The 138,022-nt window shown below is 54.0% G+C and overlaps 12 protein-coding genes and 1 pseudogene across 18 annotated transcripts in view; 3 read left to right on the top strand and 10 right to left on the bottom strand.

Annotated features, from left to right (window-relative positions):
* Nucleotides 1–907, bottom strand: part of LOC141470129 (protocadherin alpha-3-like) — a 2,580-nt gene extending 1,673 nt beyond the window's left edge. The window contains exon 1 of the mRNA XM_074156051.1: nucleotides 1–907. This exon is cut by the window's left edge and continues 1,673 nt beyond it. Within this exon, the coding sequence (XP_074012152.1) occupies nucleotides 1–907 (907 nt within the window).
* Nucleotides 908–3,283: 2,376 nt separating this feature from the next.
* LOC141470128 (protocadherin alpha-3-like) lies at nucleotides 3,284–10,844 on the bottom strand. Its single transcript, XM_074156050.1, has 3 exons — nucleotides 8,394–10,844; nucleotides 3,444–3,540; nucleotides 3,284–3,294 (listed from the first exon to the last, which is right to left on the bottom strand). Exons 1-3 carry the CDS (start codon nucleotides 10,842–10,844, stop codon nucleotides 3,284–3,286), a joined length of 2,559 nt encoding a protein of 852 aa, XP_074012151.1.
* Nucleotides 10,845–21,421: 10,577 nt separating this feature from the next.
* On the bottom strand, nucleotides 21,422–24,013 carry LOC141470126 (protocadherin alpha-2-like). Its single transcript, XM_074156049.1, has one exon. The coding sequence runs from the start codon at nucleotides 24,011–24,013 to the stop codon at nucleotides 21,422–21,424; it is 2,592 nt and encodes an 863-aa protein (XP_074012150.1).
* A 7,975-nt stretch (nucleotides 24,014–31,988) lies between these two features.
* On the bottom strand, nucleotides 31,989–34,577 carry LOC141470125 (protocadherin alpha-5 pseudogene; annotated as a pseudogene).
* Nucleotides 34,578–45,158: 10,581 nt separating this feature from the next.
* On the bottom strand, nucleotides 45,159–47,747 carry LOC141470124 (protocadherin alpha-3-like). Its single transcript, XM_074156048.1, has one exon. The coding sequence runs from the start codon at nucleotides 47,745–47,747 to the stop codon at nucleotides 45,159–45,161; it is 2,589 nt and encodes an 862-aa protein (XP_074012149.1).
* Nucleotides 47,748–55,394: 7,647 nt separating this feature from the next.
* LOC141470122 (protocadherin alpha-3-like) lies at nucleotides 55,395–58,001 on the bottom strand. Its single transcript, XM_074156046.1, has one exon. The coding sequence runs from the start codon at nucleotides 57,999–58,001 to the stop codon at nucleotides 55,395–55,397; it is 2,607 nt and encodes an 868-aa protein (XP_074012147.1).
* A 17,921-nt stretch (nucleotides 58,002–75,922) lies between these two features.
* LOC141470429 (protocadherin-10-like) lies at nucleotides 75,923–80,360 on the bottom strand. The gene is made up of 4 exons (XM_074156448.1): nucleotides 77,874–80,360; nucleotides 76,623–76,681; nucleotides 76,430–76,518; nucleotides 75,923–76,182 (listed from the first exon to the last, which is right to left on the bottom strand). Exons 1-4 carry the CDS (start codon nucleotides 80,358–80,360, stop codon nucleotides 75,923–75,925), a joined length of 2,895 nt encoding a protein of 964 aa, XP_074012549.1.
* Nucleotides 80,361–91,431: 11,071 nt separating this feature from the next.
* On the bottom strand, nucleotides 91,432–100,757 carry ZMAT2 (zinc finger matrin-type 2). The gene is made up of 6 exons (XM_074156237.1): nucleotides 100,731–100,757; nucleotides 97,699–97,792; nucleotides 97,067–97,190; nucleotides 95,855–95,928; nucleotides 93,867–94,012; nucleotides 91,432–92,259 (listed from the first exon to the last, which is right to left on the bottom strand). Exons 1-6 carry the CDS (start codon nucleotides 100,746–100,748, stop codon nucleotides 92,116–92,118), a joined length of 600 nt encoding a protein of 199 aa, XP_074012338.1. The 5' UTR covers nucleotides 100,749–100,757; the 3' UTR covers nucleotides 91,432–92,115.
* A 171-nt stretch (nucleotides 100,758–100,928) lies between these two features.
* Nucleotides 100,929–107,447, top strand: LOC141469755 (histidine--tRNA ligase, cytoplasmic-like). Its single transcript, XM_074155438.1, has 12 exons — nucleotides 100,929–101,135; nucleotides 101,229–101,348; nucleotides 102,101–102,196; nucleotides 103,501–103,626; nucleotides 103,804–103,911; nucleotides 104,078–104,176; nucleotides 104,486–104,579; nucleotides 104,711–104,838; nucleotides 104,921–105,163; nucleotides 105,954–106,070; nucleotides 106,335–106,481; nucleotides 106,725–107,447. Exons 1-12 carry the CDS (start codon nucleotides 100,929–100,931, stop codon nucleotides 106,779–106,781), a joined length of 1,542 nt encoding a protein of 513 aa, XP_074011539.1. The 3' UTR covers nucleotides 106,782–107,447.
* Nucleotides 107,448–107,652: 205 nt separating this feature from the next.
* HARS1 (histidyl-tRNA synthetase 1) lies at nucleotides 107,653–122,977 on the top strand. 6 transcript variants are annotated; one of them, XR_012463489.1, is made up of 14 exons: nucleotides 107,655–107,745; nucleotides 109,144–109,233; nucleotides 111,107–111,226; nucleotides 111,418–111,513; nucleotides 112,031–112,156; nucleotides 114,254–114,361; nucleotides 115,924–116,022; nucleotides 118,519–118,612; nucleotides 118,751–118,878; nucleotides 118,961–119,203; nucleotides 120,493–120,609; nucleotides 121,340–121,486; nucleotides 122,467–122,582; nucleotides 122,689–122,977. XR_012463489.1 is itself a non-coding variant. In XM_074156705.1 (13 exons), the coding sequence occupies exons 1-13, from the start codon at nucleotides 107,668–107,670 to the stop codon at nucleotides 122,524–122,526; spliced, it is 1,506 nt and encodes a 501-aa protein (XP_074012806.1). In that variant the 5' UTR covers nucleotides 107,653–107,667; the 3' UTR covers nucleotides 122,527–122,977. The 6 variants fall into 6 exon arrangements, 5 of the variants coding, with proteins under 5 accessions (XP_074012806.1, XP_074012805.1, XP_074012804.1 ...); XM_074156705.1 differs by having other exon boundaries at nucleotides 107,653–107,745; nucleotides 122,467–122,977; XM_074156702.1 differs by having other exon boundaries at nucleotides 107,668–107,745; nucleotides 111,421–111,513; nucleotides 122,467–122,977.
* Nucleotides 122,709–126,272, top strand: DND1 (DND microRNA-mediated repression inhibitor 1). Its single transcript, XM_074156045.1, has 5 exons — nucleotides 122,709–122,793; nucleotides 123,250–123,392; nucleotides 124,425–124,542; nucleotides 124,665–125,126; nucleotides 125,824–126,272. Exons 1-5 carry the CDS (start codon nucleotides 122,709–122,711, stop codon nucleotides 126,270–126,272), a joined length of 1,257 nt encoding a protein of 418 aa, XP_074012146.1.
* A 6,189-nt stretch (nucleotides 126,273–132,461) lies between these two features.
* On the bottom strand, nucleotides 132,462–134,467 carry WDR55 (WD repeat domain 55). Its single transcript, XM_074156323.1, is given in 8 exon segments — nucleotides 132,462–132,774; nucleotides 133,119–133,288; nucleotides 133,381–133,480; nucleotides 133,587–133,766; nucleotides 133,884–133,971; nucleotides 134,046–134,146; nucleotides 134,237–134,436; nucleotides 134,438–134,467. Coding segments are annotated over 8 exon segments (1,182 nt in total).
* Nucleotides 134,468–135,334: 867 nt separating this feature from the next.
* IK (IK cytokine) overlaps nucleotides 135,335–138,022 on the bottom strand; it is a 10,057-nt gene continuing 7,369 nt past the window's right edge. For both annotated transcript variants that reach the window (XM_074156690.1, XM_074156689.1), the window contains 4 exons: nucleotides 137,078–137,166; nucleotides 136,703–136,811; nucleotides 135,999–136,033; nucleotides 135,335–135,603 (listed from right to left, as the gene is read on the bottom strand). In XM_074156690.1, the coding sequence (XP_074012791.1) occupies nucleotides 135,576–135,603; nucleotides 135,999–136,033; nucleotides 136,703–136,811; nucleotides 137,078–137,166 (261 nt within the window). In that variant the 3' untranslated portion in view covers nucleotides 135,335–135,575. The remainder of the gene's footprint in view (nucleotides 135,604–135,998; nucleotides 136,034–136,702; nucleotides 136,812–137,077; nucleotides 137,167–138,022) is intronic.

Below are 138,022 nucleotides of genomic sequence, written 5' to 3'. Positions count from 1 at the left end.
CCAGGGCGCCCGTGAGACGGATCTCGCCCGTCTTCGGATTTAAAAGGAAAACGTTTAATCCCTTTGGAGGAAAAGTATTGATCGCAGTGTAGGTCACTTCACTGTTAAGTTCCTCGTCCGCATCCGTGGCGTTCACACGCACCACCAGCGTCCCTTCCGCAGAGCTCTCGGGCAGCTGCACTTTATACACCGACTGGTTGAACTGGGGCGCGTTGTCGTTGGCGTCCAGCACCGAGATCACCAGCTCCATCGTGCCCGTCAGCGACGGACGGCCACCGTCACTCGCCGTCAACACCAACCGGTGCACAGGCACCGTCTCGCGGTCCAGCGGTTTCGTCAGCACCAGAAACAGGGATTCTCGGTATTCTTCACTCCGCTGTAAATCCAGAGAGAAGTGCTCGCTGGGGCTGAGCGCGTAGGAGAGCTGCGCGTTGGCTCCGACATCTGCATCCGACGCGCCCTCCAGCGGGAAACGAGAACCCGGCAGAGACGATTCCGCGATGCTAAGGTTTTTTCGGGCGGCGGGGAAGATCGGGGCGTTGTCGTTGATGTCGGTCACCTCCAGCTCCACGTGGAAGACGCGCAGCGGCCGCTCCACCAGCACCTCCAGCCGCAGGGCGCACGGCGCGCTCTTCCCGCACAGCTCCTCCCGGTCCAGCCGCGAGCTCACCACCAGCGCCCCGCTCGCCCCGCTCACCTCCACGCTCGACCCACGGCCCTGCGACACCAGACGCAGCCGCCGCCACTCCGCATCGCCCGCCTCCAGGCCCAGGTCCTGCGCCAGACGGCCCACCACCGTCCCGGCCTTGGCTTCCTCCGGCACCGAGTACCGCACCTGACCAACGCCCGCCGACCACGCCGCCTGCACCAACGCCACCCGCAACACCAGACCCCAACTCACGACCATCCTCCCCGCCGCAGCTGCCGCCGCCGCTGGAACCCGCACGGGCCCCGCACGGCTCCCCGCCGCCGCACGGACGCACCGGCTCTCCTGCCCGCCCCGCGCCGCCCCCCCGCGCTCACAGCCGGGCTCTCCGCCGCACCGGGGCGGAGCCGCCTCGCCGCTCCGCCGCCGTTTCTGAGCCTGCAGCGACACCGTGTGCTCCTCCGACGCCTCACACGCTCCACCACACACCGCGCCTCCGACCAGGGCTCCTCACCTCCTCTCTCGCCTCTTCCTTCCATTCTCCTCTTTTTCTTCTTTTTCTCCTTCTTTTTTTTCTTTTTCCCTTGTTTGCTTGCTGTTTGCTTACATAGATACCTTTCTCTCCGTCTTCCTTTTTCGTCCTTTTTCTTTCTGAAAGAAGGAGGAACGAATTTCTTCCTTCAATTATCTCTCATTCTTCGTTTCCCTCTTCCTTTCCAAGTCCGTCTCTTCCCCCCTCATTTGCTACTTTCTAATCTTTACTCTTATCATTCTTCTTTCTTCTCTTTCCCAATTTTTCCTTCTGTGTCTTCTCTTTCTTCTCTTGCATCTCCGTTTCGTTCTTCCTCTGCTGCTACCCTATCCTTACCTCCCCTTTCTCTTCCGTTTCCATCATTCTCTCTTCTTTATCTCTGCTGGCAGTTCCCCAGTCGCCAACGGCGCCGCGGTGGACACCATCAAAGACGGAACCATCAGCGCTAATTACGGAACATCAGCGCCCGAGCGCGATACTCTAATCAAGGCGGGGGCTGTTAGGGACCAACTCCTTCCAGGGTCCAGGGATATTGACGTCGTGCTGGTGATCTCCTCTATCGTCTCTTCTTTCATTCCTTTCTCTTTTTTTTTTTTTTCTTGCTTTCTTTCTTTTTACTTCCCTACAGTTCTTCCTTTTCTTATTCCTCCCCTTCTGCCACTCTCTTCTTCTCTCTGTCTCTTTCTCCCTTTTTTTCCTACCCTTTCTTCTCCTGCATCTTCTTTTTCTGTCTTCTCTTTCCTTCACTCTTTCCTTCTTTCCCTGCCCCGTCTCACCCTGCGTCCTTTTCTGTTTATACAAAAAAAACTCGAGCCATTCTCTCTTCCTTTCTTCTTCGCTTTAATCAAAATGTTTAACAAAGGTCTGCACCACGCTCGCACTATACCATGGACATCTCTTCAGGCAAGAGTCCTCATTCCTTCTCCTCACCGCTTTTCACCAAGACTTACACGCCGTTCCCGAGTACTAAGGATGCTGAGGTGCTCCACTCCACTCGTCGTGTCAATGTAATGTCAATGCATCCTGGTAATCTGCTCTGTCATCTCTTCCTTCTTTCCTGTACCTTCCTTCTTTCTTCCTTTCTATTTCTTCTTTGCCTGTTTCTTACTTCCATAGATTCCTCTCTCATCTTCTGGTTTTTTTTAATTTAGTTTTCTAACCTGCCTTATCCTTGCTTCCCTTACTCTTCTACTTCCATCCTTGTATCTTCTGTTCGTTTCTCCATTATCAAAAGTTTTTTAAATGTCTACACCAAGCTCGCCATTAACCACGGACATGCCTTTTGGCAAGAGCTCTCATTCCTCTTCCCTATCGCCTTCCATCCTTCGAATAGGGAACAACCTTCCCGCTTTTCCCCAGTTTATGAATCTGCACCTCCCCTTATCCTCTGGAAGAAGAACACACTCCTCGGCATACTAGCCATCTCAAGGACCCAGCAAATAACACAACGAGGCAATCATACGGCAAAGAACAGCTCTGCGACATCACAAAAGAATCCACCACTCTGAAACACAAGCCCAAGACCCAGGTACTTGGACATCTGGTAAAAAAGACAAGCAACACAGACGAGTCTCTCATTCAGAAACTTAAACCCATCACAACCCAACACAACAATCCTCCACAAAGGCTGAAAAAGCATAGGGCAACCACAGCTCCCGACCACTCTTTGTATACCTTGATTCTTCCAGCTTCAGTTTTCCACCTGCACGCTGGAAAAAAAGCTCTTCCTTTCCCTTTCAGGAAACGGAATTCCTTTTCAGGAATGCACTGTCAGAACACACCCAGATCCTCGGTAAACAGGGGTATCAGTCGCCTCGGAATAGCATGCTCAACCCTAACAGCCGAACAAAGAACATGAGGATAACACATGGCATTTTTACTGAGTACATCCCCATTGACGCCTGACACATCCACCCAAAGAAATGCATTGTGGTCCCACGGAATACCTCTCCTTCATCAGCATGACCCACCTCCCACACAGCCAAACAAAAGGCACCAAGGTAACATCACAACATTGTCACTCACAATATCCCCTCAACACCCAACACATCCACTCCGTGCAACGCATTCGGGTCCCTCCTCCCTCTGCCCTTGCTGCCGTCTGCTCAAGCTGTGCCTGGAAGCAGAAGGAAAATGAAAGCAGCCAGAGGTGCTTGGCTGCTGCAAACCTACAGGCATTACAATGCAGGCAACACTTAGTCGGTCCAACATGAAAATAGCATGACTAAACAGGAACAAAAGTACTCATCCTGTTGAGCAACTTACCTGTACAATCACCGGTTTGTTCATCAAAATCAAAAACCTTTTCAGGAAAGGAGAATCGATTTTCAGGAACATTTTCAATTAACATTATCAGAGATTCCTGGGGAAGTTGCACAGGAAAAAAACGGATATTACTTATGCTCTGCAAAAGCCTTGAAAATGCTGGTGTCGTTGTTTAGGCCAAATCGCTTCATGACAGGCAACAGATGCTCTCCCCACCACCTCTCCCTCCAAAGAGAGGAGAAGGAAAAGATAAAGAGATTTAGGATTTTAGAAGGAACAAAACTACTTTAATGAAATATTAAAATACAATGAAAAGGAAATCATGAAAATATATAGAATATATACAAAACCATATCAAGCTCCCAGGATGACATCACCAACAGGCACTGGGGAAGTCCCGTATTGGATTCAGCGATGAATGGGAACTGCATTCAGGATCTGGAGTAAGGAACTCACAGATTGGGATCAAAGGCAGACAAACAGAAAGAGTCCTCCTCGGATGTTGGCCATTGAAGATCGAGGGCTGAACCTTTGATTCCTCAGCTTTTAGACTGAGCGTGGCAGATGGGATGCAAAACCCCTCTTGATCAGTTTTGGGTCACCTCTCCTGTCCACTCCTCCCTCCAGGTGGGACCCCTCTATGCTTTTCTGTTTATGACCCTCCAGCGTGGCAAATAAAGAAATTAGATGACCTTGGCTCCTATAGCAATAAGTATAAGCAAGAGCCTCTCTGCACACCATTCCTTGGCATTGACTATAAACACAGGTCTGATCACTCTGAGAGCAAACAGTTCTCTCCACAATACGCTGTTAATTTCAGAGAGTTAGAAGAGGCCTAGCTAAGATAAAATAGCAAGTTGGTTCTGGTTTTCCTCAAACCAGGGCAGCGCACAGTGCTCCCTTAGAGACCTCTGTCACAAGGAAAGTAGGAGGCAGACCTCAAAACTAAGGACATTCTCTAAACAATAACCTCTCCTCAAGGCAGTGGAAAAGCCATCCTCCACACGGATGACAAACAGCCCGAACACCTGCTACTTGACAGCTGCCACAATTCCAGAGTCTACGTCTCATCCACACATTGTCAATGTGAGAGAAGAAAAAACAGAAAACCATGAGTTTTTGGTAAAAGGGAAGAAAAACCAAAGGAGCCATCCCACTGTATCAAAATGCAAGAAGAGAACAACAGAGAGGGAGGATATGCAGAAATTCTGCAGGACCTGAGAGTAACCCAGGCAAGCACCACTCTCTGCGGAGCCTCTTCTTGAGGTCTTCTACTGGCATCCTCCATCCCACACCTGGGGAAATGGTATCTCCAGCTAAGCGGACATTCTCCAGTTCTTCCCCAGTGACACAGAGCATGTTCTAACCAGCATCTCCATTTCCCTCAGGCAAGACTTTTCCCCACTCAAGATCACATTCCCCATGATACATGCCTGGCCAAACTTCTGCCACTCACAGGATTCCTGCCACAGTACCCAGGTACTGCTCCAGCCCAACAACACGCCCCCGCTCTAAACCCCAGGCTCAACATGACCCAGGCCTTTGCACATCCTCACCTTCCCTCACAAACAGCAAAAAACACACAATGGCTGCAAAGCCTGACACTGTCAGATGCCTCAGCTTCACACTGATTTTTTTCTGACTTTTCAGCAGTCTCCAGTGGCAACACCAGAGCTCTGCATTAGAACTTAAAGGTTCTGTGACTACAGCTTGACAGCTCTGACTCCTGTCCGCACAGGTTTTATTCTTTGAGAAAATCACACCAAATGCTGAACCCACACCACAGTGTCAACGGGGTGGGAACTGGACTGCTGTGTGGGGTTTCCCGTGTATGTGCACCCACCTGAATGAGTTAAGCATAACAACAGGACACATCATCTCTACAGAGGCAAACTCCAGCCGCTTTTGGTGAAAGCAGAGAAGAAAACCAAAGGATCCCATTCTACTGTGTTGAAATGCCAAGTTTACCAACATCCTGAATACGGAGAGCACTTCTTTCCCCCTCTCGAGAGAGTAAGAACAGAGAGATAACCAAGGAAGGTTGAGAGAAGAATGGTAGCATAATCCAAATATCAAAAAGCTTCTGTTTAACCACCAAAATCCCACATCGAAAACAAGTGATTAAAGGTGCATATGGCAGCTATCTGCACAAGCAGCAATACCACAGAGAACAACAGTGTGCAAGAATATGCAGAACTTGCCGAAATCCAGAGACAATCCCAGCAGACCAGCCCCGTGCACCAGGCCCCTTCTCAAGGTTTTCTACTGGCATCCTCTACCCCAAGCACTGGGAAATGGCATCTCCACACCTAAACATACATTCTCCAGGCCTTCTCCAATGACACACACGTTGTTATACTCAGCATCTCCATTTCCCTCAGGGAAGACTCTTCCTCGCTCAAAGTCCCCCAACCCATGACATGTGCCCAGGCGCTACTTAGTACCACTCACAGGTTCACCCTTCACATCTGACAATGACCAGGCGCTGTGCAGTGCCACTGCCACATTTACCTCCACGACATGAAGATGAGTGCACAAGAATTACATCCCACATCCTCACCTGTTGTTAAAAATACTGCCAGAGGGGAGCAAGGATCCATCAGGGCAGCATCAACAGCTGTGAAAGCTGATAAAGATGCTCACCACTATACAAGGACAGCAGATTGTAGTGCTTCCCTCCCACAACATCTTTCCTAAAAGAGGAGCGAAAACATTCGATGGATGGACCACTCTGTGGACAAGGAACTGGCTGGGTGGCCGCACTCAAAGGGTTGTGGTCAATGGCTCAATGTCCAATTGGTGGCCAGAGACAAGTGGTGTTCCTCAGGGGCCAGTACTGGGACCAGTGGTATTTAACACCTTTGTCAGAGACTTGGACAGTGGGATAGAGTGCACCCTCAGCAAGTTTGCTGACGACACCAAGCTCGGTGACGCGGTGAACACGGTGGAGGGAAGGGATGCCATCCAGAGGGACCTGGACAGGATTGAGAAGTGGGCTCGTGCAAATCACATGAAGTTCAACCAAGCCACATGCAGGGTCCTGCACCTGGGAGGTGGCAATCCCAGGCACAAATACAGGTTGGGCGGAGAATGGCTGGAGAGCAGCACTGAGGAGAAGGACTTGGGAGTGCTCGTGGATGAAAAGCTCAACATGAGCCGGCAGTGCACACTGGCAGCCCAGAAAGCCAACTGCATCCTGGGCTGCATCAAGAGAAGCGTGGCCAGCAGGTCGCGGGAGGTGATTCTACCCCTCTGTGCTCATGAGACCCTGCCTGGAGTACAGTGTCCAGCTTTGGAGTCCTTAACACAGGAAGGACATGGACCTGTTGGAACAGGTCCAGCGGAGGGCCACAAAGATGATCAGAGGGATGGAGCACCTCCCCTATGAAGACAGGCTGAGAGAGCTGGGGTTGTTCAGCCTGGAGAAGAGAAGGCTCTGGGGAGACCTCAAAGCAGCCTTCCAATATCTGAAGGGAGCCTACAGGGGAGCCAAAGAGGGACTCTTTGTCAGGAAGTGTAGTGACAGGACAAGGGGTAACGGTTTTAAATTGGAAGAGGGGAGATTTAGATTAGATACCAGAAAGAAATTCTTTACTGTGAGGGTGGTGAGGCACTGGAAGAGGTTGCCCAGGGAAGTTGTGGATGCCCCATCCCTGGAAGTGTTTAAGGCCAGGCTGGATGGGGCTTTGAGCAACCTGCTCTAGTGGGAGGTGTCCCTGCCTATGGCAGGGGGGTTGGAACTTGATCTTTAAGGTCCCTTCCAACACGAACCATTCTATTATTCTTTGATTATATGATTCATCAGACAGTATTCAGGAGTCAGCACCTCGGGGCGTCTTACGAATACATTTCCTACATCAGGCAGGCACTAGCACAAGCCACTGTCTCAAGTGGGAGTTACCCATAAAGACATTGTGATCATTTCAATATCACATTCTGTCTCAACATCGGGAAGGCCTCCAACTCCAGACACTTTGGGAGCCTGGATAGGATCCTGGGCAGGAACACTCTGTGCCTCTTCTGCCTCATGCTTTCCTCTAGGCATCCACCATTCCCTACTCTGGGACATGTGTTCTCAACACAAGCACATCACCTCTCATTACTGCCATCTAATGACTACTAATGCAACAATAAAAGAACACGAAAACAAGTCAGTTTACATCAAGGCACCAATTAAGCCAGGAACAGAGGTTCACAACCCCGGTAGAAGAGTGGGAGAAAAGAAAAAGAAAGTTCCCGTTTCTAACACCTTGGTTCATACTTCTTTGCCTAACTTTGGTTACAAAATACTTGGAAAAAGAACACAGGAAAAGACAACAGCGCCTTCCCAATGTTCATAATGACACTAGTGGGCAAAATAAAATGGAGAAATTACACCATAGGAAGAGAAAATCCGTGAGAAGTCCCATCTGTCAAAACTCTATTACAGAAGAGAACGAAAGAAGAGGACAGAGAATAAAGCCCGTCTAATATCAGCATGGTCAGCACTCAGCAAAGGAAATACGGCGCAAAATAGTGCCTGGGGAACTGTCACCACCACACAATGCGTGTGTTGCGCTACTACAGCGAGCTCGGGTGGAAACACTACACACCAGCAAAGCCAAAGCGTCTGCAAAGCTGACGTCATGTCATCTCTTATCGCAATGAGCAGTGATTTTTCTCTACAGAAACACAATTAACAACCACAATATCAGCTCTCAGCAGCGGACCTTAACTGCTCCTGGGTGGGTCAAACCTTTATTTATCTTTCCCCCAAAGCAAGATAGACAGGGGGCTCCGATAACAATGCAAAGGCAGATGCAAAGGTCCCATTCACATCCTTAAGCACCCGACAAGCACCCACCCACCGCCGGACCCGCAGACAACCAACAGCGACTGCCCGGGGGAGGGGGACACAAGGGACACATGGGCGAGGAGGGGGCGAGAGGCGATAAAGGGAGGGCCACTGACCGTGTCCAGCAGAGCGGGAGGCTCCGGCTGCGTCTCCTTGGCCGCGGGGCCGGGCGGCGGCGGGAAGTTGGGGCTGAAAACCATCAGGTCGCTCTTGCCCGCGCCCTCCGCCACGCACAGGCTCCGGCTCTGACGCTGCGAGTACGACCAGCTCCCCACTTCGCTGGCGCACACCAGCGTCGCCGGACCGGGGCCCGACAGCACGGCCGCCCGCGGCGCCCACCGCGACGCCCCGTACAGCACCAACGCCAGCAGGAACAGGCTCGACACCGCGCAGATCGCCACCACCAGCCACACGTTCGTCGCCGACGCTCCTGACGCCGACGCCGCGCCGACCTCCGCGCCCCACGACGGCCGCACACCCGACGACGACGACGACGACGAGCCCGACGACGACGACGACGACTCGCCGCCCTCCACCAGCGACACGCTCAGCGTGGCCGTGGCCGAGCGCGACGGCTCCCCGTGGTCCCGCACCACGATCACCAGCCTCTGACGCGGACCGTCCGCCTCCTCCAGCGCCCGCGCCGTCGTCACCTCGCCGCTGTACAGACCCACGCGGAACGGGCCCTTCCCCCGCGGCTCCCACACCTCGTAACGCAGCCACGCGTTGTAGCCCGAGTCCGCGTCCACCGCACGGATCTTCGCCACCACCTGACCCGCCGGCGCACCCCACGACGCCCACGCCCACAGCGACCCCGACGACGCCTCCACCGACGATCCGCCCCACCCACCGCCCACCGACGACGGCAGCAGCGCCGGCGCGTTGTCGTTCTCGTCCACCACGAACACCTGCACCGTGGCGTTGCCGCACAGCGGCGGATCCCCCGCGTCCACCGCACGCACCTCGAACTGCAGCACCTGCACCTCCTCGTAGTCCAGCGGCTGCACCGCCCACACCCGACCGCTCTCCGCGTCCACCGACACGTAGCTCGACGCCGCGCGCCGCCCCACCGACGGCGACGCGCCCCCGACACCGCCCTCCCACAACGAGTAGCTCACACGGCCGTTGCCCGCCTCGTCCGGGTCCCGCGCCCACACGCGCGCCAGCTCCGCGCCCGCCGCGTTGTTCTCCCGCGCCAGCACCGTGTACACGGCCTGCAGGAACGACGGCGCGTTGTCGTTCACGTCCGACACCGGCACGCGCACCCCGCGCGTGGCGCGCAGCGGCGGCGAACCGCCGTCCTCCGCACGCACCTCCACCTCGTACTCCCACACCCGCTCACGGTCCAGCGCCTCCCGCAGCACCAGCGAGTACGACCCCGCGAACCTCGACACCAGACCGAACGGCGACGACGGCCACACCGCGCACCGCACGCGACCGTTCGCCCCCGAGTCGCGGTCCGACACGCTCAGCAGCGCCACCACCGTCCCCGGCGGCGCGTCCTCCGACACCGGCACCGACAGCGACGTCACCCACACCTCCGGCGCGTTGTCGTTCACGTCCAACACCTCCAACACCACGCTGCAGTGACCCGACAACGGGGGTGTCCCCTTATCTGTTGAGTCGATTTCCAGGTCATACGACTGAACGTCCTCGAAATCCAGTTCGCCGGCAGTCCGTATTTCCCCGGAATTTCGGTCAATTATGAAAAGGTCCTTAACTTTGGCAGATATTGTATCGCTAAAAGAATAATACAGCTCCCGGTTAATTCCTTCATCATTGTCTGTAGCTGTTACCTGCAGAAACACAGTTCCCGCAGCAGCATTCTCCGGCAGCTGCACTTTATACACCGACTGGTTGAACTGGGGCCCGTTGTCGTTGGCGTCCAGCACCGAGATCACCAGCTCCATCGTGCCCGACAGCGACGGACGGCCACCGTCACTCGCCGTCAACACCAACCGGTGCACAGGCACCGTCTCGCGGTCCACGGATATCTTCAATACGAGGAGTATGGATATTTTGTTTTCGTCCTTGGATTTCACTTCCAAACCGAAATATTCGCTGGGGCTGAGCGTGTAGGAGAGCTGCGCGTTGGCTCCGACATCTGCATCCGACGCGCCCTCCAGCGGGAAACGAGAACCGGGAGGAGAGTTCTCCGATACACTGAGGTTTTTTCGGGCGGCGGGGAAGATCGGGGCGTTGTCGTTGATGTCGGTCACCTCCAGCTCCACGTGGAAGACGCGCAGCGGCCGCTCCACCAGCACCTCCAGCCGCAGGGCGCACGGCGCGCTCTTCCCGCACAGCTCCTCCCGGTCCAGCCGCGAGCTCACCACCAGCGCCCCGCTCGCCCCGCTCACCTCCACGCTCGACCCACGGCCCTGCGACACCAGACGCAGCCGCCGCCACTCCGCATCGCCCGCCTCCAGGCCCAGGTCCTGCGCCAGACGGCCCACCACCGTCCCGGCCTTGGCTTCCTCCGGCACCGAGTACCGCACCTGACCAACGCCCGCCGACCACGCCGCCTGCACCAACGCCACCCGCAACACCAGACCCCAACTCACGACCATCCTCCCCGCCGCAGCTGCCGCCGCCGCTGGAACCCGCACGGGCCCCGCACGGCTCCCCGCCGCCGCACGGACGCACCGGCTCTCCTGCCCGCCCCGCGCCGCCCCCCCGCGCTCACAGCCGGGCTCTCCGCCGCACCGGGGCGGAGCCGCCTCGCCGTTCCGCCGCCGTTTCTGAGCCTGCAGCGACACCGTGTGCTCCTCCGACGCCTCACACGCTCCACCACACACCGCGCCTCCGACCAGGGCTCCTCACCTCCTCTCTCGCCTCTTCCTTCCATTCTCCTCTTTTTCTTCTTTTTCTCCTTCTTTTTTTTTTCTTTTTCCCTTGTTTGCTTGCTGTTTGCTTACATAGATACCTTTCTCTCCGTCTTCCTTTTTCGTCCTTTTTCTTTCTGAAAGGAGGAACGAATTTCTTCCTTCATTTATCTCTCATTCTTCGTTTCCTTCTTCCTTTGCAAGTCCGTCTTTTTCCCCCTCATTTGCTACTTTCTAATCTTTACTCTTATCATTCTTCTTTCTTCTCTTTCCCAATTTTTCCTTCTGTGTCTTCTCTTTCTTCTCTTGCATCTCCGTTTCGTTCTTCCTCTGCTGCACCCTATCCTTACCTCCCCTTTCTCTTCCGTTTCCATCATTCTCTCTTCTTTATCTCTGCTGGCAGTTCCCCAGTCGCCAACGGCGCCGCGGTGGACACCATCAAAGACGGAACCATCAGCGCTAATTACGGAACATCAGCGCCCGAGCGCGGTACTCTAATCAAGGCGGGGGCTGTTAGGGACCAACTCCTTCCAGGGTCCAGGGATATAGACGTCGTGCTGGTGATCTCCTCTATCGTCTCTTCTTTCATTCCTTTCTCTTTTTTTCTTTTCTTGCTTTCTTTCTTTTTACTTCCCTACAGTTCTTCCTTTTCTTATTCCTCCCCTTCTGCCACTCTCTTCTTCTGTCTCTTTCTCCCTTTTTTTCCTACCCTTTCTTCTCCTGCTTCTTCTTTCTTCTGTCTTCTCTTTCCTTCACTCTTTTCCTTCTTTCCCTGCCCCGTCTCATCCTGCGTCCTTTTCTGTTTATACAAAAACCCTCGAGCCATTCTCTCTTCCTTTCTTCTTCGCTTTAATCAAAATGTTTAACAAAGGTCTGCACCACGCTCGCACTATACCATGGACATCTCTTCAGGCAAGAGTCCTCATTCCTTCTCCTCATCGCTTTTCACCAAGACTTACACGCCGTTCCCGAGTACTAAGGATGCTGAGGTGCTCCACTCCATTCGTCGTGTCAATGTAATGTCAATGCATCCTGGTGATCTGCTCTGTCATCTCTTCCTTCTTTCCTGTACCTTCCTTCTTTCTTCCTTTCTATTTCTTCTTTGCCTGTTTCTTACTTCCATAGATTCCTTCCTTCCCTTTGTCCTTTTGATCTTCCTTCCTCTCTCGTCTTCCGGTTGGTTTTGGTTTTTTTTTAATTTAGTTTTCTAACCTGCCTTATCCTTGCTTCCCTTACTCTTCTACTTCCATCCTTGTATCTTCTGTTCGTTTCTCCATTATCAAAAGTTTTTTAAATGTCTACACCAAGCTCGCCATTAACCACGGACATGCCTTTTGGCAAGAGCTCTCATTCCTCTTCCCTATCGCCTTCCATCCTTCGAATAGGGAACAACCTTCCCGCTTTTCCCCAGTTTATGAATCTGCACCTCCCCTTATCCTCTGGAAGAAGAACACACTCCTCGGCATACTAGCCATCTCAAGGACCCAGCAAATAACACAACGAGGCAATCATACGGCAAAGAACAGCTCTGCGACATCACAAAAGAATCCACCACTCTGAAACACAAGCCCAAGACCCAGGTACTTGGACATCTGGTAAAAAAGACAAGCAACACAGACGAGTCTCTCATTCAGAAACTTAAACCCATCACAACCCAACACAACAATCCTCCACAAAGGCTGAAAAAGCATAGGGCAACCACAGCTCCCGACCACTCTTTGTATACCTTGATTCTTCCAGCTTCGGTTTTCCACCTGCACGCTGGAAAAAAAGCTCTTCCTTTCCCTTTCAGGAAACGGAATTCCTTTTCAGGAATGCACTGTCAGAACACACCCAGATCCTCGGTAAACAGGGGTATCAGTCGCCTCGGAATAGCATGCTCAACCCTAACAGCCGAACAAAGAACATGAGGATAACACATGGCATTTTTACTGAGTACATCCCCATTGACGCCTGACACATCCACCCAAAGAAATGCATTGTGGTCCCACGGAATACCTCTCCTTCATCAGCATGACCCACCTCCCACACAGCCAAACAAAAGGCACCAAGGTAACATCACAACATTTTCACTCACAATATCCCCTCAACACCCAACACATCCACTCCGTGCAACGCATTCGGGTCCCTCCTCCCTCTGCCCTTGCTGCCGTCTGCTCAAGCTGTGCCTGGAAGCAGAAGGAAAATGAAAGCAGGCAGTGGTGCTTTGCTGCTTCAGACCTACAGGCATTAATAACAATGCAGACAGCACTCGGTCAATCCAAAATGAAGACAGCATGACTAAACAGGAAAAAAAGTACTCATCCTGTTGAGCAACTTACCTGTACAATACAAATGATGAATGAACAAACCGCTTCGTTCATCAAAATCAAAAACATTTTCAGGAAAGGAGAATTGATTTTAAGGAACATTTTTCAATTAACATTATCAGAGATTCCTGGGGAAGTTGCACAGGAAAAAAAGGAAATTACTTATGCTCTGCAAAAGCCTTGAAAATGCTAGTGTCGTTGTTTAGGCCAAATCATCTCATGACAGGCAACAGATGCTCTCCCCCCACCTCTCCCTCCAAGGAGAGGAGAAGGAAAAGATAAAGAGATTTAGGAGTTTAGAAGGAACAAAACTACTTTAATGAAATATTAATAATACAATGAAAAGGAAATCATGAAAATAAATAAAATATATACTAAACCGTATCAAGCTCCCAGGATGACATCACCAACAGGCACTGGGGAAGTCCCATATTGGATCCAGCGATGAACGGGAACTGCATTCAGGATCTGGAGTAAGGAACTCACAGATTGGGATCAAAGGCAGACAAACAGAAAGAGTCCTCCTCAGACGGCGGTCATTGAAGAAAGAGGGCTGAACCTTTGATTCCTCAGCTTTTAGACTGAGCGTGGCAGATGGGATGCAAAACCCCTCTTGATCAGTTTTGGGTCACCTCTCCTGTCCGCTCCTCCTTCCAGGTGGGACCCCTCTATGCTTTTCTGTTTATGACCCTCCAGCATGGCAAATAAAGAAATTAGATGACCTTGGCTCCTATAGCAATAAGTATAAGCAAGAGCCTCTCTGCACACCATTCCTTGGCATTGACTATAAACACAGGTCTGATCACTCTGAGAATGAACAGTTCTCTCCACAATACGCTGTTAATTTCAGAGAGTTAGAAGAGGCCTAGCTAAGAAGTAAAATGACTAAACTACCAAGTTGGTTCTGGTTTTCCTCAAACCAGGACAGCGCACAGTGCTCCCTTAGAGACCTCTGTCACAAGGAAAGTAGGAGGCAGACCGGAAAATTAAGGACATTCTCTAAACAATAACCTCTCCTCAAGGCAGTGGAAAAGCCATCCTCCACACGGATGACAAACAGCCCGAACACCTGCTACTTGACAGCTGCCACAATTCCAGAGTCTACATCTCATCCACACATTGCCAATGTGAGAGAAGAAAAAACAGAAAACCATGAGTTTTTGGTAAAAGGGAAGAAAAACCAAAGGAGCCATCCCACTGTATCAAAATGCAAGAAGAGAACAACAGAGAGGGAGGATATGCAGAAATTCTGCAGGACCTGAGAGTAACCCAGGCAAGCACCACTCTCTGCGGAGCCTCTTCTTGAGGTCTTCTCTGGCATCCTCCATCCCACACCTGGGGAAATGGTATCTCCAGCTAAGCGGACATTCTCCAGTTCTTCCCCAGTGACACAGAGCATGTTCTAACCAGCGTCTCCATTTCCCTCAGGCAAGACTTCCCCACTCAAGGTCACACTCCCCATGATACATGCCCAGCCCTGCTTCAGCCATTCACAGGATCACTGCCACAGTACCCAGGTACTGCTCCAGCCCAACAACACGCCCCAGCTCTAAACCCCACGCTCAACATGACCCAGGCCTTTGCACATCCTCACCTTCCTCACAAACAGCACACAACCACACGATGACTACAAAACCTCACAGTGTCTGGCAGACTCTTCCCAGATGCCTGAGACTCACACTGATTTTTTTCTGACTTTTCAGCAGTCTCCAGTGGCAACACCAGAGCTCTGCATTAGAACTTAAAGATTCTGTGACTACTGCTTGACAGCAATGACTACCGTCCACACAGATTTTATTCTTTGAGAAAACCACACCAAATGCTGAACGCACACATGGCGTCACCTGGGTGAGAGCTGGGCTGTTGTGCAAGGTTTGCTGTGTACATTCACGCACCTGAATGAGTTAAGCACATATCATCTCTACTGAGGCCAACTGTGGGTGCTATTGGAGAAAGCAGAGAAGAAAACCAAAGGATCCCATTCTGCAGTACTGAAATGAGTATCACCCACACATTTGTACATCATCACTTTACCTCACGACTGGCATGAGAAGGGAAGCTGAAAAGCCACAGAGTGTCTGACAACTCCTTTTGACTTTAGAGCTGTGACAGCTCGGATCCTACCCTGCACAAAGTTCATTCTTCCAGGGAACCACACCAAAGGCCAAAGCGTAAGTGCATTTAAAATACCCACTACATAAGAGAATTCATACCGTAGAAAAAGAGAGTTGGGCTGCTCTGCAGGGTTTGGTGTGCAAGTGCATGCAACCAAATGAGTGAAGCATGACATGTGGTGTGCCTCAGGGCTCAGTGTTAAGACCATTTCTGTTTAACGTCTTTGTTGATGATCTCGACAAGGACATAGGGTGTATCATCAGCAAGTTCGCAGATGACACCAAGTTAAGCAGGAGTGCTGATTCCCAGGAGGATAGGGAAGTTCTACAGAGAGACCTAGATAGATTGGATCATTGGGCCAAAATCAATGGTATGAGTTTCAACAAGGGCAAGTGCCAGGTTCTGCACCTCGGCCACAATAACCCCAAGCAGCGCTACAGCCTTGGGGAAGTGTCGCTGGAAAACTGCCTGGAAGAAAGAGACCTGGGGGTTCTAATTGACAAGCAGCTGAATATGAGTCAGCAGTGTGCCCAGGTGGCCAAGAAAGCCAACGGCATCCTGGCTTGTATTAGAAATAGCGTGACCAGCAGAAGTAGGGAGGTGATTGTCCCCCTGTACTCAGCACTGGTGAGGCCACACCTCGAGTATTGTGTCCAGTTTTGGGCACCTCAATCCAAGAGAGATATTGAGGTGCTGGAGCGAGTGCAGAGGAGGGCAACGAAGCTGGTGGAGAGCCTGGAGAATAAATCTTATGAAGAGCGATTGAGGGAGCTGGGACTGTTTAGTATGAGGAAGAGGAGGCTGAGGGGAGACCTCATCACTCTCTTCAACTACTTGAAAGGACACTGTAGAGAGTTTGGTGCTGGTCTCTTCGCACAGGTAACTAATGACAGAATGAGAGGGAATGGCTTCAAGCTCCAACAGGGTAGGTTTAGACTGAACATTAGGAAAGAATTTTTCACAGAAAGAGTGGTCGGGCATTGGAATAGGCTGCCCAGGGAGGTGGTTGAGTTACCATCGCTGGATGTGTTTAAGAGACGTTTAGATGTGGTGTTGGGGGATATGATATAGGGGAGAACTTTGTAGTGTAGGGTAGATGGTTGGACCCGATCCCAAGGGTCTCTTCCAACCTGGACGATTCTAAGATTCTATGATTCTAGGTGGACACAGCATCTGAACTGAGGCCGACTGTGCAAGTGCACAAGTAGGGGAAGTCAAGGGCACAAAGATTACACCCACCTCCTCATATGCCTTCACAAATGCTGCCTGGGGAGGAGCAAGGAACCATCACTGCAACATCAGTCGCTGTGGAAGCTACTATGGATGCCCACCATTAGACAGGGAAAGCAGACTGACGTGCTACAAACCACCTACACCTTTCCCAAAACAAAAGGGAAAAGGGCCATCACACAGTATTCCACAGTCTGCAGGTCACCCCCTCTTACCAACACATTGCCTACGTCAGGCCATCAGCACAAGGGACTCTCTCTGCTGGGAGATATTCATAACCACAAATGCCCACATTGTGGCCCTTTCAATACCACACACTGTCTCATGATACAGAAGGCCTCCAACTCCAGACACTTGGGAGCCTGGGAAAGGATCCTGGCCAGGAACACTCTGTGTCCACCCTGCCTCACGCTTCCTTCTAGGCATTCTTCATTCCCCACTCTGGGACATGTGTTCTCAACACAAGCACATCATATCCCATTATTCTCTTCTTATGACGTGGCCTGTGGTCTTCCCAAGGATTTCCAGATCCCTCACACAAGTCTTTCCACTGGTCAAGGTCACCCTTCACACCACGCAGTGCCCAGGCCCCATGCAGTGTCGCTGCCACATTCACCTCCACGACATGCCACGGTTTCCTTTCCCATCTCAATGCTCAATTCGAGTTTTGCTTACTCTTCCCATCCATGAGAGCACCATAACAAACATACAGGTCGTATCATATCCGTGGTGTTCAGCAAATTCTCTCCTGCTGACTCTTCACGTTTTGCAATTTCAGAGGGGAATGTTACAGACCTCAGAACAACACTCTTTGTAGAGATCATGTGGGGACAACTCTAATGGCAACATTGATTTCACATTGAGACACATCAAACCCACATGTTGAGGAGAACACCAGTCCAGCAGATGACACCTACTGTGTAGCACAATTTGGTTGAGAGCGGGTTTTGTTGTTGAAAAGAGAATTCCCAGGGAATTTGTAAGGATGTTGCAACTAATGCAAATAATGAAAGAACATATAAACAGGTCAGTGTACATCAAGCCACCAGTCCAGCCAGGAACAGGAACAGTCCAGCCAGGTTCACAGGACATTGTGAGCATTTCAATACCACACACTGTCTCAAGATCCGGAAGGGCTCCAACTTCAGACATCCTGGGAGCTGCAAAAGGACCCTGGGCAGGAAGACGCTGTGCCCTGCCTGCCTCATGCTCTCCTCTAGGCATCCTCCATTCCCCATTCTGGGACGTATGTTCTCAAGACAAACAGATCATAGAATCAGAATCTTCATAGTTGGAAGGGACCTTTGAGATCATCGAGTCCAACCATACACACACACACACAAAAAAAAAAGAGAAACACAACAAAACAAAAAAACCACAAACAAACAAACAAGTAAAAAAAAACCCAAACACAAAACAAAACACCCAACCCAACACTCTCAGGCACTAGAGCATGCCCTGAAGTGCCACGTCTACACATTTCTTAAGTACCTCCAGGGATGGCGACTCCACCACCTCCCTGGGCAGGCTGTTCCAGTGCCTGACCACCCTCTCAGTAAAGTAATTCTTCCTAATATCTAATCTAAACCTCCCCTGACGCAACTGCAGACCATTTCCTCTGGGCATTATTCCCTTGGGAGAAGAGGCCAACACCCACCTCTCTACACCCTCCTTTCAGGTACTTATAGAGGGTAATGATGTCTCCCCTCAGCCTCCTCTTCTCCAAACTAAACATGCCCAGTTCCCTCAGCCTCTCCTCATATGACTTGTTCTCTAGACCCCTCACCAGCTTGGTGGCTCTCCTCTGGACATGCTCCGGCACTTCAATGTCCTTCTTGTAGACCCAGAACTGAACACAGCACTCGAGCTGAGGCCTCACCTGTGCCCAGTACAGAGGCACCATCACTTCCCTACTCCTGATGACCACGCTATTCCTGACAGAAGCCAGGATGCTGTTGGCCTTCTTGGCCACCTGGGCACACTGTTGGCTCACGTTAAGCTGGCTGTCCACCAATACCCCCAGGTCCTTTTCTGCTGGGCAGCTTTCCAGCCACTCTTCCCCGAGCCTGTAGAGTTGCCTGGGTTGTTGTGATCCAAATGCAGGACCCGGCACTTGGCCTTATTAAACCTCAGCCCATTGGCCTTGGCCCATTGATCCAACCTGCCCCGTCCCTCTGTAGAGCTTTCCAAACCTCAAGCAGATCAACACTCCCACCTAGTTTGGGGTCATCTGCAAACTTACTGAGGGTGCACTCCCAGATCATCAATAAAGATAGCAAACAAGACTGGCCCCAAAACTGAGCCCTGAGGGACACCACTGGTGACCGGCCGCCAACAAGATTTCACCCCATTAATCACAACTCTCTGGGCACGGCCATCCAGACAGTTTTTTACCCAGTGAAGAGTACACTTGTCTATGCCATGATTCGCCAGCTTCTCCAGGAGAACACTGTGGGGGACGGTGTCAAAGCCCTTACCAAAGTCCAGGTAGACAACGTCCACAGCCTCCCACAGGGGAGCAGGAAAAGAAAAGAAAATAATTCCCATTTCTAACACCTGCCTTGGGTCACAATCCCCTCCCTGAACACTGTACTATTACATAGAGTAACAACATTGGTAGAAAAAGAACATAGGAAAAGTCCACAGCATCGAGAAGGTGGGTCACATGGTCACAGAAAGAGATCAAGTTGGTTCAGCAGGACCTCCCTTTCATAAACCCATGCTGGCTGGCCCTGATCCCTTGGCTGCCCTGCACTTGCCGTGAGACCTCACTCAAGATGATCCTCTCCATGATCTTTCCCAGTACTGAGGTCAGGCTGACAGGCCTGTAGTTCCCCGGATCCTCCTTCTGGACCTTCCTCTAGATAGGTGTCACATTGGCAACACTCCAGTCATCTGGTACCTCTCCTGCTGACCAGGATTGTTGATACATAATGGAGAGGGGCTTGGTGAGCTCTCCTGCCAGCTCCCTGAGTACACTTGGGTGAATCCCATCCGGCCCCAGAGACTTAGGCGTGTCTGGGTGCATAAGCAGATCATTAAATACTTCCTCCTGGATTATGGGGGGGTTGTTCTGTTCTCCCGCTATTGCCTTATGACACCAACCATGGTCTTCCCAAGGATTTCCAGTTCCTTCACACAAATCTCCCAACTGCTCAGGTCACCCTTCACACCACGAGGTGGCCAGGCCCAACTGCCACATTTATCTCCGCACCACGACACAGTTTCCTTTCCCCCTTTCCCACCTCAGGGCTCACTCCAGCTTTTGCAGACCCTTCCCAGCAATAAGAGCACCATAAAAAAAAAAACACATGGATGAGATCATATAGACTGCATCCAGCAGACTCTCTACTCTTTCTAAAGCTGATATTGGAACAGCTCTAAATGACAATGGCATTCATTGTGTGCTGTGACAGAACAACCAAACATTAACAAGCACCCCAACATAACGGATGATATTGATACTGTAGCAGAATTCAGGTTTGGGGGTTTGTTATCAGGGGGGTGTTTGTTGGTCCGATGGTGTTAAAAAGTAGGTTTCTGGGTCTTTTCTAACGGTGTGGGTGCAGATACAAATATGGAAAGTACATCATAAAAGCCGGCGTACATCACACCACTTCTCTGGCCAGGATCGCAAGTCCACAACCACTCCCATCAACGACTGCACCGTAAAACCATAGAGGTGGTATCATATACACTGGGTTCAACAGGCTCTCTGTACTCGACCCATCATGTTTTGCAATGCTTCAGCTACCTCAGATGAAATGTTGCACACCTTGGAGCTCTGATACACATCTGAAATGGCACACATCTTTTGTAGAGATATTCTTAGGATAGCTCTGATGGCAACGGACAGTGATTTCCTACAGTGAGAGAACAATCCGAATGCTGATGAGCACAGCATAACAATTTCTAATGTAGAAGACAATTTCGGTTTTCTTGAAAAGAACATTTCCGGGGCTCCCATACGGCTGTCAATGTTGATACAAACACTGAAGGACTGTCCTAAAATAGGACAGCGTACATCATATCATGTCACTTCTCCAGCCAGGAACAGTAATCTGTACCATGGTTTGGGGGAGCAGGAAAAGAGAAAAAAATAATTCCCATTTCTAACATCTGCCTTGGGTCACAATCCCCTCCCTGAACACTCTGTACTATTACATAGAGTAACAACATCGGTAGAAAAAGAACACAGGAAAAGTCCAAAACGCTTTCCTACTTTCTTAATGACTCTGGTGAATGAATAAAAATGGAGAAATTACACCGCGGGGACAGAAGATCCTGAACACCAACGGCCACCCTGAGTCAGGAACTTCTAAAGGAGAATCAAAGAAAGGCAGGACACAGTTTTCCACAGGAAACCACAGCTGACACCAGAACAGCGATAAGGCACTTAATATTGCCAAGGGAATTCTCACCGCAAAACCCCTCGCTCCATCACGAAGCTCGGCTGGAAATGCTGCACACCAGCAAGCCGACGGCGTGCCACCTCTTATCGCAATCAGCAGTGATTCTATTCTACGGGAGAACAACTCACACCCACAACAGCAAACCTCTGCTGAGGTGAGGCAACACCGTTAGTTTCTCCCCAAAGCAACAGCCCAAGGGCTGTGGCAAGGACGCGAAGGCAGATGGTCCCATTAACTCTCTCTCCCATTCACGTCCTTAAGCACCCGACAAGCACCCACCCACCGCCGGACCCGCCCACTCAGCCCGACTGCCCGGGGACACAAGGGACACAAGGGACACAAGGGACACATGGGCGAGGAGGGGGCGAGAGGCGATAAAGGGAGGGCCACTGACCGTGTCCAGCAGAGCGGGAGGCTCCGGCTGCGTCTCCTTGGCCGCGGGGCCGGGCGGCGGCGGGAAGTTGGGGCTGAAAACCATCAGGTCGCTCTTGCCCGCGCCCTCCGCCACGCACAGGCTCCGGCTCTGACGCTGCGAGTACGACCAGCTCCCCACTTCGCTGGCGCACACCAGCGTCGCCGGACCGGGGCCCGACAGCACGGCCGCCCGCGGCGCCCACCGCGACGCCCCGTACAGCACCAACGCCAGCAGGAACAGGCTCGACACCGCGCAGATCGCCACCACCAGCCACACGTTCGTCGCCGACGCTCCTGACGCCGACGCCGCGCCGACCTCCGCGCCCCACGACGGCCGCACACCCGACGACGACGACGACGACGAGCCCGACGACGACGACGACGACTCGCCGCCCTCCACCAGCGACACGCTCAGCGTGGCCGTGGCCGAGCGCGACGGCTCCCCGTGGTCCCGCACCACGATCACCAGCCTCTGACGCGGACCGTCCGCCTCCTCCAGCGCCCGCGCCGTCGTCACCTCGCCGCTGTACAGACCCACGCGGAACGGGCCCTTCCCCCGCGGCTCCCACACCTCGTAACGCAGCCACGCGTTGTAGCCCGAGTCCGCGTCCACCGCACGGATCTTCGCCACCACCTGACCCGCCGGCGCACCCCACGACGCCCACGCCCACAGCGACCCCGACGACGCCTCCACCGACGATCCGCCCCACCCACCGCCCACCGACGACGGCAGCAGCGCCGGCGCGTTGTCGTTCTCGTCCACCACGAACACCTGCACCGTGGCGTTGCCGCACAGCGGCGGATCCCCCGCGTCCACCGCACGCACCTCGAACTGCAGCACCTGCACCTCCTCGTAGTCCAGCGGCTGCACCGCCCACACCCGACCGCTCTCCGCGTCCACCGACACGTAGCTCGACGCCGCGCGCCGCCCCACCGACGGCGACGCGCCCCCGACACCGCCCTCCCACAACGAGTAGCTCACACGGCCGTTGCCCGCCTCGTCCGGGTCCCGCGCCCACACGCGCGCCAGCTCCGCGCCCGCCGCGTTGTTCTCCCGCGCCAGCACCGTGTACACGGCCTGCAGGAACGACGGCGCGTTGTCGTTCACGTCCGACACCGGCACGCGCACCCCGCGCGTGGCGCGCAGCGGCGGCGAACCGCCGTCCTCCGCACGCACCTCCACCTCGTACTCCCACACCCGCTCACGGTCCAGCGCCTCCCGCAGCACCAGCGAGTACGACCCCGCGAACCTCGACACCAGACCGAACGGCGACGACGGCCACACCGCGCACCGCACGCGACCGTTCGCCCCCGAGTCGCGGTCCGACACGCTCAGCAGCGCCACCACCGTCCCCGGCGGCGCGTCCTCCGACACCGGCACCGACAGCGACGTCACCCACACCTCCGGCGCGTTGTCGTTCACGTCCAGCACCTCCAACACCACCTTGCAGTGACCAGACAGCGGGGGCGTCCCCTTGTCTCTCGCTTCAATACGAAAATCAAATATACTGACTTCTTCAAAGTCCAGGGCCCCGGTGAGACGGATCTCGCCCGTCTTCGGATTGACGGTGATCACATCTTTTCCACTCTGCGGAAAAAAGTTAGTAGCCCTATAGGTCACCTCACTGTTAATTCCCTCGTCCGCATCCGTGGCGTTCACACGCACCACCAACATTCCCTCTGCAGCGTTCTCCGGCAGCTGCACTTTATACACCGACTGGTTGAACTGGGGCGCGTTGTCGTTGGCGTCCAGCACCGAGATCACCAGCTCCATTGTGCCCGTCAGCGACGGACGGCCACCGTCACTCGCCGTCAACACCAACCGGTGCACAGGCACCGTCTCGCGGTCCAGCGGATTAGTTAGAATAAGATCCGGTTCAATGTTTCGTTCATTCGATTTTTGTAAATCCAGACGGAAATGCTCGCTGGGGCTGAGCGCGTAGGAGAGCTGCGCGTTGGCTCCGACATCTGCATCCGACGCGCCCTCCAGCGGGAAACGAGAACCCGGCAGCGTGTTGAGTTCCGGGATGCTGAGGTTTTTTCGGGCGGCGGGGAAGATCGGGGCGTTGTCGTTGATGTCGGTCACCTCCAGCTCCACGTGGAAGACGCGCAGCGGCCGCTCCACCAGCACCTCCAGCCGCAGGGCGCACGGCGCGCTCTTCCCGCACAGCTCCTCCCGGTCCAGCCGCGAGCTCACCACCAGCGCCCCGCTCGCCCCGCTCACCTCCACGCTCGACCCACGGCCCTGCGACACCAGACGCAGCCGCCGCCACTCCGCATCGCCCGCCTCCAGGCCCAGGTCCTGCGCCAGACGGCCCACCACCGTCCCGGCCTTGGCTTCCTCCGGCACCGAGTACCGCACCTGACCAACGCCCGCCGACCACGCCGCCTGCACCAACGCCACCCGCAACACCAGACCCCAACTCACGACCATCCTCCCCGCCGCAGCTGCCGCCGCCGCTGGAACCCGCACGGGCCCCGCACGGCTCCCCGCCGCCGCACGGACGCACCGGCTCTCCTGCCCGCCCCGCGCCGCCCCCCCGCGCTCACAGCCGGGCTCTCCGCCGCACCGGGGCGGAGCCGCCTCGCCGCTCCGCCGCCGTTTCTGAGCCTGCAGCGACACCGTGTGCTCCTCCGACGCCTCACACGCTCCACCACACACCGCGCCTCCGACCAGGGCTCCTCACCTCCTCTCTCGCCTCTTCCTTCCATTCTCCTCTTTTTCTTCTTTTTCTCCTTCTTTTTTTTTTCTTTTTCCCTTGTTTGCTTGCTGTTTGCTTACATAGATACCTTTCTCTCCGTCTTCCTTTTTCGTCCTTTTTCTTTCTGAAAGGAGGAACGAATTTCTTCCTTCATTTATCTCTCATTCTTCGTTTCCCTCTTCCTTTGCAAGTCCGTCTTTTTCCCCCTCATTTGCTACTTTCTAATCTTTACTCTTATCATTCTTCTTTCTTCTCTTTCCCAATTTTTCCTTCTGTGTCTTCTCTTTCTTCTCTTGCATCTCCGTTTCGTTCTTCCTCTGCTGCACCCTATCCTTACCTCCCCTTTCTCTTCCGTTTCCATCATTCTCTCTTCTTTATCTCTGCTGGCAGTTCCCCAGTCGCCAACGGCGCCGCGGTGGACACCATCAAAGACGGAACCATCAGCGCTAATTACGGAACATCAGCGCCCGAGCGCGGTACTCTAATCAAGGCGGGGGCTGTTAGGGACCAACTCCTTCCAGGGTCCAGGGATATAGACGTCGTGCTGGTGATCTGCTCTATCGTCTCTTCTTTCATTCCTTTCTCTTTTTTTTTTTCTTGCTTTCTTTCTTTTTACTTCCCTACAGTTCTTCCTTTTCTTATTCCTCCCCTTCTGCCACTCTCTTCTTCTCTCTGTCTCTTTCTCCCTTTTTTTCCTACCCTTTCTTCTCCTGCTTCTTCTTTCTTCTGTCTTCTCTTTCCTTCACTCTTTTCCTTCTTTCCCTGCCCCGTCTCATCCTGCGTCCTTTTCTGTTTATACAAAAACCCTCGAGCCATTCTCTCTTCCTTTCTTCTTCGCTTTAATCAAAATGTTTAACAAAGGTCTGCACCACGCTCGCACTATACCATGGACATCTCTTCAGGCAAGAGTCCTCATTCCTTCTCCTCACCGCTTTTCACCAAGACTTACACGCCGTTCCCGAGTACTAAGGATGCTGAGGTGCTCCACTCCACTCGTCGTGTCAATGTAATGTCAATGCATCCTGGTGATCTGCTCTGTCATCTCTTCCTTCTTTCCTGTACCTTCCTTCTTTCTTCCTTTCTATTTCTTCTTTGCCTGTTTCTTACTTCCATAGATTCCTTCCTTCCCTTTGTCCTTTTGATCTTCCTTCCTCTCTCGTCTTCCGGTTGGTTTTGTTTTTTTTTTTTAATTTAGTTTTCTAACCTGCCTTATCCTTGCTTCCCTTACTCTTCTACTTCCATCCTTGTATCTTCTGTTCGTTTCTCCATTATCAAAAGTTTTTTAAATGTCTACACCAAGCTCGCCATTAACCACGGACATGCCTTTTGGCAAGAGCTCTCTGTTCCCTATCGCCTTCCATCCTTCGAATAGGGAACAACCTTCCCGCTTTTCCCCAGTTTATGAATCTGCACCTCCCCTTATCCTCTGGAAGAAGAACACCTCCTCGGCATACTAGCCATCTCAAGGACCCAGCAAATAACACAACGAGGCAATCATATGGCAAAGAACAGCTCTGCGACATCACAAAAGAATCCACCACTCTGAAACACAAGCCCAAGACCCAGGTACTTGGACATCTGGTAAAAAAGACAAGCAACACAGACGAGTCTCTCATTCAGAAACTTAAACCCATCACAACCCAACACAACAATCCTCCACAAAGGCTGAAAAAGCATAGGGCAACCACAGCTCCCGACCACTCTTTGTATACCTTGATTCTTCCAGCTTCAGTTTTCCACCTGCACGCTGGAAAAAAAGCTCTTCCTTTCCCTTTCAGGCAGGAATGCACTGTCAGAACAAGTGCAAACCAAGACCGTCGGTAAACAGGGGTATCAGTCGCCTCGGAATAGCATGCTCAACCCTAACAGCCGAACAAAGAACATGAGGATAACACATGGCATTTTTACTGAGTACATCCCCATTGACGCCTGACACATCCACCCAAAGAAATGCATTGTGGTCCCACGGAATACCTCTCCTTCATCAGCATGACCCACCTCCCACACAGCCAAACAAAAGGCACCAAGGTAACATCACAACATTTTCACTCACAATATCCCCTCAACACCCAACACATCCACTCCGTGCAACGCATTCGGGTCCCTCCTCCCTCTGCCCTTGCTGCCGTCTGCTCAAGCTGTGCCTGGAAGCAGAAGGAAAATGAAAGCAGGCAGTGGTGCTTTGCTGCTTCAGACCTACAGGCATTAATAACAATGCAGACAGCACTCGGTCAATCCAAAATGAAGACAGCATGACTAAACAGGAAAAAAAGTACTCATCCTGTTGAGCAACTTACCTGTACAATACAAATGATGAATGAACAAACCGCTTCGTTCATCAAAATCAAAAACATTTTCAGGAAAGGAGAATTGATTTTAAGGAACATTTTTCAATTAACATTATCAGAGATTCCTGGGGAAGTTGCACAGGAAAAAAAGGAAATTACTTATGCTCTGCAAAAGCCTTGAAAATGCTAGTGTCGTTTAGGCCAAATCATCTCATGACAGGCAACAGATGCTCTCCCCCCACCTCTCCCTCCAAGGAGAGGAGAAGGAAAAGATAAAGAGATTTAGGAGTTTAGAAGGAACAAAACTACTTTAATGAAATATTAATAATACAATGAAAAGGAAATCATGAAAATAAATAAAATATATACTAAACCGTATCAAGCTCCCAGGATGACATCACCAACAGGCACTGGGGAAGTCCCATATTGGATCCAGCGATGAACGGGAACTGCATTCAGGATCTGGAGTAAGGAACTCACAGATTGGGATCAAAGGCAGACAAACAGAAAGAGTCCTCCTCAGACGGCGGTCATTGAAGAAAGAGGGCTGAACCTTTGATTCCTCAGCTTTTAGACTGAGCGTGGCAGATGGGATGCAAAACCCCTCTTGATCAGTTTTGGGTCACCTCTCCTGTCCGCTCCTCCTTCCAGGTGGGACCCCTCTATGCTTTTCTGTTTATGACCCTCCAGCATGGCAAATAAAGAAATTAGATGACCTTGGCTCCTATAGCAATAAGTATAAGCAAGAGCCTCTCTGCACACCATTCCTTGGCATTGACTATAAACACAGGTCTGATCACTCTGAGAATGAACAGTTCTCTCCACAATACGCTGTTAATTTCAGAGAGTTAGAAGAGGCCTAGCTAAGAAGTAAAATGACTAAACTACCAAGTTGGTTCTGGTTTTCCTCAAACCAGGACAGCGCACAGTGCTCCCTTAGAGACCTCTGTCACAAGGAAAGTAGGAGGCAGACCGGAAAATTAAGGACATTCTCTAAACAATAACCTCTCCTCAAGGCAGTGGAAAAGCCATCCTCCACACGGATGACAAACAGCCCGAACACCTGCTACTTGACAGCTGCCACAATTCCAGAGTCTACATCTCATCCACACATTGCCAATGTGAGAGAAGAAAAAACAGAAAACCATGAGTTTTTGGTAAAAGGGAAGAAAAACCAAAGGAGCCATCCCACTGTATCAAAATGCAAGAAGAGAACAACAGAGAGGGAGGATATGCAGAAATTCTGCAGGACCTGAGAGTAACCCAGGCAAGCACCACTCTCTGCGGAGCCTCTTCTTGAGGTCTTCTCTGGCATCCTCCATCCCACACCTGGGGAAATGGTATCTCCAGCTAAGCGGACATTCTCCAGTTCTTCCCCAGTGACACAGAGCATGTTCTAACCAGCGTCTCCATTTCCCTCAGGCAAGACTTCCCCACTCAAGGTCACACTCCCCATGATACATGCCCAGCCCTGCTTCAGCCATTCACAGGATCACTGCCACAGTACCCAGGTACTGCTCCAGCCCAACAACACGCCCCAGCTCTAAACCCCACGCTCAACATGACCCAGGCCTTTGCACATCCTCACCTTCCTCACAAACAGCACACAACCACACGATGACTACAAAACCTCACAGTGTCTGGCAGACTCTTCCCAGATGCCTGAGACTCACACTGATTTTTTTCTGACTTTTCAGCAGTCTCCAGTGGCAACACCAGAGCTCTGCATTAGAACTTAAAGATTCTGTGACTACTGCTTGACAGCAATGACTACCGTCCACACAGATTTTATTCTTTGAGAAAACCACACCAAATGCTGAACGCACACATGGCGTCACCTGGGTGAGAGCTGGGCTGTTGTGCAAGGTTTGCTGTGTACATTCACGCACCTGAATGAGTTAAGCACATATCATCTCTACTGAGGCCAACTGTGGGTGCTATTGGAGAAAGCAGAGAAGAAAACCAAAGGATCCCATTCTGCAGTACTGAAATGAGTATCACCCACACATTTGTACATCATCACTTTACCTCACGACATGCCCAGCCCTGCTTCAGCCATTCACAGGATCACTGCCACAGTACCCAGGTACTGCTCCAGCCCAACAACACGCCCCCGCTCTAAACCCCAGGCTCAACATGACCCAGGCCTTTGCACATCCTCACCTTCCCTCACAAACAGCAAAAAACACACAATGGCTGCAAAGCCTGACACTGTCAGATGCCTCAGCTTCACACTGATTTTTTTCTGACTTTTCAGCAGTCTCCAGTGGCAACACCAGAGCTCTGCATTAGAACTTAAAGGTTCTGTGACTACAGCTTGACAGCTCTGACTCCTGTCCGCACAGGTTTTATTCTTTGAGAAAATCACACCAAATGCTGAACCCACACCACAGTGTCAACGGGGTGGGAACTGGACTGCTGTGTGGGGTTTCCCGTGTATGTGCACCCACCTGAATGAGTTAAGCATAACAACAGGACACATCATCTCTACAGAGGCAAACTCCAGCCGCTTTTGGTGAAAGCAGAGAAGAAAACCAAAGGATCCCATTCTACTGTGTTGAAATGCCAAGTTTACCAACATCCTGAATACGGAGAGCACTTCTTTCCCCCTCTCGAGAGAGTAAGAACAGAGAGATAACCAAGGAAGGTTGAGAGAAGAATGGTAGCATAATCCAAATATCAAAAAGCTTCTGTTTAACCACCAAAATCCCACATCGAAAACAAGTGATTAAAGGTGCATATGGCAGCTATCTGCACAAGCAGCAATACCACAGAGAACAACAGTGTGCAAGAATATGCAGAACTTGCCGAAATCCAGAGACAATCCCAGCAGACCAGCCCCGTGCACCAGGCCCCTTCTCAAGGTTTTCTACTGGCATCCTCTACCCCAAGCACTGGGAAATGGCATCTCCACACCTAAACATACATTCTCCAGGCCTTCTCCAATGACACACACGTTGTTATACTCAGCATCTCCATTTCCCTCAGGGAAGACTCTTCCTCGCTCAAAGTCCCCCAACCCATGACATGTGCCCAGGCGCTACTTAGTACCACTCACAGGTTCACCCTTCACATCTGACAATGACCAGGCGCTGTGCAGTGCCACTGCCACATTTACCTCCACGACATGAAGATGAGTGCACAAGAATTACATCCCACATCCTCACCTGTTGTTAAAAATACTGCCAGAGGGGAGCAAGGATCCATCAGGGCAGCATCAACAGCTGTGAAAGCTGATAAAGATGCTCACCACTATACAAGGACAGCAGATTGTAGTGCTTCCCTCCCACAACATCTTTCCTAAAAGAGGAGCGAAAACATTCGATGGATGGACCACTCTGTGGACAAGGAACTGGCTGGGTGGCCGCACTCAAAGGGTTGTGGTCAATGGCTCAATGTCCAATTGGTGGCCAGAGACAAGTGGTGTTCCTCAGGGGCCAGTACTGGGACCAGTGGTATTTAACACCTTTGTCAGAGACTTGGACAGTGGGATAGAGTGCACCCTCAGCAAGTTTGCTGACGACACCAAGCTCGGTGACGCGGTGAACACGGTGGAGGGAAGGGATGCCATCCAGAGGGACCTGGACAGGATTGAGAAGTGGGCTCGTGCAAATCACATGAAGTTCAACCAAGCCACATGCAGGGTCCTGCACCTGGGAGGTGGCAATCCCAGGCACAAATACAGGTTGGGCGGAGAATGGCTGGAGAGCAGCACTGAGGAGAAGGACTTGGGAGTGCTCGTGGATGAAAAGCTCAACATGAGCCGGCAGTGCACACTGGCAGCCCAGAAAGCCAACTGCATCCTGGGCTGCATCAAGAGAAGCGTGGCCAGCAGGTCGCGGGAGGTGATTCTACCCCTCTGTGCTCATGAGACCCTGCCTGGAGTACAGTGTCCAGCTTTGGAGTCCTTAACACAGGAAGGACATGGACCTGTTGGAACAGGTCCAGCGGAGGGCCACAAAGATGATCAGAGGGATGGAGCACCTCCCCTATGAAGACAGGCTGAGAGAGCTGGGGTTGTTCAGCCTGGAGAAGAGAAGGCTCTGGGGAGACCTCAAAGCAGCCTTCCAATATCTGAAGGGAGCCTACAGGGGAGCCAAAGAGGGACTCTTTGTCAGGAAGTGTAGTGACAGGACAAGGGGTAACGGTTTTAAATTGGAAGAGGGGAGATTTAGATTAGATACCAGAAAGAAATTCTTTACTGTGAGGGTGGTGAGGCACTGGAAGAGGTTGCCCAGGGAAGTTGTGGATGCCCCATCCCTGGAAGTGTTTAAGGCCAGGCTGGATGGGGCTTTGAGCAACCTGCTCTAGTGGGAGGTGTCCCTGCCTATGGCAGGGGGGTTGGAACTTGATCTTTAAGGTCCCTTCCAACACGAACCATTCTATTATTCTTTGATTATATGATTCATCAGACAGTATTCAGGAGTCAGCACCTCGGGGCGTCTTACGAATACATTTCCTACATCAGGCAGGCACTAGCACAAGCCACTGTCTCAAGTGGGAGTTACCCATAAAGACATTGTGATCATTTCAATATCACATTCTGTCTCAACATCGGGAAGGCCTCCAACTCCAGACACTTTGGGAGCCTGGATAGGATCCTGGGCAGGAACACTCTGTGCCTCTTCTGCCTCATGCTTTCCTCTAGGCATCCACCATTCCCTACTCTGGGACATGTGTTCTCAACACAAGCACATCACCTCTCATTACTGCCATCTAATGACTACTAATGCAACAATAAAAGAACACGAAAACAAGTCAGTTTACATCAAGGCACCAATTAAGCCAGGAACAGAGGTTCACAACCCCGGTAGAAGAGTGGGAGAAAAGAAAAAGAAAGTTCCCGTTTCTAACACCTTGGTTCATACTTCTTTGCCTAACTTTGGTTACAAAATACTTGGAAAAAGAACACAGGAAAAGACAACAGCGCCTTCCCAATGTTCATAATGACACTAGTGGGCAAAATAAAATGGAGAAATTACACCATAGGAAGAGAAAATCCGTGAGAAGTCCCATCTGTCAAAACTCTATTACAGAAGAGAACGAAAGAAGAGGACAGAGAATAAAGCCCGTCTAATATCAGCATGGTCAGCACTCAGCAAAGGAAATACGGCGCAAAATAGTGCCTGGGGAACTGTCACCACCACACAATGCGTGTGTTGCGCTACTACAGCGAGCTCGGGTGGAAACACTACACACCAGCAAAGCCAAAGCGTCTGCAAAGCTGACGTCATGTCATCTCTTATCGCAATGAGCAGTGATTTTTCTCTACAGAAACACAATTAACAACCACAATATCAGCTCTCAGCAGCGGACCTTAACTGCTCCTGGGTGGGTCAAACCTTTATTTATCTTTCCCCCAAAGCAAGATAGACAGGGGGCTCCGATAACAATGCAAAGGCAGATGCAAAGGTCCCATTCACATCCTTAAGCACCCGACAAGCACCCACCCACCGCCGGACCCGCAGACAACCAACAGCGACTGCCCGGGGGAGGGGGACACAAGGGACACATGGGCGAGGAGGGGGCGAGAGGCGATAAAGGGAGGGCCACTGACCGTGTCCAGCAGAGCGGGAGGCTCCGGCTGCGTCTCCTTGGCCGCGGGGCCGGGCGGCGGCGGGAAGTTGGGGCTGAAAACCATCAGGTCGCTCTTGCCCGCGCCCTCCGCCACGCACAGGCTCCGGCTCTGACGCTGCGAGTACGACCAGCTCCCCACTTCGCTGGCGCACACCAGCGTCGCCGGACCGGGGCCCGACAGCACGGCCGCCCGCGGCGCCCACCGCGACGCCCCGTACAGCACCAACGCCAGCAGGAACAGGCTCGACACCGCGCAGATCGCCACCACCAGCCACACGTTCGTCGCCGACGCTCCTGACGCCGACGCCGCGCCGACCTCCGCGCCCCACGACGGCCGCACACCCGACGACGACGACGACGACGAGCCCGACGACGACGACGACGACTCGCCGCCCTCCACCAGCGACACGCTCAGCGTGGCCGTGGCCGAGCGCGACGGCTCCCCGTGGTCCCGCACCACGATCACCAGCCTCTGACGCGGACCGTCCGCCTCCTCCAGCGCCCGCGCCGTCGTCACCTCGCCGCTGTACAGACCCACGCGGAACGGGCCCTTCCCCCGCGGCTCCCACACCTCGTAACGCAGCCACGCGTTGTAGCCCGAGTCCGCGTCCACCGCACGGATCTTCGCCACCACCTGACCCGCCGGCGCACCCCACGACGCCCACGCCCACAGCGACCCCGACGACGCCTCCACCGACGATCCGCCCCACCCACCGCCCACCGACGACGGCAGCAGCGCCGGCGCGTTGTCGTTCTCGTCCACCACGAACACCTGCACCGTGGCGTTGCCGCACAGCGGCGGATCCCCCGCGTCCACCGCACGCACCTCGAACTGCAGCACCTGCACCTCCTCGTAGTCCAGCGGCTGCACCGCCCACACCCGACCGCTCTCCGCGTCCACCGACACGTAGCTCGACGCCGCGCGCCGCCCCACCGACGGCGACGCGCCCCCGACACCGCCCTCCCACAACGAGTAGCTCACACGGCCGTTGCCCGCCTCGTCCGGGTCCCGCGCCCACACGCGCGCCAGCTCCGCGCCCGCCGCGTTGTTCTCCCGCGCCAGCACCGTGTACACGGCCTGCAGGAACGACGGCGCGTTGTCGTTCACGTCCGACACCGGCACGCGCACCCCGCGCGTGGCGCGCAGCGGCGGCGAACCGCCGTCCTCCGCACGCACCTCCACCTCGTACTCCCACACCCGCTCACGGTCCAGCGCCTCCCGCAGCACCAGCGAGTACGACCCCGCGAACCTCGACACCAGACCGAACGGCGACGACGGCCACACCGCGCACCGCACGCGACCGTTCGCCCCCGAGTCGCGGTCCGACACGCTCAGCAGCGCCACCACCGTCCCCGGCGGCGCGTCCTCCGACACCGGCACCGACAGCGACGTCACCCACACCTCCGGCGCGTTGTCGTTCACGTCCAGCACCTCCAACACCACCTTGCAGTGACCAGACAGCGGGGGCGTCCCCTTGTCTCTCGCTTCAATACGAAAATCAAATATACTGACTTCTTCAAAGTCCAGGGCCCCGGTGAGACGGATCTCGCCCGTCTTCGGATTGACGGTGATCACATCTTTTCCACTCTGCGGAAAAAAGTTAGTAGTCCTATAGGTCACCTCACTGTTAATTCCCTCGTCCGCATCCGTGGCGTTCACACGCACCACCAAAGTCCCCTCCGCAGCGCTTTCCAGCAGCTGCACTTTATACACTGACTGGTTGAACTGGGGCGCGTTGTCGTTGGCGTCCAGCACCGAGATCACCAGCTCCATCGTGCCCGTCAGCGACGGACGGCCACCGTCACTCGCCGTCAACACCAACCGGTGCACAGGCACCGTCTCGCGGTCCAGCGGATTAGTTAGAATAAGATCCGGTTCAATGTTTCGCTCATTCGATTTTTGTAAATCCAGACGGAAATGCTCGCTGGGGCTGAGCGCGTAGGAGAGCTGCGCGTTGGCTCCGACATCTGCATCCGACGCGCCCTCCAGCGGGAAACGAGAACCCGGCAGAGACAGTTCCGCGATGCTGAGGTTTTTTCGGGCGGCGGGGAAGATCGGGGCGTTGTCGTTGATGTCGGTCACCTCCAGCTCCACGTGGAAGACGCGCAGCGGCCGCTCCACCAGCACCTCCAGCCGCAGGGCGCACGGCGCGCTCTTCCCGCACAGCTCCTCCCGGTCCAGCCGCGAGCTCACCACCAGCGCCCCGCTCGCCCCGCTCACCTCCACGCTCGACCCACGGCCCTGCGACACCAGACGCAGCCGCCGCCACTCCGCATCGCCCGCCTCCAGGCCCAGGTCCTGCGCCAGACGGCCCACCACCGTCCCGGCCTTGGCTTCCTCCGGCACCGAGTACCGCACCTGACCAACGCCCGCCGACCACGCCGCCTGCACCAACGCCACCCGCAACACCAGACCCCAACTCACGACCATCCTCCCCGCCGCAGCTGCCGCCGCCGCTGGAACCCGCACGGGCCCCGCACGGCTCCCCGCCGCCGCACGGACGCACCGGCTCTCCTGCCCGCCCCGCGCCGCCCCCCCGCGCTCACAGCCGGGCTCTCCGCCGCACCGGGGCGGAGCCGCCTCGCCGCTCCGCCGCCGTTTCTGAGCCTGCAGCGACACCGTGTGCTCCTCCGACGCCTCACACGCTCCACCACACACCGCGCCTCCGACCAGGGCTCCTCACCTCCTCTCTCGCCTCTCCCTTCCATTCTCCTCTTTTTCTTCTTTTTCTCCTCCTTTTTTTTTTTCTTTTTCCCTTGTTTGCTTGCTGTTTGCTTACATAGATACCTTTCTCTCCGTCTTCCTTTTTCGTCCTTTTTCTTTCTGAAAGGAGGAACGAATTTCTTCCTTCATTTATCTCTCATTCTTCGTTTCCCTCTTCCTTTGCAAGTCCGTCTTTTTCCCCCTCATTTGCTACTTTCTAATCTTTACTCTTATCATTCTTCTTTCTTCTCTTTCCCAATTTTTCCTTCTGTGTCTTCTCTTTCTTCTCTTGCATCTCCGTTTCGTTCTTCCTCTGCTGCACCCTATCCTTACCTCCCCTTTCTCTTCCGTTTCCATCATTCTCTCTTCTTTATCTCTGCTGGCAGTTCCCCAGTCGCCAACGGCGCCGCGGTGGACACCATCAAAGACGGAACCATCAGCGCTAATTACGGAACATCAGCGCCCGAGCGCGGTACTCTAATCAAGGCGGGGGCTGTTAGGGACCAACTCCTTCCAGGGTCCAGGGATATAGACGTCGTGCTGGTGATCTGCTCTATCGTCTCTTCTTTCATTCCTTTCTCTTTTTTTTTTTTCTTGCTTTCTTTCTTTTTACTTCCCTACAGTTCTTCCTTTTCTTATTCCTCCCCTTCTGCCACTCTCTTCTTCTCTCTGTCTCTTTCTCCCTTTTTTTCCTACCCTTTCTTCTCCTGCTTCTTCTTTCTTCTGTCTTCTCTTTCCTTCACTCTTTTCCTTCTTTCCCTGCCCCGTCTCATCCTGCGTCCTTTTCTGTTTATACAAAAAAACTCGAGCCATTCTCTCTTCCTTTCTTCTTCGCTTTAATCAAAATGTTTAACAAAGGTCTGCACCACGCTCGCACTATACCATGGACATGTCTTCAGGCAAGAGTCCTCATTCCTTCTCCTCATCGCTTTTCACCAAGACTTACACGCCGTTCCCGAGTACTAAGGATGCTGAGGTGCTCCACTCCATTCGTCGTGTCAATGTAATGTCAATGCATCCTGGTGATCTGCTCTGTCATCTCTTCCTTCTTTCCTGTACCTTCCTTCTTTCTTCCTTTCTATTTCTTCTTTGCCTGTTTCTTACTTCCATAGATTCCTTCCTTCCCTTTGTCCTTTTGATCTTCCTTCCTCTCTCGTCTTCCGGTTGGTTTTGGTTTTTTTTAATTTAGTTTTCTAACCTGCCTTATCCTTGCTTCCCTTACTCTTCTACTTCCATCCTTGTATCTTCTGTTCGTATCTCCATTATCAAAAGTTTTTTAAATGTCTACACCAAGCTCGCCATTAACCACGGACATGCCTTTTGGCAAGAGCTCTCATTCCTCTTCCCTATCGCCTTCCATCCTTCGAATAGGGAACAACCTTCCCGCTTTTCCCCAGTTTATGAATCTGCACCTCCCCTTATCCTCTGGAAGAAGAACACACTCCTCGGCATACTAGCCATCTCAAGGACCCAGCAAATAACACAACGAGGCAATCATACGGCAAAGAACAGCTCTGCGACATCACAAAAGAATCCACCACTCTGAAACACAAGCCCAAGACCCAGGTACTTGGACATCTGGTAAAAAAGACAAGCAACACAGACGAGTCTCTCATTCAGAAACTTAAACCCATCACAACCCAACACAACAATCCTCCACAAAGGCTGAAAAAGCATAGGGCAACCACAGCTCCCGACCACTCTTTGTATACCTTGATTCTTCCAGCTTCGGTTTTCCACCTGCACGCTGGAAAAAAAGCTCTTCCTTTCCCTTTCAGGAAACGGAATTCCTTTTCAGGAATGCACTGTCAGAACACACCCAGATCCTCGGTAAACAGGGGTATCAGTCGCCTCGGAATAGCATGCTCAACCCTAACAGCCGAACAAAGAACATGAGGATAACACATGGCATTTTTACTGAGTACATCCCCATTGACGCCTGACACATCCACCCAAAGAAATGCATTGTGGTCCCACGGAATACCTCTCCTTCATCAGCATGACCCACCTCCCACACAGCCAAACAAAAGGCACCAAGGTAACATCACAACATTTTCACTCACAATATCCCCTCAACACCCAACACATCCACTCCGTGCAACGCATTCGGGTCCCTCCTCCCTCTGCCCTTGCTGCCGTCTGCTCAAGCTGTGCCTGGAAGCAGAAGGAAAATGAAAGCAGGCAGTGGTGCTTTGCTGCTTCAGACCTACAGGCATTAATAACAATGCAGACAGCACTCGGTCAATCCAAAATGAAGACAGCATGACTAAACAGGAAAAAAAGTACTCATCCTGTTGAGCAACTTACCTGTACAATACAAATGATGAATGAACAAACCGCTTCGTTCATCAAAATCAAAAACATTTTCAGGAAAGGAGAATTGATTTTAAGGAACATTTTTCAATTAACATTATCAGAGATTCCTGGGGAAGTTGCACAGGAAAAAAAGGAAATTACTTATGCTCTGCAAAAGCCTTGAAAATGCTAGTGTCGTTTAGGCCAAATCATCTCATGACAGGCAACAGATGCTCTCCCCCCACCTCTCCCTCCAAGGAGAGGAGAAGGAAAAGATAAAGAGATTTAGGAGTTTAGAAGGAACAAAACTACTTTAATGAAATATTAATAATACAATGAAAAGGAAATCATGAAAATAAATAAAATATATACTAAACCGTATCAAGCTCCCAGGATGACATCACCAACAGGCACTGGGGAAGTCCCATATTGGATCCAGCGATGAACGGGAACTGCATTCAGGATCTGGAGTAAGGAACTCACAGATTGGGATCAAAGGCAGACAAACAGAAAGAGTCCTCCTCAGACGGCGGTCATTGAAGAAAGAGGGCTGAACCTTTGATTCCTCAGCTTTTAGACTGAGCGTGGCAGATGGGATGCAAAACCCCTCTTGATCAGTTTTGGGTCACCTCTCCTGTCCGCTCCTCCTTCCAGGTGGGACCCCTCTATGCTTTTCTGTTTATGACCCTCCAGCATGGCAAATAAAGAAATTAGATGACCTTGGCTCCTATAGCAATAAGTATAAGCAAGAGCCTCTCTGCACACCATTCCTTGGCATTGACTATAAACACAGGTCTGATCACTCTGAGAATGAACAGTTCTCTCCACAATACGCTGTTAATTTCAGAGAGTTAGAAGAGGCCTAGCTAAGAAGTAAAATGACTAAACTACCAAGTTGGTTCTGGTTTTCCTCAAACCAGGACAGCGCACAGTGCTCCCTTAGAGACCTCTGTCACAAGGAAAGTAGGAGGCAGACCGGAAAATTAAGGACATTCTCTAAACAATAACCTCTCCTCAAGGCAGTGGAAAAGCCATCCTCCACACGGATGACAAACAGCCCGAACACCTGCTACTTGACAGCTGCCACAATTCCAGAGTCTACATCTCATCCACACATTGCCAATGTGAGAGAAGAAAAAACAGAAAACCATGAGTTTTTGGTAAAAGGGAAGAAAAACCAAAGGAGCCATCCCACTGTATCAAAATGCAAGAAGAGAACAACAGAGAGGGAGGATATGCAGAAATTCTGCAGGACCTGAGAGTAACCCAGGCAAGCACCACTCTCTGCGGAGCCTCTTCTTGAGGTCTTCTCTGGCATCCTCCATCCCACACCTGGGGAAATGGTATCTCCAGCTAAGCGGACATTCTCCAGTTCTTCCCCAGTGACACAGAGCATGTTCTAACCAGCGTCTCCATTTCCCTCAGGCAAGACTTCCCCACTCAAGGTCACACTCCCCATGATACATGCCCAGCCCTGCTTCAGCCATTCACAGGATCACTGCCACAGTACCCAGGTACTGCTCCAGCCCAACAACACGCCCCAGCTCTAAACCCCACGCTCAACATGACCCAGGCCTTTGCACATCCTCACCTTCCTCACAAACAGCACACAACCACACGATGACTACAAAACCTCACAGTGTCTGGCAGACTCTTCCCAGATGCCTGAGACTCACACTGATTTTTTTCTGACTTTTCAGCAGTCTCCAGTGGCAACACCAGAGCTCTGCATTAGAACTTAAAGATTCTGTGACTACTGCTTGACAGCAATGACTACCGTCCACACAGATTTTATTCTTTGAGAAAACCACACCAAATGCTGAACGCACACATGGCGTCACCTGGGTGAGAGCTGGGCTGTTGTGCAAGGTTTGCTGTGTACATTCACGCACCTGAATGAGTTAAGCACATATCATCTCTACTGAGGCCAACTGTGGGTGCTATTGGAGAAAGCAGAGAAGAAAACCAAAGGATCCCATTCTGCAGTACTGAAATGAGTATCACCCACACATTTGTACATCATCACTTTACCTCACGACTGGCATGAGAAGGGAAGCTGAAAAGCCACAGAGTGTCTGACAACTCCTTTTGACTTTAGAGCTGTGACAGCTCGGATCCTACCCTGCACAAAGTTCATTCTTCCAGGGAACCACACCAAAGGCCAAAGCGTAAGTGCATTTAAAATACCCACTACATAAGAGAATTCATACCGTAGAAAAAGAGAGTTGGGCTGCTCTGCAGGGTTTGGTGTGCAAGTGCATGCAACCAAATGAGTGAAGCATGACATGTGGTGTGCCTCAGGGCTCAGTGTTAAGACCATTTCTGTTTAACGTCTTTGTTGATGATCTCGACAAGGACATAGGGTGTATCATCAGCAAGTTCGCAGATGACACCAAGTTAAGCAGGAGTGCTGATTCCCAGGAGGATAGGGAAGTTCTACAGAGAGACCTAGATAGATTGGATCATTGGGCCAAAATCAATGGTATGAGTTTCAACAAGGGCAAGTGCCAGGTTCTGCACCTCGGCCACAATAACCCCAAGCAGCGCTACAGCCTTGGGGAAGTGTCGCTGGAAAACTGCCTGGAAGAAAGAGACCTGGGGGTTCTAATTGACAAGCAGCTGAATATGAGTCAGCAGTGTGCCCAGGTGGCCAAGAAAGCCAACGGCATCCTGGCTTGTATTAGAAATAGCGTGACCAGCAGAAGTAGGGAGGTGATTGTCCCCCTGTACTCAGCACTGGTGAGGCCACACCTCGAGTATTGTGTCCAGTTTTGGGCACCTCAATCCAAGAGAGATATTGAGGTGCTGGAGCGAGTGCAGAGGAGGGCAACGAAGCTGGTGGAGAGCCTGGAGAATAAATCTTATGAAGAGCGATTGAGGGAGCTGGGACTGTTTAGTATGAGGAAGAGGAGGCTGAGGGGAGACCTCATCACTCTCTTCAACTACTTGAAAGGACACTGTAGAGAGTTTGGTGCTGGTCTCTTCGCACAGGTAACTAATGACAGAATGAGAGGGAATGGCTTCAAGCTCCAACAGGGTAGGTTTAGACTGAACATTAGGAAAGAATTTTTCACAGAAAGAGTGGTCGGGCATTGGAATAGGCTGCCCAGGGAGGTGGTTGAGTTACCATCGCTGGATGTGTTTAAGAGACGTTTAGATGTGGTGTTGGGGGATATGATATAGGGGAGAACTTTGTAGTGTAGGGTAGATGGTTGGACCCGATCCCAAGGGTCTCTTCCAACCTGGACGATTCTAAGATTCTATGATTCTAGGTGGACACAGCATCTGAACTGAGGCCGACTGTGCAAGTGCACAAGTAGGGGAAGTCAAGGGCACAAAGATTACACCCACCTCCTCATATGCCTTCACAAATGCTGCCTGGGGAGGAGCAAGGAACCATCACTGCAACATCAGTCGCTGTGGAAGCTACTATGGATGCCCACCATTAGACAGGGAAAGCAGACTGAAGTGCTACAAACCACCTACACCTTTCCCAAAACAAAAGGGAAAAGGGCCATCACACAGTATTCCACAGTCTGCAGGTCACCCCCTCTTACCAACACATTGCCTACGTCAGGCCATCAGCAGCACAAGGGACTCTCTCTGCTGGGAGATATTCATAACCACAAATGCCCACATTGTGGCCCTTTCAATACCACACACTGTCTCATGATACAGAAGGCCTCCAACTCCAGACACTTGGGAGCCTGGGAAAGGATCCTGGCCAGGAACACTCTGTGTCCACCCTGCCTCACGCTTCCTTCTAGGCATTCTTCATTCCCCACTCTGGGACATGTGTTCTCAACACAAGCACATCATATCCCATTATTCTCTTCTTATGACGTGGCCTGTGGTCTTCCCAAGGATTTCCAGATCCCTCACACAAGTCTTTCCACTGGTCAAGGTCACCCTTCACACCACGCAGTGCCCAGGCCCCATGCAGTGTCGCTGCCACATTCACCTCCACGACATGCCACGGTTTCCTTTCCCATCTCAATGCTCAATTCGAGTTTTGCTTACTCTTCCCATCCATGAGAGCACCATAACAAACATACAGGTCGTATCATATCCGTGGTGTTCAGCAAATTCTCTCCTGCTGACTCTTCACGTTTTGCAATTTCAGAGGGGAATGTTACAGACCTCAGAACAACACTCTTTGTAGAGATCATGTGGGGACAACTCTAATGGCAACATTGATTTCACATTGAGACACATCAAACCCACATGTTGAGGAGAACACCAGTCCAGCAGATGACACCTACTGTGTAGCACAATTTGGTTGAGAGCGGGTTTTGTTGTTGAAAAGAGAATTCCCAGGGAATTTGTAAGGATGTTGCAACTAATGCAAATAATGAAAGAACATATAAACAGGTCAGTGTACATCAAGCCACCAGTCCAGCCAGGAACAGGAACAGTCCAGCCAGGTTCACAGGACATTGTGAGCATTTCAATACCACACACTGTCTCAAGATCCGGAAGGGCTCCAACTTCAGACATCCTGGGAGCTGCAAAAGGACCCTGGGCAGGAAGACGCTGTGCCCTGCCTGCCTCATGCTCTCCTCTAGGCATCCTCCATTCCCCATTCTGGGACGTATGTTCTCAAGACAAACAGATCATAGAATCAGAATCTTCATAGTTGGAAGGGACCTTTGAGATCATCGAGTCCAACCATACACACACACACACAAAAAAAAAAGAGAAACACAACAAAACAAAAAAACCACAAACAAACAAACAAGTAAAAAAAAACCCAAACACAAAACAAAACACCCAACCCAACACTCTCAGGCACTAGAGCATGCCCTGAAGTGCCACGTCTACACATTTCTTAAGTACCTCCAGGGATGGCGACTCCACCACCTCCCTGGGCAGGCTGTTCCAGTGCCTGACCACCCTCTCAGTAAAGTAATTCTTCCTAATATCTAATCTAAACCTCCCCTGACGCAACTGCAGACCATTTCCTCTGGGCATTATTCCCTTGGGAGAAGAGGCCAACACCCACCTCTCTACACCCTCCTTTCAGGTACTTATAGAGGGTAATGATGTCTCCCCTCAGCCTCCTCTTCTCCAAACTAAACATGCCCAGTTCCCTCAGCCTCTCCTCATATGACTTGTTCTCTAGACCCCTCACCAGCTTGGTGGCTCTCCTCTGGACATGCTCCGGCACTTCAATGTCCTTCTTGTAGACCCAGAACTGAACACAGCACTCGAGCTGAGGCCTCACCTGTGCCCAGTACAGAGGCACCATCACTTCCCTACTCCTGATGACCACGCTATTCCTGACAGAAGCCAGGATGCTGTTGGCCTTCTTGGCCACCTGGGCACACTGTTGGCTCACGTTAAGCTGGCTGTCCACCAATACCCCCAGGTCCTTTTCTGCTGGGCAGCTTTCCAGCCACTCTTCCCCGAGCCTGTAGAGTTGCCTGGGTTGTTGTGATCCAAATGCAGGACCCGGCACTTGGCCTTATTAAACCTCAGCCCATTGGCCTTGGCCCATTGATCCAACCTGCCCCGTCCCTCTGTAGAGCTTTCCAAACCTCAAGCAGATCAACACTCCCACCTAGTTTGGGGTCATCTGCAAACTTACTGAGGGTGCACTCCCAGATCATCAATAAAGATAGCAAACAAGACTGGCCCCAAAACTGAGCCCTGAGGGACACCACTGGTGACCGGCCGCCAACAAGATTTCACCCCATTAATCACAACTCTCTGGGCACGGCCATCCAGACAGTTTTTTACCCAGTGAAGAGTACACTTGTCTATGCCATGATTCGCCAGCTTCTCCAGGAGAACACTGTGGGGGACGGTGTCAAAGCCCTTACCAAAGTCCAGGTAGACAACGTCCACAGCCTCCCACAGGGGAGCAGGAAAAGAAAAGAAAATAATTCCCATTTCTAACACCTGCCTTGGGTCACAATCCCCTCCCTGAACACTGTACTATTACATAGAGTAACAACATTGGTAGAAAAAGAACATAGGAAAAGTCCACAGCATCGAGAAGGTGGGTCACATGGTCACAGAAAGAGATCAAGTTGGTTCAGCAGGACCTCCCTTTCATAAACCCATGCTGGCTGGCCCTGATCCCTTGGCTGCCCTGCACTTGCCGTGAGACCTCACTCAAGATGATCCTCTCCATGATCTTTCCCAGTACTGAGGTCAGGCTGACAGGCCTGTAGTTCCCCGGATCCTCCTTCTGGACCTTCCTCTAGATAGGTGTCACATTGGCAACACTCCAGTCATCTGGTACCTCTCCTGCTGACCAGGATTGTTGATACATAATGGAGAGGGGCTTGGTGAGCTCTCCTGCCAGCTCCCTGAGTACACTTGGGTGAATCCCATCCGGCCCCAGAGACTTAGGCGTGTCTGGGTGCATAAGCAGATCATTAAATACTTCCTCCTGGATTATGGGGGGGTTGTTCTGTTCTCCCGCTATTGCCTTATGACACCAACCATGGTCTTCCCAAGGATTTCCAGTTCCTTCACACAAATCTCCCAACTGCTCAGGTCACCCTTCACACCACGAGGTGGCCAGGCCCAACTGCCACATTTATCTCCGCACCACGACACAGTTTCCTTTCCCCCTTTCCCACCTCAGGGCTCACTCCAGCTTTTGCAGACCCTTCCCAGCAATAAGAGCACCATAAAAAAAAAAACACATGGATGAGATCATATAGACTGCATCCAGCAGACTCTCTACTCTTTCTAAAGCTGATATTGGAACAGCTCTAAATGACAATGGCATTCATTGTGTGCTGTGACAGAACAACCAAACATTAACAAGCACCCCAACATAACGGATGATATTGATACTGTAGCAGAATTCAGGTTTGGGGGTTTGTTATCAGGGGGGTGTTTGTTGGTCCGATGGTGTTAAAAAGTAGGTTTCTGGGTCTTTTCTAACGGTGTGGGTGCAGATACAAATATGGAAAGTACATCATAAAAGCCGGCGTACATCACACCACTTCTCTGGCCAGGATCGCAAGTCCACAACCACTCCCATCAACGACTGCACCGTAAAACCATAGAGGTGGTATCATGTACACTGTGTTCAACAGGCTCTCTGTACTCGACCCATCATGTTTTGCAATGCTTCAGCTACCTCAGATGAAATGTTGCACACCTTGGAGCTCTGATACACATCTGAAATGGCACACATCTTTTGTAGAGATATTCTTAGGATAGCTCTGATGGCAACGGACAGTGATTTCCTACAGTGAGAGAACAATCCGAATGCTGATGAGCACAGCATAACAATTTCTAATGTAGAAGACAATTTCGGTTTTCTTGAAAAGAACATTTCCGGGGCTCCCATACGGCTGTCAATGTTGATACAAACACTGAAGGACTGTCCTAAAATAGGACAGCGTACATCATATCATGTCACTTCTCCAGCCAGGAACAGTAATCTATACCATGGTTTGGGGGAGCAGGAAAAGAGAAAAAAATAATTCCCATTTCTAACATCTGCCTTGGGTCACAATCCCCTCCCTGAACACTCTGTACTATTACATAGAGTAACAACATCGGTAGAAAAAGAACACAGGAAAAGTCCAAAACGCTTTCCTACTTTCTTAATGACTCTGGTGAATGAATAAAAATGGAGAAATTACACCGCGGGGACAGAAGATCCTGAACACCAATGGCCACCCTGAGTCAGGAACTTCTAAAGGAGAATCAAAGAAAAGCAGGACACAGTTTTCCACAGGAAACCACAGCTGACACCAGAACAGCGATAAGGCACTTAATATTGCCAAGGGAATTCTCACCGCAAAACCCCTCGCTCCATCACGAAGCTCGGCTGGAAATGCTGCACACCAGCAAGCCGACGGCGTGCCACCTCTTATCGCAATCAGCAGTGATTCTATTCTACGGGAGAACAACTCACACCCACAACAGCAAACCTCTGCTGAGGTGAGGCAACACCGTTAGTTTCTCCCCAAAGCAACAGCCCAAGGGCTGTGGCAAGGACGCGAAGGCAGATGGTCCCATTAACTCTCTCTCCCATTCACGTCCTTAAGCACCCGACAAGCACCCACCCACCGCCGGACCCGCCCACTCAGCCCGACTGCCCGGGGACACAAGGGACACAAGGGACACAAGGGACACATGGGCGAGGAGGGGGCGAGAGGCGATAAAGGGAGGGCCACTGACCGTGTCCAGCAGAGCGGGAGGCTCCGGCTGCGTCTCCTTGGCCGCGGGGCCGGGCGGCGGCGGGAAGTTGGGGCTGAAAACCATCAGGTCGCTCTTGCCCGCGCCCTCCGCCACGCACAGGCTCCGGCTCTGACGCTGCGAGTACGACCAGCTCCCCACTTCGCTGGCGCACACCAGCGTCGCCGGACCGGGGCCCGACAGCACGGCCGCCCGCGGCGCCCACCGCGACGCCCCGTACAGCACCAACGCCAGCAGGAACAGGCTCGACACCGCGCAGATCGCCACCACCAGCCACACGTTCGTCGCCGACGCTCCTGACGCCGACGCCGCGCCGACCTCCGCGCCCCACGACGGCCGCACACCCGACGACGACGACGACGACGAGCCCGACGACGACGACGACGACTCGCCGCCCTCCACCAGCGACACGCTCAGCGTGGCCGTGGCCGAGCGCGACGGCTCCCCGTGGTCCCGCACCACGATCACCAGCCTCTGACGCGGACCGTCCGCCTCCTCCAGCGCCCGCGCCGTTGTCACCTCGCCGCTGTACAGACCCACGCGGAACGGGCCCTTCCCCCGCGGCTCCCACACCTCGTAACGCAGCCACGCGTTGTAGCCCGAGTCCGCGTCCACCGCACGGATCTTCGCCACCACCTGACCCGCCGGCGCACCCCACGACGCCCACGCCCACAGCGACCCCGGCACCGCCTCCACCGACGATCCGCCCCACCCACCGCCCACCGACGACGGCAGCAGCGCCGGCGCGTTGTCGTTCTCGTCCACCACGAACACCTGCACCGTGGCGTTGCCGCACAGCGGCGGATCCCCCGCGTCCACCGCACGCACCTCGAACTGCAGCACCTGCACCTCCTCGTAGTCCAGCGGCTGCACGGCCCACACCCGACCGCTCTCCGCGTCCACCGACACGTAGCTCGACGCCGCGCGCCGCCCCACCGACGGCGACGCGCCCCCGACACCGCCCTCCCACAACGAGTAGCTCACACGGCCGTTGCCCGCCTCGTCCGGGTCCCGCGCCCACACGCGCGCCAGCTCCGCGCCCGCCGCGTTGTTCTCCCGCGCCAGCACCGTGTACACGGCCTGCAGGAACGACGGCGCGTTGTCGTTCACGTCCGACACCGGCACGCGCACCCCGCGCGTGGCGCGCAGCGGCGGCGAACCGCCGTCCTCCGCACGCACCTCCACCTCGTACTCCCACACCCGCTCACGGTCCAGCGCCTCCCGCAGCACCAGCGAGTACGACCCCGCGAACCTCGACACCAGACCGAACGGCGACGACGGCCACACCGCGCACCGCACGCGACCGTTCGCCCCCGAGTCGCGGTCCGACACGCTCAGCAGCGCCACCACCGTCCCCGGCGGCGCGTCCTCCGACACCGGCACCGACAGCGACGTCACCCACACCTCCGGCGCGTTGTCGTTCACGTCCAACACCTCCAGTTCAACGCTGCAGTGACCCGACAGCGGAGGTGTCCCCTTATCTGTCGCTTCGATTTGTAACTCGTGTAAGCGGACGTCTTCAAAATCCAGGACACCCGTCAGTCTGATCTCGCCCGTCTTCGAGTCAATGGTGAACAGATCTCTGTTACCAACAGGAACCGAACTGACGATGCTGTAAGAAAACTCTCTGTTGAGACCCTGGTCCGCATCCGTGGCGTTCACACGCACCACCAAAGTCCCCTCCGCAGCGCTTTCCAGCAGCTGCACTTTATACACTGACTGGTTGAACTGGGGCGCGTTGTCGTTGGCGTCCAGCACCGAGATCACCAGCTCCATCGTGCCCGTCAGCGACGGACGGCCACCGTCACTCGCCGTCAACACCAACCGGTGCACAGGCACCGTCTCGCGGTCCAGCGGTTTCGCGAGAATCAAAAACAGGGATTTTCTGATTTCATCAGAGGATTTAACATCGAGCGTAAAGTGCTCGCTGGGGCTGAGCGTGTAGGAGAGCTGCGCGTTGGCTCCGACATCTGCATCCGACGCGCCCTCCAGCGGGAAACGAGAACCGGGAGGAGAGTTCTCCGATACACTGAGGTTTTTTCGGGCGGCGGGGAAGAACGGGGCGTTGTCGTTGATGTCGGTCACCTCCAGCTCCACGTGGAAGACGCGCAGCGGCCGCTCCACCAGCACCTCCAGCCGCAGGGCGCACGGCGCGCTCTTCCCGCACAGCTCCTCCCGGTCCAGCCGCGAGCTCACCACCAGCGCCCCGCTCGCCCCGCTCACCTCCACGCTCGACCCACGGCCCTGCGACACCAGACGCAGCCGCCGCCACTCCGCATCGCCCGCCTCCAGGCCCAGGTCCTGCGCCAGACGGCCCACCACCGTCCCGGCCTTGGCTTCCTCCGGCACCGAGTACCGCACCTGACCAACGCCCGCCGACCACGCCGCCTGCACCAACGCCACCCGCAACACCAGACCCCAACTCACGACCATCCTCCCCGCCGCAGCTGCCGCCGCCGCTGGAACCCGCACGGGCCCCGCACGGCTCCCCGCCGCCGCACGGACGCACCGGCTCTCCTGCCCGCCCCGCGCCGCCCCCCCGCGCTCACAGCCGGGCTCTCCGCCGCACCGGGGCGGAGCCGCCTCGCCGCTCCGCCGCCGTTTCTGAGCCTGCAGCGACACCGTGTGCTCCTCCGACGCCTCACACGCTCCACCACACACCGCGCCTCCGACCAGGGCTCCTCACCTCCTCTCTCGCCTCTTCCTTCCATTCTCCTCTTTTTCTTCTTTTTCTCCTCCTTTTTTTTTTTCTTTTTCCCTTGTTTGCTTGCTGTTTGCTTACATAGATACCTTTCTCTCCGTCTTCCTTTTTCGTCCTTTTTCTTTCTGAAAGGAGGAACGAATTTCTTCCTTCATTTATCTCTCATTCTTCGTTTCCCTCTTCCTTTGCAAGTCCGTCTTTTTCCCCCTCATTTGCTACTTTCTAATCTTTACTCTTATCATTCTTCTTTCTTCTCTTTCCCAATTTTTCCTTCTGTGTCTTCTCTTTCTTCTCTTGCATCTCCGTTTCGTTCTTCCTCTGCTGCACCCTATCCTTACCTCCCCTTTCTCTTCCGTTTCCATCATTCTCTCTTCTTTATCTCTGCTGGCAGTTCCCCAGTCGCCAACGGCGCCGCGGTGGACACCATCAAAGACGGAACCATCAGCGCTAATTACGGAACATCAGCGCCCGAGCGCGGTACTCTAATCAAGGCGGGGGCTGTTAGGGACCAACTCCTTCCAGGGTCCAGGGATATAGACGTCGTGCTGGTGATCTGCTCTATCGTCTCTTCTTTCATTCCTTTATCTTTTTTTTTTTCTTGCTTTCTTTCTTTTTACTTCCCTACAGTTCTTCCTTTTCTTATTCCTCCCCTTCTGCCACTCTCTTCTTCTCTCTGTCTCTTTCTCCCTTTTTTTCCTACCCTTTCTTCTCCTGCTTCTTCTTTCTTCTGTCTTCTCTTTCCTTCACTCTTTTCCTTCTTTCCCTGCCCCGTCTCATCCTGCGTCCTTTTCTGTTTATACAAAAAAACTCGAGCCATTCTCTCTTCCTTTCTTCTTCGCTTTAATCAAAATGTTTAACAAAGGTCTGCACCACGCTCGCACTATACCATGGACATGTCTTCAGGCAAGAGTCCTCATTCCTTCTCCTCATCGCTTTTCACCAAGACTTACACGCCGTTCCCGAGTACTAAGGATGCTGAGGTGCTCCACTCCATTCGTCGTGTCAATGTAATGTCAATGCATCCTGGTGATCTGCTCTGTCATCTCTTCCTTCTTTCCTGTACCTTCCTTCTTTCTTCCTTTCTATTTCTTCTTTGCCTGTTTCTTACTTCCATAGATTCCTTCCTTCCCTTTGTCCTTTTGATCTTCCTTCCTCTCTCGTCTTCCGGTTGGTTTTGGTTTTTTTTAATTTAGTTTTCTAACCTGCCTTATCCTTGCTTCCCTTACTCTTCTACTTCCATCCTTGTATCTTCTGTTCGTTTCTCCATTATCAAAAGTTTTTAAAATGTCTACACCAAGCTCGCCATTAACCACGGACATGCCTTTTGGCAAGAGCTCTCATTCCTCTTCCCTATCGCCTTCCATCCTTCGAATAGGGAACAACCTTCCCGCTTTTCCCCAGTTTATGAATCTGCACCTCCCCTTATCCTCTGGAAGAAGAACACCTCCTCGGCATACTAGCCATCTCAAGGACCCAGCAAATAACACAACGAGGCAATCATATGGCAAAGAACAGCTCTGCGACATCACAAAAGAATCCACCACTCTGAAACACAAGCCCAAGACCCAGGTACTTGGACATCTGGTAAAAAAGACAAGCAACACAGACGAGTCTCTCATTCAGAAACTTAAACCCATCACAACCCAACACAACAATCCTCCACAAAGGCTGAAAAAGCATAGGGCAACCACAGCTCCCGACCACTCTTTGTATACCTTGATTCTTCCAGCTTCAGTTTTCCACCTGCACGCTGGAAAAAAAGCTCTTCCTTTCCCTTTCAGGAAACGGAATTCCTTTTCAGGAATGCACTGTCAGAACACACCCAGACCCTCGGTAAACAGGGGTATCAGTCGCCTCGGAATAGCATGCTCAACCCTAACAGCCGAACAAAGAACATGAGGATAACACATGGCATTTTTACTGAGTACATCCCCATTGACGCCTGACACATCCACCCAAAGAAATGCATTGTGGTCCCACGGAATACCTCTCCTTCATCAGCATGACCCACCTCCCACACAGCCAAACAAAAGGCACCAAGGTAACATCACAACATTTTCACTCACAATATCCCCTCAACACCCAACACATCCACTCCGTGCAACGCATTCGGGTCCCTCCTCCCTCTGCCCTTGCTGCCGTCTGCTCAAGCTGTGCCTGGAAGCAGAAGGAAAATGAAAGCAGGCAGTGGTGCTTTGCTGCTTCAGACCTACAGGCATTAATAACAATGCAGACAGCACTCGGTCAATCCAAAATGAAGACAGCATGACTAAACAGGAAAAAAAGTACTCATCCTGTTGAGCAACTTACCTGTACAATACAAATGATGAATGAACAAACCGCTTCGTTCATCAAAATCAAAAACATTTTCAGGAAAGGAGAATTGATTTTAAGGAACATTTTCAATTAACATTATCAGAGATTCCTGGGGAAGTTGCACAGGAAAAAAAGGAAATTACTTATGCTCTGCAAAAGCCTTGAAAATGCTAGTGTCGTTTAGGCCAAATCGCCTCATGACAGGCAACAGATGCTCTCCCCCCACCTCTCCCTCCAAGGAGAGGAGAAGGAAAAGATAAAGAGATTTAGGAGTTTAGAAGGAACAAAACTACTTTAATGAAATATTAATAATACAATGAAAAGGAAATCATGAAAATAAATAAAATATATACTAAACCGTATCAAGCTCCCAGGATGACATCACCAACAGGCACTGGGGAAGTCCCGTATTGGATTCAGCGATGAATGGGAACTGCATTCAGGATCTGGAGTAAGGAACTCACAGATTGGGATCAAAGGCAGACAAACAGAAAGAGTCCTCCTCAGACGGCGGTCATTGAAGAAAGAGGGCTGAACCTTTGATTCCTCAGCTTTTAGACTGAGCGTGGCAGATGGGATGCAAAACCCCTCTTGATCAGTTTTGGGTCACCTCTCCTGTCCGCTCCTCCTTCCAGGTGGGACCCCTCTATGCTTTTCTGTTTATGACCCTCCAGCGTGGCAAATAAAGAAATTAGATGACCTTGGCTCCTATAACAATAAGTATAAGCAAGAGCCTCTCTGCACACCATTCCTTGGCATTGACTATAAACACAGGTCTGATCACTCTGAGAATGAACAGTTCTCTCCACAATACGCTGTTAATTTCAGAGAGTTAGAAGAGGCCTAGCTAAGAAGTAAAATGACTAAACTACCAAGTTGGTTCTGGTTTTCCTCAAACCAGGACAGCGCACAGTGCTCCCTTAGAGACCTCTGTCACAAGGAAAGTAGGAGGCAGACCGGAAAATTAAGGACATTCTCTAAACAATAACCTCTCCTCAAGGCAGTGGAAAAGCCATCCTCCACACGGATGACAAACAGCCCGAACACCTGCTACTTGACAGCTGCCACAATTCCAGAGTCTACGTCTCATCCACACATTGCCAATGTGAGAGAAGAAAAAACAGAAAACCATGAGGTTTTGGTAAAAGGGAAGAAAAACCAAAGGAGCCATCCCACTGTATCAAAATGCAAGAAGAGAACAACAGAGAGGGAGGATATGCAGAAATTCTGCAGGACCTGAGAGTAACCCAGGCAAGCACCACTCTCTGCGGAGCCTCTTCTTGAGGTCTTCTACTGGCATCCTCCATCCCACACCTGGGGAAATGGTATCTCCAGCTAAGCGGACATTCTCCAGTTCTTCCCCAGTGACACAGAGCATGTTCTAACCAGCATCTCCATTTCCCTCAGGCAAGACTTTTCCCCACTCAAGGTCACAATCCCCATGATACATGCCCAGCCCTGCTTCAGCCATTCACAGGATCACTGCCACAGTACCCAGGTACTGCTCCAGCCCAACAACACGCCCCAGCTCTAAACCCCACGCTCAACATGACCCAGGCCTTTGCACATCCTCACCTTCCTCACAAACAGCACACAACCACACGATGACTACAAAACCTCACAGTGTCTGGCAGACTCTTCCCAGATGCCTGAGACTCACACTGATTTTTTTCTGACTTTTCAGCAGTCTCCAGTGGCAACACCCGAGCTCTGCATTAGAACTTAAAGATTCTGTGACTACTGCTTGACAGCAATGACTACCGTCCACACAGATTTTATTCTTTGAGAAAACCACACCAAATGCTGAACGCACACATGGCGTCACCTGGGTGAGAGCTGGGCTGTTGTGCAAGGTTTGCTGTGTACATTCACGCACCTGAATGAGTCAAGCATAACAGCAGGACACATCATCTCTACGGAGGCAAACTCCAGCCGCTTTTGGTGAAAGCAGAGAAGAAAACCAAAGGATCCCATTCTGCTGTACTGAAATGAGTATCACCCACACATTTGTACATCATCACTTTACCTCACGACTGGCATGAGAAGGGAGGCTGAAAAGCCACAGAGTGTCTGACAACTCCTTTTGACTTTAGAGCTGTGATTAGAGCTGTGACAGCTCGGATCCTACCCTGCACAAAGTTCACTCTTCCAGGGAACCACACCAAAGGCCAAAGCGTAAGTGCATTTAAAATACCCACTACATAAGAGAATTCATACCGTAGAAAAAGAGAGTTGGGCTGCTCTGCAGGGTTTGGTGTGCAAATGCATGCAACCAAATGAGTGAAGCATGACAAGGGGACACAGCATCTGAACTGAGGCCGACTGTGCAAGTGCACAAGTAGGGGAAGTCAAGGGCACAAAGATTACACCCACCTCCTCATATGCCTTCACAAATGCTGCCTGGGGAGGAGCAAGGAACCATCACTGCAACATCAGTCGCTGTGGAAGCTACTATGGATGCCCACCATTAGTCAGGGAAAGCAGACTGAAGTGCTACAAACCACCTACACCTTTCCCAAAACAAAAGGGAAAAGCTTCCTCACACAGTATTGCACAGCCTGCAGGTCACCCCCTCTTACCAACACATTGCCTACGTCAGGCCATCAGCACAAGGGACTCTCTCTGCTGGGAGATATTCATAACCACAAATGCCCACATTGTGGCCCTTTCAATACCACACACTGTCTCATGATACAGAAGGCCTCCAACTCCAGACACTTGGGAGCCTGGGAAAGGATCCTGGCCAGGAACACTCTGTGTCCACCCTGCCTCACGCTTCCTTCTAGGCATTCTTCATTCCCCTCTCTGGGGCACGCGTTCTCAACACAAGCACATCATATCCCATTCTTCTCTTCTTATGACGTGGCCTGTGGTCTTCCCAAGGATTTCCAGATCCCTCACACAAGTCTTTCCACTGGTCAAGGTCACCCTTCACATCACGCAATCCCCAGGCCCTACGTAGTGTCGCTGCCACATTCACCTCCACGACATGCCACGGTTTCCTTTCCCACCTCAATGCTCAATTCGAGTTTTGCTTACCCTTCCCATCCATGAGACAACCATAACAAACATACAGGTGGTATCATATCCGTGGTGTTCGGCAAATTCTCTCCTGCTGACTCTTCACGTTTTGCAATTTCAGAGGGGAATGTTACAGACCTCAGAACAACTCTTTGTAGAGGTCATGTGGGGATAACTCTAATGGCAACATTGATTTCACATTGAGACACATCAAACCCACATGTTGAGGAGAACACCAGTCCAGCTGATGATACCTACCGTGTAGCACAATTTGGTTGAGAGCGGGTTTTGTTGTTGAAAAGAGAATTCCCGGGGAATTTGTAAGGGTGTTGCAACTAATGCAAATAATGAAAGAACATATAAACAGGTCAGTGTACATCAAGCCACCAGTCCAGCCAGGAACACAAGTTCACAGGACATTGTGGGCATTTCAATACCACACACTGTCTCAAGATCCGGAAGGGCTCCAACTTCAGACATCCTGGGAGCTGCAAAAGGACCCTGGGCAGGAAGACGCTGTGCCCTGCCTGCCTCATGCTCTCCTCTAGGCATCTTCCATTCCCCATTCTGGGACGTGTGTTCTCAAGACAAACAGATCATAGAATCAGAATCTTCATGGTTGGAAGGGACCTTTGAGATCATCGAGTCCAACCATACACGCACACACACCCAAAAAAAGAGAAACACAACAAAACAAAAAAACCACAAACAAACAAACAAGTAAAAAAAAACCCAAACACAAAACAAAACACCCAACCCAACACTCTCAGGCACTAGAGCATGCCCTGAAGTGCCACGTCTTCTACTTTTTGTTATCAGGGGGGTTGTTTGTTGGTCCGATGGTGTTAAAAAGAAGGTTTCTGGGTCTTTCCTAACGGTGTGGGTGCAGATACAAATATGGAAAGTACATCATAAAAGCCGGCGTACATCACACCACTTCTCTGGCCAGGATCGCAAGTCCACAACCACTCCCATCAACGACTGCACCGTAAAACCATAGAGGTGGTATCATGTACACTGGGTTCAACAGGCTCTCTGTACTCGACCCATCATGTTTTGCAATGCTTCAGCTACCTCAGATGAAATGTTGCACACCTTGGAGCTCTGATACACATCTGAAATGGCACACATCTTTTGTAGAGATATTCTTAGGATAGCTCTGATGGCAACGGACAGTGATTTCCTACAGTGAGAGAACAATCCAAATGCTGATGAGAACAGCATAATAATTTCTAATGTAGAAGACAACTTGGGTTTTCTTGAAAAGAACATTTCCGGGCTTTGATAAGACTGTTCTGACTGATAAGAATAAGAACATTTCCGGGGCTCCCATACGACTGTCAATGCTGATACAAACACTGAAGGACTGTCCTAAAATAGGACAGCGTACATCATATCATGTCCATCTCCATCATCTCCAGCCAGGAACAGTAATCTATACCATGGTTTGGGGGAGCAGGAAAAGAAAAGAAAATAATTCCCATTTTTGACGCCTGCCTTGGGTCACAATCCCCTCCCTGAACACTCTGTACTACTACATAGAGTAACAACATCGGTAGAAAAAGAACACAGGAAAAGTCCAAAACGCTTTCCTACTTTCTTAATGACTCTGGTGAATGAATAAAAATGGAGAAATTACACCGCGGGGACAGAAGATCCTGAACACCAACGGCCACCCTGAGTCAGGAACTTCTAAAGGAGAATCAAAGAAAGGCAGGACACAGTTTTCCACAGGAAACCACAGCTGACACCAGAACAGCGATAAGGCACTTAATATTGCCAAGGGAATTCTCACCGCAAAACCCCTCGCTCCATCACGAAGCTCGGCTGGAAATGCTGCACACCAGCAAGCCGACGGCGTGCCACCTCTTATCGCAATCAGCAGTGATTCTATTCTACGGGAGAACAACTCACACCCACAACAGCAAACCTCTGCTGAGGTGAGGCAACACCGTTAGTTTCTCCCCAAAGCAACAGCCCAAGGGCTGTGGCAAGGACGCGAAGGCAGATGGTCCCATTAACTCTCTCTCCCATTCACGTCCTTAAGCACCCGACAAGCACCCACCCACCGCCGGACCCGCCCACTCAGCCCGACTGCCCGGGGACACAAGGGACACAAGGGACACAAGGGACACATGGGCGAGGAGGGGGCGAGAGGCGATAAAGGGAGGGCCACTGACCGTGTCCAGCAGAGCGGGAGGCTCCGGCTGCGTCTCCTTGGCCGCGGGGCCGGGCGGCGGCGGGAAGTTGGGGCTGAAAACCATCAGGTCGCTCTTGCCCGCGCCCTCCGCCACGCACAGGCTCCGGCTCTGACGCTGCGAGTACGACCAGCTCCCCACTTCGCTGGCGCACACCAGCGTCGCCGGACCGGGGCCCGACAGCACGGCCGCCCGCGGCGCCCACCGCGACGCCCCGTACAGCACCAACGCCAGCAGGAACAGGCTCGACACCGCGCAGATCGCCACCACCAGCCACACGTTCGTCGCCGACGCTCCTGACGCCGACGCCGCGCCGACCTCCGCGCCCCACGACGGCCGCACACCCGACGACGACGACGACGACGAGCCCGACGACGACGACGACGACTCGCCGCCCTCCACCAGCGACACGCTCAGCGTGGCCGTGGCCGAGCGCGACGGCTCCCCGTGGTCCCGCACCACGATCACCAGCCTCTGACGCGGACCGTCCGCCTCCTCCAGCGCCCGCGCCGTCGTCACCTCGCCGCTGTACAGACCCACGCGGAACGGGCCCTTCCCCCGCGGCTCCCACACCTCGTAACGCAGCCACGCGTTGTAGCCCGAGTCCGCGTCCACCGCACGGATCTTCGCCACCACCTGACCCGCCGGCGCACCCCACGACGCCCACGCCCACAGCGACCCCGGCACCGCCTCCACCGACGATCCGCCCCACCCACCGCCCACCGACGACGGCAGCAGCGCCGGCGCGTTGTCGTTCTCGTCCACCACGAACACCTGCACCGTGGCGTTGCCGCACAGCGGCGGATCCCCCGCGTCCACCGCACGCACCTCGAACTGCAGCACCTGCACCTCCTCGTAGTCCAGCGGCTGCACCGCCCACACCCGACCGCTCTCCGCGTCCACCGACACGTAGCTCGACGCCGCGCGCCGCCCCACCGACGGCGACGCGCCCCCGACACCGCCCTCCCACAACGAGTAGCTCACACGGCCGTTGCCCGCCTCGTCCGGGTCCCGCGCCCACACGCGCGCCAGCTCCGCGCCCGCCGCGTTGTTCTCCCGCGCCAGCACCGTGTACACGGCCTGCAGGAACGACGGCGCGTTGTCGTTCACGTCCGACACCGGCACGCGCACCCCGCGCGTGGCGCGCAGCGGCGGCGAACCGCCGTCCTCCGCACGCACCTCCACCTCGTACTCCCACACCCGCTCACGGTCCAGCGCCTCCCGCAGCACCAGCGAGTACGACCCCGCGAACCTCGACACCAGACCGAACGGCGACGACGGCCACACCGCGCACCGCACGCGACCGTTCGCCCCCGAGTCGCGGTCCGACACGCTCAGCAGCGCCACCACCGTCCCCGGCGGCGCGTCCTCCGACACCGGCACCGACAGCGACGTCACCCACACCTCCGGCGCGTTGTCGTTCACGTCCAGCACCTCCAACACCACCTTGCAGTGACCCGACAGCGGAGGTGTCCCCTTATCTGTCGCTTCGATTTGTATCTCGTATGAACGAACATCCTCAAAGTCCAGGGCGCCCGTGAGACGGATCTCGCCCGTCTTCGGATTTAAAAGGAAAACGTTTAATCCCTTTGGAGGAAAAGTATTGATCGCAGTGTAGGTCACTTCACTGTTAAGTTCCTCGTCCTCATCCGTGGCGTTCACACGCACCACCAACATTCCCTCTGCAGCGTTCTCCAGCAGCTGCACTTTATACACCGACTGGTTGAACTGGGGCGCGTTGTCGTTGGCGTCCAGCACCGAGATCACCAGCTCCATCGTGCCCGTCAGCGACGGACGGCCACCGTCACTCGCCGTCAACACCAACCGGTGCACAGGCACCGTCTCGCGGTCCAGCGGTTTCGTCAGCACCAGAAACAGGGATTCTCGGTATTCTTCACTCCGCTGTAAATCCAGAGAGAAGTGCTCGCTGGGGCTGAGCGTGTAGGAGAGCTGCGCGTTGGCTCCGACATCTGCATCCGACGCGCCCTCCAGCGGGAAACGAGAACCGGGAGGAGAGTTCTCCGATACACTGAGGTTTTTTCGGGCGGCGGGGAAGAACGGGGCGTTGTCGTTGATGTCGGTCACCTCCAGCTCCACGTGGAAGACGCGCAGCGGCCGCTCCACCAGCACCTCCAGCCGCAGGGCGCACGGCGCGCTCTTCCCGCACAGCTCCTCCCGGTCCAGCCGCGAGCTCACCACCAGCGCCCCGCTCGCCCCGCTCACCTCCACGCTCGACCCACGGCCCTGCGACACCAGACGGAGCCGCCGCCACTCCGCATCGCCCGCCTCCAGGCCCAGGTCCTGCGCCAGACGGCCCACCACCGTCCCGGCCTTGGCTTCCTCCGGCACCGAGTACCGCACCTGACCAACGCCCGCCGACCACGCCGCCTGCACCAACGCCACCCGCAACACCAGACCCCAACACTGCCGGCGTGGTCCACAAGAGCCCATTGCAGTCATCAATTCCTTTTCTCCTCACCGCGTCGTTACAGATCTTTGTACTGAAACGATTTTAGCTGAGCACTGAACAGTAAACCCTTCCTCAGGGTCTGCACATCTTCTCTGCTGCTCTTTTTCTCGTATGCGTTCTTTTTTTTTATGCGCACCGTAAGGTTTTTCCCCGCCCTTCCCCCGCTTTTATCATACGTTTATTAGGTCAGAGCGGCATCATGTGGCGCTCTGGACGAATTGCCTCTTACGGTTCTCTGCAAATCGCGCTGGTTTGCTTCATCTCTGCCGTTTTCCATTTCATGCAATTCAGTTCTTTCTCACGTTGTTGCCGAATAGTTTATCCCCCGCATTTTCATTCCATTGGTTTAGGAGAAGTTTATATGATTCTCCCCAGCTTCTTCACAGAGCACCCTTCTGCCAGTTTTCCTGAAACGCAGTGCTTTTCACTAACTACTACTGATTTTGAGGCCTGAATTTTGTTCTTTGGTTAAAACAGCCGGAAAAATCCCATCGAACTTTTAATTCTTGTCGGAGGTGCTTTATTTTTTATTTTTTTATTTCGACTGGTGTTTACTGTCATCTCTGCTCATCTTGATTTGTAGCCTCTGTCATCAGTTCAAGTGGCCAAAAAGACCTCACGCTTATTTTCCTAGTGAAATGGTCTTGCCATAAATTATATTGAACATATTTTTCAGTTAATGGGACAGGTCTGAATATGACCCTGGTTGGGGTTCCTCTATTAGAAACCTTGAGGTTTAATTGAAGTGTTACTGAACTGCTCGTTCTATGCATTTCTTGCAAAGAAATATATCTAAAAGTGGCTTGTAACCAAGCCACCGGGATGAGGGCGTTCTGTGAGAAAGTCTTTTAAGAACTGAGGGTAGAAGGAAATGGGAGAAAACAGGGAAACAGACCCCCTTCTCTCTGTCGCTGGGTTCCCGCCCACAGCATCCCTCTGAGGGAACAGGAGGGTCAAACGGTTCGGCGACAACTCCACAGGAGACACTCCCTGTTACCCATCAGCTCTGCTGACAGCGCGAGTGACAACCCTGCTATGAGAAGCTGAGCGGAAACGGGACGTAGAAGGAGAGCAGACTATGAGAAACGCAGATCACTCCACATTTCCCTCTACACGGAGCAGGGGGACACAAGGGAGGGCACGGATGAGAGGAGGACGCAGTCAACACGCGTGGTGACTCTAGTCCCTTGGAAGGAAGCAGGACAGCCGCGTCATGGGGGAGTTCCTCCCTTTAAATGAGACAGGGCTGAGTTTTCTATCTGTGCTCTCCATCCGTGCTAGCCTTTTGCCGGAGGCTCGTCGGTATCGCAGGATACTGTAATAAAACACAGAATCGTCATGGTTGGAAGGGACCTCTGAGATCACCGAGTCCAACCATACACACACAAAAACCCCTAAAATCTCGGGCACTAGAGCATGCCCTGAAGTGCACATCTACACATTTCTTAAATACCTCCAGGGATGGTGACTCCACCACCTCCCTGGGCAGGCTGTTCCAGTGCCTGACCACTCTCTCAGTAAAGTAATTCTTCCTAATATCTAATCTAATCTTCCCCTGCTGCAACTTCAGACCATTTCCTCTGGTCCTGTCATTATTCCCTTGGAGAAGAGGCCAACTCCCAGTTCTCTCCAACCTCCTTTACGGTAGTTGTAGAGGGCAATGTGGTCTCTCCCTCAGCCTCCTCTTCTCTAAACTAAACATGCCCAGTTTCCTCAGCCTCTCCTCATATGACTTGTTCTCTAGACCCCTCACCAAATGGTACCGTCCCTCGCATCCCCGCCCTGGCAAAGCCGAGTGCGCGGCTGTGGGGGGATTTTCGACCACCATTTGAAGCGTCAAGACAAAATCTGCCGCGCACATCTCTCGTCCATATTTACCATCACCTGCCCTGGGCCCCCGCAGGTAGCTGGGCTGCGGCACACCGGCCCCGCGGCCACGGCACTTCCCGCAGCCGGACTGAAGATGAGAGTAATTTCTGCCGTTACCTCTGCAGCTCATGTTCACAGACCACAGTTCAAAACATTATTGAACACTATTGTGCCTACTGACCTTTTTGCATTCCACAGCGCCGCCGGTTCCTGTGGAAATCCGCCGCTGAAGGTGGCCAGGCTTTCCGGGGACAGCAGTGATGTCTTGAGTCCAGATCCGTCCCTGATGCCATTATTTTATGGCCTATGCCATCAAAACGCAACGATGAACTCTTCCTACTGCGTCTTTGTAACTTACCTGCATTCCCTTATGGTGCCCAGTGACGGGGTTTTCTCCTCGAGGAAGGCATTGAGACAAACCGCGTTTCATATCCCAAATCCTTGTGGAAGTTCAGCCTTTGAAGATGAAGAGTGGTCTCCCTCCAGCGCTGCTCTCGAGAGGAGCAGCCCACGGGAAACTGCCTAAGGGACCTCTGGCAGAAACTGCTGCTTGCTGGGCACTCGGACTTACTAAGTCCACTAGCACATCCCTATCGCATTCACAACGCCCACACAGGTTTTGTAATTCTCTTCCATTGTTTAGGTCTACACACGGATTTTCTGCAGTCTCACGCTGTCTCTACCATTGACCGGAGGTAAACAGGCAGAGATAAAACTATCCTGCCACGTAGAACAGCAGTCATTAACTTCTTCCAGATGTAGGCGACAGAATTGATCTTTTGGATAACAGAGGATCGAGGAAAAAGACTCCACTATTTTTGCCAAGTTAATCTGGAGACATGTTCCCGTCCTCTGAGTTCCCTGGAGTATTCTGGCAGCCTGCTTTAATTCGTGTAATAAAAGAAACAAAGGTTCGGGTAGAGATGGACGTTTTGACTCATGGATAGGAAGAGATACCACGACAGATCTTCTACCAGCAAATTCATCACACTCGCTCCACGGGAGTCCAGGACAAGAGGTGTTTAAGCAGGACAGATTTTGGTTTTGTGGGGTTTTTTTGTTGTTGTGTTGGTTTGGTTTTTTTTTTTCCCCGATTCATCCGCTTGATTAATTTAGCAATTTAATCAACTTACCTGAATAAGTAGATCTTCTCTGGAGGAATATTTCATGCCATATTCATAGGGATGAAAATATTATGCCGATGTCAGCAAAAAGAGCACCGTTTTATTTTAAAGTATCTTACAGCCGTGCTAGGGTCTAAGATAAGCTTGCTGTAAAATGTAGTAGGATGTTTTAAATCATTAAAGCAGCTGTTAATGAGATGACAAGCACTGACGTCAAAGATAGAGGATATGGTGTCCCTTTTCCTGTGGTCTGAACACTTGTCTGCATTGTTTCTATATCCACCAAGCAGCAGCTGGAATAAATGGTCCCACAATGCCAGAGATCCGAGGTTTGCTAGGGATAAAGGTGTTTCTGTACACAAAGAAATAGGTAAAGAATCCAGGAAAACCTACACGTTGGAAGAGTTGTTACTTACTCAAATCCAGTCCATGTGAAATTCTCATTCTGATGAAATCCAGCTACTACCCGAGTAGCGGGTAGTGTTGGCAAATCCTTAAGCGTTGTAGCATTGCACTGCTACCACAGATGTACAACTAAATTGTCTTCTATACCACCTGTATCTACAGTGAGAAGCTACGAAGGTTGCAAGGAAAAGCTGAGATCCTGCAAAAAGCACCCGAGTTTGAGGAAGGCTTAGTTTAGCTACTCCAACTTTGGTCAGTCTCAGAGTACGCCCCGAGCCTCTGACTAAGCAGCAAGACGTGAGGAGCGGTTATCCACATCAATAAAGAATCTGTACAGAAAAAAAAATCAGTAAAAGCTACTCACCTTTACACCCCGACAGCCCACCTAGTGCCCGGGCGTTACCCTGAGTCTCCTACATTAGACATAAAGGGGTGAAAGCCTAGTTCAATTGTTGCAAAAAATAACCACAGGTTTTGCCATCCAGAGTTCAGTTTATCCATCAGAGCTCACGGGGTGAACGCTGGATTCCTAGAAAAGCAAGTGCCCCCAACGGCAAACAGTTAGAGCCAAAAGATTCGTCTCCTGTCGTTCTTTAGACAGTTGGGAGACAGACAGACTTTTCCAGGGATATTTGAAAAGCTCTACTTCGACCCCCTCTGAACTCAGAGCTTGACTACAGCTACACTTGAGACAAAAAAAAATAAATATGGAAAATCGGCAAGAGGGAGAAAAGCAGGAGCTCCGGCAGAATCACTGCCGTGACAAAGGACACTTCCAGCTTTACCATCCCAAGATGGAAAGCGCTGCAGATCAGCAGCTCCAGATCAGCCGGCTCAGAGCGACTGTCCCCTTCATCGGGGATCCGGAGAGAAGAGCCCGTCCCCTCCCGAAGGGCCGGCGAGCCCCGAGCTCACATTGTCGGGTTTGTCTTCTTGCGAAGCGCGTCCTTCACACCTCTTTAACGCAGTTTAGCGGTTAGAGAACGGCATGGAAAAGCCGAGGTCTGGTTTCAAAGCCTTCCCGACACTCAAAGCGTTTAAAACAGCCTCTCCCACCATTCAAGAGTGCCCTAATCACCGAAAGAGGGATCGCCCGTACGGAGGTCCCACCGGTCCTTCAGCGGGGCATTCCGCCCTGGGCGAGGCCGGGGGCGACCTGGAGCACTCACCGCCGCGGAGTTTAGTCCTCGCTTCTGCACATCACCCTCAGCAGCCCCCTAACATAACGGGGGCGGGATCCTACCAAGCCCGGCCCCTTCCCACCTCTGCCTTCAGGACGCTGCCAGAGCTGGCGCCTCCCTCCCCCCGCGCTTCCTGGGAAGCTGCATTTAAAAAAAAAAAAAAAAAAACAAAAACAAAAAACCAAAAACCAAAACCAAACACACAAAAAAGCCATCAACCCCTGCCAAACCAGCAACTCCCAAAGCGCTCCCAACGAACCCGCTACCCGTAACCTCCCTCCCCCCCGTCCCGGTTTCCTCCCCGCCGCCGGAAGTACCCGGCAGCCTCTGCTGGGACCGGCGTCCAGCGGGCGACAGAGGCACAGCGGGCGATCGGTGGCCACCGGCGCATCGGTGGCACCTCCGGGGCCGCTTTCCCCTGCTGTCGCCCCGAGCGTGTCTGTACTATCCCTGACCCCCACCCCACCCCCGCTTGAAGGCGGAAGCGACGCTGTTGCCCGCTGTCAGGCGCCTGTGGGGCAGGGCTGGCTGGAGCCCCCCGCCTCACCGCAGCACGGGTCCTTTTCTCCCTCTCTGTCCTGTCGCTGTCGGTTTCGGCCTCAAATGGCCTTTTTTTGGAGGGCTGGGGTTCCTCCGAGTGGGTTCTATGGGAGTCCGGCTGTTCTCACGTGTTAAGGGTTTTAGGCGCTCGGTGCCCGCGAGCTGCCCGATCCTGGGTTGTACCTCTAAGGGGAAGCGTGTCTGCTAACACGCACGCCACCCCATCACTGTCAGGCGGAGATATCCTCCAACAATAAACAATAAACATTGTGGCTATTAGAATTGGCTATAATAAAGTTTTGGCTATTCATCCCGCTCTTGTGACAGCCCCTCCACGCCCCCCAGCCTGCCTCAATTAACATAATTGCCCTCTGGGCGTTCGCAGCACCCCGCACGTCCCCATTTTCCCGGGGGATGGCGGGCACCGAGCTGTGTTCCAGTCAGCCCGGCCCAGCGTCGGGAGGAGCCGAGCTGGAAATCCTCGCCAGCTGCTCCGAGAAAACACCCATCAGGCGCTGTTAGAGGTGGGGGATAAAACGAGGAAAATAACATTTATGGGCAGTAATTAGCACTGACCTAGAGGAAAGGTCCTAGCCCAGGACCTTTTGATTTTTGGAAAGGATCTCGAAAGGGAGGGCTAGTTCCTCGAGAGCTGGCCGAGCCTGCGAGGCTGGACAGATGATGCCTACGCTTGGCCTGAATCCCAGCTCTCTGCGCATCTGTGCGGGATCCTGTCCCGCGGGTAGGGGAGCCCCCCGTGTTGTCCCACCCTGGAAAAGCTGTGCGGAGCCCAGGCTCCCCGGGAGCCCGGCTGGCCGATCCCGTTGCCTTTCATTTACTAAGTTCATTCCCCAGACACTCCTGCTCGGGAGCAGATGGTTCCCCTCCGTCCCGAGGTTCATCCCGGACAGATTGCATACAATTTATTAATAACCCAACAGATGCTTGGGCACTTTCCAGCTCAGATTATATTTCCTGATTGCTCAAATCCCGCCGTAGGGGAGCTGTTCATTTATCTTTCGCAGTTCCTCTTTGTGCCTTACCAGCAGCGACCTGACAAGGATGGACAAAGGGTGAAATTCCCGTGTCGTGTCATGTCCCCCTCCTCCCCCCCGTCCCCCTCCCTGCTCTGGTCCTGCGTATAAGCGTCTGGGAATTGAACGGGATCTGATGCCAGCCTTGGTTTGTCCCTCCCAGCCCCCGTGTCCCCGGGAGAAGCACCGCTGCGTGCTGCCGGGGCCGCCGCGCTCCCCGCGGGCACAGCGCAGACGAGCCGTCGAGGCCTTCCAGTGCTGCTCTCCGCGGCGGGGCAGGAAGCTGAGGCGCCCCGTTAGCAGCCCACCTCGCCGGTACCTGGCAGCGAGCGACATGTCGTGACTCGTAGTAAACAGCAGAAGTCGGGAGTTATGCCCGTGGTTTCCCAGGGTTATGTTAATTGGGTTGCAGAAAGCCAGGTTCCCCTCTCCCGGAGCTGCTTTCTGAACCGTGGGCATCACTGTATCGAGGTGAAATTAAAACAACCCCATGAAGAAAAACTATACTGCCCTCGATACGAACTCCCCCAGCCTTGGGCAGTAGGGGCAGAGCTGATGGCTGGTGACCCCATGTCCCTCCTGGACACAGGGTCTTAATGGGGGGGGGTGTGTGTGAAAAGAAACTGCTTGTGTCCTGTGAGGCATCTCGGAACTAGGTAAGATGCTCTGAGCTCCAGAAAAGCCATCACAGACCTTTCAGCAACACTACATTCAATTTTAATGTATAAAATGGGCTTTTCCTTGCTCTGTAGGGAGAAGCACAAAAGCAGCAGGTTGTTTATACTACTGAATAAACTAAATGCAGGTCTCTGAGGGATCTTATGCAAACCACTTACCTTGAAACACAACCCCACGGGAAAGTGAGCAATGGAGAGATGCACGGTTAATGTTTTACATCTTCAGAGCAGCATCTGAGTAGCTGGCTCAGCACCAGTTAGCGTTAGATATCACAGAAGGTAGGGACTTTGGTTATAATTTGGCATGTAAAAGTCACTTGTAAGGTATAAGTAGCAGGACATTTGCAGCTGAGGTTTAGTAGAGCATGATGTAGGAGTTAACCCCAAAGGCTGAGGGTGTAAATTAAGTCTTGAAGCTGAAGTTTAGTTGTTAAAGTGGGTTTGAAGGGAAAGTGCACTTATTACCAGGATGCACACCATAGCGTAGTTTTAAAATAAAAATAGGAAGCATAGAAATCTTTTCTGCAGTGGCAGCTGTGCTTGGTAAAAGGCACTTCACTTTCTGTGAATGCAGGTGAGAGACACTCTCAGCAATAACAGCAAAAGAATATTAAAGTATGTTACATTTTTCATAGCTCCTGACATTTGCAATATAATTCCACTTCCTCGCCTTCACCATGCTCCCCATGCCCAACAGATTTAGTGCAGGGGTGAGTTTTCTTCGTTTCAGCCTCTGTATGTAAAGTGAGAGAATTAAGCAGTTGCAGGAAAAATAATTCCTTCTCCTTGCTCTACAGCAATAGGGAAGAACTGCATGAAAGGATGCTTGCTAGATTTGCCGCAGAAAGGAGAATCAGGATGTAAAAGCTGGGGACATTGTGTTAAGATGGCCAGTGAGCATGATGTGAAGGGGGGTTGTGGGCTGTCAGAGACTGAGCTCTTTGTGATTTCAGGTGGAAATCATATAATACCTTAAACCGTACTTACATAGCAATTTTCTGTTGTATCCATAGGTTCCCCTAATACCACAGATTCCCTGAAACATCCGCCAGAAAGGGAATGGAGGGAAATTTCAATGCTGGTACAGGATTCCTGGTCAGATAGTGGCTATTTTACCCAGTTTTCATTGTTCTGCCCATCTCTCTTCCTTCTTTCTGTAACAACTACAAGTATTATCCCATAACAGAAATTCTCCAAGATTTCCTTTGCTGCACACCAGCTGTTCAGGTCCTGAATGCCATCTCCTTTTTTCTTTCACAGACCTCCCAAATACATACATCCCCCATGAGTTTCCTGGGCCAGGTCACAGAACAAAGCAGAGAATGAGCAAAAACAGCAACATATTTATTTTCTGGGCTGATAAATATTCTTCAATCACTCACTATTTTGCGCTTCTGACAAATTGTCACCACAACGAGTAAATCTTTTGAAATAACATGCACATTTAAAAGGAATATATCATTATGTGATCTGTTGATGTTTTGCTAATTTTTCAGGCCCAACCTCCTCATTGCTGAACTCAAATAAGGGGAAGTATAAGGCATATCCAAAATAACAAAAGCTGCAAAGTAGAACCTTGTAATAAAACAAAACAAATAAAAGTCAGAAGGATTCATTTCCTATATTTTCCCCTTGAGAGTGAAAGGATCAGCCATACTCTTCATTGCTTGGAGGCCAGACATCCCAGTAAAGACAAAATGGAAGTGCACTCTGACAATCATCCAGCATATACATGCAAAGGAGAACTCATCGGGGAACTTCAGCTCTGCCCAGAGCAAGGGCATGTGAAAATGTTTGGGGAAGAAAGAAAGAAATAGATGGGGAACCAGGGCTCATGGGGCACTGATTCAAAGTAGGAAAAAGTGCTTCATTACCTGCAGACTCTGCTTCTAAACAGGTACCAGAAGTGATGACGGTGCAGGATCAGGCCCTGGGGGTTGTCCTTGTACAGTTTGACACTCTCACTGGCACAAGCCTCAGATTGCACAAGTTTTCTCTAATGTACAAACCTGGTACAAATCTCTGCCCACACTACAGGCAGAAAGGACTGAATTATCACTGATTCCAGAGGCTTGGGGAGTTTGGAAAACTGCTGGGACCAGCTGGTCCTCTCCCACTGCTCCTAGGTCACACAACAGTCTTAACTAGAACCTCTTCTCAATGGCTTATATTCACTGAACTTCCAATGTTTAAGCATAAGTGAATGACCCTGGGCATTGCCACGGAATGACACTTGCTTCTGCTCAAGCAGTACCAAAATTGATGTCTGATGTTTGAGGTGAGAGGCCAAAAAGCCAGGGCAGTTGGCAGAGCCTGGCTGGTGTGTGACTGGTAGCAAGGCATCGTTCATACAGGGTACATCCAGGCTTTGCGAGGCTTCTGGAAAACTTGGCTGAACATGAGGGAAGCAGAAACTGGTTGGTTTGGCAGCTACTGCAGAATATTGTGTGGGGCTACATGTTGTAAGAAAATGTGATGCAAATATAGAAATGTCTAAATTTTCTCCTGTCTTACTGTGGCCCCAGCAACATGTCAGTCTCTTTTAGGCTAAGGAAAAGAAAAAGCTGTGATCACAGAACCACAGAACAGTTGTGTTTGGAAGAGATCTCTGGACAATATTAAGTCCACTCCCCTCTGCTTAAAGCAGGTTGCCCAGGACTGAGTCTAATCAGTGACTGTACTCTGCATGTTGGTTTCCTTGAGATCAGCTTTCAGCATTTGGAAGCTGAAAAAGTGGATTTGTTTGAAGAGTTTTGCTTGATTTGTTTTGTTAGAGATATTTCTGCATCATTCTTGTTTTGGAAGTCTTTTTGTGTACATGAGCTTAAAAATGTTCTCTGTCTTTGTCAAGCCTGCTGTTCTCTACTCATCTTTAAGACAACAACCAGCTGTATGCGTGCCAAAAGATTTTATTGAAAAAAACCCACCATAAAGCAGCAAACAATCCAGTTAAGCCAATGAATGACAGTCCTACAACCCCAGCCCAGAAAACATTGAAAGCTGCATCTAGATTGATACTTAATTTGCCACCAAAATAAATAAATAAATCAAGCCTTAAGCACCATGACGTTCATCAGGGAAACAAAAGCTAGTGCAGATTAGCAGCCTCTTTGCTTAGAAATGGGAGAAAAAAAACCCAAAAGGTAGCTGAAGCCTGACTCACAGTCTCAGCCCTTGTAACAAATCCAGATAACAAGGTCCACTCTATTTTGCAAACTGCAGGATACCAGGGAATGCAAATTTCTATCAGCCACCCTGGTTAGACTTGCAGCATGGACACCTGTCCCTGCTCTCTATTTCTTTTTCCCTTCCTCAACTTTTTGGTATCTCTTGGGCAGAGAGGCACCCAGGCCTGCCCACATGAAAACACACACTTACGAGAAGATCGGCTGCCTCTGGTTCCTGCCCACATCCTTAGTTTGACCAAAGGGTTCACTAGAAAGCTGTAGTTTGAGGGATCCTGCATCTGCTTTATCTGTTCCTGAGGACATTGGGCAATGCTGTTCCAATTTTTTTGCTACTAGAGATTCCTTGTCAGGCTTAGTCCACTGCCTTGTTTACCACTTCTTGGCTTTTCCACAATATCCCAGAAAGAAACCAGACACACAATCCTAATGAAAAGTTCGGCATGTAAAGGGAGAATTTATATTTCACTTCTTGCCTTTGCTATTGGTTTTACAAGTGATTGCTCATCAGAAACCAATTACCCCAGAAAGTCTTGGGTTTGGGTCCCTACTGATGTTAGCAGAATGAATAGCCTCATTTACAATCTCTCAACTGGAAAACAAAAAGTAATGATAATAAAAAAAAGTCTTTTCTAATTCTCTCTGCCCCCGTTGTAATTCACAAGAAAATTAAACTAATAACTCTCTCTGTAAGTGTGCTATGCAGATGCCAGGAGTCAGGGATAAATGGATGAAACTGTCCCAGGCAAAGTCCCTGGGGAAGGAACCTCTGAGCAGACAACGACTATGTTTTGCAAGATTCAGAGCTTCTCCAGCAGTGCAATCTATGCAGAGAGGAGGCTGTTTCATTTTCTTTCTTCTCCCCCCCACCCTTTTCACTTGAATTCCACCTGCAGCCAGCAAAAGATTCCATGGTTTTTTGCTGGGCTCATTTCCCACTCCACCTCCATTTCCTATTTATGTATAGAGGTTCTTTGTAAAGAAAATTCTCCATGACGGCAGAATCAAGCTTTTCACAGGTGATTCCCAGAGCGGTCTTCCTTCCTCATTCCTTCAGCAGACAGTGCTATTTTAGACAGAAAGCCTCGAGGGAAGATACGAGGGTTCCCATTGCGTTCCCAAGCTCTGTGCTGTGATTTGTCCCTGCAGTTCACACCCAAATTTTTATTTATTTTTTATCTTTTTAAAGAAGATGTAACATTAAAACAAAGCCTGTAACTTGCCCATGCTGGTCTCCAAGATAGAGGGAGCAGAAATGATCTTTTAACTCCTCCCTTGCCAGATTGGAAGTGTCCTGCTGGTCACCCTGGTTTTCAGACACCACAAGGCTGCACACAAGATGGCTCAGTAGACACAAGCACAGCAGATAGGATGTTTTTGTCCCAGTTGGGTGCTGGTGATGTTGTGCATCATGTGGGTAACATGAAGGGGGCACAATTTCACTAAGGACTTGGCAGTTTGCAGCATGGGATCTTCATGGATTCACATGATGACTGAAGGATGCCTGGTAGTGATTGGGTCAGCCTTCAGCCCAAAACGGGGTCAAATTTGATCCAACCTCACTAGGAAGCTATAACAGATATAAAACCCAAGCCAGAAAAGAAGCAGAAGAGAGGACATAAGGGTGAACCTTGCATGGACAGGACCCTGTCCTGGACAGGAGCATGCTGAAGTCTGTTCAGATTTCAAAGGAACATGACCATCCCCATGAGTGCCATCTGACAGGCACTGAGGGAGTCAAATGGCTCATGGCACGTGGCACAACCAGCCAAGAGGACCCTTGGGCAACACGGGAAAAGGATCTGTAGATCTCCTTTCATATTGGGGCAACTACCAGACTATTTTTTAGGGGGAAACTAAGAGGAAGAAATGATGATTTAGGTAAGCAAACTAAATATAACATTGCATTTCCTGGCAACAGGAAAATTAAGCTTTCGCTTTAGGAACTGATTTTCAGGATTACATTCCTGAAGTTTGGTCTTCTAGGAGAGACTCAAAGCAAAAAGCGAATTTGTTCCTCCAGTTTCTGATAACATGCCACTCACAGGCAGATGCTGGGCACATACGGCTTTACTTCTACTTCTGGTAAATTATATTTAAGGAAGATCAAGGAGGAGACTGGGAACAAATGGGATCCTACAGGTGGGATTCAGCCCCAGGACAGACTCATTACATTTAAATACCTGGGTGGATATGTTCCATCTGTACTCAAGGAAGCTTTGGATTTAGTCAATAAAGACTGAACTGCAGAGCAAGAGCTGTGGTAAACTAGGCACAAAAGAGCAGCAGCTCTCACACAGAAAAATTAAGCCTAGTGCCCTCAGCCCTCACTCTTGGCAGTATGAAAAACACTTTATGTTAGTTAAAACACCAAGAAATATGGACATGGGCTTAAGAGGAGACTCATCAGACCAGCCAGACTTCCCTGGGATGCTAGAGTCTAAACTAACCTCTGAATTTCAGATAGACTTGGGCTGAAAAAAATCCCTGTGTAGAGATCTCCGTTACTGTTTGCACCACAATGAACTTTAGTGCTTTTTAGGGGAAGATTTGGATACAGAAATTCCGTGACTCACTGCAATAGAACAGAACAAATTCAGACAGCTCTTCTTTTCTCTGGGTTCACACAGCAATTTAACCCCAATTTTTCTATTTCACATGCAGGCTGCTATCACAGTTTCTGCATCTTGGCCTATCAGAAATCCTACTAATGCTCATAATGATTTTCTTGATTGATGGCTGCTTTTCCTGCTTCTGTTTCTTTCGTATAGTATGATTTATTTTCTGTGCAGGCACAAATGTATGATAAGACATTTCTGGAGCTATTTAATTATATTTTCTGTTGTAGACATTATTGAAATGAACGGCTTTGATGTGAAGACCTTAGTGACCCTTCTGGGAATCTTCACTCTCTCCTCATTTCTTCTGATGCATTTTTTTCACCTGTTGTTGCAGATATTCCTAGCAGTGAATTAAAATAAATATCTCATCACAAATGCCTGCAGATCCTCTGGATGTATTTCTGGTGGTTGACTGCACAAAGGTTTTATTTTTCAATCCGTTTAACATGAACTTGTTTGCCCTGCTTCCTGGCATTGGAGAAACTCTTTGAATTCTGAATGTTGAAATAAAAATTGCTGCTATTGTTTAAAACATGCAAAAATGTATCATTTATTCAAATGTAAGAATTGTAAATCATTGAATTTCATGGGAGACGAATCATTAGTCAAAGTGCAGACTGCACTAGAGGTCATATTTAATTTATTTTCAAAGCCTTCATTCGTGCTTTTTGGTCCGGTATGTCATAAGTTATTCAATACACAAAGGTGTCTACTTATGTCTCACAATAATTAAGCTGATTAAGTCATATTATCACTAACAAGAAGCATTAATTCCACTTGAGTGAATGCTGCAAAGAGAGTCAGTGACATTTCCACCGCTTAGATGGAAAATGCATTATAGGCAAACTGGGGAGGCAAAAGCCTCACTTAGCCCAGGCCTGTTTCTTCATCTGATCTCTGCGGAGGAGTTAGCAACTGATGTTTTCAGAGCAGTTAAAAAAAAAAAAAAAAAAAGAAAAAGTGCAAAGGAGCAGAGAAAATCAGCACGTGACAATCATGCAGACTGTTTTCCAGTGTGGCAGAGGCTAAATTATGATGACAAAAGCTAAAGGATATTTATTTCTACAAAACATCTACTGAGATCAAAAAAGGAAGCAGAAGGAGGGGATCCAGCCAAGAACAGCAGCAGGTCCTTAGGATGAGTCCAGGGAGATATTTGAGACACTGAGGCAATTTGCAAAGAAATCAGGATGGACCTTGACCCAGTTCTGGATAAACTAAGGTGTGTGCATTCCAGCATCTTCTTCAAGTGAGAAGAGACGAGAAGAAAACAAAGACTTAACATCTTTGGAGACTGTAATTAACTAGTGAGTGCTACAGACTTCACTGCTAATTAACTACTGAGTGCCACAGGCTTCGGGCTGGATCCAGAGCCCTCCAAGGTCAATGCGCAGGCTCCTACTGATCCCCATGGATTTTAGCTCTGTCCTGCTGATACCGACCCCTGTGGGGAGCTAAGCCTGCCTATACTCATAGCTCTGCCCAGCCTAAGCTGACTGCACACAGAGCACTGCGTCCCTGCTAAGGTTTCCTGGGGGCTTCACTGGCTGCCACTTGACTCCACACGTGGTAGAGCTGAGCACCAGTCCCTCTGGGTCCTTTGGCCACTTTTCTCTCTGCCTCTGGATTTATTTTGTCTCTTTGGTATATGCTTTCAAGTCATTACAGAGATATAAGTAATGTTTCCAACCAAAGAGTCTATTCAGCAACAGCAAGAGCACAAAAACCTCCCCTATTTGTGCTGGTGCCCAGAAGCGCTATGTGCCTGCCTAGCATGGCCTGCAGCATTTTGCAGCCAACTGCACCACATGGCAGCTTTCCTGCTGTTGTAGAAGTAAATCTCAAGCTGGCTGGCAGGTCCCTGAAAGCCAGATTTGCCTCTGGATCTGTGAGAGAGCTGGAACAGATGCGGGGGAATATAGAGAGTTCTGCCGAGTATCTCTCCAAAGCGTCTCTCATGCCCAGTGCATTATCAGAATACAGAAACCAGCTTATGCTCATGAACTCTGTAAGCACAGGAAGAGTTGTAAAAATAACTGGTTGTAGGGCAAAGACCTTGCATTTTTAATGATGCCCTGTCCCTGTGGGAGACCTTCAAAGGAGATCTCGTCTGTTACATGGACAGTTCTGATTGGGCATGCCCTTTGAAGAATGGATAGTAGCACGGTTGAATTAGGTTTCAGCAAGTGCTCTCTCCCCTAAAGCAAGTCCCTTTCTATTGTCCTTTTTATTGATATGTTGATTGAAAAGAGAGAATGAAATTGAGCTCTCACCAGTACAGGACTTCCTTTAACTAAGAAAAAGGAGACCCCTAGGGAATGTGGGGTGTTGGGACCTGGGCTGGGCACTGTGTTGTCCCTCAAATCCCTTTTGGAAGAGGTTTGACCTGTATTATGGTGCAAACCTAGGGATCAGCAAGAGGTACAGACGTGTGTGTATCTATCTCTTCTGGGCTGAGGACAAACAGGAGTAATGGAGAGGAGAGGAAGGCAATTTACTAAGGGTCAGATGAGCCTTAGTAGTAGGGGTTAGAAAATGCGCTAGAGAGTGACACAGTCATGGGGAGGTGGCAAAAGCTGGCCCCTTGGTTGCTCAGTCCTATGAATTTCCAAGGACAGGGGTGCAAGTTGTCCATTTAAAATTCCTGTATGTTTTGGGGCTCGATTTTGAGACCTCCCTTTGGGAAGCCACACTTGGGAATCTAAAACAAAGCGCCAGCTCCATGCATTTGTTTAGATCCTGGATACCATGAAGGGTATGTACTGGGTGCTTTTGCTGTGTGAGCTAAAACCCAGCCAACAGCTTGGCCCTGCTGTAGGGTGGCTGTGGCTGAGCCCCTGTGGGCTCGCTGGAGAGGGACTGCAGTCCTCTCCTAATGCCTGACCAGCACCGCCTGAAAATGGCAGGGAAGATATTGCCAGAGCTAATCTGGGAGAGGGCAATGCTTGCTGTCCTCACAGGGAGTCAGGTCCATCTGATGCTTTTATTACTTCTTGAGGCTGTCATTAATTTTACTGTATTGCTTCACATAATTATTCTGTTCTTTTGAAGCAGTGAAACAGGCTAATGCTATACAGGGGTCTCAGGCAGTGGCTGTTTGGGGTTCTTCTTTTACCCTTAACACTCCACAGAGACCATTGAAGAACGCACTCAGCAGCATGAAATCCTTCATCCTACTGCCTAATTGAGGCAGGGAATAAAGTTTCATCTACTGACAGCCAGGCAGATGTGAGCTGGGACTGAAGTCACCAGAAGCAGCCAGGTCCTTTTCATGTCCAAAGCACTGTCCTCCTGGGCCCCTGACTCCCGTGGGGCCCCTTTGAGTATTCCCTGCCCCCTGCTTCCTCCAAAGAGCATGTTACCCACTTGAGACAAGGACTTTTCTGGGTTAATCCCAAAAGCTGCATTGCAGCCTCCCCAAGCCAGTCACTGAGCAAGCAGGGGGTAAAAGAAGGACAGAGGCAGAGTGTGGCTGTCTCAGGACTTCATCCAAAGGTGAACTGCTTCCCACATCAAGTCATCCCACCAGCAGACACAGGCGTGCCTGTTCCCAGGCAGTTAGTCCCTACACCTGCACACACCCAGGTTATCTTTGCAGCTGCCAAAGCGAGCTGGTGGTTGATGAGCATCTGGGGGAGAGCTTACATGAGCCATAGAAAGCAGTGCACAATAACAACAATAAGCAATTACTACCAGATCCAGCCCCTCTCCCCAGCAGTTCAAAGCCCTTTATGCCAAATCCTTGAAGAGTCTCTGGACTCCGGACTCTCTTGGAGCATGAGGCAGGGAGCTGTGTGACATCTCTGGCACACGAGTCCCTCTGGCCATGACCCAAAAGTGATCCTGAGTACAGGAGGGAGGAGAGGGGACCCTGAGCCCCCAGCACCCAGGTGAAGTGAAAAAAATGAGCTCTCTTGGGCTGCTCCAGCAACTGAGGAGGCCAGAGGGATGTGCATGTCTGCTGGAGCTGAGACCCCTCCTCCAAGAGCTGAGCATTGACTCCTGCTGTTATGTATAGCTCAGGGACAGCCAGGAGCCAGGGTGAGCTATTAAAATACAATTTATTGGTACAAATCAGACATCGTGAAACAAACACAGTTTAGAAAGAGCTGTCATGTTCTGCACAGATGGATTGGAAATGAACTGTCCCATGACAGCAGCAATTGGCAATGCTGGCAGACAGACCGTGTGCACAGGTGTAGGGCGAGCAGGGCAGGGGGAGAGACTGTTCTGGGGCTGGAGTCCTGCCCGTGAGGGCTCCTGACAGCCAACTAAGAGTCCTCAAAGAGAAGCAGGGCACAGTGGGAGACGTCTGTCCTATGCAGGTGGAGGCCCCAGTGCAGGGCTTCCCCCAGGCATTCAGGACTTGGGGAAAACAGAGATCTGGGTGAGGGCAGGAGGAGGAGGGAAGAGGACTGTCACCTGTGTCAGGGCCCCTACCATGGCTGGAAACTCTCTTTCCTTCAGATGATGTTACCTTGGGCTAGAGAGTTACCCAGCAGGACCTCACCTTGTGCATCTTTGAGCTACTTAAGCTAACAGCTCTTCTGGCCACCCAATCTGTGTGTGCTCCAGCCCATGCTGCTCCCAGAGCAAAGACTGGCCCTGTCCTAGACCCTGGCTGTGTCCTGGACTTTGGGTCCCCAGTCCTGCAAATCTTGGGTCAGGGTTTGAAGGGAAGCACTGACTATGGTTGGCTTTTGCACTCACTTTCCAGAGAAGCCAGACACCAATGGCTGCTCTGGACATGCAACACATCCCACTGGATCTCAGCGACAGAGCAATGGTCACTGCCGCAGAACGTACGGTCAGGCTTGACCAAACCAGGCTTGGTCTGCTCATGTTTGCCGTGCCTACTGGGACAGAAATACAGGCATGCAGCTTGGTACATTCACACAGCCAGACAAGACAAAGAAGTGACAATGTTTACAGAGATGAATGGTCCCTAAGGGCACGTGCAAATGGATAAACTCAAGGCAGATTTGCTTAAAACTGGTTGTATGGACCCCCAACAGCACCTGCTACCAACACAGCTCTGCAGGATGAGATGGGAGAAATGCCCCCCCACCTCCCCATCCCTATCGCTTCTCAGTCTCTTGCCCCTTAAATCCTTTCCCCATGCCCCAGTGGGCCAATATCTCAGCAGCCCCACGAAGTCCTGAGTGGTCCATGCATGGAGCTGTGTGCTGCGGGTGGAACAGCAGCTGAAATAATGTGAGTGACTCCCAGGGCCTTGGGAAGAGCCATCCAGGCCCAGCCCTGGTCACTATTTCAGGTCGTTGTTGATGACCACACTGTCATGCATGTCACAGTAAGTTGTCATCTTCTTCCTCTTGCCAAAGGTGGAGAAGCTGTTCTTGTTCTCCCGCCCCGGGAAGAGGGGCCCGTCTTTGCTGGAGAGCAGAGTAGGGGTGCCGGGGATGTAGACATTGTGCTGATAATCCAGGGCTGGGACGTGCCCTGGGTACAGGGAGCTGTACTGTGGTGTCCAGATGCTGTTGGTGCCTGCCGGAGCCTTGTGAAACTCTGGAGGAAAGACGAGTGGGAGACTGGCTCAGGGGAGGTCACATCCATAGCTCAGTGGGATGGTCACATCCATGTCCCAGGATGCAAGCCCATGGCCATGTGTCAACAACCTCCCTTCTGGAGCCTGGACACCCCTTCCACCCCTCAAAACTCTACCACTGCTAGGAACAGGGATGTGTCCCCTACTGCACCTCCACCAAATGACAAGAGGGTCTGGTTTTCCCAGCGCCAGTGCACCAATACTCACCAGAGACAGGGGTCACCAGCGTGCACAGCCTCTCGTGCTCCTTCTGGAGGGCTCTGCGGATTTCCCCCACATCCTCCAGGCTCTGGGAGCTAAAGAGAAGAGACAGGTTCAAAATTGTGTTGGAGACAACCTCCCCATCCCCAAATCCCCCTTCCACCCTCTCCGTCTGCTCCCACAGTGCCGGATTTGGTACCTCTTCAGAGCAGGTCGCTGCGTGCTTGGGGGCAGCCAGTCCATGTTGGGCTGGTTGATCTGGAAAACACAGGGAAGGGCAAGGCTAGTTATTGGGACTCTCTGTTAATCAGCCCAGTCCTGCCAGCACAAGGCTTCAGTAGCCAGGGATGCAGGACTCCATCTCCTCCTTTGTGGGGAAGCAAGCAGCACATTCCCATTTTAAGGAAACTGAGGCACTTTTGAACCAGCCTGTTCCCTTCTGGACCTTCCCCTCTCTCCTGAGACACTGGGGTTATCTGGGTCTTACTCTCTGTTCTCTGGGAGTCTAATTGCCAAGGTCTGTCCTTCTGGGGAGAGAGAGGGGCTTTTCCTATTTCTGTCAATTTTAAAAAGCCTTTTTTGCAGGTGCAATGGTAACTTAGCCCAGGTCTCAGGCACGAAAGGATGGGAGGTGCGGAAATTGCCTGCAGACCCAATGTCTCAGGGGGGTTGCAAACAACTAGGGGAAAATCCCATTAAGGTATTAAAGAAGTGAGTCCAGCAGTGCAAGGAGACATGCGGGAAGAGTGTCTTGGCAGCGAGGCTTGGGCTCTCCTTGGAAGGGCTGTTTTATTAAAAGTCAAACGTAAGTGGATTAGACGCCTCATCACTCTCCATCCTTGTAATCGTGTTTGAAAAGAGTCTTTCATCGGGAAAATTAGACGTTCCTCATTTCAATATCTAACAAATGTTGACATCAAAATCCCGCCCCAAAGACCCCACTCCCTCCCCACTGGCACAGCCCGGTGCGGCACAGCGCCCAGGCCTGGGTGCCAGAACTGGGGACATGAGAGGTGCCAGCAGGGCTGGTCCCAGCCCTGGATGCAGCAGTGGGACACTGTGGACCCCAGTGGCACAGGGGAAGCAGAGTGGCAGTGATGCTCAGGCTATCCCGGTGTGAATCTCTCACCCACATAAAGGAGATGCCACCCCCACCATCCCACTCCTCCAGGGCAATGGAGCATCTCTGTTGCCTCTAATGGGTGCAAAAGGCGGCAGAAAGGGATTCCTCTCGCCTCAGCCGAGCCCAAAGCTCCCCTGGTAATTAGACACATTGGGAAGCTCAATGGAGAGTTTCCTGCTGCCTGACGGCTCCTAATTCCCTCACTGATCAAAGGCAGTGGTTATTCTCTGGGAAAAGCCGTGCCTGGCTTCTCTCACAGCAGAGGCTGATGGAGGGGGCTGGGGGGACCCACGAAGCACTGGTAAGCATCACCGGGTATGGTGTTACCTGCTTGGAGACCTGAAGGTGCTGGCCTGGCTGGGACCTCTTCCCGGGGTCCTTCTCATTGTTCCGGGGGGGGCTGCAGGGTTTGATGAACATGAAGTCGCTCTGGGCAGACTCAGGACCGAGGCAGACCTTGTAGCAGTAGCCCGGGGGGCCACCCCCAGGCACGTCGAGGCAGGTGGCAGCTGTGGTTCCCGCAGGGGTCTGTGCTGTTAGGTTGGACGTCTTCAGGCCATCAGAGGAGGGTCTGGACCCGGGGCAGCAGTGGCAGCGGGGTCGTGAGCAGCCATCACCTTGGTGGGAGTGGCACTCTCCGCGGCACCGAATGGCTGTGAGGATGAAGATGGCGAGGAGGAAGGTGAAGGAGATGGAGCCCAGGGAGACCAGGAGGTAGAGGGTGGCTGGGGAGGATGAGGAGGCCTCCGGAGGGAGGCTGAACTCGCTGAAGTCAGACAGCGTCTGAGGCATGGTCTCCACCACTGAAAGCAGGAGGGACACGGTGGCTGAGAGGGCTGGCTGTCCACCGTCACGCACCTGTACCACCAGCCACTGCCGGGTTGCATCTTGCTCCAGAAAGGAGCGGAGGGTGCGCAGGTCGCCCGTGTCTGGTGCCAAGCTGAAGAGGGTGAAGTCGGTGGCCTGGAGGAGCTGGTAGGAGAGGCGGGAGTTCAACCCTGCATCCGCGTCCACTGCTGACACCGTGCCCACGAGGTAGCCAGGCCCGGCTGATCGCGGCACCAGCTCAGTGGCCACAGAGCCATTGCGCGGCATTGGAGAAACGATGACTGGAGCATTGTCATTCTGGTCCAGCACAAAGATGTGGACGGTGACGTTGGCGCTGAGTGGTGGGAAACCCGCATCCTGTGCTAGCACCTGGATCTGGAAGCTGCGGATCTGCTCATAATCGAGGGAGCGCAAGGCATACATGTGCCCACTGTCCGAGTTGATAGACACATAGGTGCCCACAGGCATGCCGTGGATGTGCCCCTCAGCAATGGAGTAGGATAAGTAGGCGTTTTGTTGGCAGTCAGGGTCCAATGCACTGACGGAGCAGATGGAGGCACCTGGCGCGTTGTTCTCCATCACGTAGACGCTGTAGGAGGGCTGGAGGAAGTGTGGGGCATTGTCGTTGACATCGGACACTGGGACGGTGAGGGTGCTGCGGGTCAGCAGGGCGGGGGAGCCCATGTCCCGCGCTGTGATGCTTACGTTGTACTCGGACACAACCTCCCGGTCCAGTGCCTGCGTGGTGACTAGCGTGTAGTAGTTGCGGAAGGAGGAGCGGAGCTCGAAGGGCACATCGGGGCCAACCTCACAGCTCACACGTCCATTGTCCCCAGAATCCCGGTCCAGAACACTGATGACAGCGATGACGGTGCCTGGTGGGGCATCCTCCAGCACAGGCGTGGACACAGAGGTGAGGGTCACCTCTGGTGCATTGTCATTCACATCAAGGAGGTGCACGAGCACCCGGCAGTGCACGGCCACAGCCGAGGGTCCACGGTCCTTGGCTTGCACGTAGAGCTCGTGGAGGTTTGCTCGCTCATAGTCCAGAGGGCCCTTGAGCAGCACCTGCCCACTCTGGGATTCTATGTGGAAGAGCTCCCGGACACGTGGTGGTGCGTGCCCACTGAAGGAGTACTCGATCTCCCCGTTGGGGCCCTCGTCCAGATCAGTGGCATTGAGCTGGATGACCAGGGTGCCGGCAGGGGCATCCTCAGGGAGGCTCACACCATAAGAGGGCTGGTCAAAGGCAGGCACATTGTCGTTTGCATCCAGCACCGTGATGAGGATGTGAGCTGTGCCTGAGCGTTCAGGAACACCACCGTCGAGAGCGGTGAGCAGCACCCGGTGCGCGTGTTGCTGCTCCCGGTCCAGGGCACGCTCCAGCACCAGCTCTGCAAACTTGCTGGAATCACTGCGTGTCTGCACCTCAAGTGAAAAGAAACCATTGGGGCTGAGCCGGTAGGTGTGCACCGAGTTGGTACCCACATCAGGATCCTGGGCGCTCTCCAGAGGGAAGCGGGTGCCGAGGACAGCGGACTCAGCCACTTCCAGCATATACTCTTGCCACGGGAAGGTGGGCGCATGGTCATTGATGTCCAGCACCTCCACCTCGACGCGGTAGAGCTCCAGCGGGCTCTCGATGAGGAGCTGCAAGTGCAGCAGGCAGGTCCCCCCGGCCTCGCACACCTCCTCCCGGTCAATCCGCTCGTTCACGAAGAGAATCCCGTTCTCCAGGTTCACCTCCAGGTGCTGCCTGGCCCCGGCCCGCGACACGATGCGGAACCGCCGCGCCGACAGGGTGGACACGTCCAGCCCCAGGTCCTCGCCCAGGTTGGCCACGAAGGCTCCGTGCTCCAGCTCCTCCGGCACGGCGTAGCGCAGCTGTCCACCCGCCGGGCGCGGTGCGGGGGTCCCGGCCAGCAGGAAGAAGAGGAGGGAGAGCAGGAAGAGCTGCCCTCTCCCGGAGCCTGGCCCGGCCCCCATGGCCCCCCAGCCCTTGCGGGGACGCCGGGTCCTACCCGCGCCACCGCGTCCCCCCTCGCCTCTGCTCGCCCCTTGCACTTCCAAAGAGTTTCAGGCTGCCGGGGGCAGCGGGGGAAGGCCTTGCCTGGAGCTGGGGGCGGGGGGCGAGTCGCGGACACCGGCGTCCGCTTAACCCCTTCCCTGCTGACCCCTTGGAGGGGATGCAATCCGGGTCCCCGGTGCCACACCAGAATGGGTCTACCGGATCTAGGGGCACCTGGGGAGGGGGTTAGCCCCGGGGAGGTCCCGTTAACGGCGGTAGAAGCTCCAGCGATACCGATCGCTGCCCGGGGCACCGATATTACCCCGCAGATGCTGCCGCTCGTTCCCGCGGTAGATTAAGAGGAGCCCGGACCGCGGCGGCTGCCAAATCCCCCGGCCGCGTCCCCCGCCGTGCCGGTCCTAACCTTTACCAGATGGTTAAGCCCCTCCAGACTTGATTACATTTCCCTGCACACCGTTTTCCTTGTAATGCGGAGTTTTTAATTACCGGAGCAGGGGGGATTACAGCCCTGGATAAAGCTGAGCCCATCAGCGCGGAGGCACAGAGAGACACCCCCCCTTCTCCTTCCCTGCCTGCTTCCACCCCCGACACCCCGCCTGCCCACAGCCCCGCGCCCCTAATCCCGGTCCCCCACCGGCCACCCCAGTGCCAGCCCCCTCGGGCTCGGGGGGCACGATCCCGCCGGAGACCCAAGGACCTGTCTCCCACCCCCCCACACACCCGGAGGCTCCCCCCGCGGGCACAAACTTTCCGCCCCCCGCGGAGGGCGAGGGGAAGGCGGGCAGGGACCGAGGCTCGGGTTCCCCGCCAGCCCCGGGAGGCGACAGAAGGAGCCCTCCGCGACCCCCCTTCGCCTTCCCGCCCCGGTACCGATCACGGTCCCTACGCTGGTCGATCCGTTCTCCCCGCAGACCCGTCTCCAGCCGCCGCCGGGTCCGGGCAGCTCCGCGCGTCACCTCCCACCGGTGCCGTCCCCGGGGGCGCTCGGTAGCGGGACGGGGCGGCCGCCCCCCCCGCCCCTCGGCTTCTTAGGGCGCGGATAATCCCCTAACGATCTAGTTAAGGGCTCGGCGGGGCTCGGAGCGGCTTTAGCCGTGCACTGGTATTTCACCGCCTTTGTCTCTGCCTCCCGGTCCCCGGTGGGAACGGAACCGCCGGCTCCCCCCCCCTACCCACGGGGGAGGCAGGATCCAGGGGAGACCGGAGGAAGCGGGAGGCGGCGGGGCTGGAGGGGTTTGGTCCCTGTGAGGGCAGCGCGACCCGCGCGGGACGTGCCGCCGGGTAGGGACAGGCGCGGGCAAGGGGCGGGGTGGCAGGAGCGGCTGGGTCACGCGTGGGCTCGGGCGGCTCACGGGTGGAACCGGGACGGCTCCCGGTAGGCGAAGCCCAGGCTGCGTCGGAAGCCGTCCCATCCCACGCACCATCTCCCACGCCAGGGCCACCCCTGGCGTCGTGGTTGTCACCCCTCGCCCCCTTTACCCCCCCCCATCTGTTTCTTTCTCATCCCACAATCCCCGCCCCCACGCCCCCGATCTGACCCCCTCTCCCTGCCCTGCCCGGGGCTGGGACCCCAGAGGTGGCATGGCCCAGGTACCGCTACTCCGGGAGCCCCCCGAGGGCTGCTCAGGGCAGAGGGGACAGACACACACTGGACACCGAGATCTTCCGGGTTCTCTTTCCCCCCACCTCCAGTCCTTTCTCGTCTCCGACCAAGTGCGTTCCGGGAAAAATCCTCGGAGCGGCTCTCGCCCTTTTGTTTGATTCAGATTAAAATATTCATTCTCCCTTCTCGCGGGTGCAACCTGCTCCCGGCAGGATCCGTGCCTCCCCCCGGCTCCCCTGCACGGTCCTGCCTGCCTTTTCCGAGTCTTCTCGGCGATCTCCCCCCCTTTCTCCTCTCCCCACCCCCGGCCGCAGCTCTCCATTGCCGCTTCCCTGGGGGAGGTGTGATCGGTCCGAGTCCCCCCTCATTGCTTCTCTTCCCTAACGCAGGTCACAGAATAGTCCCATTCTGTTACTTTTCCTCATCTCCCGAAACACTGGGGTCCCTTCCTGCTTCCCCCTCTCCTTCCCCCCCGCACCACCCCCACCCCCCCCCGAACCCCCACGGTTCCAGGGGACCAAGGTAAAAAGTGAGGGGCTTGAGAAGGGGCACAGGCTTGTTCCCAGGATCACTTTCCTGAATGAAATGGCACAGGCTGGGGGGCGGGTGGGGGTGCTGCAGAGGGATAGGGGTACTGCAGGGGAATGTGGGATCCGAAAAAGAGCCTTTGTGGGGGAGGAGGGGGCATAGCAGAGGAGGGTGGACAGCATGATGGGGGAGATGGCATGGGGACAGCCCAGCACCCCAGCTAATGTCCGGTAGATTTTAAGTCCCCTCTTGTGACCCAGGGGAGCATTCAGTTGCCACCTCTGTTCTCACAGGGTAAGGAATCAGGACGCAGATAGAAGCTTGTTTTTGGAAGATGCTGGAAGCTAGAAGAAGCAGGGGGGGGTCTCTCTGAGATGTCTTGGCACAGGCAGGCGGGTGGCCGGTTGCCACAGGTCAGCACTGATGTGCCTTGGCAAGGCCAGCCAGAGAGATCAGGGTGGGATGTAGCAGGAGATGCCGCAGGTTGAGCCGCTTTGGAAAAGCCACGCATAGAGCAAAGGGTTGCGGGGGGGCTGTCACTCAGCTGCCTGCAGGCGCCAAACCTTGCCCAGCCACCACCCTGTCACTTTGTTTTCCTGCCCACTGCGTTCTGGGGCAGCAGAAGGGTCTGCAAGAAACACTGTCCCTGCCAAGACCATGTGTCCCTTCCCCCAGCTCCCCGAGGCACCCGTCTGCCCAGCCGTGCATGTGGGTTTGCTGCTCCCTTCTTGCTGGAAGCGAGAGCAGTTATAGTTTGCAGTGCCCGAGAGGGCAACCATGGAGGGAGGGGGGGTCTCCTGACTGAGAGCAGCCCTGGCCCCGCAGCTGGTAAGTCACCCCCAGGTTGCTTGTGCAGGGTCAGGCGCTGGGGCCTCGGTCTTTGAAGTCACAAAGCTCTGTGCAGCAGGATGCCCTCCCTCATCAGTGCTCCTTCCCCTCTGAAGCTTTGACTCCCTGCCTTCTCTTGGGAGGAAAAAAGTGCCCTGAAGGGGGTGGTGGCCATCTCTGTGTGTTTATCAGGGCTGGTGGGGCACTCTGCCTGCCCTTGGGTGCTGGGGAGCAAAACATGAAATGTGCCCAGTCTCCTTTCAGAGGCACACAGGGATAGAATGAGAAGCTACGGGCATGAGCTGAGGAAGGGAAATTTTTATTAGATATTAGGAAAAAAATCTTCACCATGAGGGTGGTAAAAGACTGGCACAGGGACCACACTGGGGCAGGAATTGCCATCCTTGGAGATCCTCCTGAGCAACGTGATCTACGGGCCCTGCTCTGAGCAGGGATGCACCAAGGACCTCCAGGGGTCCTGACTGATCAAAACCATTGTGTGATTCAGAAAGCACCAGTCTGTAGCAAAACCCACCTGAGCAGAGGTGAAGTGGTCAACAAGGTGAGGAGACCACTGTCCAGAGACCCTTCGTTTCAGGAGCACATGGGTCCTGTCCTTGTCAAGGAGCCATTTCTTTTCACAGATGCCTTGCCCAGAGGTGGGGTATGGAGCGATGAAGGATGCTGGGGCTCCATTCCCACTGGAAGTCCTAGCCCACGGGCTCTGTCCTGCAGGGTGCTTGAGTTGCACAGCACCCTCATGTTCCCTGGCAGTGGTGCAGGTAGACCTCTCGCACCAGGCAGGTTTGGAGCCAGGGTGTGTCAGTAAAGTTTTCCTGAAGTTCCAGGTGGTTTGTAGGTGAGAAGGTGTGGCTGAGGTGGCCAACTCAAGGGCCACTACCGGTAAACTGGGTTCTCCTCACCAGCAGCACACAGCAACATGGCAACAGCCCCTCCTGCTGGGATAGATGGAGGCTGAGACACCGGGCCAGCTCCCCATGGACCCTCAGTGGCCATTATCTACATTTTGAGCATTTTCAGACATGGGGGACCAGTCCTCCCAACTTCTGCATGAGCCAGTTCTGCCTTCCTGTAGGACACAAACTTCACTGGCAGCTCAGGGAGCCAATGTCTCCTCTCCAGCCCCAGAGGGGGAGATTTTCTTGCCAGCCCAAGCCTGCAAAGGGAGCTGCTTCCATGGCTGGTGTCTTGTTCCTCTTGAAGTAAGAGACCTCGGACCCAAATCAGAAGAAGGGCTGTGTCCCCATTATCCTGAGAGCTGGGAGTCATACTGCCCTGGGCATCCTCCCAGAGGCTCTCCCCTAAAATGTCCTGCGGGAATGTCTCCTCTCCTCTGGGAAGGAGTGAGAAGGAAGGGAGGTCCATGAGCAGGAATGTAAGGGTGGACAGAGGTGTGATGCTTGCATGGGGGAAGAGCAGAGGCTTTGGGAGTGAGGAGGTAACGGCTCTCCTCTGCCAGGCACCAGTGTGACTGATCTTGGAATTCTGCACACAGCGCCTGCGTCTGAAGTTTTGAAACAAGATTAAAAAGCTGATTTAAGGCTTGGAAAAAAGACCTGACAGGGAGAAGCATAAGTGAAACCGCCTGAACTCTTCATGCAAAAAAAAGCCAGAGGAGGTATGATGGTAGTGCCAGGGAGGTGTCACAAGGAGGAAAAGCTGGGGACAGCAGGGCAGCTAAAGGAATATGAACCCACGGCTTGAGCCAGGTGGCTTCGTGCACTGGGCAGTCAGAGGGGATCGAGCTGTCAGAACTGCTGATGGTGTCTGCGTCTCCTGGTGTCTGCAGGTCCCTGTGGAACAGATGTGTGTTCATCAAGCCCATTTTCCCCAGTGTATCTTGATGAAATGAGAAGACTGGCCCTGGGGAGAGGGGTTCAGGTTGACCTCACGTTCTCCAGCAGAGAAACCTCTGCAGCTCTCCCCTCCATACGGGTGATCCTACAAGAAATTTGACCTGCTCTTTCTTATGAGAAGAAGGTCCCGTAGCCACAAGGTAATATCTTGTCAGCTCCCAAAGGCTCCAGGGAATGGGTTATAACCCAAACATAACCCCAAAATAATCCTAACAGCTTCCCTTGGTAGTACTGCAGGATCCTCTCCTCTCCTCCTCTCCTCTCCTCTCCTCTCCTCTCCTCTCCTCTCCTCTCCTCTCCTCTCCTCTCCTCTCCTCTCCTCTCCTCTCCTCTCCTCTCCTCTCCTCTCCTCTCCTCTCCTCTCCTCTCCATCCTAAATAGCAGATGGAGATGTTGGAGTTGGGACCCCAAGGAGGAGGCCAAGGGGCAGGAGTTGGGGTGGATGTTTCCTTGCCCTCTCCCCACACACGTCTCCTTGCATCAACACCCAACAACAAATGGGTGCCTGCATTTCACTTTGAAGTCCCATGTCCCTGCGCTATGTTGGTGGTTTCAGAAGGGAAAGGTAGAAAAAGGCACTTTCTACTTTGTCCTCGTTTATGGTTTTTAGCCATCTGCTTCTATGGAGCCATCCCAGATCTCCAGGGATGCATCTCTGGAGAAGAAATTCCCATTTCGAGTCCTGGACAGATATGGGGATGCTCCCTGCTTCCCCGCCTCCCCGCTTTACTTCATTCCTCTGTCCCCATTCCTATGCAAGGGACCACCTCTACCTTCCCACCCTCCCCAGCCTCTGCCAGGGGGCTGTGTGGCCCCTTGAGACACCCCCCAAACATCCCCAATCTGCTCCCGGGAGCTTTGCAGATCCTTCAGGTCTCCCTTTTTCTCCCCCACCAGCCCTACTTTTTTCCTCTCTGTCTGGGAGATCAGTCATCGAGGGTGTCGACAAGCACACACCCGACTCCCCCGGGAGGATGGGGAGCGCTGAGGCTGGGGGTGGTGTTCTGCTGCGAGAAGGCAAAGATGCCATCAGCAGGTGCTTTGATCTGCAGACAATTACAGACGAGTGTAGGACCTCGCTCCGCTCAGGCAATAAATAATGGAATTTGCGCGTTGACACAGACAGATTCCCCCCAAACTGTCAGGGAAGGGGAGATGGAGAGTGAGGGAACAGGGGCCTGAGCGGCTGGAGGGAAGGGGAGGGGAGCGGACTGGGGAAGGGCCCATGGGAAAACAGGGAGAGGGGGCAAGGGAGGGGAAAAAGGAACAAGTTTGGGGAGGCAACGCTGGTGGAGGAAGCTGGGCAGGGAGAAGGAGCCTAAGGAACACATACTTGTAGAGGGGAAGGAAAATCAAGACAGGAACTGTGGGTGGAAAGCGGGGCGGGGGGGAGGCTGGGGGAGTGCTGCATACGCAGGAGGCTGGAAGCAGAGGGAAAAAAAATAATATCTGAAGGTGGAAAAGAAAGAGAAGGAGGAACAAAGGGATGGCAGTGCCCCCGGGGCTCCCCAGCTGCCTGGCAGATCACACGCTCCCCGAGCAGGGACCGTATTCCCGCAGCCCCTCTGCAGAGCAGCCCCAGCCCCACCCCCGGGCGCTCGGGGCGCTGACGGGGAGGCACAGGCAAGTTGGTGCCACTGGTGCACAGCCACCGGCAGGAATCTGCTCTGAGATCACAAGTCCCCAAAAAACCTCCTGCGGATGCCCTGTCCCCATGCACCCCCCGCTTCACCCCCATCTCCCCCTCTCCCTGAGCCTTCTTCAGCCCGGAGCTGTTTGTTCTCTGCCTGATGATGGTTTTTCGCTTTCCCTGCGACAAAGAAATCCCTCTCTTTTGCTCAGGAGCCCCACCACCGAGCCCAGCAGAAATCATCCATCCTTCCGGCAGCCCAACCTGGCTGTGGCAGCAGATCCGACTGGGACAGGGGGAGCCACTGGGACCATCTCTTTCCTCCCAGTTTGGAGCATCCAAGAGCGTTGTTTGCTCCCTCTTGGCCCCATCTGTGGCCTGGCCTGGCTCAGTCCTGAGTACTGAGCGTGTGGAGAGCAGCCCAACTTGCCAAGGTCTCCAGGCCAAGCACCACCTTGCTGTAGGTGTCCCCCGCTCCCTGCTTGGCCCTTTGTGGAAAACGGGTGTCCAAGTTTCCCATCCAAGCTCCAGTTGGGAAGTAAACACTTTCCAGCCCAGGGATGCCCCTCTCCAAGGTTCTACCTTCCCCTATCCCAGCCTTCCATCCCTTCCTGCTCCCGTTTGTGGAAACACCACTCCAGCCAGGGGTTGGACCTTTTCCCTTGCACAGTCGGGGACACACCGTTTCCCCCCAGGTGAGGAACGCAGGACAGGTTCCAGGTTGGACCAAGGGTTGACTGATGGGGGTAGCACTTCAGAAACAGAGTGTCCATAGAGCTGGCAGGGGCAGAAATAGTGGCTCCAGGATTGTGTGGGACGGTGCTGCAGCAGAAGGTCAGCTGATGGAGGGTGGGAGACCGAGGAGCCTCGCAGCCCTCACAGCCCGTCCCCAGCAGAGCAGGACTTTGGTGGTCCATCCTCCTGGCACCATGGGACCAGGTCAGAGCCAAGCAGGAGGGGGCGGTTCTGGGGGTATCGCCCATGGAACCTGTTTGGCTTAATGACGGCAAACAGCGAGAGCAGCTGCCTAACTGGGGTAGCAGTAGCTTATGGCCTGAGCAGTGGGAGGACTGGAGCTCCAGCCAAGCTCTTAAACCTCTGTTTTGGGAGGGTGGAATGTAAAACTGGCATAAATCACTGAAAAGCTGGGTCTTTTCGAGTCCATGCTGCTACTAGAGCCACTGAAGCAGGTAATGATTCAGCCAGCCCACACAGGACCCCTTCTCCAGGATCACTCTAGGACCCCCATCCCAGTCACTCTACCTGGACGATGGGAATTCTGGGCTGGATCTGGCTGGTGCTGCTCCAGTCCTGAGCAGGACCTGGAGAGAGTGATGGGGACGTGGGGCAGCAGGAGAGGGACGGTGTGAGGGGGTGCACAGCAGCCTCCCAGGTCCCTCTGAAGGAAGGAAAGGCGGGGGGGAAGAAGCTTCAGGCTGTGGTTCTGGTGCTCAGCCCCTCCATGAGGCTTCAGGCCTCCCTCCCTCCCAGGAGGCGGCCAGGGATGAAAACAGTTGGGAGAGAAGAAGTGGTGGGGCCAAGACAGATTTATGTTTTCTCTGGTGTCTGCTGTGACACCCCAGCGCTTCTCCAAACACTGCCATCAATATTTAATGGGATGGAGCCGCAGCAGCGTGGCTCAGGCTGAGCGCGGTCCCCAGCCTGGCTGGCACAGCGGGGTGCAGGGGGGGTCTGCTGGAGCTGGAGATCTTCCCCCCAGGTCCTCCAAAGCCACACGTCATGAGGAGCTGCTCTGTGGCCAGGACAGAGTCTTGTACCCTCAGCTCGGGCACTGAGAACACACACCAACCTGGGCTCCAGACACCTCAGATAGTGAGACCAGGCAGGATCCCCCAGCCCGGGCTGCATCCCCAGCAGCGTGGCCAGCAGAGCGAGGGGGGGAATTCTGCCCCTCTGCTCCACTCTGGGGAGACCCCACCTGGAGCACTGCGTCCAGCTTTGGAGTCCTCAGTATAGGAAGGACATGGACCTGTTGGAGTCAGGTCCATGTCCTCCAGCCACGTCCATGTATCCATGGCCAGAGGAGGTCATGGACATGCTGGGAGGGCTGGAGCCCCTCTGCTGTGAGGACAGGCTGAGAGAGTTGGGGGGGTTCAGCCTGAAGAAGAGAAGGCTCCAGGGAGACCTTAGAGCCCCTTCCAGTCCCTAAAGGGGCTCCAGGAAAGCTGGGGAGGGACTCTTGATCAGGGAGGGGAGCCATAGGAGGAGGGGGAAGGGTTTGACACTGAAAGAGGGGAGATTGAGATGAGATATTCTTTGCTGTGAGGGTGGTGAGAGCCTGGCCCAGGTTGCCCAGAGAAGCTGTGGCTGCCTCATCCCTGGAGGGGTTCAAGGCCAGGTTGGAGGGGGCTTGGAGCAACCTGGTTTGGTGGGAGGTGTCCCTGCCCAGGGCAGGGGGTGGGATTGGATGGTCTTTGGAGGTCACTTCCAACCCAAACCATTCTATGATACCCCAGCCTGGATGTGGGAACCAGGAGGAATGCCCTTCCTTGCTCCACCAGATCCCAGTTTGAACCTGTGGAAGAGCTGCATCCCCTTTTTGGCAAGAGCGAAGTGGGGTTCAGCAGGCGCAGAGCACCCCAGCCCTGTTTGCTGGGGGGGGGAAGAAAGAATGGGAGCTGCAGAGCCGGGGCCTCCCTCCCTTCCTCTAATTAAAACCCCAAGCCCTGACCCAGGCAGGCACATCCAGCATCCACAGCCTTACAGTTCCACACAGAGATGGAGAGTGCTAAGGAAGAGCCACAGAAAACCGCCTCTCCAGCACCAGGGGCAGTGAGGAAAAGGTTAACACCCCCCCTCCCCCCTCTCCAGCAGCGGTGGGAGCAAAGGGTTAAGGCGGTGGATGCAGGCAATGTTATCCCTCTCTTCTCTAAATATTATTTCCTCTCATGAAACCAGCTTTTCATCCTTGGCTGGAGGCAGCTCCTGCTGCTGGGAATCCAGCAGGAGCTTGTATCTGCTGCCGCACACACCACTGCTCCCAGCAAGACAAAGAGCTGGGTCCCCCCCTCCCAGCTCTCCCCTGCCGGCGAGAGCAGCCCCAGTGCTGGGACCAGCGCATGGAGACGCTGGGGCTTCAGCCCAGAGGGAGCAGGTGGCCTCGGGACGGGGTTTGGGTATCACAGGCTTTTTATCAAAGAGGAATCTCATTAATTTAAGCTCTCTCCCACCCCGCGGAGGGATTTCCTCCCCATCTCCCGGGAGGGAGAGCAGCCGGCAGAGGCACAACGGGCTGGGGGGGTGCTCCAGGAGGCTGCACAACCCTCTCTCCAGGGAGGTTTTGGGGGGGGCTGCCCATTTCACACCAGGATGGACAAGAACGGGTGGGATGCTCTGTTGGGAAACCAAGGCAGCAGCCACCAGCTCCAGGGTCACAACCGGGGGAAAAGGGGGGGGCACAGGGCAGCCCCGTCCCCAGAAGCCCCAGCTGAATTCCAGCTGCGGCGGGGGCCTGGTTCGCTGCAGAGCCAGTGGCTGAGGATGAAATGGCTGCGGTTAAATCTTCTCTGAAACGTCCTCAACTTTTAATGTGTCTGAAACCACGGCAACATCCCTCTCGCACCCCGGAGGGCACAGAGGCACAAGCGTCTCCTCTCTCCCGTTCAGCCACGTGCTGCCGCCTGAACATCCCCAGGTACGTGGCTGGAATGAAAGTCGCTTTTCCAGCCCGAGCGCTCGGAGAGCGTCTGCCGAAGCCGAAGGATTGCTGAGTTAAAAGGGTCAAACCTCCAAGGACAGCTGTATCTGACTGGCTATATATCATTTCAATAGCATCTTCAACGGGGATTATAATCTGAATTGAAGCGGAAAGACCCGAGGCAATGAAGCTGTCAGCAGTCTAAGATTAAGGAATTAAAACAGCAGCAAAGCATTACAGGATTTGTTCTAGACGTATTAGAAAGAGCGGGCAAAACACACCGCAGCCTTCCTCGGGTCGGAGATTTCACACGAGCACAGAGAAGGGCAAGAGCAAGGATCTCATCAATATACATAAAAAGAGAAAGGAGAGTGAGACAGAGCTACCGAAACCCAGCCACGCAAAATATAAATCCCGACTGTAGACGGGAATGAGTCACACGAGGTTTGAGTGAGGTAAATAAAAGCAGAAATGAAGTGGATTTAGGGGAGGGCAGAGGTGAAAAGACACCGATGGCCAGCAGACAGGGAAAAAATGGCCCTTAATATACTAAGGCTGGTAAATTCTGGAACGCAGCCCAGCCTGCTCTTGGATTTCCTAATGGAAATGCAGGTCCCCAGCCCTGTCCTCCCTTCTTCCTCTTCCCTTCTCCTTCCCTTTCCCTTTCTCCCTTCCCCTTCCATGTTTTTATACCCAGCTCCAGAATCACTTAAAAAAGCCGAGGATGATAGCAACTGCCTGCAGGGGCACTGGCAGCTGGGCCGAGAAAGTGGGGGTGACAAGCCCCCACCGAGGTCCCCCAAAGGCCACCACCACCTCCACGCAGCTTGGGAGACATCAGCAGCTCTTCTCAGCGGGTTGCACCAGCTTTCAAAACAAAGATGGAATCAAACTCTCACCAAAGGACCCATTAAACCAATTCATTTATTTCCAGCAAATTGCACACACCTTTCTTTCACTTGCTCTGTCCTACATCAGTCGCAGGGAGGAATTTCTCCCCTGCCTTCAAGATATCAAAGTTATGGGACGAAACACAAAGAAAAAGCAGAAAAAACACACAGGAAAGTTTTCAGCGACCCAGACTCCAGGCAGCCACCGGAGTGCTCAGCACCAGCCACAAAGGTGCCTGACGCCGCTGGCCATGGCACCTTCCCTTCCGTTATGGGATAAGAACCTGCATCACTCCCTGCGTCTCAGACACGCAGCCGTGCTGACAACTAAGAACAACAAGAGCCCGGAACAACGACGCCTGGTTGACAAGGAGATTAATTCCAAACCAGGCCACCTGCACAGAACTGTTGCATTTTATTGACACAAAAACGTACCCAGCAGAACACTTCCCTGCACACACGAGGCCACGGAGCAGTGATGAGCAGCCGGATCTAGGACACAGAAGGAGAAGGGAAGCTAATGACAGGCGGAGCTTGTTCTACAGCACAGGTAGAGCATGGAATCGCTTTTTGACTCCTCCAGCCAACTTCTACTGGCAGATTTACATACAAGTCTTCAAATCAAGTCTTTTAAGAGTTATCCAGAGTCCCCCGGGTAAAAACAATCTGTTTGAAGAAAGAGGAGAGTCCAGAGCTGCTCAGTGATTCTTTTTGGTTGAGCCGAAACCAGAGAAACCCATCACAGCTGCCATTTCATCATCCTCTTCAAATGTCAAATCTTCCTCTGCCCGCCTTTTCTTCTCTCTCTGCTTCTCCTTCTTGTAGGCTTTGGCCTTCTCCTCCTGCAGCAAAGGACAGAACAGCAAAATAATGTGAAGTTCCTGAGCTGAGTAAGATTTTGGGATAGTGGGCACTGCCCAGTTAACCCAAGTTGGGCCTGAGGAAATAGAGTGGCCACCCGAAATCCTGGACCACAGCCTCCCAGGAGGAGGTTTCCCACTGTCTCCAAACCACCCCAAGAGCAGAGTCACACAGAGGATGGAGCCAAAAAAAAGTGTTATGAAACTCTCTCTTCCTAACAAACGTCAGAAGTTTCATCTGGAAACAAGGCTGAGGTGAGAAGGAGCTGTTTTTGAAGCCGAAGGCCTTTCCCTCGTGCAATGCCCCGCTCCAGCAACTGTGGTGCCCGGTGTCGCTGCCTGCTGGCTTGCAGCCCGGCAGAGCGACAGCTGCTCACTGGAGCAGAAGCTGAAGCTCTGAGCTGCTTTGGGGGGGGTCTGGCATCAAAGAATATGCTCAGCTCTAATCAAAGTGTTTTGCTTTGTGAGGATCACAAGCCCTGGAAGAGCGCCAGGCTCGTACTGGGCGACGCAGAAGCATGGCTTTGGCTCCCAACTTTGCAACTGCTCCTGCCATTCCCATCACCGGCCGTTGCGCCGCAGCCACTCCAGACAGCCGTGCCCTGGAGAAAGCTATGCCAGAAGTTGCTGCTGATTTCTTCGTTGCCATACATTGGCAGCAGCTTTTCAACCCGCAACACTCCCTGCACCGCTGGGGCTCTTATCTCCTACCTCCCCCAAACAGATAGGGCTCAGCGGCAGCAAAGCCTGGTTGAGAGCAGAGCACAGGGCTGCTCCCTGTGCACCCCAACAGAGCACCCCTGCGGCGAAGCAAGGCTCAAACGGGCAGCAGTTATGTGACTGCCGATGGAGGAGAAGCTCCATAGAAGCTCCTCAACTGTCAGAACTTTGTCAGGTTTTCAAATAAACTTGATATTCATGAGCTGAGACCCAAGCCCAGGTTTGAGAGGAATCTGCTGTCGTTCGCTGCCTCCAGGCATGTGTCACACCACAGCACCCCTCACAAAACCTTTCCGTGCTCAGGGAGGCCACACAGAAGTGATGTGCCACGTGGAGAAGGAAGTCCAGCAATCCCAAGAACCATGGAAGACAAGAATCATAGAATACCAGGTTGGAAGGGACCTTGAGGATCATCTAGTCCAACCTTTCTTGGCAAAAGCACAGTCTAGACAAGGCGACCCAGCACCCTGTCTGGCTGAATCTTAAAAGTGTCCAATGCTGGGGAATCCACCACTTCCCTGGGGAGATTCCAGGGGCAAAGACACAGATCTGCTCCTCAGAGCACACAAGTTCAAACACAACTAACGGGAGACAAAACCCAGGGGCGTTGTCAGGACTGCGCTGCTCTCAGTGGAAACCTGAAGCACCAAACGTTACCCTCACACAGCAAGAGGGATCTCCAGGGACAGCAGCCAAAAACTTTTTAAAAAGTGAACAACAAAGAAACAAAACCCACTCACAGCAGCCGACAAGCAGCCCACGCTACCAAGAACAAGGCTTCTGTGGAGCAAGATTAGGAACTAGGGTTGATTTCATCAGGAAAGGAGTTTCCCAGGGACTTTGCTTTGTCAGACATTGCCCGGACTCACCTCCTCGCGGAGTTCCTTCATCCTCTCCTCAAAGTCATAGTCCTTCTGCTTCTCCTCCATTTTCTTCTTATTCACCTCAAAGCGTTTCTTCACCTGGTCCAGCGTGGAGCGCTCCACCCGCATGGACATGCCCAGATTTCTCTGGTCTAGAAAACAGGAGAGGAATCAGCCACGGTCAGCAATACCCTTGGCCTTGGAAGATCTGCACATAGCCGCCCCCGTCCCCAATCCCAATTTAAATTCCTTGGCACAGCAGCCTCTTCCTGTCATCCAACCTCTCAGAGCAGCTTCCAGACACAGCCCAGCCTCCAAATCCTCTCCACAGCACATCTCACCACCAACGTGGCAGGTAACCCAGCTTGGGGAGTGTGACACAATGGTATCTCCTCCCTGAGAGAGACACACGCTTTCTGGCCTCAACTGGTCCCATATTCCTACACAGACTGGGATTTCTTATGTCAGAGTGGATGGTCTTTAGGGGGACACCATAACCTAAACCAGGCAGTGACTACAATGATACACTACAAGAAGGAGGACACAGTTTATTCTCTTCAGGTTCCCCATTAGGATGTTCCCCATCACGTTGGTGTTCTGACACTACAGAAAATTTAATCTTGGACCAATTGAAAAAAAAAAAAAAGATTGGAATGTTGAAAAAGGGGCTAGAATAAAATGGGCAAGCTGGTATCTCTCTGCTATGGGAGAAGCTAAACAAGACATCGGTGGGTCCCAGTAGAAGATCCTCAGTACACAGGACGTTTCTAGCTAAAGCAAAACCAAAATATTAAGCCAGGCCTCTGATTCAGTGGCTGTATAGAGCAGATTCATAGAATCATAGAATGGTTAGAGTTGGAAGGGACCTCCAAAGACCATCCAGTTCCACCCCCTGCCCTGGGCAGGGACACCTCCCACCACACCAGGTTGCTCAAAGCCCCCTCCAACCCAGCCTTGAACCCCTCCAGGGATGGGGCAGCCACAGCTGCTCTGGGCAACCTGGGCCAGGCTCTCACCACCCTCACAGCAAAGAATTTCTTCCCCAGATCTCATCTCAATCTCCCCTCTTTCAGGTTAACACCGTTCCCCCTTATCCTAAAACTGCTCCCCTCCCTGATCAAGAGTCCCTCCCCAGCTTTCCTGGAGCCCCTTTAGGGTCTGGAAGGGGCTCGAAGGTCTCCCCGGAGCCTTCTCTTCTCCAGGCTGAACCCCCCCAACTCTCTCAGCCTGTCTTCATAGACCTGATTCACACATTTCAGCTCATGAGTAAGCCAAAGGGTGAAGGGGCCATCCCTGGCGATGTGTCCAACCCCCACTGCCTGGTAGATCCAAACAGCTGTGGCCCGGGTTTGTCCCAGAGGATGCAGCAGCACTTGGAAGCTCTAACTATGCAGCAGGAGGTAAGAGGGCTGCCAGGAGAGCTGCGCAGGACAACAGCAGCACCACACAGCAGCTCTGGGGTCAAACTGCCCCCCTCCTGCGCTCATCCTCATCCTCCGTCCTTGTAAACTCCAATCCACACTCTGGAGCTCAGGGACTAGCTAGTTTTGAGCTTCATACTCAGCTTCTACAAAGAGAAGCTTCTGATCACCAGATGAGCTAGTCCCATACCTTTTACTTATCGAAGAATTTCTTTAAAGTTTCAGTGCTGTAGAAAAGCCTATCTCCAGATTTTCAGAGGAGACATCAGGATTTGCTGACCCTGGGCTTCCCACAGCACAGACACTCTAACTGGGGAAAATAAGTCTCCCTAATCAGAGCAAACCAATCGCTATTTCTTTTGGGCTTATTCCATACAAATGGTCCTGCACCCTGGAGAAGTACCAGGAGATAATGGCAGCATCTCCCCAGCTCTCATGAGCAAACGCTGCCTCCATCCTGGTCTCCAATATATCCATGTGTAAGTGTTGAGCACTCAGACACTGGCGAGGTGGGAGGGGAAGAGCCCAGGGCGCTGCAGCAGCCCCCCAACACGGCAGAAAAATGATCCTTACGTTTTTTGCCATTGATGTGATCCAGGAAGTTAATGGAGTCCTTCACCACGCAGTCGCAGACGTTACAGTAATATCTGGCAGTGTAGAGAGAAAACATTAACGCCAAAGCACGAGACAAACCTCGTCTCACGGAACAACTATTTGAGATAATCTAAAACGTGGAATCTCCACATCTCTTGGGATACAGGTCCTTTCTCCAAGGCACAAGGGAACCTACTTCCATCAGAGAGCCCCAGTGAAAAGAAATGTGCCAGGGCACACCCCAGATTGAGAGCTGCCTGGGTTAACACTGGAGGTACCAACCCTGAGGCTGACGCCACTGTGACAGACGACAGAAACCGAGACATGAGCTGATCTGTAATACGTCAGTCTTCCCTCCCCAGTCACAACCAAGAGGGTGGGACAGACTCGGTGACACCGCAGGGCTTGGCTGTCCTCCTCCACAGCAGGACTGGCCGGGCAGCACAGGTTGCCAGGCTGCTGAGGGTTCTCACCTGGTTGCAAGGGAAGGTCCTTCCATCTCCATGGCCTCGAAGCAGCTCCCTGCTTTGTACAGCAGTGCTCTGCCCATCCTAAGAGCTGTTGCAAAAACCCAGCCAGGGCTCGCGCTTCCATCCCTGGATGCTGTTCCACATCTCCCTGGCACTGCTGGCTGTGAGGCTATGGCAGCGAGACACTACCAGGTTTTACTCTTACAATGGCACAAACCTCACGTGTTCTTCTCAACATCTCGATGGCTACACATCTGCCAAGAATCCTTTCAGCCTCTGCCCAAACATGAGCCACACAAATAGTGGCCAAATACCATTCCTAAGGACAGGTATCTGGATGTTTCTCCCATTCCCAGCGCACAGACATCCAAATCAGAAACTCAAATCATCAGCAGCGAGGGTCTCGCTGCCATCAGGCCTCCTGACAAACACAACCCAGGCGAGTAGCAGAGATCTGCCTCAGTTCTTTCTGCAGGAGAGCAGAGAAACACCAATATCAAGTAATAATGTCTGCAGGGGCTCAGCCTGCTGGGGCACTTCCATACCTTACCCCAGAAGACCCAGTCTGGGTGTAACACAGCGCAGCACCATCGCACCGTGCTCAAAACACGGGATAAATCACCACCTGGAGCACCGTAAGGGCCCACTGCTGTACCACAGCCCCCCACGGTCTCACCAGCACAACTCTGAGACCCCAAACAAAAATAAGACCATGACCTACCCTCCCATCTCTGACTGAGGGGTAGTTTTGGTGATGACGATGGTTTTTCCCAGCTTCGATTCCAGGTCCACTTTGTAGTCCCGGTGCCGCAGAAGTTCCCTTTTGACGGGCTGAGCTGGTTTGCCTAAAACAGGCAAAAACCCAAACTGTTTATCAGAAAAGGTCAAGCTTGACATGCTGGATTTCACATTGCCCTTAGTGAAGAGGGGCCTGTTGGGAACCTGGGAACTACCTGATTCAGGCAGAAATTGCACCTTTTTTTTTTTTAATCAGTAAAGAATATCATTTCCTCCTCACTATTTCCTGGTTCCTGTTAGAACCAGGTAGATCTGTGAGGCATCTCCAGCTCTAATGTGGGTCATACTCTGAGATCTCCTTGTTTCCAGGGGCTGATTGTTTCTCTCCCTCCCCAAAGAACAGGCAGACAGGCAAAGGTGCTCAGTAATTACTTTTGTCAAAAAATGTATTCAGTGGCAAGCACAGGAAAAAGGATGGGTGCAAGCCAGCCTTGAACTGCTGCTATTTCCTTTTGGGATTTCAATTCTGGCTGCTCTCTCCCTCTCAAACTCCGTGTGTTTAGGTGACTCACTGTCAAACGAGCAAAGCTCGCCTGGAGTCAGTACACTACGCACCATCTTTCTTTTCTCTCTCTTCCGTGAGCCGCTTCTCTGCAAGTTTCTCATATTCATCTTTGTCCCACTTTCGGCGGAAGTCCAAGTTCTTAGTCTGAGAAGGAAACAAAATGTATTAACATTTATTATACAGTTTGACCTGCTCTGAGGGCAGACTGGGGAAAGAGGTAGAATTACTCGGCTTGTGAGGCCACAGCAGTAAATTAGGGGCACTGTGAAATATCCCCATGTCCTCTGTTTTCATATTAAGCATGTAGCTTAGGAGAATAACCCTCGGCATATCTATGTCTACTCCTTCTAGAAGGATAACAAAGCACTGAGAGAAGTAACAACTTTATCTTAATAGCTCCTGAGACGATCACCCAGGCTTTCGCTTTGAAAACCAGACACAAACGGGATTTAAACCAACTGATCTAAGACCCCAAAGCACCACCTGTCAAACACAGCACAGTCATTAGCAGATTACACACACTTCTTCCCAAAGTCAATTAAACCCGAGTTGCAAATATCAGATGAGGAAACCGTGAAACACAACACGAGCTATAAGAGTTTGATTAAAACGCAGGAAGGCTGTGCATGACTACTCTCAGCAGTGTATCTACGCGTTAAAGGAATCAAAGTGCCGAGTTTGCTGTGAAATCAGAGGAACCAGTGCGGGTTTTTCAAGTGAGACAGGCGTCCAAGCAAACCAGAAACAGCTCTGAAACCCCATCTTGTCAAGGCAGGGTGTGGAGATACCAGGGAAGCACCATACGAAATGCACAGTGCAGACACGCAGGGAAGGGAAGAAACACCTCTGAGCAGACCGGCCCTTGGGCAGCTCCCCAGAGCGCCCTACACACCAGCGACAGGGTAAGTTGTGTGAAGAGAAGCTGAATTCAGGTGAAGCTGGCACTACAGAGCACAAAGACTATTCTTTTCAGGGGGGATTTTTCCCTTGTCACCAGCACGGTGGGCAGAAGTGACTGGCCAAGGATTCCTCTTCCACTCAGGTCTACACTCACCAGACCAGCACAGCCTCTTCCCAGTGTCCCCTGTATGCATTTAAGGCTCCCACACCTGTTATCGGTCACGGCTTATAGCTCAGACACTTCCTTCTTGAGAAGGTAACTCTCCTTTGGTTAGAAAACTGCATTTTACTCGGCATGGCAGTGAGAGGCTCTCAGTTTCATATTAAAAAAAAAGGAGGGATGTATTTTAAAATACCTCTGGGAACGAAGGATCCCCACACACCACCTTCTCCGTTCAGCCAAATCAAGAATCCAATCACAATCCAAAGGAAATAAATCCCATTTGAAGCTATAGCAGCAGCACAGTCATTTAATGTTTTCTCCTCTGGCAATCCTTCAAATGGAACGAACAACTACTGACAGGAATGAAAATGCCTTAGGGAGGTGTAGAAAAATTCTCATTTATTCCCAGAGCTTCTTAAGCACTTTAAGCATGTCATAACAGGTTTTATTAACCACCCTGAGCAAAAGAAAAGAAAATATCACGGAGTGTAAATTAATGTTTGGGGGTATTTTCCAGCATCTAGACTCTCCCACACACCAGCGTATTATCACAAATCATAGCTGGTGGGAGCCCAGGGAGGAGGTGATTTACTTGCTGCTTCACTCTCCTGTTGTAATAAAAGGCAGAGTCTTTCGCAGCTCTTCTACCAATCTCCCTCGTCCAGGCACAGGGAAAGAAATGAAACCCAAATGCCTAACAAGATCTTGGCTAGATATTTTCCAAAGGAACTTTTCTTAACTGGTCTGGTGGAGGCAAGGGTGGCTGCAAGCCCTAAAACCTTTACCTAAGGACTGCTTTGGATGACAGAAAGCATTTCCCAAACAAGTAACAACAATTAAAAACCAGAAGTGCCCCAGAGCCTCCTGTTCCCTGAGGAGACAGACACCGAACAATCTGCCCCCAGTATCAGCATCAAAGCCTATAAAATAATACAGGAGTCTCAAATCTGGCCCAATCCAACACAAACGCAGCCGCCAGTGGCTGAGAATAAAAGACAGGCCCCATCTCACTCCTGGGCTGACATCCTGCTCCCTGATCTCTCTCAGCATTGCTCACTTCTCAGCAAGCGGCTTCAAGTGAAGGAAAGATCAGCCATGAAGCAGAAAAGCACAGCCCCTGCACTGCTGACAGCTGTCTGGGGTATTACTAGAGGTGTTTAAAGCTGTCTGGCTCTCCAGTCACATTATGCCAATGGCATCCACCTCACCTATTTGATCTCAGCGTTCCCAACACCAAATTCTGCAGGATCCATACATGCAGAGAGACCTCACTGCCATATTACACAAATCCGGCGATGCCAATAAAATAATCATGTTACTCTGAGGCTGCAGGATTACAGTCACAGAAAGGGCAGTTTCTCCATGCAGGACAGATGGCAGAAGCAGCAACGTCTGCAGGACAGTGTGAGAGCCAGCCAGGAAACCAGCAACCCCTTCCCAGAGTAGCTGAGAAGTCATAGGGCAGGACAAGAGGGGGAATGGAAGGAGTGAGCTGCCTCCATCCCCACAACCTAGCCCCAGGAGGCCCCTGGGATGGGCTGGTCCCCCTGGGGGGGGGCTGAAGGCGGGTGGGCACCCCCACCCCGGGGGCTGGGGCAGGTTCCCATATCCTCATGCCGCCTGGCTGAAGCAGGGGCTCCCACGGCAGAGACCTGGCCTAGAAAAGGGCAGACCGGGGTGAGGTCCACTCCCCTTCTAGCCCTGAAGGCACCGAGGCCTGTCAGGCCCCGAATCTCCCACCGCCCACACACAGAGAGCACAGAGCTGTGAAAAACAGGGACGGGACTTCCGCGCAGGCCCCGGTCCCCTCACGCTCCCCCAGGCCCGCCACCTCCCCACCCCCCGAGAAGTCCCTCACACCGCGGCCTGGCGGCAGGCCCCGACCGAAGCCCAGACGCAGCGGGGCGGTCCATCCCACCACCTGCCCCTCCAGAGCAGCTCCCGCCGCCCCAGCCCTGCCCTGGGCACGGCCCAGGGCCTACCGAGCGAAAGCGGCCTACCGCCGCTGCCAGCACCTACCCCACTGCCCGACGCCATGTTGAGGGTGCGGGCGACAAGAGAACGGCAACTGTCGCGCGGTGGCGCCCAGGCCGTAAAGCGAGTCAGTCCGCCTGAGCACCACCGAGTGCCTGCCGCAAGGGCCTAGAGCGCCGCGAGGCAGCAGCGCCGGGGCGGTCATGTCGAGTCCGGCTGCTTCCGGGTTCCCCGGGACCGGCCATGCTGCGGCTGGGCCCGCTCGCCGCCGCTGCCGGGCGCCTCCTGCCCGCCGGTCCCCGCCTGGGGCCGCCGCGCCCCGGCGGGTGCCGGCTGAGCCTCTCCCGGGCCTGGCCCGTGGGTGATCGCGGCCTCCTGTCTCGGCAGGTGCGGGCGGCGGCGGACTCGGCCCACGGCGGCGGTCGGGGCCCGGCTCTGAAGACGCCCAAGGTAACGGCGGGGAGCGGGGGCCGCGCCGGTGGTTACCGGGTGTTGTTCCCCCGCTGTCCCCGCCGCTGACGGCCGCTCTCCGTCCCGGTGCAGGGCACCCGTGACCACCCCCCCGCCCAGGCGGCGCTCCGGGACCGGCTCCTCGCCGCCGTGGTGGCCTGCTTCAAGCGGCACGGGGCGGCCGCCATCGACACCCCCGTCCTGGAGCTGCGGGTGAGGCAGCGTCAGGGGGGCCTTGGCGGGTGGCGGGACAGCCCCCCCCCCCCCCATTTCCCCCTTGGGGCGGGTGGTGACCCCCACCGGGGCTGTGGGTCCCCGCTCAGCCCCCTCCCCCATCTCGTGGGGCTGGGGGGTGGTTGTGGAACCCCACCCGTGGGGGTGGGGGACCCTCTTCTCCCCACCCCCCGTGGGGCTGGTGGGGATTTGGGACCCCCTTCTGCCCCACCTGTGGAGGTGGGGGATGTCCCTCTTCCTCCCCCCGTGGGGCAGGAGGAGTGGGGGGGATGTGGCACCCTCCTCTACTCCTCTGTGGGGCTGAAAGGGGGGGAGGAGGGGACTGGGGGACCCCCTTCTGCTCCCCTGTGGGGCTGGGGAGGGCTACAGGACCCTCCTCTCCCCTCCATGGGGCTGTGGGGATCCCCGTCCTCCTGCAGGACTGGGGAGCACCCATTTTCCTTGGGGGCAGGTTTGGGGCAGGGCTGGGGGATCCCCGCCATGTAGGATGTGGTGGGGGGGCAGCCATGACAGTCCCTTGTGGGTCCCTGTTGGGGGGGGGGGGGGGGGGAATGGGGCTGTGGGCCCCCTTTCTGCCCCAGGTCAGAGGGGGCTGGAGTGGTATGTGTGTCGTGTCCCCGCAACTCTTTGCTTGAGTTGTGGGGCTTGGGGCGGGGGGGAACACTCTGGGCTCTGTCCCCGTTACCCCAGAGCGCCCCCGGTCCTTCTCCATCCCCCTCCTCTCCCCACAGGAGACGCTGATGGGGAAGTACGGGGAGGAGGCAAAGCTCATCTACGAGCTGCAGGACCAGGGCGGGGAGCTGCTGGCCCTGCGCTACGACCTGACCGTATCCTGCCCTGCTCCCGCCCAGGGGATGGGGATGCGCTGAGGTCGCTGCCACCTCCACTTTGTTGGGCCACCCTTCATCCAATCACGGCATGGTTTGAGTGGGAAGGGACCTTTAAAGGCCACCCAGTCCCACCCACTGCCACAGACAGGGACATCTACTAGACCACGTTGCTCAAAGCTCCATCCAGCCAGGTCTTGAACCCTTCCAGGGATGGGGCAGCCACAGCTTCTCTCGGCAACCTGCGCCAGGCTCTCACCACCCTCACTGTGAAAATTTCTTCCTTATATCTAGTCTAAATCTGCCCTCTTTTTCTTTAAAACCATTCCCCTGGTCCAATCACTACAGGCCCTGCTAAAAATCTTGTCCCCAGCTTTCCTGGAGCCTCTTTAGGGACTGGAAGGGGCTCTAAGTCTCCCCGGAGCTTTCTCTTCTCCAGGCTGAACCCCCCTAACTCTCTCAGCCTGTCCTCACAGCAGAGGGGCTCCAGCCCTCCCAGCATCTCCGTGGCCTCCTCTGGCCCCCCTCCAACAGGTCCGTGTCTTTCTGATGTCCCCAGAGCTGGAAGCAGCACTTGGGGGGGGGCGTCTCCCCAGAGTGGAGCAGAGGGGCAGAACCCCCTCCTTGCCCTGCTGGCCACGCTGCTGGGGATGCAGCCCAGGATGTGGGAGGCTTTCTGGGCTGCCAGTGCACGTTGCTGGCTCATGGCCAGCTTCTCATCCACCAACATCCCCAAGTCCATCTCCTCAGGGCTGCTCTCCATCCCTTCATCCCCCAGCCTGCACTTGCGCTTGGGATTGCCCCAACCCAGCTGCAGGACCCTGAACTTGGCCTTGTTGAGCATCATGAGGGTCACAGGGGCCCACTTCTCGAGCCTGTCTGTGTCCCTCTGGATGGCATCCTGTCCCTCAGGAGTGTCACCGCACCACTCAGCTTGGTGTCACCTGCAAACGTCCTGAGGGTGCACTCAATCCCACTGTCTCTGTCGTTGACAAAGATACTGAACAGTATTGCCTTGCCCTGCCTGTGGGTCCCATCAGGGTGATGGAAACCTCCTTCCCACCAAGCAGTGGACACCACTGTGTGAGGTGTTAACATACCGTGGTTCAGAAGGAGGAGATGGAGTTGTCCTGGTGTTGGAAGACCTCAGCGTGATTCATCATGCTCATCACCAACCTCGGTTGATGACCTCCCTAGAGATCGGGGAGCAGCTGGCAAAGCGAAAGGGGGACAGGGCTCTCTGGTTTAGCTTTCTGCAGCTCAGAGCATCTCCACGTTCCTGTCCTTAACTCCTCAGCCCCCAGGTGCCCTTCGCTCGCTATTTGGCCATGAACAAGATCACGAACATGAAGCGCTACCACGTCGCTAAGGTCTACAGGCGGGACAACCCGGCCACAACCAGGGGCCGCTACAGGGAGTTCTACCAGTGCGTGAGTGTTGTGGTGGCTGCCGTGTGAGGGGATGAGGCTGCTCGGGGCGGGAGGGCATGGGGGATGCTTGGGTTTTACTGGCTGGGTAGTCTTCTGCTGCTGTGGGTCCATGTGGGGTGCCTGGGGGAGCTGAAGAACCTCAGCTGTGCCAGGAGCCTCTGCCGCTTCTGCCCCCAGGATTTTGACATCGCCGGGCAGTTCGACCCGATGATTCCTGATGCTGAGTGCCTGAAGATCGTGGATGAGATCCTGAGTGACCTGCAGCTGGGAGACTTTCTCATTAAGGTGAGATCAGACCCAAGTGGCTTTCACACCTCGGTGCCTTCCCTTCCCATGGGATTGAGAAGGCACCAGGAAACGCCGACAGCTGCAGCTTCCCGCACCCATGGAGTGAGAAGAAATGGCAATGGGGGGATGTCCCCTGAGCTAAGTGAGCCTCTCCCACCCCCAGGTCAACGACCGACGGATTTTGAATGGTGTGTTTGCCGTCTGTGGCATCCCGGAGAGCAAGTTCATCACCACCTGCTCTACCGTGGACAAGCTGGACAAGGTGAGCGTTGTGCAGCAGGGGAGGGTGGATGTCTCAGGCTGGGCAGTGTCGTGGCCGGTCTCATCATCAAGAGGTTCAGAGCTGCTAAACCCTTGGTGTTTGTAAAGGATTTGGGGAGCTCTTGTGTGTAATTAAGAATAAAGCCTGGCGTTTCCAGTGGCTCCTGTTAACAATTTCCTGGGAGAGGTGTGGGTCATTAGTGAGATTGCTGGTTGCTGTCTTTCTGAGCGTGTTGTGGATGCGTGGGCTGGTGGAGACCGTGGGTGATGAGTGTCCTGCAGCAGCCGAGATTCTCGTTTCCCCTCGCAGATATCGTGGGAGGATGTGAAGAATGAGATGGTGGGAGAGAAAGGGCTCTCTCCCGAGGCTGCGGATCGCATCGGGGAGTATGTCCAGCTTCACGGTGAGCACCTGGGGTGCTCAGCCCTTGTCCTTCCAGGCTGGGCAGGGAAAGTGACAGAGAGGTGCTGACCAGGCCCATCGCTGCGGGTGCTGCTGCACTGGCAGCCCTGAGAGCTGAGCTCGTTCCCACAGGTGGCCTGGACCTGATCGAGCGGCTTCTGCAGGACCCCAAGCTGTCCCAGAACAAGCTGGCCAAGGAGGGGCTGAGGGACATGAAGCTGCTGTTTGAGTACCTGACCCTGTTTGGCATCACAGGGAAGGTGAGGAGCTGCGGAGGCAGGAGGGGGTGCAGCCCGGGCCCCCCGAGTGCGCCCAGTGATGGGGCTCCCTCATGTCCTGCAGATCTCTTTTGACCTGAGCCTGGCACGGGGTCTGGACTATTACACGGGGGTGATCTTTGAGGCTGTCCTGCTGCAGCAGGAGAACGACCACATGGAGGAGTCGGTCAGCGTTGGGAGCGTGGCTGGAGGCGGTCGCTATGACGGGCTGGTGGGGATGTTTGATCCCAAGGGACGGAAGGTGCCCTGCGTGGGGGTCAGCATTGGGATTGAGCGGATCTTCTCCATCCTAGAGCAGAGGGTGAAGGTAGGTGATGAATGGCATGGGGAAGGGCTCTAGGAAGCCATCTATTGTTTGCTACAGAGCTCTACAGCTCCACAGTGGTCGAGAGGAGAGGATTTGGGGGGAGAAGATGGGTGGTCTCATGCCTGTCTGTCCATGCACAGAAGACTCTTCTGCAGCCCATCAGGATGTAGGCATGGGCAGCTAAGGGCAGCATTTCGTAGCAGACACCAAGGAATTGTTAGAGACAGGCCCTGAGCTCTGGTCCTAGCTCTGATCTTTGTGTCCCAGCCTCTTGCCTGGGAAGTTTTCTGTCCTGGGGATTGTGAAGTGATGAATTCGGTAACAGCTGTGGTGCTCGCTCTGTAATGAGCACCCTAGGAAAGTGTGTGAGAAAATTCATCCCTCTGCATTTAGTTCTGAGCTTGCGGTTCATAACAAACGAGGCTGAAGCAATGTGTTTGGACCTGAAGAATCAAAGGAGACATCAGAAAGCTGTCCAGGTCCCATCCCGAGGGGAGAAAGGAAGGCCAGGGTCCCATGGGAGCAGCAGCACATGATTAAGTAGTGTGTCACAATGCAGATTCTCTGGGGGACTCATTAAACGTGCCCAGGTTGTCTTATCTGTGCACTCTTTTTGCTTCTGGAAGGTTAGCCTTGCTCAGTAACCCTCACTGAACAGTCACAGTTAGCTTTTAAGTATGCTTGTTTTGGGGAGCTAAGTTAAGGTCTGAAGATAAGGCGAGATGAGCTTGTTGCGAGCTGCAGATTCCCTCAGAGCCTGTCGCTCCCACAAGTGCGTCTGTCCCTGCAGGCTTCTGGGGAGAAACTTCGAACGACTGAGACACAAGTGCTGGTGGCTACACCTCAGAAACACTTACTTGCTGTGAGACTGAAGCTCATCTCCGAGCTGTGGGACGCAGGGATCAAGGTAAAATGAGGACTTGGGCTTGGCACTGGCGTGGCTTGAAGGAGGGAGAGCCTTAAGGGAGCTGTAGCACAGCAAAACCAACTCCATTGGTGGTGTGTCTCTTCAGGATCTGTCCCTGTCTGAGATCTAGCAGGCAGAGAACAGCTGAGAGCACTAAAGGCAACTGCTTGCTGCAGGAATAAGGAGACAGAGTGTTCTGTGGGGTTTTGGTGCTGGCTGTTTTGCTTCAGGATTCATCAGAGCAAATTTCTTCCACTCTCCTAGGCAGAGATGTTCTACAAGAAGGATCCTAAACTGCTGAAGCAGCTGCAGTATTGCGAGGACATGGGGATCCCCCTTGCTGCCATTGTAGGAGAGCAAGAGCTGACAGATGGAGTTGTCAAGCTGCGAGATGTCGCAACAAGACAGGAGGTGAGAATATCATCTTACACCAGGTTTCAAAAGTGCGTCCAAAAATCTAGATTATTGAAAGGCTCTGGGGTTTCCCTCAGTGACGTTCCTTTGGGGAGCTGTAGCACGGATCTGTTGGGTGACTGCTCCAGAAAACCGGTCACAAACTGTGTCGGTACCCACAGCAAGTCCTTGGGGCCAGATCAAAGGGTGGTTTGCTCATGGTTCCAGTGCTGCTACCAGCTTCTCTCCATTTGCTTGTAGGTTGATATCCCAAGAGAAAAGCTTGTTGATGAGATCAGAAGAAGGTTGGAGCCATAGGACTTCTCTGGCCAGAGCTGCTTGACTGAACTGTACAACTGGAACCCTCCAGCACCTTTAGCCACTCACTTCCTGCTGAAGTCTGGTCACCATCTACTAGCCTGAGGCTTATCTGCCTGGGCTACGGCAGTGTCAACACAAGATATCCGCTCGTAAAGGAGGAAGCGGGTTTTAAAAGTTACGGACGGCGCAGTCACGAGGTTAACTTTCTGGTTAACTGCTCTGAAGGATGGGTCAGGCTTGTGGGTTCCTAATATTGCAGTATCTGTGACTGTGCAGCTGTTTCCATCCGCTGTAGGCAGTTGGGGTGGTGGCACGGGCACAGATAACGTGGTGCAGCTCAAGCAGGATCAGGCTGAGCTCTGGAGCTGGGGGGCGGGGTGGGGGTGGATCTGTGGCATGTTGGGCACCTGCAGGCTTGGCATGTAGGGAGAGGGTGGCAGTGGAAGGCCACTCCCACCCGTCTGAGGACTGCAAGGGCATCACCGGGCTACAATCAGGTACTGGGCCTGGTGTGCTCCGGGGAGCCTGGCCTGTGGCACCAGACTGTGGGGAGCGCAGGCCCCCTCAGGGAGGGACGCAGCAGGGAGCTGGTGCAGCTGGGTGGGCAGGCTCCGGCTGGTGCGAGCGTGGAGGAACTCTGGGAACTCTGTATTTTTATATATTAAAAAAAAATCGAAAAGCAAAAACCCACCCTCGGGCGTTTATTCGAGTTTCGCGACGCCGTTGCCGGGACACTGAGGCGAGGCGTGGTGCGGCACTGCGGAGGCGCGGGCCCGCTGCCTTGGCAACAGGCGGGAGCGGCAGTGCGCAGGCGCAGTCTCCGTCCTCCGGCAGTGCGCAGGCGCGGTGGCGGGGGGGCGCAGTGCGCAGGTGCGGGCCGGCAATGGCGGACGAGGCGGCGGTGCGGGCCCAGGCGGAGGCGGTGCGGCGGCTCAAGCAGGATAAGGCCGACCCCGACGAGGTGCTCGGCCGGGAAGGGGGTGGCGGGGCCTCGGCGTGGGGCTCGGGGATTGCTGGGAATGGGGTGCTGGAGGAGGCCCAGTATGACTGGGAGGGGGATGCTGGGAGGGCTGGAGCCCCTCTGCTGTGAGGACAGGCTGAGAGAGTTGGGGGGTTCAGCCTGGAGAAGAGAAGGCTCCGGGGAGACCTTAGAGCCCCTTCCAGTCCCTAAAGGGGCTCCAGGAAAGCTGGGGAGGGACTCTTGATCAGGGAGGGGAGCCACAGGACTAGGGTTAATGGTTTTAAACTGAAAGTGGGGGGGGAGATTGAGATGAGATCTGGGGAAGAAATTCTTTGCTGTGAGGGTGGTGAGAGCCTGGCCCAGGTTGCCCAGAGCAGCTGTGGCTGCCCCATCCCTGGAGGGGTTCAAGGCCAGGTTGGAGGGGGCTTTGAGCAACCTGGTGTGGTGGGAGGTGTCCCTGCCCAGGGCAGGGGGTGGCACTGGATGATTTTTAAGGTCCCTTCCAACACTAATTCTTCTCTGGTTCTGTGCCTGGGAGCAGGGGAACTGGCCTAGGGGGAGAGGGCTGGGGCTTTGAGAATGTTGGTATGGGGAAGAGGGGCTTGGGGGGAACTGGGGTTGTTGATGCTGGGCTGGAGAGAGGGCTGCTGAGATGACCAGGGTGTGTTTGAAGTGGCTGGCCTTAGAGAGAGGGTACTGTGGGGAACTGGGAGTATTGGTGTAAGTGTTGCTGGGCTAGGGGTGGTTGCATTGGGAAGAGGCATGTTGGGGAGGATTCATAGATTGGTCCAGGCCGGAAGGGACCTCCAAAGGTCATCTAGTCCGACCTCCCCGCAGTCAGCAGGGACACCCCCAACTAGACCAGGTTGCCCAGGGCCTCGTCGAGCTTCACCTTGAATATGAATGATGGAAGTATTGCTCTGGGCTGGAGAGCCCACGGGGCTGAGGTGCCTGGGGAGACTGGTGATACTGGTGCTAGACTGGAAAGAAGGATGCTTAGGGATGTTAGGATTGGGAGGAGGGTGCTGGACGCTGCCGACGCTGGGGTAGCAGGAGCTGGTGGTGCTGGGCCTGGTGCGGAGGCTGGTAAGATGGGAGGTGTGGGGACTGGGGAGGCAGATGTTGAGGGTATTTGAGGTCCTGGGAGTTAGGGAGGGGTGGGGGTGGTAGAGATGCTGAGATTGGGGTTCTTGCAGCAGAAGTGGGGAGTACTGGAGAGGAGCAGGGAGTACCCCTCTGGTTGCTGTGGGAGCCAGGGAACAATGGATGTACTGAGGCTGGGGAGTCTGGGTGTACTGTGAATGCTGAGGCTGAAGGTGTTGGGGATGTTGGGGAAGGCCTGTGGGCTGGGCCTGGCAGGTAGACTTACCCCCAGCTCCTTCCTTATTCCCTCCCCAGATTGCGAAGGAGGTGGCAAAACTGCTGGAGATGAAGGCGCAGCTGGGGGGAGATGAGGGAAAACACAAGTTTGTGCTCAAGACCCCGAAGGTAACTTTCTCGAGCGCACACACTCGCGTGTCTCTCTGTATGCACGACCTGCTTCTGTGCACACACACAGCACCCCCCGCACACCTGCCTCTGCAGAACCACAGCACAGACTTTTCTGTCTTTATTCTCATTTCTGTTTCACTTTTAGCAGCAGGGGAGAGAAAGGGGGAAACATCCCTGACAGCATCTGGCCCGGATACCCTACTAACTTTATGACTTTTAAGACTTTATGGTGCTTCTGTGACAAGCCACCCACTAGCTGGTGTGGTCAGGAAATTAAATTCCCTTTTGGGCAAGCTTTATCGTAGCTGCCCAGTGTGAGAGGTCTCATATCTGCTTGGATTATGCTATTTGAAGTAAAGTCGTGACTTGCATCACCCCAACGAGTTTAGGGCTAGAACTCTTCAGCTCTTGTAGCACTGACCCCACTAGTCCCTGCAGCATTAGCTCTTGTGGATCAAGGATGTTCAAGCAGGTCCTGTTCCCTGTTAACCCGGATGGAGCTGCTGGTCGGTTGGGTATGAAGTGCAGCTCTGCTGGTGCAAGGCTCATTGCGGGGGAATTGCAAAGCATAAGCCAGCCAAAGAAACTCGGATGCCTGGCAGTGCTTGCCAGAAATGTTCAGAACGTGTTGAAATGTGAGGAGCAAGATTGCTCTCGTGGCTTTTGGTCTTGCCTTAGTCTGTGGAAGTGCATAATCCTGTTTGCTGAGCAGGTCTGGCCAGCTGCTGATGTTTTTTGTGTCCTCTTGCAGAAGAACCTTTCCTTCAGGGATAGCTTTTCAGTCCCAAAGCCCCTGAAAATAGTGTCCGTAATGCAATTTATGCTGAATTTTTTTGTAACCTGAGTGTTTTGTCACCATCAGCTGACCAGAGACCAACTGCACTTCCATGCTGTGGTGTGGAGACAGTTATGAATGTTCCTTACAAATAAACCAGGTTATGTTAATGCCACTGACTTAGGTAATGCCTCAAAACTGTCCTTGTCCATTTCCTTTATTGTATGTTTTTGGTAAATGTAATTATGATGCGAGACCTGGAAAGTGGAAGAGTATTTCACAGTGCGAAGATGTGGAGAGAGGATTTTGCAGCTCTGTGAGTACCAGGGAAACGCAGCCTGAGCTTCCAGCTGGTCTCAGCCACGTCAGTGTACTGCTGAGAGCTGCTCTGCACTCTGCGACCTGCAGGTGGGGTGTTAGCAAGTGCCTACTCTCTGCTTCCTCCTGCCTTACTGCTAGTCCCTAGAAAAATTAAAGGGGGAGGTCTAGTTAATTAGCAGGGGTTTATGTGTTGCTGAGAGCCTAAAGCCGGTCATTGAAATAATTCAGTGACTCTTAACAGGAAAGAAATGGAAAGGGAGCACATCCCAGCAAATGGTAGATGGGCACTTTGCAGGTATGGCACTTTGAAAAGATGATTTTTCTCTGTATGTGTTTGGAAATTGTAGAGCTGCCGGTTTTTTCACAGCTTCTAAACAGGCCTGTCCTCTGATTCCACCCCTGAGTGGCTCGTTGTGCAAGGGTCCGGCTGATGCGTTTGACTTAGAGCTGTGGACAGATCCAAGCTGCATTGTCGTCCTCGGAACTTTTGAACTGTCTGACTGTTGGATCTGTGTTAGCTCCTTTGTTTCCTGCATGGTGAAACTCCTGAACCAGATTTAGCTCTGCAGACCATGCCATGTCTGAGCTGTGTCCTGATTTTTTCCACTATTCTTTGGTGCTGCTTTTTACCACCTCTCCTGATATCTGGTGTCTGGACCTGATCTCTCTGGCTTTCTTAGTAGTATGTTGGCTTCTTCATGTCACCTCTGACATCTCTCTCTACTGCATGCTTCTAACCCAGTGTGTCCTTTTCTTTTCCTTACGTGGCCCCAGGGCACGCGGGACTACAGCCCCAAGCAAATGGCCATTCGTGAGAGAGTCTTCAATGCCATCATCACCTGCTTCAAGCGCCATGGAGCAGAAGTCATTGATACGCCAGTGTTTGAGCTGAAGGTGAGTGAGGAAACAGCACGTTGGCTGAGCTGATGAGGATCCTGCTGTTGAAAGCTTGCGATGTGTTGAGGGCTGAGTTTTCTTCTTCCATCTCCTCCGTGTCCTCCCTTTCTCTCCTTGTTTTCTGCGTCTTCTAGGGCTGATCCCCTGTCACTGAAGATACTGTTTGTTTGTGTGTCCTTTTGTTGTAGGAGACACTGACGGGGAAATATGGTGAAGACTCAAAGCTCATCTACGACCTGAAAGATCAAGGAGGAGAGCTGCTGTCCCTGCGCTATGACCTGACAGTATCCTGCCACAGCTAGTGCTGAGGGGTCTTGTCATCTCCCTTTGGGGCATCGCTGTCCAGAGGGCAAGGGATGAGGAGGGAGGACAGTCCCTTGGCTGACAGGGAGTGTGGTTCAGCAGGTGCAGAACCCTTGCTCAGTTATTTACTGTACATTGCTTCTGTTTGGCGAAGTCACACTTGTACGTGGAGTGAGGGAAGATCTGTAGAGTGCGCTTTCTCCTCCGCAGGGTGCCCAGGGTACACAGGCCACGTGAGACCAAAATCCAACCTCAGGTGGTCCTGGAAGATGCCTGTAGGGACACTTAATGGCAGCTTGGTGGGCTGTATCTTGGGCAGTTGTGGAGACCATGGGGAGCTGTGGCAAGTCCAGCCGTCTCTTAGCAGTTGCTTTGCCCCGAGGTGTGCGCCACACTGTGCTGGGTGCTGGGGAGATAGGGAGGACCCAGCACTGCCTGTGACTGATAACTGGGTGGGGTGATCCCTCCCTGTTCCCATCCTTAACCCTACCATCTCAGGTGCCCTTCGCTCGCTATTTGGCCATGAACAAGATCACCAACATAAAGCGTTACCATATTGCTAAGGTCTACAGGCGGGACAACCCGGCCATGACCAGGGGCCGCTACAGGGAGTTCTACCAGTGTGTGAGTTTGGCCATCGACAGGGATGCTGCTGATCAGGGCTGTAGGCTGGGCAGCGTTTGTGGGGACGTAGCACCATAAAAACGTCAGACCAAAGGCTGTGTTACCCTGCAGTGGCCTTCCCTGTGGCTGTGGAATGCTCAGGAGGTTCCGCTGATTTCCTTAGCGTGCCCTTATGGGTGTGAAAATCAGTGTGACAGTGGGAGAGTGAGGACGATGGCTGGAACATGGGGTGCTGGTGTATCAGGGAACTTTGTAATACGGTTCCCAGGCGCCCCAGGTCTGCTTCACACTGTGGAGGGGGGCAGCTCCTTGCTCCATCCCACAGTGCTTCCCAGCCTGGTGCAGGGGGAATAATTTCCTTCTGATGCCAAATTTGGCAACAGTTGAATTCCCAGGTGTGTGAGCAGGACACAGGAACCAGGCGAGCGACTCAACTGTAGGATATGCTGCTTCTGTCCCGTGCTTAGTCAATCTTTATTTCAAAGGAAGCGAAAAACCCAGAGGTGAAATTACAGAACAGGTTAGAAAGCAATTTCCTTTGTGGCTTTCTCAGAGTGTGGTAGCCCTGAGGAATGGCTTTGTTCTGCTGTAATAACACAGTCCCCAGGGCGTCATATTGCAAATTCCTGTTTGAGAATATTCATCATACAACCCCAGTCGATGCCTTCCAGCTCCACCTTGGTGAATTCCTATTTCCAGATAACTTGGGGTCTTTGCCCTGTCTCATCTGAAAGACTGTTCCAAGCTCTCACTCCTACCGTAGCTAGAAATAGCCTTCTAATACCGAGGATAAATGTACCTGTGTCTGATAGTTTACTTCTCCTCGTGCCAGTGCAGCTCTTTAAATGGTAGCTGTCTTCCCTCCATATGGATTCTTCCCCATTCCCAGATAAATGTTTGAGAAGTGTTTAGAGAAATCATCCCCTCCTTATGCCACGTAAATCAAGCTCTGTTACCTTCTCTTCCTGGAGATGCCTTGCTTCTTTGCTCAGTCTAGTAGTTTTGTCTGCATCTTTTCTTAAGTATAATATACACCAACCTTCAGTTGGGTTTTTTTCAGTGAGATTTCACCTGTGCCATGTGCAGCGGTAGTGGCACTTTCCTGACTGTACCAGACCTTGCCCAATTTCCATGGGGATTGCATCAGCCTTTCTTGCACTCGGCTCATTGGGGATTAACTGATGTGATCTTATCTCTTTCCTCCTCCATTGCCCTAATTTATTTTGGAAGCGTAGTGAAGCTGAAAGGTACCCATTTAATTAAAATGATTCTTGTACTCAAAATATCATTGAAGACTTTGCATCTGGGGATTCATAAATGAGAGTTGAATAAGAGGTCTCTTGTTGCTTCTGTATTTTATTTCTCTCTGAACACTGATGTTGTTTTTGCTATTTTCCAATCACTGGGTACCAGCCTATTAAAACATCTTGCTGTTGTGCTTTAGTCCTACGTGCTAGTCCATCTGGTAATTTCTGGTGGAGACCACTCGGGCGTTCTGATTTCTTTTCCTGTCTTGGCAGTTCAAACTGGTTTTGCCTCAGCTGAGGTTGCTTCTTATGTTTTCTTCCCTGATCATTAACTTGATTGGCATGTGTATTAAAAAAATAATATCCTCAGAATCAAAATGAAACATGTGGCATTTAGGTCATACCAAATAATAAGTATTTTTCTCCTCCCCTTACTGATTCCTTTGTTCTATTTATTTACTGCTGATGATGTCTCTGCTGTCTCCTTTTTGTTGTTTATCAAGGATCTCTGTTTCAAAGCGTATCACACAGTAAACTGCTGTGTCAGAAGCAGGGAGCAGGTCACGCATCTCCAGAAGCAGACCGGCTTCTCACAAACTGTCTGCACTGGTCACCACAGTATGCAAACTCCTTGCAGTGCAGTGGACACAGACCATTGCCGCCTTCGATGAAAGAGGGTCATAACCCACATCTTGTCCCCTCTGGATCCTTCTGGAGAGCGCTAGTGCTTCCTTATACCCATTTCTGTCACTTTCTGTAAACAAACTGCTGTTAGCAGCAGAGTTGAAGCTGTGTCACTGCAGACAAGCCAGCTATCATAAATTGCTCACTGCCTTTTCCTGTGCCCCAGGATTTTGACATCGCTGGCCAGTTCGACGCGATGATTCCTGACGCTGAGTGCCTGAAGATTGTGCATGAGATTCTGAGTGACCTGCAGCTGGGGGACTTTCTCATTAAGGTGAGAGTGGGTGGGTTTCTCTGTGCCACGGTGGGAAGCAGTGGTCGTTGTTCCTGTAGTTTTATGCAGCAGCAGTTCCCACTCTTAACACCTGATCCAGAAGCCACAGTTCATCCCCCCTCTCTGCCTCCTCGTGGTGTATACGTTAAAAGGCTGGACCTTAGCTCAGACTTGCCTTTAGAGGGGAATGCAAGGTGAGACTGCAGTCAGCAGAGTTCTCTCTAGGACTAACTACAGTCTCCTGTAAAACATGGAGCTGCCAACTAACCAGGTGATTGTCTCATTCACTGCCTGCAGTGAAACGCAGGCTCTGGTCCAGGGTCCCTGCCTTGTCCCGGCTCCTGATGCCCCCTTCATAGGGATGTCTGCTCAGTGTGCGCTGTGGTGTCTGCAGACACCACAGCCTTCCCACCAAATCCTTTCTGGGACTGAGGCTTCTTCCAGAAGAAGAGTCGTGCCCTGCTGTAGGTTGAGCTTGTGGTTTGCTTCAAAACACCTCTGTTACTTTGGTGTGGCAGCAAACGGTGCAGGTCAGGCAGGAATCATGGAACCATGGAATGGTTTGTGTTGGAAGGGACCTTAAAGCCAATCCAGTGCCACCCCCTGCCCTGGGCAGGGACACCTCCCACTAGACCAGGTTGCTCAAACCCCCATCCAGCCTGGCCTTGAACCCCTCCAGGAAGGGGAAAAGGGGTAGGAGTGCCTGATGTACAGGAGGGAGGTAGGACCTCTGAGAGGGATGCAGAGCTGGACAATTGCTGGGTTCTGCAGGGGATGGGAGCAGTGCGGGCTGGGTGTTGTGCTCCAATGCGCAGCCTCCACTGGAAAGGGGGGCAGTTCCCTGCCCTTGAACCTGTCTGGGATGAGGTGAAGAGCTGTGCACAGGAACCGCCTGTCCAGCTACTGTGTGATTGCAGTGGTGAAGTGGATGTGTTTGACAATGAGAAGGCACTTCTGCAATGGGGAACAGCAGAATAACCTGCCTGCGGTTATTCTTGTCTTCCATGAGCTACTGTCCAGTTCTTGTTGATGCTGGAGGATTGCAAACTCCTGAGCAGTCTTTGTTTCTATCTAATTTAATTTTAGATGTTCTCACTACCCGTGGAAAGGTTGAATCCTGCTGAACCTTTGGCCTCAATTATGTACTATTACAGACCAGAATTAAACTATACTATCAAAAAAAAAAAATTCCTTAGTGAGGTTTTAACACAAACAGATGTCACTTTGTTCTTACGCTGACAGAGCAGGGTAACGCACTGAATTCATCTCCTTAGTCCGTGATCTGTTTCTGAGCTGTTTTTACTTGTCCACATGAGAAGTCTCATAGGCCCCGTTGGTTTTTCTTCTCCGTTGAGGGGAAGAGTCTGTGGCTGTAGAAGGAGAACATGAGAGCTCTACCCAGGTTCCGTAGGAGTCAGTTGTGTTAGCTGCCTGCTTGTGGGCAGAGGGGCAGCTTAGCTCCCCAAGAACGGGGAAGAGACTTAAAACTAGAGGAGAGAAACCAGACACAGCTGAAGCATCTGTTTGAGTTCATAGTTAATGACTTGCTCCCTCTCCCCAAGGTCAACGATCGGCGCATCCTTGATGGGATGTTTGCAGTTTGTGGTGTCCCAGACAGCAAGTTCCGAACGATCTGCTCCAGCGTTGACAAACTGGATAAGGTACGGGCTGGAGTCCCGGGCTGCAACTGCCGCTGCTGGACTTTCAGTGAGTCTCTGTCCTTATGGGTCCATGAGAACTGGCTGGAAAACACCGATAAACATCGAGTTGTTCTTGTTCCCCCATTTCTCTGGAGACACGCAGAGCACAGCAGTCACATAGGGAAACTGGATCCTGTGCTTTCTTTTCCAGTATCCCATGAGGTCCTGACAAATGGAAAGGAGGGAGGGGAAAATGCTCTTCACATGGGAGGTTCGACACCACAAACCCCAGCCTTCTTAAGGTGCTGCTGCTTAGGAACCAGGGTCATGAAAACCTGCCCCCAGACTGGGCCAGGGTATTGAAAAGCCTTTTCAAATGCATTAGGTTCAGTTGGGTGGTGCAAGGAGTCACAGTTGTGTCCTGGGTAGAAGAGCCCAGATTGGAAGGGATCCTGAAAGATCATCCGGTCCAACCTTTACTAAAATTTCAGACTTCAGTTGCAAGGTGAGTGTGACAGAAATGGTAAAACTCTGTGGTGATGCAGGAGTTTCAGGAGAAGTGCAATCATAAGTGGCAGTCTGTAAGGCAATTAGCTGGCAGGTGACAGGGCCGAGTTAAATGGAAATCCACAGGTGAGCAGGCTGCCAGAGCTGTTGTGTTGTCCAGGACCCTATTTCTAAATACTGTCCTGCAAACTGGCGCTATTCTTGATTGGTGATGCCATGTCTAGCATCCCTGCTGAGGACACGGAGTCTGCAGCACGTGCACATTGCTGGCCAGGCTGTTTCAGCGTGATCAGGGCACCACTGGACAGTGTGTGCCTCTGGCTGCTTGCGGGACCCTCAGGAGACAGTGATGAGGAGCAGCAGGGAGACAGCAAAGAGAAGCGAGGTGGGGCACGTGTGGATGAGGTGTATTTTACCTGGAAGTAGAGAAAAGCATTTGGAGTGAGAAGGAGTATGCAATCAGAAACGCAGACATGAAAAATAACCCCAGAAGACTGGTCTGTTTGGTGTTGTGCTGCCCTGTGTGCCCCCACAGCATGTCTCCACACACTCTTCTGTGGCTGCCATCAGTGCAAGCATGTTTTGCTGGGAACAGTCACAGGGACAACGTGTGTGACATCTCCTGGTCACCTCATTCCCACCTCTGCTGATCTGGGTGTGTAAAACAGGTATGTTTTATAAAACACGCTGTGTGTAGACATCGCTGTTCGTGATGCTGGGCTGAGGTTTGGTGACACAGGACGGCCCCCTCTGTGTGCAGCTGCTCCTGTGAGACACCAGGCAGAAGGGACCCACAGGCTTTGTGCTCAGCAAGGTGCCTCAGGAGCACTGGCTGCTGTGAAGGTCTCTAAGAGATTCGGGGCATTGTGTGGCCCTTTGGGAGGAGGGAAAGGTGTCAATGTAGGTACAGCTTTTTACTTGCAGCTGATTGTCTTGACTGTAGGCCCTAGTCAGATAAAAAGATGCTGGAGATCAGTCTATAAATGTGTATATAGTCCTCTGCTAACAGCTAAGGAAGAGGAATCTTAAAATGAAGTGCAATCTAAAAGCTTAGTTTTCTTGGCTCGGGATCCAAAGCAGAATTTGGAGGTGAATTTCTGTGTTCAGAGTCATGTGGAGGATGCTGTGGGCTGATTGCTTACAGGAGGGCTCCTAACCCTCCCGCAAAACTCTGTTAAACAAAGCAGCCTTGTATCTCATCTCCTGTGTTCACTTTGCTTTGTTCAAGGATGAACTGCATTTTCCCTTGGAGGCCTCATCAAATCAAGTCAGCTAGAGGAAGGCTCACTTAAAGTCCCGTTAGCAGTGAGATCTATTGCAAAGGCAAACCAAAGTGTAGGTTTTGGGGCTGTGTATATGTGGAAAAGCAATAGGAAGGGAGGATTGGGCTTTTTTTAGAGTGGGGTAATTTCCCTGTTTTCATACCGAAATGTTATGATTTAGCTCAGTGCAGCTGGATATGATCAAGACTCTGGTTCTCTTTGACCACTTGGTCGGTGGGAAAACCGCAGTGTGTTCTGCTTAACTTTGGGGTTTTGTATCACCCATCTCCTCACACCTTCCCGGGTGCTGGCATGACCAGCAACACTTTCTTGACTGGTGTTTATGCCTAAGCACCTGCCCAGGGAAACCACAGCAGCAAGACATCTCTCAGACTCAGTGCTTTTACAGTACCGATGATTGATTCTGGCCAGAAATCAAAACCAAAGTATTTGTCCCAGGGCTTCAAGTTTTTGGGCAGCTTTGCTCACTGGAGGGTTGGGAAACAAACAGGCTGTGCAGAGGTACAAGAAATGGAGTCATGACCATATGACCATGCTCTTGAGAGCATTTGATCTGCTGCTTCTCTCATGCACCTCTTAACCATGCTGACCCTGATGGCGTGCTGCCATGTAAAGATGTGTTGAGGGCAGATATGTCTGTTAATCTGTACTGGGCAGAGCCACCAGAGACCTTCCCCAGGAGAGAACACAGCCCTGAAGCAGTGGCTGATGTTCTCTCTCTTCACAGATGCCGTGGGAAGAAGTGAGGAGCGAGATGGTGGGAGAGAAGGGGCTCTCTCCCGAGGCTGCGGATCGCATCGGGGAGTATGTCCAGCTTCACGGTGAGCACCTGGGGTGTTCAGCCCTTGGCCTTTGTCCTTCCAGGCTGAGCAGGGAAAGTGACAGAGAGGTGCTGGCCAGGCCCATCGCTGCGGGTGCTGCTGCACTGGCAGCCCTGAGAGCTGAGCTCGTTCCCACAGGTGGCCTGGACCTGATCGAGCGGCTTCTGCAGGACCCCAAGCTGTCCCAGAACAAGCTGGCTAAGGAGGGGCTGGGGGACATGAAGCTGCTGTTTGAGTACCTGACCCTGTTTGGCATCACAGGGAAGGTGAGGAGCTGCGGAGGCAGGAGGGGGTGCAGCCCGGGCCCCCCGAGTGCGCCCAGTGATGGGGCTCCCTCATGTCCTGCAGATCTCTTTTGACCTGAGCCTGGCACGGGGTCTGGACTATTACACGGGGGTGATCTTTGAGGCTGTCCTGCTGCAGCAGGAGAACGACCACATGGAGGAGTCGGTCAGCGTTGGGAGCGTGGCTGGAGGCGGTCGCTATGACGGGCTGGTGGGGATGTTTGATCCCAAGGGACGGAAGGTGCCCTGCGTGGGGGTCAGCATTGGGATCGAGCGGATCTTCTCCATCCTAGAGCAGAGAGTGGAGGTAGGTGCCTTTTGGTGCTCAACTAAGCATGGAGAACAAGCAAGGATTTACATTCTCCCCTTAATACCTCCAGTCCAGGAGATGCTGAAGCGAGTCTCCCTTGCTGCAGCCTTTGATGGAGGAGTCAGCTGGGCTGGCTGTGCTCTGCAGCAGCAGTCAGAACCAGGACATGATCTTCTGTTTTCTCTGGCTTGGGAGATGATCTCTGGTGCTTCCACTGCAGACAAAATCCCTTTTCCATCAGCCCTTGGAGATGGCTTGTTCAGCTGCAGCTGGAGGGGGCACTTTAATCCTCAGCAGTACCTCGTACCCAGGTGGGGGGCCCTGGTGTTCCCCACTGCCTTAGGCACCCATGTGACCCCACGTCCCCCTTGGCACGCTGGCACCGAGACAGCAGCCACGCACATCTGCTTCTCCTGCCCAAGGCAGAGACTAGACAAGGGATTGCATGTCCCAAAGCAGGGATCGCAGTGCCTCTGGGGATTTCCCAGTTACTTTTTTCCCATTTTCCCCCTCCTCAGAGTTGTGGTACCAATGTGTTGTCCTCTGTCCCAGTCAATGGGTGTTAAATAGGTCTTTTGTAGGCTCCCAAACCACCACCACACATTTCTCCCCGGCAAGAGACTTGTGGGGAGCTCTCTCTTGGCAGCCAGACACAGCTGGGATTTTTAAGTGGAAACAGAACTCTTCCCCCACCACCTATGGTCCTGGCCAGGTTCGTTCCTCTGCAGGTGACCTTTTAAAGGCTTCTCCCTTCAGCGAAACAGTGGCAGGAAAATGCCACTTTGAGTATCCAGCATCTGCCACGGGAGCAGGTGGCTGCTGACAGCACTGGAGCATCTCAGCTCCCTGCTGTTAATCTCAGCCGTAGTTAGATTAACTCTGTAGAGCAGGCAGCTGCCTCTGTCCTGCCTCTGCCGAGCCCACTGCTCCAGAGCTGCTCGCAGCAGATTCCTGGGAGGCCCTTGTGTGTGGAGGAGCAGTCTCTAGGCAGAAGCTGGCAGGGGAGTTGCTCATTCTTGGCACATCCTCCAGCCCACACATCTGTGGCACAGGAGGGATGGGAGCCCCCTATCATGGAACAACTGCAGAAGATGAGATTCTGTGCCAGGATGGGGTCTGTGGGGCTTCACTGTCTGAGTTTATGCTGTTTCACTGAGCCTGATCCTCTGAGCCTGATCCTCTTCACCGCTAAATCCATGGGCCTGGGGTGGGGACCCGTCCTACTCATTGGGTCTCTCATAGCTCTGTATGTCCATGGCATCTTTTGAGTCTTGTCCCCTCTCTAGGCCTCTGAAGAAAAGATCAGGACAACAGAGACACAGGTGCTGGTGGCCTCTGCCCAAAAGAAGCTCCTTGAAGAGCGGCTGAAGCTTATTGCCGAACTGTGGGATGCTGGAATCAAGGTATGACCAAGGTGATGGTCAAGTCAGGAGCTGCCTGGTCCACTCTCCATGCCAGGAACGGACCAGATCTGGCTTTGCTTTGGGAGGAAGGATCTTGGGGAGAACGTGGGCAGCAGACTGCCTTCCTTGATGGAGCCTGCCTCTTCTCAGTGTCCCAAATCAGATGTTTTCCAGGAGGGCCTGGGCAGTGTGACTTGGTCAGCACTATGACACTGCAGGGACTGCTCTGTGCCTGTTGTCTCAGGACAGATTCCCAAAGCAGGCGACACTCCAGCCCTGTGCTGATTCTAACAAAAATAATAAAAAAACCCCACGGAGCCGTGCCAGGAGGGGAGGATGGGCCCAGGAGGAACCTGGGCTGGTTTCAGCAGGCAGAAGGCCCTGCTCCCTGCCTGCTGTGGGCAGAAGTCCCTCAGTGGTGGAGCAGAGGAGAATGTCTGGGTGCTACAGGCTCCAGACCCTGTAGGGACACCACGGGGGTCAGCCCTGCTCTGACACAGACTAGAGCTAATGAGCTGGCATCTCCCCAGGATAAGCAGTGTCTCATGAGCACCTTTGAGCTGTGTTGTGTTACTTGTTAGCTGTAACGCCTGGTCTTCTCCACTAGCTCATCTTCTCCTCCACGCTCACCAGATACCAATTAGCAGATTGGCCCAGCAGAGCCTGGTTGAAGGGCTGCAGAGAAACAGGCCAAGGCTGATTGTGACCTCATGCCCTGGTTCTCTTCCAGGCAGAAGTGCTGTACAAGAAGAACCCCAAGCTGCTGAACCAGCTGCAGTACTGCGAGGAGACAGGCATCCCCCTTGTTGCCATCGTGGGTGAGCAGGAGCTCAAGGATGGAGTCGTCAAGCTGCGGGATGTGGCCACCAGGGAGGAGGTGAGGGCCTGTGGTGGCTCGGTGTGATGGGGGATGGCTTACTTGAGCCTTCATCCCAGCTCAGGCCAGCCCCCCAGACCCATCTGTACCCCTTCAGGTTGTGCAGCCACCTTCAGGTGGCTTTGCTGTCCCAAATTTGGATTGTAGTTCCCAAAGTGGACGTCAGAGGAGCAAGGCACTTACACCTGATGTGACAAGCCTCCAAGGCTTAGCAAAGCTGCTGATGCAGAAGGTGTGGCGAGGGGAAGGCTCTCCACACACCAGGGCTGGCAGACTGGAGATGAGACCTATGGGCTAATGGTGGTGGCCTTGTGGGGCACTTTTGGAGATGGGGTGAGGTTGGTTTCCTCAGCCCATGGAGCATGTGCCCTGGTGTCAGTTTGCCACCAAGCAAGGTTCTCAGGATTTTCTACATCAGCTTTGTTGTTAATTTTTTTTCAAGCAGTGGTCTCTCCAGGGACTTCTGTGACACCCCACGGTCCACTTCCTTAGCCTGTGCAGTTTCCTGGAGCTGTGGAGCACTGTGTCTCCAGCTCTGGAGACTCTCCCATCATGTGGCCTCCTTGAACTCCCAGATATTTCTCAGTTCAGGAGCCTGTGGGCTGCTCCTCCTTTCCATCCAGGGCATGGGACCACTACTGAAGGTCCTGGAGGTGCTCTGTTGCAACAAGTGGGACCAGTGCTCATCTGTGCACTGGTCTTGGCTTTGGAACCCGTAGGAAAGACTGAGAAGAGCGTCGCTCTTGTGGTGGATGGGCAGGAGAGGGCTCAGTGGGGTGCTTGCTGTCACAGGTTGAGCTCTGTGTGTGCTGCAGCCCCCCTGGTCCCTGAAGAGGGGCTGGTGGCAGCACCATGGTGTGACCTCCCGAGACACAGGGCCACAAAAGCAGTGGGGGACATCCCTCTGGGACCAGAGAAGGTCACAGTACGTCAAGCTGCTTGCATTGTATCGAAGCAACTTTGTGCTTTCCCTGTTGCAGGTCAACGTTCGCAGGGAGAGCCTGGTTGAGGAGATCAGGATGCGAACGAGCCGGTCCTAAACCCCCTGGGGACACATCTCCTGGTTTGCTGGATTCCGGCTGACACGGTTCCTCCTGTAAATGTCTCTGCCAGGCCACGTGGCAGCGGGTGCGGGGTCGGGGGGGTCCATTGGAAGCTGTATTTATTCTTGTCTCACGCCCTCCCTTTCCCGGCGGGAGCAGAGGCTGCACCCATTCGCAGGATGTCCCCCGGCCCTCCAGGACGTCGCCGGAAGGACGCTTTCAAGTGGCTCCGGCCAACGCCAGCCTCCGTCTGCCACCGCTGCGGTGACACGTGGAGCCCCGGGCTGGCAGCAGACCCCGGGGGTCTTGGCTGCAGCTTCTTGTCCCCGTCGCTTTGAATAACCATCCCCCCCCCCGTCCCTCTGCTCCGGCTGCAGGGAGGTGACATTTTCCTGAGCGAGATGTAAAGGCGCTGCTCCCAGAAACATAATAAATCTGTGGCTCCCGCTCCCCGACTCCTGTCCCTGCTTTCCCCTCGGGACGGGGATTTACTTACCTACCTCCCTGCCATTTATACATGTCGCTGTGGATGTGGCTCCCTCCTCGCCTCCCCACCCCCTGCAAAGCCCCCACCAGCCAGGCGAGAGCCCCCCCAAGCGTGGGTGGACTCCCCGTGCTCCAGTCCCGGGTGAAACGAGGGGGTTCGGGGTGCCCTCGCTGCTGCCCCACACGCATTCTGCCCCTAAACCGGGTAGTTTTTCCTAAACCCACGGGGGGAAGTGGCGGGGGAGCGGAGGGGGGGGTGGTCGCTGCTCTGGCCCCTCCCGGGGCGGAGCGGGGCCGGGGGCGGAGCGGGGGAACCTTCCAGATCTCGGCGCGGGCGGCGAGGAGGAGCGGGGCGAGCGGCGGCGATGGAGGTGGAGGTGGGCGACCGGGAGGGCAGGGGGGGAGCCCCGGGGCACGACTCACCCCGGGGCGGGAGTCTCTCGGGGAGCCCCCGGTGCCATCCCCGGCCTGGGGACCCCCCCGCGGTGAACTGGGGCGGGCGGCCCCGGTGCCCCGTGGGGGTGAGGATGAGGATGAACCCCTCCACACCCCCCGCTCGGCGGGGGCTGCTGGGGAAAAGTCGGGTCCTGCCTCTCCCGGGAGCCCCGGGACCTCCCCGCCCCGCACCCCCCCCGTCCCGGGGGGCGAGGAGGTTCCCTGTGCCGCCCCGGGAGCTGCAGAGCCACGGCAGGAGGGTTTGTGTTGGTCTTTCTGCACCCTCTTTGCGGAGATTTTCCCTAAATGGGTCCCCACCTTCACCCAAAGATGTTTTCTGGTCATCGGGAAAGATGAAGCTCCTTGGAGGTAGGAAGGTGCCACCACCTGGAGATGCAGCAGGTGAAGGTGCAGCCAGGCTGCATTTTAGCCTGAGTTAGGGTTAATCGCACCCAGCGAACAGTTTCAGAGGCCCTGATCAGACTTTGCACTACTTAGTGAGCTAAAACAGGATGATATTGCCACGTGGGTGGCGTCTCCAGACCGTCCTTGTTGTCCTCAGAAGCCTGAGGAGATGATGGTAGAAGGCAAGTTGTCTGCCTTAGGGTCCCAGCCTGCCTGGGACCTCACAATGCGATGGGCCACCTTGGCTCTGTGCTCCAGCCCCCTCTTGCCACGCCAACCAGATGCTGCCTGTGTCTTGGCTTTCAAAGACTTTGGAGGCATCTCCAGGGGAACTCTTGGTGTCCTTCTGTTCTACCTAGTCATATGGAGCAGGCTTAGATGGTGGGCAGGGTAGTCCTTTGGGTGTGCAGTGTTGAGAGGCTTTTCAGGTTTCCTGAGGGCAGAGGGGTTCAGCATTTGCTCCTCCATATGCTGGCTGGGGCTGGGCCTTGCAGTTGCTTCACGGGGTCTGGATGGAAGGGAGGTTGGAAACTTTGCCAGCCACACGCCACCCTCATCTCCCTCCTCAGATGTGGACCAACAGCATCAACCAGGACAACAAGATGGCCCTGCACGCCTGGGCAAAAGAAACCGGCATTGACCTTGTGCAGGTCAATGGGCAGAGGCGATATGGTGGCCCCCCACCAGGTGGGTAAGAAGAGCATCTAAGTGCCATGGTGCCCTGGGAGCACAGAACGTAGCGGACCTGGCAGGCACGGAGGCAGGGTGGGTTTCACCGCACGTCCACCATGTCTCCTGTGTGCCCACAGGCTGGGTGGGCAACCCCCCGCCGGCCGGCACAGAGGTGTTCATCGGGAAGCTGCCGCAGGACATCTACGAGAACGTGCTGATCCCGCTCTTCCAGAGCGTGGGGAAGCTCTACGAGTTCCGCCTCATGATGACCTTCAGTGGGCTCAACCGGGGCTTTGCCTACGCTAAGTACAGCAACCGCCGCGGCGCCAAAGAGGCCATTGCAGCCTTCAACAACTTCGAGGTGCGGCAGGGCTACACCATCGTGGTCTGCAAGAGCATGGAGAAGCGCGAGCTGAGCATGGATGGCCTGGCCACCTCGGTGGGCCAGCGGGAGCTGGAGGCCACGCTGCGACGGATCACAGAGGGGGTCCTCAGCATCACCCTCTACACCAGCCCCTCCCAAAAACGGGCCCAGCTCGCTGTGCTGAAGTACAGCTCGCACCAGGCCGCTGCCATGGCCAAGAAGACCCTGATGGAGGGTAAGTGGGAGGCCTGGGTGCTGCTTGGGCTGGTCTTCCCGGTGTCTCTAAGGAAGGACTGATCTCAGCTCCACACTCAACTGCGGGGTGACTTCAGCTTTGAGACAGCCCTTGTTCTCTCCCTGTGTCTCCTGGGAGGGTAACTGTCCTCAGGGGGGCTGATCCCCAGTCCTTGTGCAGACCTACTGGTAAATGGGCTGCTGGAGGTCCCCAGGAAGCTGCCTGCTCGGAGCAGGAGCATCACCAGTACCAGTCCAGGGCATCGAGAGCTTTGGCCAAGTTATTAAACCCTTCTGATGGAGATGCCCTACCCCTAGTTCCCCATCCCATGATTGCACTACGCTCCAATGGGACACATTTCCCAAACATCCAGCTGGAGCCTCCAGAGTCCTGATTTGTACCTGTTTCTGCCTGACTGAGAAGCATTTGGCCTTGACGTCTCTTTGCTCCTGTCCCTAAAGGCAGGCGGCCCCTAAAGTCCTCTGAGCTTTGCTGCCCTGACCTCACCTCGATGGCAACAGGAGATAGAGAAGCAACTGCCCTGCAGCTGCGTGAGAGGTGGTGGAGGCAGGGAAAGGATCCTGTGGGTGACACCACCCGTGAGGATTGCTGTGCCATGTGCTGGGGGACGGGGTGGGGTGATCCTGGAGGGCTGTTGCGTGAGCGTCTCATGCCAGCTGCTGTGGGTCTCTCCTAGGGAACACGAAGCTCAGTGGGTTGGAGATCAGGGTGAACTGGTTGAACCCTGATCTGAAGCAGAAGCTGCAGTCACGTGAGGAGAAGCCGTCGTCCAGCCAGGTGCAAGGGGGCAAGCGCCCAGGGGTCCCCAAGCCTGCGCCCCCATCCCCCGTGCTGCACGACGTGCTGGACCGGCTGAACACCCTGTGCCAGAGGCAGTACCTGGGCACCCCACTCTTCCTCACCAAGTGCGTCCAGGCAAACCCCAACGGGTGGCTGCGGTTCTGGTGCCGGGTTGTCATCCCGGGGTGCCCCGTGCCTTTCAACGGGTTCACGTGGGTCCGGCCGGATGGGCCAGGCAGGAGCGGTCACGAGGAGGCGAAGGTCACGATGGCTCTGCAGGTTCTCCTGGTGCTGGGTGAGTCCTCGCAGGGCATTGGTGCCAACCCCCTGCCTTTCCCAAAGTAATAGAGCGTCTCCTGGGAGCTTGGAGCTGCGGTGCATCTAGTCGGGGGGAGCCCAGGCTGGCCAGGCTGAAACATTGTCACCCCCCCAGCCGGTGGCTCTGAGCTGCAGCTGCGATGCCTGGTTGGAAGCAGAGGATGCGAGGGGAGGGGGTTTTGGGGTGCTGCTGTCCTCTCCATGTGTCCTCTCTGCTGCAGGGTGCCAGCTGACATAGCCAGCCCTTCTGCCCCAGCCAGGAGTTGAAGCCCAGCCGCAGGAGCGGCACGTGAGCCCCGCTGGGGACCTGGTCCTGTTCCAACTTTGCTTTGAGTTTGTTTGGGTTTGTTTGGGGAGCCGGCTCCGGAGGATGGGGCTGCTGGCCTGGTCCGTGACAGCTGCCCTGCCACTGGCTGGCCTTTGGGGACGGTTCTGTTTTTTTGGGGGTTACCTGCCAAGTTTGGCTTCTTTTAAGTTGTTTTGTGTTGCTCTTCTGTGGTGGAGGGGCCCCAATGCAGGTCTTGGGAGAAGAAGCAGCTGCTTAGAGGAAGTGGAGTGACAGAGAGGCTGGCGTGGACTCACCAGGGGACCATGCATGGCCACAGCTGCCATTACGAATGGCCTCTGGTGAGGACAGGGCCGCACATGGGGACAGTCCTGGTGAGTGGGGGGATGTCCCGTGGGCTGGTGGAGCTGCTTTTTAATGAGGGGAGTGTCTGCAGGCTCTGGGAGGTGCAGGGCTATGGGGCGGCAGCCGGGGGTTACTGGCTGCCCATGAATGATTCCTCGGGACTGGGAGGTCCAGATCATGCTGTTCTTTTTGGTATTAAAGTAGCATGGAAAGCACCGGCTGTGTCATGTCATGTTTTGCTGTCACATCCTCAGCTCCCTGCCTGTCCAGCACCATCCCAGCGCTTTCCACAAGCAGCAGGAAGCCTGTGTTCTCCAGCAGCAGGAGAAGGGCCGGCTGGGCCCCTGAAAGCAGCCATCCCTGGCACCCAGAGATTTGTGTCCCCACCTTCTCACCTGGGTCTTTCTGACTGCCTTTTGGTGTGCCCCAGGCTCCTCCGAGCACCTCTTGATGGGCTCTCAGAGGTCTTTGACTGCCTTTGGATGCACCTCTGGGCCATGGTACACCTTTCTGCTCTTCTCTGGGGCCTCTGAGTGCCTTTCAGCATGGCCAGTGGAATGAGTGGTTTCCAAGTGCATTTTGGGTCACACCTGAGAGCCTTTGAGTACAGTCTCTTCTGTGCAAAGGACCTTGTTGTTAGCCCCCGGTGGCCTCCAAGGGCCTTATTGTGCTCACCAGGGTCCCCAATACATTTTGGTGCACCTGAGGGGACTCCCATGTGTCTTTCTGTGCTGCCCACATGCCTCCAGGTGCTTTGCAGTGCCAACACAGGGGGACTCCGAAGTGCCTTCACATGACCTCCAAGGGCCATTCTGTGCTCAACACCAGTTGACTGGTGCCTTTTGACATGCCCCAGAGGCCTCCCAGAGCATTAGGATGTGGCCCATGGGGCTGAGTCCATTTGGTGCACCTCAAATGGCCCCGTGTACCTATCCCTGCTTCCCAGAGCTCTACCAGCACCTTCCGACGTGCGTCTGGACCCTCCAGCTCTGTTTGGCAGCACCTGAGTGACGTCTTTGTTTCTGTTGGACATGCCCAGGGGGAATCCTGCAAGAGCCTTTTGATACACCCTCATAGGGTTCCACAGGTGACTTTTTGTGCTCCCTGGAGGTCTGCGCATCCTGCCTGACTTGTACCGGGACCCTCACTGTCTGTGTGCATCCACAAGAGTGTCAGAGTGAAGTTTGATATCTTTGAAGTGCACTGCAGGGGCTGCAGCGTGGTTTTTCTTGTGACACCCTCCTCCGGGACTTAAGTGCCCCCCCCTCCCCAAGGTCTACCAGTGCCTTTTGAGGTACCGCAAAGGCCTGCTGAGCTATACTGGCCCTTGGGATGTGTCCCAGCCTTGGTGTGGCTCAGGACCACGTAGGAGATAATGATTGCCCAGGAGCAGGGCTGGAAGAAGGGTCACCACATCTTGCAAAGCAGCCAAGTCTTTTTACGAGGACAGTCTGGAATGAGACACGAGCCTGGCTTCGGTGGGTGCCCTGGAAGAGAGGGACCCTCTCCCTGGGAAGCCCACCCATTTGCATTTATGGTCAGCAGCGCCCACCACATACAGATATGCCACATCCTTACAGCTGTCTTAGGACGTATCTACAGAAACATCATAGCGTCATCTTCATGGGAGTAGCCTGGACATAGAGCTGGATGATGGTGGTGGTGCCTGATCGTCTTGATGATGGATTCCACCTGAAGCACAAGCCATCAAGAGCTTGGGGGCACCGGCATGGCCCAATAGATTTGCTTATAGTCCAACTCCTGGAAAAACACCCAAGGGGAGCTGCCAAGGGTGGGAGCTGGGAATGAGAGCAGTCCTGGACCCCAGGGGGCAAGGGGGAGAAAATCCCAGTGGCAGGCAGGGTGAGGTAATTGTGAGGTAGAGACTCCATGGGGCAGATCAGAGACTAAGGGTGAAGAGCAGAGGAGGGAAACAAGCAGAGCTGACATCCAAGAGGACTAGACCCAAGGCTACTACAGCCAAGACTGGAGCATCCTACCTTGAAGACGCTGGTGTACAGGTGTACCAGTGCAGATGACATGGGTGTTGACATAGGTCTTGTAGAGGTCTGAGGCAATGGAGACCAGGCTGAGCAAGATCTCAGGAGAATAGCATCAAGGAGATCTTCAGTGCCAACACCAAGTCCAGCCTGTTGTTCCAGGTGCAGCAGAGGTGGGCAATGGAAAGCAGGCAAGATGGAAAACAGCACAGTCACAGCAGGATGATGCTCTCAGGGACACAACTGCCAGGCCTGGGGTGGCACCAGCAACCTACTCCAAGCCTTGATGCTGGGGAGCACCAGTGTACTGTGGTCCCATCCACCCCGGGTGTGCGTTGGCCCTACCTGTGTTGATGGAGTGGGACAGGTCCTGCATAATCTGCTTGTTCTTCACCCTGAGACCACAGATGTTGATCTGAACCTCATGATGTTCAACAAGGCCAGGGCTGCTTTCCATCCCTCCATTCCTCAGCCTTTATTGATACCAGGGGTTGCCCTGACCCAGGTGGAGGACCCTGCACTTGGCCTTGTTGAACCTCATGAGGTTCACATGGGCCCATTTCTCAACCTTCTCCAAGTCTCTCAGGCTTGGTGCCATCTGCAAATAAACTAAGGGTGCCCTTGATTCCACTGTGTCATTGATGAAGATACTGAACAGTGCTGGTCCCAGTACAGACCCCTGAGGGAGACCATTCATCACTGATCTCCATCTGGACATTGAGCCATTGACCGCTAAACTCTGGATGCGACCATCCAGCCAATTCCTCATCCACTGAACAACAGATCCATGAAACCCACATCTCTCCACATCAGAGAGAAGGATTTTGTGGGGGACCATGTCAAAGGCCTTACAGAAGTCCAGATTGATGACATCCACAGCTCTTCCCTTGCCCACTGATGTAGTCACTTCATCATAGGAGGCCACTAGGTTGGTCATGCAAATGATCTCACCAGGCTAAATGGTGTCCCAGCCTGGATGCTGGTGAGGACCAGAGGCCTTCCTTGTGCTTCCCCCAGTAGACCAGCAAGGACAGCCTGAGCACAGCTCACTGATGGGTTCAGAGGGTGCAGGATCTACCCACCCACCCTGTCCTTGAGGAAGTGTTTGCTGATGCTCTGGTCTGTGCCAATGGTATGGGCTGCTTCCTCCACGTTGGCCCTGGTCACCTCACCTAGGGTGCTGATGGGCTTGGTGCTGCTGATCCTCCGAGCCAGGAACATGATGGCAGGCTGGGCAAAGGCAGTGTGCGAGACCTTCAGCCACATCTCCTGTGCCAGCTGGAGGCATATACCAGCTTGGAGAGCCCTGAAGACCCTGCTTTGGGTACCCAGTGCAGATAGGTGCTGCTGAAGGTTTCAATGGCATCTCATTGCCACCAAGGAGGACACAGTCAGGGGTCCTCAGGTTGGAGGTGGCCATGGTCTTGGCCAGGACCTCAACAGGATGTGGATGGCACAAGATGGCATGTGATGCTGCAGCCCCACATGCCCTTCTCCTGGTCCATGCTGCCCATCAGCTGCCAGTGATATGTGGGCCACCCCCTGCCACCCCCTACCCCATGGTGTCCCAGGGTCCCTGCCTCCTGACGGCACAAGGACAAGTTGGACTCGGTGTTGGCGTTGAAGAACTGCTGGATGCTCACAGCTGCTTTCACCAGCACCGTGCTCTTCTCCAAGTTGGTCAACCACATGGCCCTTGCTGGGTCAAGAAGAAGGTTGGTGTCACCCGGGGCCGGGCTGCAAGGGAAGGAGAGCTGGCTGCTGGTAGTGACCCCCTTGCTGCACCCAGAGCCTTGCTTATCTGGAGATGCTCAACAGCTGGGCACATCCGGCCCATCAGAGGTGACATGTGGAGCAGCTGGTAGGTGTGGGGACAGAACTGCATCCAGCCAGGGCAGCCAGTCACCCTGCCCAGCAGGAACCGGCTTGGACCCACTGCTCTGCCACCCGGCAATCCAAGAGCCTTCTTGCGCTCTTGTGGCCAAAAAGGCCAATGGTCTCCTGGGAAGCATTCAAAAGAGCATGGCCAGCGGGGGGAGGGAGGTCATCCTCCCCCTCTGCTCTGCCCTGGGGAGGCCCCATCTGGAGCACTGGGACCAGTTCTGGGCCCCCCAGTTCCAGAAGGACAGGGAACTGCTGGAGAGGGTACAGCAAAGGCTACGAAGATGATGAGGGACTGGAGCATCTCTCTGCTGAGGAAAGGCTGAGGGACCTGGGGCTGTTCAGCTGGAGAAGAGCAGACTGAGGGGGGATCTCATTGATGCTGAGCAATAGCTAAAGGGCGGGTGGCAAGAAGATGGGGCCAGACTCTTCTCAGTGGTACCCGGGGAAAGGACAAGGGGCAACGGGCACAAACTGGGACACGGGAAATTCTATCACAGCATGAGGAAGAACTTCTTTCCTGTGAGGGTGGCAGAGCCCTGTAACAGGCTGTCCAGAGACAGTGAGGAGTCTCCTTCTCTGGAGAGATTCAAACCTGCGCTGGGTGACCCTTCTCTGGCAGGGGGTTGGATTGGAAGGTCTTCAGAGCTCCCTGCCAACCCCGACCATTCTGTGACATCCCCTGCCACAACACTGGATGCTGTCCCCAGAGCCACCCCTCCATCCCTGCTGTCCCCAGCCCCACAGACAGGGGCCGTGGGGTGAGACAAACCATGGGCACAAGGCACTGGGAACTGAAAGGCACTGGGTTTATTGTTAATAGAGTCGATGTCTTAATTTAATTAATACACCTGCATTGCAGGCACAGCACAGCCAGGCAGGGCCCCAGGAAAGGGACAGGCCCCTTGGCCCATGCAGGACCCCATGATACCCCCTCCCTCTCCTCCCCAGTCCCAGGACCTCCAAACACACCAGCAAACCCCATTCCACCCCCGCCAGGGCTGCATTGCAACCGGGGGCCCCCAGCTATGCCCCACCCCATCCACGAGGGATCCTCAGTCATCACTCCCCCAACCACCTCCACCATGGACCCCCAGCCATGTCCCCCACATCTCTGCCCAGCCCCCCCTCTTCCTCGAACCAGGGACACCCCCCCCATCTCAGGGATCCCCTGCTTCTCATCCACCAGGGATCCTCCATTATCATTCCCCCCAAAACCCCTCCACCAGGGACCCCCAGCCATCTCTGCCCCTTCTGCCCCCAACCAGGGATGCCTCTCAGCCCCCCCCCCTCCATCTACCAGGGACCCCCAGCCATGTCTGTCCCCCCATCTCAGTCTGTCCCCCCAATCCACCAGGGATCCTCAGTCATCATCCCCTCCACCCCAAATTCCTTCACCAGGGACCCTCAGCCACCTCCTCCCATCTCTGCCCTCCACCCCCAACCAGGGACTTCCCCCATCTCAGTGCCACCCCCTCCCCATCCACATCCCCCTATCCCTTGACACCCCACCACCACCACCCAGGGACACTCAGTCGTGACACCCCCATCACCAGGGTCCCCCACCCAAGTCCTCCCCAACAAGAACCCCCCCCTATCCCAGGACACCCCATCGCCAGGTCCCTCCATCTCAGACACCCCATCCCCCCACAGGGACCCTCAGCCACACCATCCCCGACCTCTCCTCCACCCTGGGGGCACCCCTCAGTCACTATCGTTGCTGTCGCTACCCGCTGCCTCCGCCTCAGCCTCATCCCGCAGGTCAGCGAAGAAATCAGCCCCGTTGCCCACTGCCTTGCTGCTGAGGGCTGGCAGCGGCACCCCCTTCTTCTTCTTCTTCCGATAGTCGTCCACCACCATCCCTCCCAGGGCTGAGATGTCCCAGAACTTCACCTTCTGGTCATGGCCACAGCTGGCCAGGAGCTGCCCCCCCGGGGCCACCGCCAGCTGCTCGATGGGCTCCCCCAGATGCTGCCCAATGCAGCCCAGCACCCGGTTCGGAAGGACGTTCACTGCCCTGGGGGACACCCCATCAGGACCTTGCAGGGAGGCAGAGCCCTGGGCCACCACGAGCCCAGCACAAGCTTGGCATGCCCTCCCTCCCGTTGCTTCTAACCAAGGCTGATCATGTCCCACACTCTCCCCATCTCATCCCATCCTGTTCCGTCCCACCCTAACTCATCTCATCCTGTCCCATCCCATCTCACCCTACCTCACCCCATCCCATCCCACACCACCTCATCCCACCCCAACTCATCCCATCTGATCCTGTCCCGTCCCACCCCATCCCGTCTCACCCCACCCCATCCTACCTCATCCCACCCCGTTCCATCCTGTCCCACCCCACTTGGTGCCCCTGACCTGATGACTCCATCCAGGGACCCCACGCAAACAATGTTGTCTGTGACGGGGACCATGCAGTCAACGGAGTCTGCCCTCAGAGCGAAGCGGTCGCTGGCGGCCCCGAAGCCGTCCCAGTTGAAGAGATAGATGGTGCCTTCGCTGGAGCCACACGCCACTTTCTTCCCCCTCTGGGCAAGATGGAGGAGAGTAAGGCAGATGCAGAACAAGAAACGTGGAGGGGGATCCAGGACCCTGCTCCGTGGCGGGGCCCAGCACCAACCTTCAGCAGCACCACAGACGTCAGGTCCCCATTCTGCGGCTCCGAGAGCAGCTCAAAGCGCCGCCTCTTCACGTTGAAGACGCCCAGGGTGCCATCGCCGCTGCAGGAGGTGGAGGGGACACATGGAGAGCATGGGACATGGCACTTCCCCCAGCTCCCTCCGTGGGCAGGGGGGAGGCCCGGCGCCACAGAGCCCCCCCCGGTACCTGGCGGTCAGAAGGATCTTCCTGTTCCCATCCACGGCCATGGCGCTGATGTACTCCTCCTGCTGACGGGCCTCCAGGACGGCGTCCCCCTTGCGCATGTCCCACACCTTCAGCCCCCCGTCGTCGTCGCCCGTGGCGAAGACGTGGTTGTCAATGGGCTGCAAGCAGTTGAGGGCCGAGCTGCGGAGACCCCAGCCCCACGCCGGCGCGGTCACGGCTCACGTCGGGGACGCTGCTCCGGGCCCGGCAGGGAGGGAAGGGGACGCTGCCGGGGACGCGCCACCCGCGCAGACCTACCCGTGGGCCTTGGGGAAGCGGGTCTCCAGCCGTCCCTCCTCCACCGTCAAGACGTGGACGGACTTATCCTTGGACACGGTGAAGAGCTCTGGAGGAGCCGCCTCAGCGCCCCCAGCCCCGGCGGCCCCCGGTCGCCCCCCCCCGGGCCCCCCCAGCACTCACTCCGCCCGTCCTGGGAGAAGGCCACGTCCCGGCACGACTTGAGGTGATGTCCCGAGGACCAGAGCTGCCGATTCTCCCCCTCGGTGCAGGAGTACGAGTACCTGCCGGCAGCGGGGCGGGCTGGCCGTGGTCCCCGGGCAGCCGGTGCCCCGGGACCCCCCCCCCCGCCCCGCGGCCCCCCCACAACTCACAGGTAGACATCGCCGTCCACGTCCCCCGCCGCCAGCAGCGGCCGGGCCGGGTGCAGGGCGATGGCGTTGGGCGTCGCCTCGAAGCAGATGTCCTCGGGGGTGTCCCGCAGCCGCGGCTCCGAGCAGCCCTAGGCGGGGGAGAGCGGGGCGGTGGGGCCGGGGGGCGGTGGGGCCGGTAGGGCCGGGGCCGCGCTGCCCCCACCGCCCGCTCACCTCCCCCGGGGCCGCCATGGCGGCTCCGCGCCGTGCGCAGGCGCGGGGGTATCATTTGCATAGCACCGCCCTCCTCATTTGCATGCCCCGGCGCGATCCTCCAGTGGCGCGCGGTGAGGGGGGTGCCCGTGGGCCGGCTATAGCCCAGCGGTTACTTCGGTCTTTCACAATGTGTTTGTGTCGCGCCCCGTTAGGGGTTCGATCCCGCGGGCACCCCTGGCTCATTTTGCCGGGGCGCCCCCGCCCACCTGCTTTTTTCCCGCTTTTCTGCCTACTTTTTTTTTCCTACTTTTCAGCCCTTGGGCAGCAGGAGCCCCCCGGCCCCCTAATTCGCACCGTGGCCTCCTCCCCCGCGCCCCGGGAGAGCTGGGTGGCCAGGGACCAGGCGTCACTTTGGTCCCTTACAAGGGCTGGGGCTGGCAGGGCAATCCGAGGCCCTCAGGGGCCACCCACACCCTCCCTGGGCTTGCCCAGAGGGGCTGTTCCAGCCCCCTGCCGACCCCGCACCCCCCCGTGATGAGCTTTGCCGGGTGCCGGGCAACCGCAACCCCGCTGTGCCTGGCCACCTTCCATGCCACGCTCAGCAGAATCGGGGCCATTCCCACACTCTGGGTTGCCCACACACAGGCCCCCTTTCTTCCTCACCCCTAGGTTGCTCAGCTGGGATTATTTCCCCAAAATAGGTTTATTTGCTAATTTTATTCAGGGTTTGACAGGGGCTGCTGCCCCCTAACGCCAAAAGGTTCCCACAGTAGCCATCCTTGGCTAGGGCTGGCCCTGTGAGGGCCCCGCAGGCCTGGTGGGTGGGAGAAGGAGCCCTGGCCCCCCACGCTGATCCCAGCCCAGCCCGGGCCCCTTCTCTCTGCCCCACAAACAGGCGTTGATGCAAATTTAATGCAGTTTTATTACAACTACAACATTTACACGTCACAGGCTGTACAGCAAACACGGGGGGGGGGGGCTCAGCACAGGCCCAGAGCGTGAGGCCGGGGGGCGGGAACAAAGCTGCCCGGCCCCCAGCAGGAAGTGGACGGCTTGGGGGAGGGCAAGGAGAGGACACGAGCAAGCTCCGGGCAGGTCCTGCAGGCCGGGGTTGTGGGAGCTGGAGGAGAAGACACTGGAGGCATCAGTACTTGGGCCGTTTCACCTCAACGCTGGAAGAGACAGAGGGGCAGGAGGAGGTAAGGGTGGGGGGCAGACAGCTCCGTCCCTCACCCACCCAGGTCCATGGTTTTACCCCACGGAACAGTGAGGGAGGCCCCACAGCTCCTCGGGGCTCCTAGCGGGATGGGGCAGAAAGGGCTGGTCAAGGAGGAGCCCCAGCACGGGCCAAGGGTAGGCCCAGCACCCATGGCCCAGGGGAGGGGTGTCCTGCAGGTCCTGCTGGGTTGAGAAGGGCAGGAGCACCTTCATGGCGGCCAAACGTCCTCTCTCCTTCCAGCCCTGCCACCAAGAGCCAGTAGGGAGGTTCCTGCCCACTGCAGCCCCTGGAGAAGTGGCAGGAGACAGCCAGGCCCCAGCACTGAAGAGCAGAGACATCTTTACTAACCCATCAGCCTCCAACTTCTTCCTCTTCTCGATGATCTGCAGAGAAAGCACAAAGTCCCGTTACCCTCGGGGGAGCTGCTGCCTGCACCCGCAGAAGGGTTGTAGGGTGCAAGATACACCTAGGGAGAACTGTAGCCAGGCCAGAGCGAGCAGAGGTGAGCTAAAGTGGTCCACAAGTTGCCCAAGGCCTGGAGAAGCTGGGCCTGTTCCCCCTTTGCTCCATTCTGGCCATCAAAGACCACCTGTTCTCACCTTCCCCTAGTACCCCCATACTGTTGGGGTGCTCATGGCCAGCTCACCCTACCATGACAAGCCCCAGCTCTGCCGGTTAGAAACCAGGGAGCTGCTCAACATGCCTTGTCCCCTCCAAGCCCCTTTGGATGGCTCAGAGCTGCTGGTTTTGGACACGTTCATCTGCTGCAGAGCCTGAGGTAAAGAGCCCTCGGTCAGGACTGCTCTCAGGGACACAGCTCCAGGTGCCTCTGTGGTCCTGAAGCCCCAAATATTTGGCTGACGCTCTCATAAGGAGCAAATTCAGCTTCTAGAGAAGCTACACACACCACTGGCAGTGCCTGGCTGCCAGGACATGTCCTGGAACACAGAGCCGTGCCCAGGACAGGGAGGGTAGGACCCGGTGGAAGCTCTCCTGGGCTGCTCCGGCAGCTGGTGGCCTGAACAGATAACGCCCCAGCATTGGGCACTCACCGCGCTGATCTTCTTCCACTGCCGGTCCAGCTCTGCCTTGTCATTCGTCTCCTTGAAGCGACGGGTTTTGCGTCCCTCAGACATCTTGATCCCGTACTGGAAAGCTGCCCTGGAGAAGGAGGAGACAGAGCTCAGCGCTCGCGGGGGCTCCATAGGGGACCGGACACATCTGCCCCAGCCACAGGGCCACAACCCAGAGACCCTGGAAGCAGCGGCTGCGCAGAAGTCCTCAGGAGCAACACTAAGAGCAAAGACAAGCCACCAGAGCCAGGACCCACAGCTCCTTCTTTAAGCTCCCCCAGGAGCCGGGTTTGGGCCAGCACTTCCACTCCCACCCCAAAACCTCACCCAGCCCTTCACAGAGACCACACTCACTTGGGCAGGGCCTCTTTGTTGTTCATGTATTCGCTGTACTCCTCCTGGGTATCAAAGTCCCAGCGGCCCAGAGGTCCCTTCTTGTTACCCTGCAGCGAAAGAAGGACTCAGCACAGCTCCTCAGCTGCCACTGGCCAGGGGCTTCTCAGGCAGCCCCATGTGCCCGGGCAACACCTCAGCCTCCCATCAGCCCCAGTTCAACAGGCCTGTGGACCCAGTCTGGCCTTGGCTCCGAGACTGTAGAATAGAATCACAGGATCATAGAATGGTTAGAGTTGGAAGGGACCTTAAAGATCAGCGAGTTCCAACCCCCTGCCCTGGGCAGGGACACCTCCCACCACACCAGGTTGCTCAAAGCCCCCTCCAACCTGGCCTTGAACCCCTCCAGGGATGGGGCAGCCACAGCTTCTCTGGGCAACCTGGGCCAGGGTCTCACCACCCTCACAGCAAAGAATTTCTTCCCCAGATCTCATCTCAATCTCCCCTCTTTCAGTGTCAAACCCTTCCCCCTCATCCTGTGGCTCCCCTCCCTGATCAAGAGTCCCTCCCCAGCTTTCCTGGAGCCCCTTTAGGGACTGGAAGGGGCTCTAAGGTCTCCCCGGAGCCTTCTCTTCTCCAGGCCGAACCCCCCCAACTCTCTCAGCCTGTCCTCACAGCAGAGGGGCTGCAGCTCTCCCAGCATCTCCGTGGCCTCCTCTGGCCCCACTCCAACAGGTCCACATCCTTCCTGTGCTGAAGACTCCAGAGCTGGATGCAGTACTCCAGGTGGGGTCTCATGAGAGCAGAGTCTTCCCTCCTCAAGAAGCCCCAAACAGGAGATTCCATGGAAGAGGGAGTTGAGACACCTCCCCATCACCTTGAGAATCACACGTTTGATCCCTGGGACAATAGATCCCACCCAGACCCAGGCACACGGTGGTTCAGCAAACCCCAAAACACATTCAA

Source organism: Numenius arquata, chromosome 11 (genome assembly GCF_964106895.1).
Source record: "Numenius arquata chromosome 11, bNumArq3.hap1.1, whole genome shotgun sequence".
Classification (NCBI taxonomy): Eukaryota; Metazoa; Chordata; class Aves; order Charadriiformes; family Scolopacidae; genus Numenius; species Numenius arquata.
The sequence above is the reverse complement of the archived record's forward strand: the minus strand, read 5'-3'. Positions and strand labels throughout refer to the sequence as shown.

Bases quoted from the DNA above. Each gene is read 5' to 3' on its own strand.
- LOC141470128 (XM_074156050.1), bottom strand. From the start codon at position 10,844: ATGGTCGTGAGTTGGGGTCTGGTGTTGCGGGTGGCGTTGGTGCAGGCG. The intron at 3,541-8,393 runs GTCAGTGGCCCT...CAACTTCCCCAG, and splicing joins CTCCCGCTCTGCTGGACACG to GAATCTCTGATAATGTTAAT.
- LOC141470126 (XM_074156049.1), bottom strand. From the start codon at position 24,013: ATGGTCGTGAGTTGGGGTCTGGTGTTGCGGGTGGCGTTGGTGCAGGCG.
- LOC141470124 (XM_074156048.1), bottom strand. From the start codon at position 47,747: ATGGTCGTGAGTTGGGGTCTGGTGTTGCGGGTGGCGTTGGTGCAGGCG.
- LOC141470122 (XM_074156046.1), bottom strand. From the start codon at position 58,001: ATGGGCTCTTGTGGACCACGCCGGCAGTGTTGGGGTCTGGTGTTGCGG.
- LOC141470429 (XM_074156448.1), bottom strand. From the start codon at position 80,360: ATGGGGGCCGGGCCAGGCTCCGGGAGAGGGCAGCTCTTCCTGCTCTCC. The intron at 76,682-77,873 runs GTAACACCATAC...TGTGTTTTCCAG, and splicing joins ACCTTCAGGTCTCCAAGCAG to ATCAACCAGCCCAACATGGA. The intron at 76,183-76,429 runs GTGAGTATTGGT...TCTTTCCTCCAG, and splicing joins GCTGGTGACCCCTGTCTCTG to AGTTTCACAAGGCTCCGGCA.
- ZMAT2 (XM_074156237.1), bottom strand. The intron at 94,013-95,854 runs GTAAGGATCATT...CCTGTTTTCTAG, and splicing joins TCACATCAATGGCAAAAAAC to ACCAGAGAAATCTGGGCATG. The intron at 92,260-93,866 runs GTGAGTCCGGGC...CCTTTGCTGCAG, and splicing joins TGAAGGAACTCCGCGAGGAG to GAGGAGAAGGCCAAAGCCTA.
- LOC141469755 (XM_074155438.1), top strand. From the start codon at position 100,929: ATGCTGCGGCTGGGCCCGCTCGCCGCCGCTGCCGGGCGCCTCCTGCCC. The intron at 102,197-103,500 runs GTATCCTGCCCT...CTCAGCCCCCAG, and splicing joins CCCTGCGCTACGACCTGACC to GTGCCCTTCGCTCGCTATTT. The intron at 105,164-105,953 runs GTAGGTGATGAA...CTGTCCCTGCAG, and splicing joins TCCTAGAGCAGAGGGTGAAG to GCTTCTGGGGAGAAACTTCG.
- HARS1 (XM_074156705.1), top strand. From the start codon at position 107,668: ATGGCGGACGAGGCGGCGGTGCGGGCCCAGGCGGAGGCGGTGCGGCGG. The intron at 118,879-118,960 runs GTGAGGAGCTGC...CATGTCCTGCAG, and splicing joins TGTTTGGCATCACAGGGAAG to ATCTCTTTTGACCTGAGCCT. The intron at 120,610-121,339 runs GTATGACCAAGG...GTTCTCTTCCAG, and splicing joins TGTGGGATGCTGGAATCAAG to GCAGAAGTGCTGTACAAGAA.
- DND1 (XM_074156045.1), top strand. From the start codon at position 122,709: ATGTCCCCCGGCCCTCCAGGACGTCGCCGGAAGGACGCTTTCAAGTGG. The intron at 122,794-123,249 runs GTGACACGTGGA...CACGGGGGGAAG, and splicing joins CTCCGTCTGCCACCGCTGCG to TGGCGGGGGAGCGGAGGGGG. The intron at 125,127-125,823 runs GTAAGTGGGAGG...GGTCTCTCCTAG, and splicing joins CAAGAAGACCCTGATGGAGG to GGAACACGAAGCTCAGTGGG.